Source organism: Hyla sarda, chromosome 10, assembly GCF_029499605.1.
Source record: "Hyla sarda isolate aHylSar1 chromosome 10, aHylSar1.hap1, whole genome shotgun sequence".
Taxonomy (NCBI): domain Eukaryota; kingdom Metazoa; phylum Chordata; class Amphibia; order Anura; family Hylidae; genus Hyla; species Hyla sarda.
In genome coordinates, this window is record NC_079198.1 from 6,178,088 (window position 1) to 6,322,266 (window position 144,179).

Sequence of the window (144,179 nt, forward strand, 5' to 3'; positions counted from 1 at the left end):
ATAATAACAACACTATACCACACTCACACATGCACACATATATATCCATATATTAACTACATTTAACCAAGAAACCAAAAATAAAAAAATAAATAAATTAAATTCAACTCAAAATACCCAAACTCGGGAAAATATCACAGAAAACACAATACACACATGCTTACACACATCTTTACTACATACTACATATATAAACCAAAGAAAATAAATCCACAACGGGATACTAAAGAAACATTACTACAAAAACAAAACTGGTTTGACTGCCATGTCTATCCCTACTATAAATACTATATACTTAAAAAAAAAAAAAAAAAAAATACATTTTACAATAATATAACATACATTATACATACTATATACATAACTACCTATATACACTACTATACACAAACTATATACACCTATAAATAAACAGAAAACACACCTACAAATATAAAAGAACATTCTACACTAAACTGACCCTTCACCCACACCACCCGCCCTCCTGTACATGGGTCAGAGTTTTTTTCCATACAGTTCATAGTCCTCAATGTCCAGTCCACTGACCCATGTCAGGTCCACCAAAAGAAAAGACCACCACCACCCACAAATATACCCTCCCAACCTAGAACTCCTCCCAACCAACTTAACCATAACCAGCTTTAACATACATAAGCAAACAATACAACCCACTTTAGGCCCAAGTTCGGTGCCTGTAAGCCCTTCATAACCTTAACATCTGAAAACAAAACAAAAAGCTATGGTGCACATGCATTAGCCCACCACCAGGAAGAAGGATGGCAATCCTGATACATACAAAATGTATATTCTTTCCCTAACTGCACCCTACCTCTCTCCCTACCAATATCCCTAAAGATAAACTGACCCTACTATCACCCTAACCCTGTCCCTGCATCACTGTCCCTAACAAAAACAAGGGTACTCTACCCAAAAGGTCTAGTACCTAGGGCACATCAAAAGAAAACCCTCTCCATAGGAGAGAAGCCCTACTGGTACCAAGACTGCCATACTCCAAAGACCTGATCTTCCCGAGGTCACCGGTGATGTTCCTACAGACCTCCACCTCGGAGAGGACTTTGCGCTGATTAGACACTAAACACCGTGCATTCCACGTGTAGTACCTAACCACTAAGCTGACTAAAAACAAAGTGCCCCGATCTTGGCCACCCAGGTTCCTGAATGCCCCATAAGCCCACTCTGGATAGGTAAGGCCGGCAAGTTGACTCCAGCCGATGGAAGCGCCCACCCGGTTGTAGACCCTTATATTAAAGGGACAATGAAGCAGGAAATGGTCCATGCTTTCCAGCATGTCCCCGCACTCTTCTCGGGGACATCCCCGGTCATCAGATCTCCTACACTTCAAATTGTCCCTCACATATAGCTTCCCCTGAAAGCAGCGCCAGGCCAAGTCCCAAAACTTCTGGGGGATCCTTTTCATATTTAAGAGATACAACCCCACCCTCAGATCCCGACCTGGGCAGTCCCTGAGCGCCAGAGGCTTCTGGAAGTGGGTCAACAGAACCCGTTTGTCAAGGAACTGCCTTGACTGGGTCCTGATCTCCCACACTCCCAGACCCCACCGACGTATCGCCTTCAGAGTCGGGGTAGCGTAAGCCGGAAGATGCCCATGGGGCGTACGGAGGTCCTTCACTTGCCCTCCTGTCTCCCATTCCTGGAAGAAAGGCCGAAACCATTCCCTGCAGGAGAGTACCCACGGAGGAGCCCTCTCTGACCAGAGGTTTGAGATGTTGGCTTTCAAGAAGGTGTTTGTTAAGAACACCACAGGGTTTACCATAGATAAACCCCCTAGTCTCCTTGTGCGGTACGTAACCTCCCTCTTGACTAGGTTCATCCTGTTCCCCCATAACAGTTGGAAAAACAGGCTGTAGATCCTAGTGTAGTAAGCCTCTGGCAAGATACATACGCTGCCCAGATAGATAAACAAGGGGAGCAGGTACGATTTGATCAGGTGTACCCTTTCCCTGAGGGTCATAGACCAACCCTTCCACTGATCCACCCTATGAGTGGCATCCTGTAGCTTACCGTCCCAGTTTTTGGTGGGATAATCATCCTGGCCGAATGTGATGCCCAGAATTTTTGCTGAGTCTTGGGGCCCTGGGAGGGTGTCCGGGAGATCAAAAGTGGGATCTCCCCCTCCCAGCCAGAGACTTTCACACTTATCCCGGTTGATCTTAGACCCGGATGCCTCCGCGTAACGTTCCACCTCCGACATCACCACATCGACCTCCTCTCTCGAGGACACGAAAATGGTGACATCATCAGCGTACGCCACCACTCTCTGGGCGACATCCAGCTCCGCCAGACTCATCCCGACTCCCGCCAACGGCCCACAATCTACCCTCCGGACGAAGGGATCAATTGCGAACACGTATAAAAGCGGGCTCAAAGGACAACCCTGACGGACTCCGGACCCCACCTCAAAAGAGCGGCCAGACCACCCGTTCACCAGCGGGAAACTCTCTGCCCCTGCATATAAGGTCTTAAGCCAATTAATAAAAGCACACGGTAAGCCATATCTCAGGAGGACGGACCAGAGGTAGTCATGGTTCACCCGATCAAATGCTTTGGCCTGATCCAGGGACAGCAAGTACCCCTTCCAGAGACCTGCACTACTCTGCTCCACTGCCTCCCGGACACCGAGAACAGCACTTAAGGTGCTTCGGCCTGGAACAGAGCAGTGCTGGGCCCCCGAAAGGACCCGGGGTGCAAACTTCACCAGCCGATTAAACAGTATCTTGGCCAGAAGCTTCCTGTCCGTATTGAGAAGAGCTATGGGCCTCCAATTCTCAATCCGGCTAGGATCTTTACCCTTTGAGAGAAGAATCAGGGCTGACCTCCTCATTGACCTAGGCAGAGTGCCCGAGGAGAGACACTCATTGAATACCACAGTCAAGAGGGGAGCTAAAGACTCCTTAAAGGTCTTGTACCACTCAGATGTTAAGCCATCCGGACCTGGCGACTTCTTGGGGGCAAGCCCCTCGATCGCCAGTCTCACTTCCTCTTCCTTAATTTCTTCTGCCAAAACGCCAAGAGAGGGGTCTACCCCTGGCTCAGGAATGGTTTCAGCCAGGAAAGCCGACATCTTGTCCCGATCTAGATCCTTCCTCCCCAAGAGGTGCAAGTAGAAGGATCTGACGACCTCCAGGATCCCTGATCTGGACCGATTCAGAGATCCCGTACTATCAATCAGTCCTGAGATGATTTTACTACTCACTGACATCTTGCAGTTTCTGTAAGGGTCGGGCGAGCGGTACTTCCCAAAATCCCTCTCAAAAACCAAAGATGCGTGCCTATCGTACTGACACCTCATCAGCAAGGACTTCACTCTGGAGATATCCTCCCGGCTACCTCCAGTCGAGACGAGAAGCTCGAGTTTCCTCCTCAGACCCTGATACAGGCGATACCTGTTCAGGGACCTGAGGCTCGAGAGCTGGCGGAAGAACCCCGCAACCCGCTTCTTGAATATCTCCCACCACTCTGACTTACTACTACATAGGCCCAGTAAAGGTACCTGACTCTGAAGAAAATCCTCAAAGGACTGTCTTACCTCCGCTTCCTCCAGGAGGGACGAATTCAGCTTCCAATAACCTTTACCCATCCGGGGGGTCTCTGAAACATTCAAGGAAAACAAAATCATACAGTGATCGGAGAACTCCACCTCAACCACGGACACTGCGGAAGAGACGGCTTCCTCCTTTAAATAAAACCTGTCTATCCTAGACCTGCAGCTACCTCGATGATAGGTGAAACCCGCGTGGCCTGAGGGGCTCCGGATGTGGGCGTCCTCTAGGCGAGCTTCCCTAACTATATTATTGAGAGCTATGCTGTCGTAAGCCAGCGGACCATTGGAACCTCTCCTATCTTGGGACCTTGTGACAGTATTGAAGTCCCCTCCAAAGATCACTTGCCGGCTAGTAAAAAGGAAGGGCTTGATCCTCATAAAGAGATCTTTGCGACCCCACTTGGTTTGTGGGGCGTAGATGTTAATGAGCCGGAGCTCCTGTCCCTTCATGAGGACATCTAAGATCAGGCACCTCCCCATTTCTAACTCAATAACCCGTCTGCATTCAACCGGAGCGGTAAAAAGGACCGCCACCCCACTATACGGCTCAGCCGCAAGAGACCAGTGGGAGGGCCCGCGCCTCCACTCTCTCCTGGCTTTTACCAGGGAGGCTAGATCTGACAACCTGGTCTCCTGCAGATACAAAATATCGGCTTCAACACGGCCGAGAAAATCAAAGGCTGCGAATCTAGCCGTATCCGACTTTATGCTGGCACAGTTAATAGATGCCAGCGTCAATGGGGTGAGTGCCGCCATCATGGGTGATTGAGTTAGACGGCCCTAACCCCTCATTTCTGTTTTTTTTTCACCCCCTCATCCCCAGATGAGGAGGCTTCTTTCCCTTTGGACCTCTTTTTAGACTCTGACTGGTCCATTTTTGAATCCCCATCTCCGCCTGGCTCTGGTTTGGCCCCATCCCCTGAGGAAACAGCCCCATCAGGACAGGGCCCAGTTCCCCCTGGAGGCTCCCCCACTTCAGGCACCCCATCCTCGACCCCCCCCCTCCAAGGAGGGGGAGGAGATGGCATTGAGTACAGAGTACCGGTTAGACAGATCAATCAGAGGGGGGGCAGGTAAGCTTCCGCTTGGGACCTGGTCCGTAGCACAGGGGACTAGAGGGCTCCGACCTCTTCTTTCTCCCTTTACTGCCCTTCTTTTTTGGCCTCTCTTCACCCTCCTCATCCACACTTTCATAGTGGGAGGAATCGGAAAGATCGGCCTTGCTGCCTTCTTCTCTACAGATTCTCCCCATTTCCTCATCCAGCACATTCTCCCCCAGGGCCTCAGCAGTTTCAGGACTAACCTCTGGAGCAGGGCCAGAAGCTACCCCTGCCACATGGGAACTCTCCAGTTCCCTGCTCCTTCTCCGATTAGCCTCCCGCCTCAGCTTGGCGGGACTTTTCCTCCTCACTGACCCTGTTGCACCTTCACCTGCACTCGTGCCCTTCCCAGCTGAGGCAACATTACTGCTCTCCCCAGCCAAGGTGACCGTCGCACGGGCAAAGGCGCTAGGACAACGGCTGAAAGGGTGTCCTAAGACACCACACAGATGACACCTGATCTGCCTACAGGATGCGGCAAGATGACCTACCCCACCACACAGAGCACAGACCTGCACGGTACAGGCTGCGCTAAAGTGAGTGGGGCTGCCGCACCTGTGACAGACCTTGGGCTGCCCCTGGTAGAAAATTTGGATTCTGTCTCTCCCAAGAAAAGCAGCTGATGGGATGTGGGCAACAGTGCTCCCCGAACGCTTCAGTTTGACGGAAAACGTCCAGGCCCCAGACCAGATCCCATGTTCGTCGTAGTTCTTTTTCGGCATGTCCGTCACATCACCATATCTGCTGAGCCAGGTCATGATATCATAGCATGAAAGTGATTTGTTACGTGTCAAAACGGTCACTTTCTTGACCAAATTCTGACGGGATATCGCCTTTACGGCAAAATCCCGCCAGCCGGGCTCGCTTTTCACCACCTCATAGTTCGACCAGAAGAGTTCCAAACCCTCTGGCCGAACGAAGCTGATGTCAAACTCGGAAGTACCGTAGGGGTGGATCAGGGCAAAGATGTCACTTGCCCTGAATTCCATCCGGAGGAGGAGCTCAACCACCTTACCCCGAGGCGGACACGCATCTTCGCCCCTCCACACTAAACGGACCACATTCCTACGGCCACTTTCCTGCCCGGATGTCGGAAGGGACCAGACCACTTCCCCGTTTTGTTCTCGGAAGGCGCCTAAGCCGTGTCTTTCTATCCAAAAAGACAGGTCAACCTCACCCCTCCCCTCTACATGAATTGATCTGTCTCCCCTACGTAGAGCCTCCAGGAGGCGCTGTTGCAAGTGACCCCCAGAGCCAGACGGAGATGGGGATCCCCCTGATCCCCCGGCAGTGACGCTGGCATAGCTTCTGGGAGAAGCAGCCACTACCGGGGGGGCAGTCGAACCAGAAACCAAACCAGGACCCTTATTCTTAACAGAGGTGTCAGCCACCAAACCTCTCTCTGCCATTCCACTACCACTCCTCACCTGAATTTCGCTAGCACCCCTCTCTTGCACCCCATTTGCACTCCTCTCTTGCACTCCACTTGCACCCCTCTCTTGCATTCCACTTGCACCCCTCTCTTGCACTCCACTTGCACCCCTCTCTTGCACACCACTTGCACCCCTCTCTTGCACACCACTTGCACCCCTCCCTTGCACACCACTTAAACCCCTCTCTTGTACACCACTTGCACCCCTCTCTTGCACACCACTTGCACCCCTCCCTTGCACACCACTTGCACCCCTCTCTTGTACACCACTTGCACCCCCCTCATCCACACTGCTACCACAACTCCTCCCATGCACACTACCATAACTCACATTCTGCACATTACCATTTTTGCTTTCACTTTCACTCTTGCCTACACTCTCCATTGTATTACAGGCTGGGCTGGCTGGGTCTTTTGTTTCATGTACAAGGGTTGCCGGTTTTAGGATTGGCGCTGTAGAGTTCTTCCTTCCACTCTCCTGGGACGCAGAGACAGGCTCCGCCTCTGACATGGGTGGCCACGCCCCCCCACAAAATGCTGTACATCTTGGCGGGAGCTGTCCCTCCAGACGCACTCCCGCCCCGTCAACGTCACCTAGGGGACCGCCCCCTGAACCAACAAGGTCCGGCGCCCGGACACTCCCCCCCCTCACAGGGGAGTGCCCTGCAGCGCCAGGACCTGTACCGCCCACTTCAACCGAGGGACCGCCCCCCGGACGGGTGAATCTGCCGCTATTTTCTGGCGCCTGGACACCCTCACAGGAGGGTGCCCTTTTTTTTCTATAGCACCCGCGGCCATTTTGGGTGCACTACTGTATCCCCCATGCTGGCCCCGCTCCACTACAGAAACGGGGTCTGGCAGATTGGGGGACCCAGCACCCTGAGCTGACTTCTCAGCCGACCCAGGTTGCTGGAAAGAAGAAAATACAAATTTCACTCCTTGTGCCTTCTTCCTCTTCTTGCCCTTCACTTTCTTCCTCTTCCCCTTCTCTTCTGGGCCCAAATCATCACCAAAAGTGAAGTTCTCCAGACGGGTGGGGGACTCCTGCATAACAATCGCACGCAGGAGACCCCCATCTGCCGAGCTGCTGCCATCACTGCAGTCACTGCCATCCTCATCGTCCTCACTGGAGGGAGGTAAGGCCACCTGAGCTGGATTTATATAGTCCGCACTGATGGTAAGTGGGGGGTCTGGGGTAACAGTGGTGGTACAAACAGAACCCGTGTCCATATCCCCCTCACTCACATCCCCCTCCTCACCTCCCTCCATCTCCTCCTCCTCGCTCTGGCAGTCATCTTGGTGACAATCTTTTTCTGAACCTCTGGAGACCCCCTTTTTGGGGAACCTCTCTTCATTAAGAATCTTCTCACTGAAGAAGCCGGCTCCAGCCACAATGTCCGCTCTCAGCTGAACAATCTCCTCCACCTCTTTCTTTAGTGCTCTCACCTTTGCAGTGAACGCTGCTCTCTTGCCCTTGGCTGCTGTATCCGCCTGGTAAGTTGTAAACTTTATGTCTTCTCTAAGACCTCGCAGCTGTTTCCCAAGCTGCTCATATTGGGCCATCTTTGCTTGGATTCTAGATCCGAAAGTCTCCAGGGATTCCCTTGGCTCCTTTACCCCCCATTGCTGGGGTTCTGAGGAGCCTGAGGTAGAAGCCTTCACTCCACTCCTCTGCCTGGATGAGCTTCTTTTCCCAGAGGAACTTTTGCTGGAAGCCTTGCAGCTCCCAGCTGGGGATGGGGGAGGGGGCCCCACATGGCGATGGGCCCTGGTGGATCGTCTCACCCCATCCTGGCTGCTGGCCGTCGCATTTTCCTTTGCACCCACCGCCGGCCGGGTACGGGGAGTGCAAGATGAAGCCTCCTGGGGCTCCATAGCAGGAAAACCCTCTACCCAGGTATCTGCCACACACCTGGGGAGGGGCGGATGGAAATCACTGCTTCACTGGAAGAGTCTGGAAGTAACAGGAGCTCAGACACACCCAACCTCTCTCCAGAGCTGTACTCACTATTCTGCTGGTGAGGTCCCTGTGTACATACATTACATTACTTATCCTGTACTGATCCTGAGTTATATCCTGTATTATACTCCAGAGCTGTACTCACTATTCTGCTAGTGAGGTCCCTGTGTACATACATTACATTACTTATCCTGTACTGATCCTGAGTTACATCCTGTATTATACCCCAGAACTGTACTCACTATTCTGCTGGTGAGGTCACTGTGTACATACATTACATTACTTATCCTGTACTGATCCTGAGTTATATCCTGTATTATACTCCAGAGCTGTACTCACTATTCTGCTGGTGAGGTCACTGTATCACATTACTGATCCTGAGTTATATCCTGTATTATACTCCAGAGCTGTACTCACTATTCTGCTGGTGAGGTCACTGTGTACATACATTACATTACTTATCCTGTACTGATCCTGAGTTTTATTCTTTCTTGTACTTCAGAGCTGTACTCACTATTCCACTGTTGGGATCACCATCTACTTTCTGTTTCCTCTTTGTACTCTGCACATCTACATCCCATTGCTATGTATGGTCAGAATGAGCAAACAAAATGAAAGTGAAACTAATTAATAGGATCAGCACCCTTCCCGGTTATGACACAGACACAAGGAGCATCTTCAGGACAATATTTTATTCTCATGAGATGATGTGAAGATCTGGAGGTCATGGCGGGTGTCACTACAGCGGTTCATCCTGACAAGCACATAGAGATGTACAATAAAACAGCACATGGCATCCAGGTTGTTTATACAAAAAAAACAGCTTCCATAGGAAGAAATGACCAATATAGAATATATCGAGAGTTACTGATGTGTAGAAAACCGAACCCTCCCTCCTCATTCATGCTCAAGTCTAGCTGGATGTGGTTCTGAGTATTGCGTGCTCCTATGTACATGGTGAGAAGTAGGTCTTGGTTATTGTCCTGGTGTGGTGGGTTATAGCAGCTAAACCTCCTTGTCCTCAGTGCAGACCCAACATCCCCTCAATGTGGACCCCCATCTTCCTGAACCCCTGGGTCATATCAGGTTAGTGTCCTGCACAACCATGGTGTCCTACTAGTAAAACCACCCTACAATGTCTTATTGAGCTCACCCCAACCAGGTCGCTGGAGATTATAGAGCTGAAATATCAATTTATTAGGGCAGGGTCACACGGGGCGCATCTGCAGCATATTTCACGCTGCAGGTGCGCCGACGGCAGTCACAGGAGGGACTGCAGAGTGAGCTCCAGGCTACAGTTAGGTAGCTCTGTGTGTTCACTCGTAGTGGCGTAGCCGGAAGCTCGCTCTTCTGCAGTCCCTCTTGTGACTGCCGTTAGCGCACACTGGACCCTGCCCTTATTGTGTGAGGGCCCCATAATCTCCACCAAGGAGAAGGCTTGTGATGGTAGGGCCCATGTCCAGGGACAAATTCTACCATATCACATTGTAGGACGGTTCACAACTAGAAGGCTACAAAACTAAGGAGAAGCATTCCATAGTACAATAACGTTAATGAGGTACTCCGCCCCTAGACATCTTATCACCTATCCAAATGATAGGGGATAAGATGTCTGATCAAAGAGGTCCCGCTGCTGGGGACCCCTGCGATCTCCCTGCTGCACCCAGCATTCGTTTAGAGCTTGGGTGCAGCGCCGGATGCTCGTGACGTTATGGCCACGCCCTGTTCGTGACGTCACAACCACACTCCCTCAATGCAAGTCTATGGGAGGGGGCATGATGGCCATTACGCCCCCTCACAAAGACTTGCATTGAGGGGGTATGGCTGTGACGTCACGAGCCTCCGCCCTGAATTGCCAGTTATCCGGCATGGAGCGAACTTCGCTCCATGCACCGGATGTCTGGGGTGAGGCAGCTGAGATCGTGGGGGTCCCCAGTGGCAGGACCCCTGCGATCAGACATCTTATCCCCTATCCTTTAGATAGGGGATAATTTGTCTAGGGGTGGAGTACTCCTTAAAGGAGTAGTCCAGTGGTGACTCAGTAGTGAGCAACTTATCCCCTATCCTAAGGATAGGGGATAAGTTGCAGATCGCGGGGGGTCCGACAGCTGGGGCCCACTGCGATCTCCTGTACGGAGCCCCAACAGCCCGCGGGAAGGGGGCGTGTCGACCTCTGCACGAGGCGGTGGCCGACACGCCCCCTCAATACAACTCTATGGCAGAGCCGAAGCGCTGCCTTCGGCAATCTCCAGCTCTGCCATAGAGATGTATTGAGGGGGTGTGTCGGCCGCCGCTTCATGCGGGGGTCGACACCCGCTATCTGGGCCGAGAGCCGGGGCCCCGTACAGAGAGATCGCAGGGGACCCCAGCGGTCGGACCCCCCGCGATCTCAAACTTATCCCCTATCCTTAGGATAGGGGATAAGTTTTTCACCACTGGACTACCCCTTTAAATGTTCTGAAAATGCTTCATGTGAACGCTTCCCCCTGGGTAGTTGTGAAGACTCAACTGGATCCCACCGACAACAATAATATATTCCAAATTTCCTCCAACAACAATGAAGTCGGCGCCGAGAGAACTTCAAGGCAACCGTGGACGGGTGAAAATGTATTTAATACCCAGCAGGCAACACATGAAACGCGTTGCATGCTGGGTATTGAACACATTTTTACCTGTCCATGGTTGCCTTGAAGTTATCTTTGTGGCAAATAATTTTTGGAGGAAACTTGGTTTGGATTATAGGTTCACAACTAAGGAATTCATGACATTGCTTAGCTCTCTCATGGACAGATTTAAAAAACAAACAAAAAATAAATGGATTTTCACGGAAAAGATCCACCATGGTATTTTTTTTGCTTCGATCTTTTTTTTTCTTTTTTTTTTTTTTTTTTACAAATCAGGATGAATTGTTGAAATGACATTAAAATCCATGAAAATAAAACGATTCGGACCCAAAATAAACGACACAAGGCTGAATTCCAGCAGCCCCATATATATACGTGCGTGGACACAAAGCCTGAAGCTCATGAGCCGTCTGTAGCCTCGGAGTTGGCGTGGAAGTCCATTGCCGGTGCCAGAAACCTCCCGGACAAAAGCACATCTGTAACAACGGGGGCCCCGGCGGATCACAGGCTCTGCCAGCTTCTCGCCCTCTTCCAGTTAATATTTAACCCTCTACTCACCGCATGGCTCAGATGAGCTTGTCGAAGGTAAAGATGGAAGAAACTTACTCAAGACCTTCTGTTGGCCTATCATCCACTGCTAGTCTAATCCTATCCAAAGATCCCCCATTCCTTCTCAGCTTCTTTTTCTGGCATCCAGTCAACTTGAAGTTGCTAAACTTTTCCCGTTTTAATGTTCCCCATTCTTGGTAGCAGCATGAATGCATGGTGAAACACGTCAGAGAACGGGTTACAAATCATCACAACGTCGAAAGAGTGAGAACCGAGTCATTGCATGTCCATTGACCCCTGGAGGAGTCATTGTGTGTCCATTGCCTCAGGAGGAGTCATTGTGTGTCCATTGTTCCTGGAGGAGTCGTTGCTGGAAGTAACCGGCAGTTTTATATTGTTTCACCTTCGGTCACATGATTGTCACTCTAGACTGTGTGTCCGAGGTGCATGAGACCCGTGTATTCCGGTAGTATTAGGTGCCCCGCTACATCGGGGTGGCCATAATGTTCCCACCATCTTTTCAGCCGGTAGCAGCTTTGGTGTGGAGAGATAAATGGAGACTCCGCTCAGCTTTGTGCGTTTCAACAGCGTAAATAATTCCCTCTTATTGATGCGCAATGCCATTTTTCCTTCATCAGCACCGTGGCCTCGTCTCCCAGTCATCTGATTTAACCATGAATTTAGAAAAAAGTGATTGTCTGAGATTGTTTGGGCCTTTACCTGGACCGAGTTGACCATCTCTACTGACTGAGGCTCCTTGGAGCCTCCGACCTCAATGTATCAGCAGCTCTAAACTGGAATTAGAGGCTAATATGACTTTCTCTTCATTTCTCCAGGTTTCGGATATCCGCTAGGGACCACCACGATCTCGGCTGCAGTACCCCAGACATCCTGTGCACGGAGCAAACTTCACTCTGTGCCAAATGACTGGCGATGTGTGCCGTCATGCCACCTCCCATAGACTTGCATTGAGGGGGCATGGCTGTGACATCACGAGCCTCTGGCGCTGCACCCGACACTCTAAATGAACGCCGGGTGCAGCAGGGAGATCGTGGGGGGTCCCCGTAGCTGGACCCCGTGATCAGATATCTTATCCCCTATCCTTTGGATAGGGGATAAGATGTCTAGGGGCAGAGTACCCCTTTAAGCTTCTTGAGACCCTTCCTTGTGTCTTCATACAGTAGAAAAAGAATTATCTGAATAAAACCCTAAAATCTTATAATCTAATATACAAACATAAATTCTACTCTCTGAAACATGGATATAGAATAGTATTGCACGCTTGCCTCTCCAGTGCATATTGCTCAATATTCCAGCTCCATCTTATCTTGAGCTTTCTATGTACAACAATGTGTGGCCTAAAGTGCTAAATGCCCTCAAAGCTCCAGGAACAGTAACCATGAAAGACCAGTCCCACAGTACAATCACTTTGGGGGAGATTTATCAAAACCTGTGCAAAGGAAAAGTTGACCAGTTGCCCATAGCAACCAATCAGCTCGCTTCTTTCATTTTGCAGAGGCCTTGTTAAATATTAAAGAAGCAATCTGATTGGTTGCTATGGGCAACTGGGTCACCCACGAATAACTACATTATGATTATCGCCTGTATTTGGGCTATTAACTAAACATACATCACCCTCCCCCATTATCTCTACGGCCGCTATTTAAGGATATTTCCATGCTCCAGTCAAAGCAGAACATCTACAAAATCTCCACATCTAAAGAGCGTTCGTGCAGGAGTAAAAATCTCCATGGAAAATGTGCAATTCTACCTCTGAGGGGACGACTCATCTCTCCATGTATGAAATCATGAGGTCCTTTTACACAAGCTGATGAATGTTCCTACAGATTTATAAATCTTGCTTCCTTCTCCTGTTATACGAGCTCCTTTTCTCTCCTACAGCTCATTGCCTAGGTTACCGGCCACTGCTCCCTTCCACAGCTCATTGCCTAGGTTATCGGCCACTGCTCTACTCTACAACTCATTGCCTAGGTTATTGGCCACCACTCTACTCTACAGTTCATTGCCTAGGTTCTCGGCCACTACTCCACTCTACAGCTCATTGCCTAGGCTAATGGCCACTGCTCTACTCTACAGCTCATATCCTAGGTTAACGGCCACTGCTCCACTCCACAGCTCATTGCCTAGGCTATCAGCCACTGCTCCACTCTACAGCTCATTGCCTAGGCTATTGGCCACTGCTCTACTCTACAGACATTGCCTAGGCTATTGGCCACTGCTCTACTCTACAGCTCATTGCCTAGGTTGGCAGTCACTGCTTTGCTCTAAAGGCAGTGGTCGGGCTGGTGACATTACTCCCGCTCTGCACATAGCAGGACAGGGCTGGGTGGTAATAATGGTGGGGTTATGAATACCATAGGGCTAGAAACAACTTATGCTGCTGGGACATTAGTAGTTTATGTAATGTGACACACAACAGTGATTACTATGTGTCTTTGTGACAATCCCCTGGAATAAACCAGCCAGCGCTGATACAGGGAGCTTCTCTGGGTCCCAATGCAGTCATGAGTGGTCACCATGACAATATTAGGAGGGGACCACGTGCATGCCAGCAACAGGGACATCACCAGAGCACTCCTAACCTGAACCGTCAATCAAGCATCAATAACCCACAGAAAGTGAGAATGAGCATGGCACAGGACGGCCATGAAAACAGGAAGCTGTCATGGCAATATTAACTTTTTTTTTTTTTTTGTAGTTATTTAGTTTTTATCAATTTTTTTAATTTTAAAAAACTGAACAGGGGGTTCTGGGAGGATTTTTTTGTAAATGTTTTTGATTAATTTTTTTTTTTTTTGTTACATTTTCTTTTTACTTTCCTGTAAAAGCAATTAATAACTTGTACTGGTTTACTGCAATATGTATATATTGCTGAATACTTTCTCTTCCACTGTCTTCTATGCCTCTATGGCATGATTGCTATTCTACAGTACACTGCAATGTACTACGCTCAGCCTATTGCAGGGTCTACAAAAATGTTCAGCTTTCTAATGACTGCAGCATCTAGGGGGTTAAACTGTCACCAATGGAGTTGTCTCTGATGCTGAATGCTTACGGTGGATGCCAGCTGCAGATAGCTGACACTCACCAGTTTAGAGAACAGGCTTGGTTGATTTATGTCGAATGTTAGAAAGGGGAATAATGTCGGCATATATAAAATCATGTATAGGCTGCGCGTCTCCCCATATGAACAGGGTCAGAGGCGCCATCAGCCGCTCTCAATAACTGGAGGTGAAAATGATAAAGAATGAGTGTCGGGCGCAACTTCCTATATTGTCTAATGTTACAGGATTTCATCAGCCCATGTAAAAGGAGCCATAAACCCTCCTCCACTAGAAGGCTATACATTTGAGGTGCCCTTACATGTACAATGTCTGACCCATTTCCGTCTAATTTAAATTCTTATTGGTGTGTGCAAATGGTGGTAAGTGTAAGTCTTCTCTAAGAGCGAGCGTCCTTACATGTAGAGGCTTCTCTAAGAGCGAGCGTCCTTACATGTAGAGACTTCTCTAAGAGCGAGCGTCCTTACATGCAGAGTCTTCTCTAAGAGCGAGCGTCCTTACATGTAGAGACTTCTCTAAGAGCGAGCGTCCTTACATGTAGAGACTTCTCTAAGAGCGAGCGTCCTTACATGCAGAGTCTTCTCTAAGAGCGAGCGTCCTTACATGTAGAGACTTCTCTAAGAGCGAGCGTCCTTACATGGACAGGCTTCTCTAAGAGCGAGCGTCCTTACATGTAGAGACTTCTCTAATAGTGAGCGTCCTTACATGGACAGGCTTCTCTAAGAGCGAGCGTCCTTACATGTAGAGACTTCTCTAAGAGCGAGCGTCCTTACATGTAGAGACTTCTTTAAGAGCGAGCGTCTTTACATGTAGAGACTTCTCTAAGAGCGAGCATTCTTACATGTAGAGACTTCTCTAAGAGCGAGCATCCTTACATGTACAGACTTCTGTAAGAGCGAGCGTCCTTACATGTAGAGACTTCTTTAAGAGTGAGCGTCCTTACATGCAGAGTCTTCTCTAAGAGCGAGCATCCTTACATGGACAGGCTTCTCTCAGAGCGAGCGTCCTTACATGTACAGGCTTCTCTAAGAGCGAGCGTCCTTACGTGTACAGGCTTCTCTCAGAACGAGTGTCCTTACATGTAGAGTCTTGTCTAAGAGCGAGCGTCCTTATATGTAGAGTCTTCTCTCAGAGCGAGCATCCTTATATGTAGAGGCTTCTCTCAGAGCGAGCGTCCTTATATGTAGAGGCTTCTCTCAGAGCGAGCGTCCTTACATGTAGAGTCTTGTCTAAGAGCATGCGTCTTTACATGTAGAGTCTTGTCTAAGAGCGAGCGTCCTTACATGTAGAGACTTCTCTAAGAGCGAGCATCCTTACATGTAGAGACTTCTCTAAGAGCGAGCGTCCTTACATGTACAGGCTTCTCTAAGAGCGAGCGTCTTTACATGTAGAGTCTTGTCTAAGAGAGAGCGTCCTTACATGTAGAGACTTCTCTAAGAGCGAGCGTCCTTACATGTAGAGTCTTGTCTAAGAGCGAGCGTCCTTACATGTAGAGACTTCTCTAAGAGCGAGCGTACTTACATGTACAGGCTTCTCTAAGAGCGAGCGTCTTTACATGTAGAGTCTTGTCTAAGAGAGAGCATCCTTACATGTAGAGACTTCTCTAAGAGCGAGCGTCCTTACATGTAGAGTCTTGTCTAAGAGCGAGCGTCCTTACATGTAGAGACTTCTCTAAGAGCGAGCGTCCTTACATGTAGAGTCTTGTCTAAGAGCATGCGTCTTTACATGTAGAGTCTTGTCTAAGAGCGAGCGTCCTTACATGTAGAGACTTCTCTAAGAGCGAGCATCCTTACATGTAGAGACTTCTCTAAGAGCGAGCGTCCTTACATGTACAGGCTTCTCTAAGAGCGAGCGTCTTTACATGTAGAGTCTTGTCTAAGAGAGAGCATCCTTACATGTAGAGACTTCTCTAAGAGCGAGCGTCCTTACATGTAGAGTCTTGTCTAAGAGCGAGCGTCCTTACATGTAGAGACTTCTCTAAGAGCGAGCGTACTTACATGTACAGGCTTCTCTAAGAGCGAGCGTCTTTACATGTAGAGTCTTGTCTAAGAGAGAGCATCCTTACATGTAGAGACTTCTCTAAGAGCGAGCGTCCTTACATGTAGAGTCTTGTCTAAGAGCGAGCGTCCTTACATGTAGAGACTTCTCTAAGAGCGAGCGTCCTTACATGTAGAGACTTCTCTAAGAGCGAGAGTCCTCACATGCAGAGTCTTCTCTCAGAGCGAGCATCCTTATATGTAGAGGCTTCTCTCAGAGCGAGCGTCCTTACATGTAGAGTCTTCTCTCAGAGCGAGCGTCGTTACATGTAGAGACTTCTCTTTTAGAGCGAGTGTCCTTACATGTAGAGACTTCTCTTTTAGAGCGAGCGTCCTTACATGTAGAGGCTTCTCTAAGAGCGAGCGTCCTTACATGTAGAGACTTCTCTTTTAGAGCGAGCGTCCTTACATGTAGAGACTTCTCTAAGAGCGAGCGTCCTTACATGTAGAGGCTTCTCTAAGAGCGAGCGTCCTTACATGTAGAGTCTTGTCTAAAAGCGAGCGTCCTTACATGTAGATGCTTCTCTAAGAGCGAGCGTCCTTACATGTAGTCTTCTCTAAGAGCGAGCGTCCTTACATGTAGTCTTCTCTAAGAGCGAGCGTCCTTACATGTAGTCTTCTCTAAGAGCGAGCATCCTTACATGTAGAGGCTTCTCTAAGAGCGAGCGTCCTTACATGTAGAGGCTTCTCTAAGAGCGAGCGTCCTTACATGTAGAGTCTTGTCTAAAAGCGAGCATCCTTACATGTAGAGGCTTCTCTAAGAGCGAGCGTCCTTACATGTAGTCTTCTCTAAGAGCGAGCGTCCTTACATGTAGTCTTCTCTAAGAGCGAGCATCCTTACATGTAGAGTCTTGTCTAAGAGCGAGCGTCCTTACATGTAGAGGCTTCTCTAAGAGCGAGCGTCCTTACACCACATTTCCAAGAGTGCGGGTCCCTATGTGTAGAGGCTAACCTGTAGCTCCTATATACACAACGTGAAGACCCCAACCTATACAACACGTAGATCTTGTCACAGACCCTTTGGTCACAGATCTCCCCATTTCCTCACAGACATTCAAACTGCAGATCTTCTACCCCATTTCCATCTGACGTAACATTTTGGTGTGTGGAGTTGTATACAGAGCGGAGGTTTGGAGTAACAACCAGAATGTGACATCATTGTGAAGCGCGGGTGATGTGGACTTCTGAACTGTCCATGGCAGCCATGAGGCCCACGCACACAGCTGAGGTACGAGGCACAGGTCCACCCTGTATTCATAAAGCACCCTGTATATATTACACTGTACTATTGCTATAAGAAGACTGCAGCACTAAGAGATATCTATGTAAACACAGCACACGGGGAACCCAAAACAAGATGCCTGGAATGAGTCCTTAGGAAGAGTGCGCTTGTTCTGGTTCATGTCTGGACCTCTGCGGAGGGACCCAGTCTCAAGCAGAGGGTCTGGTCTCCATGTTCAGCCCCATTTGTGGAATTTTCATCAGTCCTTTCCTCTGGTGGGCTTTATCACAAATGCATTCTGGGTCCTAATGTGTTGATGAGATGGGCCCTCATGATCTGGATGCTGGTTAAAATCTTCTTCTGATGTCCTATTAAAGAAATACCCAGCCTCCTAATGTCTCTGTGGACACAAAGAAAATCACCCCATAAATGAGACATCATGGACAGTATATGACATAAAATCACAGCTTGTAGAGTCACAAAACAATAACGGTAAAGGGGTACTCCGCCCCTAGACATCTTATCCCCTATCCCAGCGGCAGGAACCCCGCGATCTCGGCTGAAGCACGCCAGACATTGTTTAGAGCGCCGGGTGCCGCACTGGAGGCTCGTGATGTCACGGCCATGCCCTGCTCGTGACGTCATGGCCACTCCCCCTCCCATAGACTTGCATTGAGAGGGACACTCAACAAGTGGGGCATGACCGTCACCTCACGAGCCTCCGGCGCTGCACCCGACACTCTAAACGAAAGCCGGGTGCAGCAGGGAGATCGCGGGGGTCCCCAGCAGTGGGACCTCCGTGATCACACATCTTATCCCTTATGCTTTGGATAGGGGATAGGATGTCTAGGGGCAGAGTACCCCTTTAACATAGAACTGTGAAGACAGCTGGAGTTCTGGAGTTACCCTACATTGGTAGCCATCTTGTGTGCCTTTCTATTACCCAAGCCTATGTCTTCATTAGGATCTCATAACCCCATTGACATTCTCCATGGCTAAATGATTTTAATAACTCGGCTCAACTCGATGCCTGATGAAGCGCCAAGGCGTTGCATGTTGGGAATAAACTTCAATCACATTCACCTGGTATCCGTGGTCTCTCAGCGCCCGAAGTATTCCACATTCATCCGGAGGTTCTTTGGTTTCTATATTGGTCTACATCATGGAAAGGCGGCAGTGAGACTGTGTATCCATGCTCTTTTCCTAAGTTATGCTGGGGCTCACGCAACTTTAATCAGTAAGCGCCCATTCACATGAAGCGATTATCGTGGCCAGGGACATGCACAGACATTTTGGGGGACAGTGGCTCAAGTAGAAAAAAAGGGCACTTGGGGTAATGGACCTCTGGCAGTCACATCCGCTGAATGGGACCCCATGGAGGTCCCAATCAGTAAGGGCATTATAGGGTAAGTGCGCTAAAGGGACAGGGACTCAAACCACCCTGATGGTGGTTAACACAGTAATACACTATGGAGCGCTCTATCTCTTTGTTTTAGCCCATGTGTTAGTGGTCCCCAGGATACTCACTCTATATTCATCCTCATAACCATCCCAAGCGAGCGGTATCCACCCATCAGGAAGTTATCTTTGTACTGACCCAACTTGATGGAGTCCAACCAGTCATCCACAGTGGCACAGCTGGCAAAATCAAACAGTCCCCGGTCCAGTCGTGGCTGGGGGATCCTAGAAGCAGAAGGAAAGTCACTTATTATGTTTTTTGTACAATCTATGAGGATCGTTAAAACCGAAGGACAGCGAGAGCGACCACATGGACATAGACCTCCGGATCATTGATTTCTATGAGAGATTTTAGTAACAGGGACGTACACAGAAATTTTGGGAGGCAGGGGCTCAATAAGAAAAAAGACACAACACCTTACAACACAATTCCTGAGATAGGGGACTACCGGCAGTCATGTCCGCTGCATGAGACCCCATGACTCCAAGGAGGTCCCAATCAATGAGGGCATCATAGAGTAGGTGCATTAAAAGGGCAGGGGCTCAAGCCCCCTTTTGAGTCTATGTGTGCACGCCCCTGTTTAGTAAGCATGCTTTGTATAGAGCAGGAAGACTTGCGGAGCTGTCCCTGTGACTTTTTTCACAACGGCTGGTATAAACCAGGTGTCCACCATGAAGAAGTAGCTATTCTGCCTTCATGCACTGTTACTAATAGGAAAGGTCGGGATGTGTCCATTGTACCTGTTGACAGTGGCGCTCAGCTTCAGGTGCTCGGGGTTACGGATAAGTTTGTCCAGAATACTGACAATAAGGGAAAACCGTGGCCGCTCGTTGCGATCCCTCTGCCAGCAGTCCAGCATGAGTTGGTGTAATGCTGTCGGGCAGCCCATAGGTGCAGGTAACCGATACCCTTCCTCAACTGAATTTATCACCTAAAAAACAATTGAAATATTCGGATCTCTCTTCCGGAATCTCATAGGCTTTTATACATACATACAGGATATAATACTGTATGAGAAAGATGATACCCAGCACTCACCAGTAATGCACAGTGAAGATTTATAATGCCATAGTGTAGTAGTAGCACGCGTTTCGGCGTGGGAGCCTTCCTCAGCTGTCTGCCTATGGCAGACAGCTGAGGAAGGTTCCCACGCCGAAACGCGTCCTTAAAATGGATGGCAACCGGACCCTGTATCAGTTGAGTATCTGTCCACCTTCCTAATTAGGTGTCAGAATCAGCATATGCATAGAAGAAATCACACGGAGACAGATCAGATAAATGATACTTCTTGTATTTGTAACAATTACAAGGGTTTATATAGTCTGTATTATGTCATGAACAGCTGTCCTTGTGATTGGTTTCTTCCATCTGTAGGCGTTCCTCGTCCATTACGTGGGTCTCATCATTTTGGGTGGAGTCTCTCTGGACAACCTTTAAGGGGTTACCCCCTCGCGGGGAAAACCCTTTACTAGAACCCCCCTTAAAACTTTATCTTTATTATTTACTTATTAAAATATACCCCACAAAAGGTTAAAATTACAACGATATGGGTGGGACATATTAATATATTTGAATATAACTTATTCACTATGATTGGATTTTTGGTCCAGATATATGTTTGCTACTGGATGCTTACTGTCAAGCAACCCTTGCTACTGGCACCAAGTCCTTATTGTCTTATGCCCCCATGAATCGCTGAGCTAAAAATGCCACTAATAGCCTCCCCGACGTTTCGCTGGAGACGTCAGCTTTGTCAAGGGTAGCGAGGCTAATGCATCCTAGGACGCCGTCTGCTGTTTAAATATCCTTTGTTGTGATGTCACTTCCGTTTTCATTGCACCAATCAGATGTCTCGACGTCACCATTATCATCTATCGCGTTATTTCCTATTTCCAATTGGATTCGAGTGAGCGTCCTCACTACGTCGTCGCGATCATGTGATGTAAACATTGAAGCCGCAGATGTCGCGAGAGTTCAGCGCAATTTTTGTTGACTCTCAGTCATTTTTACCTCATCCACCCCATCCTTGTACTACACTATGGCATAATTAATCTTCACTGTGCATTACTGGGTATTATCTTTCTTCTACCTGTGGCTTTACCCTACCTTGTGCACCACTACAGATTCCGTCAGTACCCATATAAAACTGTACGGGCACATAAAAGATGTCTAATAGAAAGTCCTGTCACCGCCAGTGGTAGCCACAGGATCACACCTAGAGTAGGTACATACATCTCGATTGGTCATGTTCCAGTAGGGCCTCTCTCCGTAAGCCAAGACCTCCCACATTACAATGCCGTAACTCCACACATCACTAGCAGAGGAGAATTTACGGTAGGTGATGGCTTCTGGTGCCGTCCAGCGGATGGGGATTTTTCCTCCCTGGAAAGACAGAATGGTTTTCATGTCATATTTTATATTGTAAACTTCGCATAGCCACTCAATATGGCCGCCGTATCCTACATTACTAACTTAAAGTGGTACTCCACTGCCAGAAAGTGAAACTGATTTGTAATTTACTTCTATTAAAAAATCTTATCTAATCTTAAAAGTACTTATAAGCTGCTGTATGATCCACAGGAAGTTCTTTTCTTTTAGAATTTCCTTTCTGTCTGACCACAGTGCTCTCTGCTGACACCTCTGTCCATGTCAGGAACTGTCCAGAACAGGAGAGGTTTGCTCTGGGGATTTGGTCCTACTCTGGATAGTTTCCTAAAATGGACAGAGGTGTCAGCAGAGAGCACTGTGGTCAGACAGAAAGGAAATCCAAAAAGAAAAGAACTTCCTGTGGAGAATACCGCAGCTGATAAGTACTGGAAGGATTAAGATTTTTAAACAGAAGTAATTTACAAATCTGTTTAACTTTCTCTGGCACCTGTTGATTAAAAAAAAATAATAAAATGTTTTCCAGCGGAGTACCCCTTTAATAAATGTTTTTGCATTTATACTATTACCTGGACATCTACTAGGGGCTTTATACACATATTGTAAAGCAATGGCCCTGGGGTCATCTCTTCTTACTAACCGTTCCTTTTTCCCTATGGTCTTGTCTTAGCCTTTGTCTTAGGTAACAATTTGGCCTTTTTGGATTCTTATTCAATTAAAATTGATGCAATTGAAAAATTTTGACAATTTAAAAATTTTCAACCATCAGACATTTCAATGTAGGGTTTTGGTGACTGTCTGCAATTTACACAAAAAATACAAGAAGGATTTGAAGCCACAACCGTGTCGTCATTGATGGCGCTGCTGACAAGGATCCATTGTCTTCTGTATTATCTCTGATTGTAAAGACCATCTCTAGAAAACTGCTAACTGGGCACGAAGAGCAACATCTGCAGTTTCCACCATAATTCCCTTTGTGTATGAAATCCTTGTATACAATTAATCCCAGAACAATGTGAACAAAGAACAATGGACTAGAGAGCAATGTGACCAAAAAACAATGTGGGCAGAGAAAAATGTCAATAGGAAACAATGTGACCAGACAGCAACCAAAGAACAATGCGACCAATAAACAATGGACCAGGGAGCAATGAGACCAAAGAGCAATGTATGCAGAAACAACATGACCACAGAACAATGGACAAGAGGGCAATATAACCACAGAACAATGGACCAGAGAACAATATGACCACAGAACAATGGACAAGAGAACAATATGACCACAGAACAATGGACAAGAGGACAATATAACAACAGAACAATGGATCAGAGAACAATATGACCAAAGAACAATGGACAAGAGGACAATATGACCACAGAACAATGGACAAGAGGACAATATAACAACAGAACAATGGATCAGAGAACAATATGACCAAAGAACAATGGACAAGAGGACAATATGACCACAGAACAATGGACAAGAGGACAATATGACCACAGAACAATGGACAAGAGGACAATGGGGGGCATTTACTAATCTTTTACTATGTAGTCTGGTTTTTACCCTGTTTTTTTCTACTTCATTTTTGACTATGTGCGACAAATTTACTAAATTGCTGCACGGCATTAATAAATTTGGCACACATAGGCAAAAGTGGGAAATTTACTTCATGTAGTAGAAAAAATAGTCTGTTCCTTTTTCCTGCTGTCCGAATAGGTTTGGCTGCTGGTTTCCTTCTGGATCTTTTGTTTTTGAGTTTTTTTTTAGCTTTTTCACCACATCTAAATAATTCAATAACTACAGTGGTCCCTCAAGTTACAATATTAATTGGTTCCAGGAAAACCATTGTAAGTTGAAACCATTGTATGTTGAGACCATAACTCTATGGAAACGTGGTAATTGGTTCTAAAGGCACCAAAATGTCATCCAAAATAGGAAAAAGTGACAAAGAAAAATAAGTAGATAACTGATATAGATAAAGCAAATCCTTACATATAAAAGTAATAAAGATCTGCTGGGAGCTGTAAATTACTGTCTATGTCAGTGTTTCCCAAGCAGGGAGCCTCCAGCTGTTGCAAAACTATAACTCCCAGAATGCCTGGACAGCCAAAGGCTGGCCGGGCATGCTGGGAGTTGTAGTTTTGCAAAAGATGGGGCCACCCTGCTTGGGAAACACTGTCTATGTAGAGGACAGGAGCTTCTTCAGGGGTCCTGTACAGTACAGGCAATGTCCCAAACAAGTAATGGAGTCGCCCTCACCTGGTGTCCAAAAGAGCAGCTAACCCTGATACAGGTAAAGTGTACAGAACATGTAATACCAGACACCAGTCAGTGCATACACTTCAGTAATACAGGGGTTTTACCAGTGAATGCCCATTTTGATTGGTTGGTTCTTCCAGCCATTGACACGTTTTACAGATCTGGACTGTCTGTAGCATTGTATGTTGAGTCTGGTTTCAACTTACGATGGTCCAGAAAAGACCATTGTATGTTGAAACTATTGTATGTTGAGGCCATTGTAAGTTGAGGGATCACTGTAAATTGTAGTTATGGCTCAGAAGTGGTAAACGGCGTTTAGTGTGTGTGTTTATTACATTTTTTTAACACAGTTTTTTTCTCCCTAAATGTACTTACACTTTTTTTTTTTTTGGTTACTTCTTCTACAGATCTGTGTATCCTGTGGACTCCTTCGGATTCGGTGGACTACTTGGATGACCAGCGTTTTTCTTTGCTTGATGTTAATAAAATGGTTAACGAGGGCTTGTGGGGGAGTGTTTTTTGTAATAATTTTTTTTTAAAACCTGTTGTGTTTTATTTTTATTTTACTTTACTAGACAGGCTTAGTAGTGGAAGCTGTCTTATAGACTGAGTCCATTACTAAGCCGGGCTTAGCGTTAGCCACAAAAACAGCTAGCGCTAACCCCCAATTATTACCCCGGTACCCAACACCACAGGGGTGCCGGGAAGAGCCGATACCAACATGCCCGGAGCGTCAAAAATGGCGCTCCTGGGCCTAGGCGGTAACAGGCTGGCGTTATTTAGGTTGGGGAGGGCCAGTAACAATGGTCCTCGCCCACCCTGGGAACGTCAGGCTGTTACTGTTTGGTTGGTATTTGGTTGAGAATAAAAATAGGGGGACCATATGCGTTTTTTTAATATATTTAATTATTTAAAAAAAAACAAAAACGCATAGGGTCCCCCCTATTTTCATTCTCAGCCAAATACCAACCAAACAGTAACAGCCTGACGTTCCCAGGGTGGGCGAGGACCATTGTTACTGGCCCTCCCCAGCCTAAATAACGCCAGCCTGTTACCGCTTAGGCCCAGGAGCGCCATTTTTGACGCTCCAGGCCTGTTGGTACCGGCTCTTCCCGGCACCCCTGTGGCGTTGGGTACCGGGGTAATAATAGGGGGTTAGCGCTAGCTGTTTTTGTGGCTAGCGCTAAGCCCAGGTTAGTAATGGACTCTGTCTATAAGACAGCTTCCACTACTAAGCCTGTCTAGTAAAGTAAGAAAAAAACACAACAGGTTTTAAAAAAATTTTATTACAAAAAACACTCCCCCACAAGCCCTCGTTAACCATTTTATTAAAATCAAACAAAGAAAAACGCTGGTCATCGAAGTAGTCCACCGAATCCGAAGGAGTCCACAGGATAAACGGATCTGAAATGAGAAGAAAACAAAAAAAATGGGTTAGTACATTTATTATCACCTGCTCACACATCTCCCGCCCCGCACGACTACAACTGCCAGCATGCCCTTACAGTAAGGACATGCTGGGAGTTGTAGTTGTGTGGTGCAGGAGATGTGTGGGCAAGTGACAAGCTTGTCCCCTGCCCCCAGCTGCAGGACTACAACTCCCAGCATGCCCTTACAGTAAGGTGGGGCGGAGGCCGGGCACAGTGTTTCCCAACCTGGGACTTGTAGTTTTGCAACATCTGGAGGCACCCTGGTTGGGAAACACTGTTTTAGGCCAGTGTTTCCCAACCAGGGTGCCTCCAGATGTTGCAAAACTACAAGCCCCAGCATGCCTGGACAGTCAAAGGCTGTCTAGGCATGCTGGGAGTTGTAGTTTTGCAACATCTGGAGGCAACCTGGCTGTGAAACACTGGCCTAAAACAGTGTTTCCCAACCAGGGTGCCTCCAGATGTTGCAAAACTACAAGCCCCAGCATGCCTGGACAGTCAAAGGCTGTCTAGGCATGCTGGGAGTTGTAGTTTTGCAACATCTGGAGGCAACCTGGCTGGGAAACACTGGCCTAAAACAGTGTTTCCCAACCAGGGTGCCTCCAGATGTTGCAAGACTACAACTCCCAGCATGCCTAGACAGCCTTTGGCTGTCCAGGCATGCTGGGAGTTGTAGTCTTGCAACATCTGGAGGCACCCTGGTTGGGAAACACTGTTTTAGGCCAGTGTTTCCCAACCGTTTTAGGCCAGCGTTTCCCAACCAGGGTGCCTCCAGCTGTTGCTAAACTACAACTCCCAGCATGCCCGGACAGCCAAAGGCTGTCCAGGCATGCTGGGAGTTGTAGTCTTGCAACAACTGGAGGCACCCTGGTTGGGAAGCCTGCGCAACTTACCGGCTTCCGTAGGATCCAGCGCTGCACGACACTGCCGCGCGACACTGCCGCGCGACAGTGCCGCGCGACGATCTCCGACAGCGATCGTCGCTGGAGCCTCGGAAGGGTAAGTGAACTTCTTCGCCGGTCCCCTTCAGCTGTTTAGTTTTGCAACAGCTGGAGGACTACAGTTTACAGACCACACACCAGTGGTCTGCAAACTGTGGCCCTCCAGCTGTTGCAAAACTACAACACCCAACATGCCCTGACAGCCAAAGCCTATGGCTCTCAGGGCAGGAGCCCGGGCTGACATTACAGTGCAGCCGCCCGGGCTCCTCATACGGTCTCCCCGCTACCCCCCTTGTCTCCCGCCCGGGCTCCTCATACGGCCTCCCCGCTACCCCCCCCCCCCTTGTCTCCCGCCCGCGCCGCTCAGCTCCCGCTGCTACAAGACTACAACTCCCAGCGTGTCCTCACTGTAAGGCCATGCTGGGACTTGTAGTCTTGCAACAGCAGACAGATGGGAGTTGTGTGGCGCTGGCAGGTGAGAGGGGGGGGATGTAAATCACTGTAGTGTCCTGGTAGCGCAGTGAGGGTAGCGGGGAGAAAGTATGTCGGAGCCCGGGCGGCAGTAGCTTTTCCTGCTCCATGTTGGAGCTGGAGTAAATTTAGTCAATTTTTCTGGCCGTTGCGACAGTTTATTGCGCAACTGCGACTGTCTCAGTTAATAAATTCCTGACCACTGCAAGTAAAAACTGAAAACTTGCGTAAATTAAGCGGGAAATTTTTTTTTGACTTTCTAGCTCTTGCTAGGGAAAGTCGCACAATTTATAGGGTAGGCGCAATTGCGACAATTTTGCGCCAAAAATAGTCAGAAAAAAATGACTAAACCCCTTAGTAAATGCCCCCAAATATGACCACAGAACAATGGATCAGAGAACAATATGACCAAAGAACAATGGACAAGAGGACAATATGACCACAGAACAAGGGACAAGAGAACAATATGACCACAGAACAATGGACAAGAGGACAATATGACCACAGAACAATGGATCAGAGAACAATATGACCACAGAACAAGGGACAAGAGAACAATATGACCACAGAACAATGGACAAGAGGACAATATGACCACAGAACAATGGATCAGAGAACAATATGACCACAGAACAAGGGACAAGAGGACAATATGACCACAGAACAATGGACAAGAGAACAATGCAACTAGATAACAATGTCAGCAGAGAAAAGGCAGGGAACGAATAGTAAGACGATGAAGACTTGATATTCATCTCACTGTCGTTGTGTACGCTGCATCGGGGTCGTCCTCCAATATCCGGGACAATCCAAAGTCGGACACTTTACACACCAAGTTGCTGTTTACCAGGATGTTCCGAGCAGCCAAGTCCCGATGGACATAGCCCAAGTCAGAAAGATATTTCATTCCGGAAGAAATTCCCCTCAATATCCCGACCAGCTGGATTATAGTGAAGTGGCCATCACGGCTCTGGAATAAACAAGTCACAGTGTCCACCATACATCCGGCCTCTCCATCATAATCCCCCCCTCTATTGTATATAGCAGCTGGACCTCCACAAAAAAGGTTTTATTCTAGAGCTGAAGCTTTTCTTAAGTGTCATGAGACCCAACCATGTACCTACCATGTCATGAGACCCAACCATGTACCTACCATGTCATGAGACCCAACCATGTACCTACCATGTCATGAGACCCAACCATGTACCTACCATGTCATGAGAACCACCCATGTACCTACCATGTCATGAGACCCAACCATGTACCTACCATGTCATGAGAACCACCCATGTACCTACGTACCCTGAGGAAGGCGTCCAGGGACCCGTTCTCCATATATTCCGTCACAATCATTGTTAATTTACCTGCGAGACAGAAGAGGAGACGTCTGAACAGACTCATATTATTGGATATAGAATCTCAGATTATAGTCGTGTGTTGTCCTACTTTCTTGTCTTAAAGGGGTATTCCGGCTTTATACATCTTATCCCCAATCCTAAGATGTATGATCGCAGGGACCCCCACGATCTTGGTGCAGGTTATATCTACTAACAGATATAAAACTAATATAATACCACTCTAAATATGACCATTTTAAAACATCTATTTATTTATCTGTACATAGAACTTACTGTAGCTTCCTTTGTTTCTGGGTCCTGTATCAAGCAGGCTCGATCTATCAGCCGTCTCCCATTCCTTTTGGTGCCGGGATGTGAACTGAGCGGCTACACAGTACAGTGACCCCTCGACCTACGGTGGCCCCGACATACGATCATTTCAACATACGATGCTTTTGTATGTCGGGGCCATCACATAGACGGCTATCCGGCAGCGCAGACTGCTTCAGCTGCCCCCGGATAGCCGCTTACGGTGCCCCGTGTGGTCCGGTGACGATCACTTACCTGTCCTCGGGGCTCCGGCGCGTCCTCTTCAGGATCCCCTGCATCGTCGGCGCTCTCCATCATCGTCATCACGTCGCTGCGCACGCTGTCCCGTCATCCAATAGGAGCGGCGTGCGTAGCGACGTGATGGCGGCGACGGAGAGCGAGGATGCCGGGGAAGCAGAGGCCTTGCCAGAGCGGCGGGGACACCCCTGGGGACGCGGCGACAGCGATGGAAGGCGACATCCAAGGTAGCGGTGACGAGCGGTGACGGTCCGGAGCGGCGGAGACAGGTGAGTACAACTTCCTCTAACAGTGGTCTTCAACCTGCGGACCTCCAGATGTGGCAAAACTACAACTCCCAGCATGCCCGGACAGCCGTTGGCTGTCCGGGCATGCTGGGTGTTGTAGTTTTGCAACATCTGGAGGTCCGCAGGTTGTAGACCACTGTCCTATACTTTACATTGCACGGATCCCTCAACATGCGATGGTTTCAACAAAGGATGGTCCATTTGGAACGGATTCCCATTGTATGTTGAGGGAACACTGTACACCCAGCTACATACCCCTCACGAGTATGATACCTACTGGTTGTTTCTGGTTGCACATTGATTTGAAGATCATCTGATTCCTTCTATTTTATTAACCTCCTCAAGTTGATAGATTTTGGGAATTTTAACGTATTTTATTGTATCTAGTACAAGTATTTTGACATTATTGTACCAAGAGATTTTTCTATTGTTTTTATGTTATATGTCTTCATTAGAGATGAGCGAACTTACAGTAAATTTGATTCGTCACGAACTTCTCGGCTCGGCAGTTGATGACTTTTCCTGCGTAAATTAGTTCAGCCTTCACGTGCTCCGGTGGGCTGGAAAAGGTGGATACAGACCAAGGAAAGAGTCTCCTAGGACTGTATCCACCTTTTCCAGCCCTACCGGAGAGCCGGAAAGCTGAACTAATTTATGCAGGAAAAGTCATCAACTGCCGAGCCGAGAAGTTTGTGACGAATCGAATTTACTGTAAGTTCGCTCATCTCTAGTCTTCATATTTGAACCCGCCAGTAATATCTTTCGCAGGCTTTTTTTTTTGTATAAATTTGATGTGTGTAACACTGAACCAATCAGAGCACCTGACGAGGAGGGGTGTCCCACCCCTCGAAACGCGTAGTCCATAGCGCTGAATAAAGGATTTTATTTATTTCATTTTCCTTTGTCTGTATCGGTTTATGTACATCCATTGGGTGAGCGCCAGGAGGATCAATTGTTTTCCCCGCAGTTTGCAGCTCCATTGTGACTTCCTTGACCGTTCCTGATTTCTATAGAGACGGGCAAGATCCAGGCTGCACCCCGACTTTACACCTTCATATCGGGTATACAAGCTTCAGTAGGTGTTGTGCCCTGAGGATAACACCCCCAGCTGAGCAGTTTTCATATTGCTGCTAATATTAACCTCTGCGCCACCTGAGTAACAGGACATGTCTTTTGCGCTCTTGTCTGTTTTTTTCACATATTTCACAAGCCCTTAATAATGGATGACGTACATACCCCTAGTCACCACGCCCTCCAAGTGAATGACATTCGGGTGGTCAAACTGGGCCATGATGCTGGCCTCACTGAGGAAGTCTCGTCTCTGCTTCTCGTTGTAGCCAACTTTTAAGGTCTTGATGGCGACTGGGATCTCACGTTTCCCCGGTAGCTTCAATCGTCCATAGCAAACTTCTCCAAACTCCCCTGAGAGGAGACGTGAGACAAAAAGAAGATATATGGAGTCGACAGGAAATGGTGGAAATTTTTTGAGGTGCTATATACTGCCCTATCTGAGAGGTGGATACGACAGAGGAAGACAAGCGGAGTTCTGGGAGAAATATATTTTTTTATATGGTTAGGAGCAGAATTTCCTGACTAAATCCTGACAGGACTCCTAGCAGAGACAGTAAGAGTCCAGTCCAGGGAGTCCAGTCCAGGGAGTCCAGTTTACCTCATCCACATCTAGTGATTGACTGCTTTCCATGTATCAGTGTGTCTACAGAATGGACTGTCTATCTACATGTGGGAGGGGTTAGCTAGACTCTGGACTCTTTCTGTCTTTGCTAGGAGTCCTGCCAGGACTTACTCAGGAAATTCTTCTCCTAACCATTTACAAATATATATTTATCACAGAGTTTACTATATAAACCTATTACAGAATTCAGCTTCTCCTCCTCTATCCTGGTCTCCAAACTGTGGCCCTTCAGATGTTGCAAAACTATGACTGTCTGGGCATGCAGTCTTGCAACATATAGTAGGCCACAATTTTCAGACCACTACTCTATCATAACCTGGTTAGGAGCAGAATTTCCTGACTAAATCCTGACAGGACTCCTAGCAGAGACAGTTAGAGTCCAGCTTACCTCGCCCATAACTAGTGATTGACAGCTTACCGGTATGAGTGTGTCTACAGAATGGGCTGTCAATCAATGTATGGGCAGGGTTAGCAGGACTCTAACTGTCTCTGCTAGGAGTCCAGTCAGGATTTAGTCAGGAAATTCTGCTCCTAACCAGGATATGATAGAGTAGTGGTCTGCAAATTGTGGCCTACTATATGTTTCAAGACTGCAATACCCAGTATGCCCGGACAGTCATAGTTTTGCAACATCTGAAGGGCCACAGTTTGGAGACCAGGATAGAGGAGCGGAAGCTGAATTCTGTAATCTATAGGTTTATATAGTAAATAGATAAATATATATTTGTAAATGGTTAGGAGAAGAATTTCCTGACTAAATCCTGACAGGACTCCTAGCAGAGACAGTAAGAGTCCAGCTTACCTCGCCCACACCTAGTGATTGACAGCTTTCCCTGTATCATTGTGTTTTCAGAATGGTCTGTCAATCAATGTATGGGCGGGGTTAGCAGGACTCTAACTGTCTCTGCTAGGAGTCCAGTCCGGATTTACTCAGGAAATTCTTCTCCTGACCATATAAACCTATATATTACTGAATTCAGCTTCTCTCCCTCTATACAGGTGTTCTCCAAACTGTGTCCCGTCAGTTGTTGCAAAACTACAACTCGATCATGTTGGAAGTTGCAGTTTTGCAACATCTTGAGGGCCACGGTTTGAAGACCACTATTCTATCACATGTCAAGTAGAAGAAATTGTACAAACCTGATCCAATGATCTTTTCAATCTTGATCCTGGAAGCCTCGATCTCCCGAGCAAACTCATGGACAGCCTGGCAGGGATCCTCGTAGGTGTGAGGGTCAACATAGAGCTTGGACTCTGCCAAAGTGACTGTAAGACGGAGACACCTCCATTACTGGTCATACATCGCAACGTTCCCGATACGTCAGCGTTATAGACCCGACAGCCGCCATCCTCCCTCCCCCTTCCTCCTCTAAGACTTTAAGAAAACTCGGAGTTGTAATAAAGTTTTAATAGTCCCGGTTCCCCCTTTAGTTGACGTCAGCCCCGCGATTATCACAGTATAGACCGGTGTCAATTTAATTTCAGAGGATTTTTCGAGCTCGTTCTAGAGATTAAAGGAGACGTTGAGTTCCATTATTTCATCTCTTGCTTCTGTGATTTAAATTCCTCAGCGTGATAATAATTTCCAGCGTCAGACGCGACTAATGATATTAACTGATTTATCTTCTCCTCCCTTCCCCTCCCCCCGCCCCCCGACTTACTTTGCCCGTTCTGATAATGCATTTTCTCCTCATCGGAGTCCTGGAAAGCCTTGCTGTATCCACAGTGTCTGCAAAGATGGAGAGGCACTCAGAGATAGGAGACGGATCTGACGGCACTCACAGGGGCTCGAACGTATATAAAGAGCAGATAGATAGAGGCTGAGAGCCGACAAGAGTCCCCGACACGCACACAATGAACCTCGCCGCTCCTGTGCGCGCGTTCTCACCTTTTTTTGCAGATCAGCACAGTGAGGAGAACGACCAGTCCGGTGATCAGCGTAAGGCAGATCCAGACGATTGTCATGGTGTCGTATCGTAGGGCTACTGAGGCAGAAGAACAATAAAGGACATGTTATGTCTATATCACTACACTTCAATACACATGGGGGGGGAGGACACTTATAGGGGTACTCCGGTGGAAAACAAATGTTTCCAAATCTACCTATGCCAGGAAGTTAAACATATTTGTAAATCACTTCTAGTTAAAAATCTTAATCCTTCCAATACTTATCAGTTGCTGTATGCTCCACAGGAAGTTGTGTAGTTCTTTCCATTTTGACCACAGTGCTCTCTGCCGCCACCTCTGTCTGTGTCAGGAACTGTCCAGAGTAGAAGCAAATCCCCATCTCCTGCTCTGGACAGTTCCTGATACGGACAGAGGTGGCAGCAGAGAGCAACTTCCTCTGGAGCATACAGCAGCTGATAGGTTTACGCCCCTGTTATCTGTAATACTTCCTGCTATGTTTTTTGTTTGCACCGCTATTTAAGAATAAATACTTTTTTGGTTATTGGTGTCGCTTTTCATCTTTTCACTTAAAGGGGTACTCCGGCGCTTAGACATCTTATCCCCTATACAAAGGATAGGGGATAAGATGCCTGATCGCGGGGGTCCCACTGCTGGGGAACCCCATGATCTTGCACGCAGCACCCCAGTTAAAATCAGTCCCCGGAGCATGTTCGCTCCGGGTCTGATTACCGGCGACCGGCGGGGGCCTTCAGCGTATGACGTCATGCTCCACCCCTCAATGCAAGCCTATGGGAGGGGGCGTGACAGCTAGACTTGCATGAGGGGGTGGGGCTATGAAATCACGAGCTCACGGCTCCAGCATTCGGAACAGTTTGTTCAAAACGCTGAGTAGGGGAGTACCCCTTTAAGCTTGTGGGCCAATGAGAAGGATGCAAATACAGTTGTCAGAGGCTAGCAACATCCCTAGCAACCAATAGGAAAGTAGTTAGTTGAAACATATAATCGTGCATGCTGCAAATTTTATTACGAATTTCGCATGGAAAAAAAGTAAACGAATATGCGAAATTCACGAATATAGGACAAATATTCGTCCAAATTTGCAAATTCGAATATGGCCTGTGCCGATCATCACTATTCAGCATGTGCTTTCTATGTTATATCCCAGTCAGTCACTTACTTGCTTTACTAGTCTCCACTTCTATGGTTTGGCTAAACTTGCCGCAGCCAGCAGAGGTGCGGGCCCTGACCTGGAAGACATAGCGGGTGGAAGGCCTGAGTCCATTCACTACAGCTCTGGTTTCCTTAGCCTTCAGTGTAGAGTAACTTTGCATTTCCTTGTCCTAAAAGTCAAGAAATAACAAAATCGAGCAATGTTGTGATGACAATAGACGATACAGAGAAGAGTCGAGTCCAGGCCACTACTATGCCAGGTAGCAGCGGTAAAGTACAGCTGATCAAGTCGTGCCATATTTCTACCGATAGGGTAAAGTTTGATAATTCTTCTTGTAGTTATAGGATCCTTTTGTGGAAAGATGGCATGAACCAGTGTTGTAGCCATAGAGGACGCAGAGGTCGCAGTTGTGACTGGGCCCCTAAGCCCCTTAATATTGATTGCTTCTGCCTAAACTGCCAAAGCTCAGCTCCCCATGAACAAAAGGGTATGTGTTTGTGTATATATGTTTGGAAATAGCAGATCCAAAGAAAATCAATGGGGGGGGGGGGGCTTTTGCACCAGGGCCCATGAGCCTTTAGCTACACCCCTGGAGTGAACTATGTGTTATCATCATCCATAAACCAAGCTAAGAGGTAAGGTGTGCTCCAGTTGGGCCTTACTTTTTAATATGAAGCCATACATCCCCACATTGAAATATAAGGGCTAAAGGATAAGGAAATTTGCATGACCTAACCAGATGGTGTAAAGCGATACAAAGCCCCAGTATAAAGCTGCCATCCATCTACCGTGTATATGTATTGGTAATCCCAATCAATGAAGAGAAGGTGATATAATGCACATCATTACATGGATGGTTACAAATGGTGACCATCTTTATATTGCAACTGAACTATAATTCACCTTTTCAAAGTATTTGATCTCGTACTCGAGGATGATCCCGTTGGGCTGGTCCGGTTCTTGCCATATTAAGGTGACGCTGTTCTGTTCTGTCTTCTCTTTACGAATCACCACAACCTGAGAAGGAGCTGAGAGATAATGGAGAAGCTGCTATTATTTCACCATTGTTTACCATTATTTATTCTACTAAATACATTTCTATGAGACAATGTATAATCCCATGAATACCATAAGATCGCATAATTGACAATGACTACATTCCCTTGAATACTCCATTCTCCTTAATTGACTCTTCCCCTTACTGACCATTCTCCATCATTGACTCTTCCCCTTACTGACCATTCTCCATCATTGACTCTTCCCCTTACTGACCATTCTCCATCATTGACTCTTCCCATTACTGACCATTCTCCATCACTTACTCTTTCCCTTACTGACCATTCTCCATCATTGACTCTTCCCATTACTGACCATTCTCCATCATTCACTCTTCCCCTTACTGACCATTCTCCATCATTCACTCTTCCCCTTACTGACCATTCTCCATCATTCACTCTTCCCCTTACTGACCATTCTCCATCATTCACTCTTCCCATTACTGACCATTCTCCATCACTTACTCTTTCCCTTACTGACCATTCTCCATCATTGACTCTTCCCATTACTGACCATTCTCCATCATTGACTCTTCCCTTACTGACCATTCTCCATCATTCACTCTTCCCCTTACTGACCATTCTCCATCATTCACTCTTGCCCTTACTGATCATTCTCCATCAATGACCCTTCCACTTACTGATCATTTTCCTTCAATGACTCTCCCTTTTCTGATCACTCTCCATCATTGACTCTTCTTCTCTCGTTTAGTGCCCACTCTATATCATTGATGTCTCTCCATCAGGAACCACTCTCTGTCAATGACTTTTTTCCTTTGTTGGCCGCTCCCCATCATTGATGCCACCCCCTCAATGACCACATGATCAATGTCCCCCCTCAGTGACCACATGACCACTTTCCATCTATGACTCCTCTCCTCTGACTCCTTTCTCATTACCAATCATTTTTAGTTTTATATTCCTTCGTTCTTATATGACCTTGACTTCAGGATCCTAGAACTTTTGGTCTAATGTGTTGACCTCCATGAAGTCATGTCATTCTCTCTTCCTATTTTCCCTCCATATTACAACATAAATTCCTTTTTTCTAAATATCGAGCTTTAGATTTGGTGCCTTATATATATATACATATACTTCAAACCTAAAGACTTTCAGAATGAGGAATAGCTAATGATAATGGTAATAGTGATGGTTATTACACTTCACACTGCAGAACATCAAGGCCGTAGTGACAGAACACACAGGTTTTGCAGAGGGTCCTACCTGCCTGGTTCGTGGTTATGTTCACTGTGGAGAACATCCGTTGCTCCAAGCTAAAGTCGGACACCCCGTTGACAGCCTCCACCCAGAAGGTATAGTTCATGTGGGCCTGGAGATTTGCCACTGTTAGTGAGGTCTTTGCGAGGCTCACCTGCTGGGGGGTGTAACGCACACCTCCCCCACAGGGCTCACATTGACCCGCATCCCAAGCACAGCGCCGGCAAATGACATTGTATGTGACATCTCTGCGCCCACCTGTGTCCCTTGGTGGGTTCCATTCCAAGGTAACGGTGGTGCCATTAACACTGGTGATTAAATTGACTGGAGCGGAAGGTGGACCTAGCAGGGAAAACACAGAAAAGGATCAACGCTGAACACATCGACCACCATTAGGCTAATACACAGGGGGGTCTGCTTTATGTTAGAGCCCCAATATTAGGGGCAGTGTTGTCCTAGACAGTGTAGTCATGGTTTCATCTTATCACAAATGGATCATACACTTATAAATACAAAGCTCTGTCTCAACACCTCTACTCCTGGGTGTATTATTAAAGGGTTTTCCGGCCAAAGAGCAGCACCCACATTCTATGCCAGGCTGCTGCTCCAGTCTCGGAAAGCTCTTTGTTTCCGGGAATGGAGACGTGATGAAACACCACGCCCCCTGGTGATGCCACGCCACGCCTTCTCCATTCATGTCTATGGGAGGGGACATGACAGCCATCACGTCCCTTCCATAGAAATGAATGGAGGGGGCGTGGTGTGACATCACAAGGGGGCATGGCATGACGTCACGTCTCCAGTCCCGGAAACATAGAGGCTTCCGAGACTGGAGCAGCAGCCTGGCATAGAATGTGGGTGCTGCATAGAGATCGCGTGGGGTCCCAGCAACGGGCCCCCCGCGATCAGACATCTTATCTTCTATCCTTTGGATAGGGGATAAGATATCCTTGGCCGGATGAACCCTTTAAGCCATTTATACAAAATTTCCCACCTTCAAGACACCTTCATTTACATGCAACAATTTGATCACTTGTATTAATACAGTATATGTTAGGGTCCCCAAAACCTGCAATGTCCTCTAAGATTTCAAAATCCCAGTGCTACAAGTCGTACATTTTTCTACATGTAGCCTATAGGATGACTATGGTTTCTCCAGAGTAAACATACAAATCTTAACATCTTGTTATCCAAAAAACTAAATATACGGAAGATGATGGCTCAAACCATCAAATTCCACCATTTGGTGTGGAAAATGCCAAATACATGTTCAATCATCGCCAAACCACTGCAGAGGAGAATTGGTGAAGGCCTGACCAATCTGTTCTCCTCTCCGCTTGTTCACTAAACAACCGCACTAGATCAGCACGTATAAGCCAGCGGTGCTCAGCTCCAAATAGCAACATCATGCATAATGGTCAAAGATAAAAGGCGGCACTCACCAATAGTAAAAACTGTCTTTAACCTTCAATAAAGATGCATACTATCAACATAGCAGGGAGTATCACAGATGGCAGGGGCGTTAATGCCCCTGCCATCTGTTATACTCCCTGCTGTGTTTAACGTATGCACCCCTATTGAAGATAGTTTTGGTTATTGGTGAGTGCCGCTTTTTATCTTTTATCACTAAAGTACAATGATTATATATATCAGCATGATACAGTATCTCCGAGGGAGATGACAGACATGAAGCACAATGGCAGTTAAGGGGTTAGCCAGGATAAGAAAAACAAAGCTGCTTTCTTCCAGAAAGAGCACCACGCCTGTCCTCAGTTTGTGCGTGGTATAGCCGCTCACCTCTCCTCTTGTTCGCTAATGTTGAAGAAAAGGGGCAGCTCTCTAAGTGCCCATTTTAGCACGGGAAATAAACAACCGCACAAGATCAACACCTTTAAGCCGGCGGTGCTCAGCTCCAAATAGCAACATTGTGCAGAATGGTAAAAGATAAAAAGCGGCACTCACCAATAGCCAACACAGTTTTTAATCTTCAATAGCGGAGCATACAATCAACATAGCAGGGACTATCACAGACGGGAGGGGATAACGCCCCGGCCATCTGTGATACTCCCTGCTATGTTTATTTTATGCACCGCTATTGAAGATTAAAGATTGGTGAGTGCCGCTTTTTATCTTTTATCACTAAATTACAAAAGTAAAGTTTTCTAGAATGACCTCGGCTGATAGGGGTGCACATAATGCTACTTATCAGGAGAAGACATTCTTTGACTTCTATGTAATAAGCAATGAGCCTGAAGATTACCCAGCAGAAAAACTCTAGCAACAGCATACAGCAGGACACCATCTCATCCTTTACTCACGTGTGCAGGCCACAGACGCTGGATCATTGGCAGAACGGTAATAGTTGGTGTCACATTCACAGATCTGAGAAGCCAAGGTGTCTGAATAACTGAATGGTGGGCACTTTGAGCACAGCTGGTCTCCTGGCGAAGACTTATAGTATCCAAGATCACAGGCTGCAAGACAAAATCCCATATTAACGTAATAACACTTAGAGGCAAAGACTTTTCTGGAACATTTAAATGGTGCTGCTTTCCTAAAAAAAAAAAAAAGGCCTCACTAGAAAAGGTTGTAACTGCCAGAAAGAAATGAGACTGCACTCATCATCCAACACCGTTTTATTCGGTCATCCGAAAGTGCAGGCAGGTACGGCAGTGGAAGCAGGGGAAAACTGGAACAGGCTGTTTCACGCTAAGGTGCACTTCTTCAAGCCAGTATCAGCTTTAAGAAGCACACCTTAGCGTGAAACAGCCTGTTCTGGTTTGCCCCTGCTTCCACTGCCATACCTGCCTGCACTTTCGGATGACCGAATAAAACGGTGTTGGATGGTGAGTGCTGTCTCATTTCTTTCTCACAGTTACAATTGTTCAAGTCTTGTTGTGGACATTGCACCCCCAGGATCAACTATACTTCCGGAGACCCCAGTCCTTCCCTTTCAAAGTATTCCGTATACTCTAGTCTTGCTAGTGTCGGTCCATGGTTTTCTTCACTTTACTCACTAGAAAAGGGACATGGCCTCACTAGAAAGGGGACATGGCCTTACTAGAAAGGGGACATGGCCTCCCTAGGAAAGGGACATGGCCTCACTAGAAAGGGGACATGGCCTCACTAGAAAGGGGACATGGCCTTACTAGAAAGGGGACATGGCCTAACTAGGAAAGGGACATGGCCTCACTAGAAAGGGGACATGGCCTTACTAGAAAGGGGACGTGGCCTCACTAGAAAAGGGACATGGCCTCAGTAGAAAAGGGACATGACCTCAATAGAAAGGGGACGTAGCTTTACTAGAAAGGGGACATGGCCTCACTAGAAAGGGGACATGGCCTCACTAGAAAGGGGACATGGCCTCAGTAGAAAGGGGACGTGACCTCAATAGAAAGGGGACGTGGCTTTACTAGAAAGGAGACATGGCCTCAATAGAAAGGGGATGTGACCTCAATAGAAAGGGGACGTGGCCTCAATAGAAAGGGGATGTGGCCTCACTAGAAAGGGGACGTGGCCTCAATAGAAAGGGGACGTGGCCTCAATAGAAAGGGGATGTGGCCTCAATAGAAAGGGGATGTGGCCTCAATAGAAAGGGGACATGGCCTTACTAGAAAGGGGACATGGCTTTGCCAAAAAGGAGACTTGGCTTATAATGCACCTGAGGTGCCAAAAGATTGTTGCAAAAGTAAGCCAGGTGTCTAAAGATGCATGAAATGACCCACTGTGATAAATTGGATGCATTCTTAGACTGTATGTTCTGAATCTACACCAACAATAGACATTTTAAGTAAATCTACCCTATTGCCTTTAAAAAATTTTGCCCTTTGCCCCCAAAAAGTTCCAATTACCAGAGGTTTCACTTCCAATGAATTTTCTGTTCACTTCCTGTTGTTAGGCTCAGTCAGTCTTAGGTAACACAGACACTGAGATAGACAACAGGAAGAAGGGGCTAATTGCCGGGCAGCATCCTCACTTGGCCGGCAGGTAATGCTAAATTGCAAGGGCTCATTCACACAGCCCGGAAAAATTCTGGCAGGCGCCGGTCCTAATTAGTCGCCGCTAGGACTGTTAAAAAATACACCATCTCTATAGACAGCAATGCATTTCCGAAAAGATTCCGCTAAAGTAAAGAACATGTCCATTTTTTTTTTTTTGTAGAGTCCAGAGTTAGAATTTCTGTGGCAGAATTTCCCACAGCAGAAATTCTGCCACAGGCACAGAATTTCTAAGCAAATTTTTCATGCTGTGTTCCGCTCGGGAATTCTGGTGTGTGAACGGGCCCTTAGAGTATTGTCACACAGTGCAGAAATGCTGTAAAATCTGCAGCAAAAAACACTCCAACCAGTGCTGCTCTGGATTTCTGGTTGTGCAGTATTATACTACGAGGCTTTTTATAGTTGGTTTGGTGCAGTACAACCTGTATTAAAGGGGTACTCCGGTGGAAAACATTTTTTTTTTAATCAACTGGCGCCAGAAAGTTAAACAGATTTGTAAATGACTTCTATTTAAAAATCGTAATCCTTCCAGTACTTATCAGCTGCTGTATGCTCCACAGGAAGAACTTTTTTTTAAATTTCTTTTCTGTCTGACCACAGTGCTGTCTGCTGACACCTCTGTCTATGTCAGGAACTGTCCAGAGCAAGTGAGGTTTGCTATGGGGATTTGCTCCTACTCTGAACAGTTCGTGACATGGACAGAGGTGTCAGCAGAGAGCACTGTGGTCAGACAGAAAGGAAATCCATAAAGTATACAGCAACTGATAAGTACTGGAAGGATTAAGATTTTGAAATAGAAGTAATTTACAAATCTGTTTAACTTTCTGGCACCAGTTGATTTATTTCTACCGGAGAACCCCTTTAATGCCATGCCACAAAAAATGTCAAATATACACTGTTTCTGAATGTTTAAAGTGAAGTTTATGTCTGTACCAAATCTTGGCAGGTTGTGAAGTATCTACACTTCAACGTTTGTGACATTCAAGAGGAAGGATCCAAGTCAATCGTGGTCTGTGAGGGTAAGCTTCACAAATACCATGTGGTACTCCTCGTACCTGTACCAGGGACCTCAGGCCGGGACCAATACTTTCAACAGGTGTTATACCATGCATGACACACATTTGCATTGACTTCATGTCCTATATTTCTACTGAAATTGTCTCTGCATGAACATAAACCAAAATACTTGTAGAACAATATCAACAAGCAGCGGCACAAAACAGATAGCATACGGCTAGACACTGAAGAGAAGCTGAAGATTATACGTTTGATGAGGTCCATACAAAATACTTGGTGTGAACTGCACTTCATATTAGCAATCAACCTCCATAAGAAAGCATCTTGCTGTAGTTTTAAGATCCTACCCTAAGATAAGCACCAAGCAAAATAGGAAGTGAGGGAAGGGAAGTGCAGCATAGAGCAGTGCTGGCAGGCTTTCAAGAAAGGTTTACATCCACCAAAAAAGAGAGAACCGCACAATTCTATTGCCATACGGATGCAAAAATATAACATTTATTTCAGGGGTTTGGTAAGAGGTCTGATTAATTTCAATCCTCTAGTCTGGTATCTGATTCATTTTAGGAGTCTGGGGTGTTATTAATTTAGTCTCCCCCCCGCCCCCCCCCCCGCACAAGAAGGGGTGCACTTTCCAATAGGGAACCCCCTGGTGGCTATGGTGACCCCTGGAGAGTGACAGAGTTGTCATTAGGTCTTGACACTTTGGGAATGTGCCTTGAATCCAAAGACATGCGCCCCAAAAACTTGCACTATTTTTACACTGTGATTGTAATGTTTCTGATGTTATCAGTGTCAGAAGCAGCAAGCACTGCACTGCAAACATGACTCAGTCCTAGTGGCCCCTGTGGGACCCGTGGCTTCCTGCTGAGTTCAGAGGAAGGTGAGAACTTCTACATTTGATTCAGCTGTAGTGTTCTAGATATTTAGAGGCAGACGACGTGGAGGGTCTGTGACAGACACAGCTATAGGGGCTCTTTGTCTGGCACAGTTATGGGTCTATGGCTGGCCAGGTCTTGGAGGCTTTGAGGCTGGAACATTAATACAGTCATTGTTAATGAAGCTGTCATATGAACATTGTGGCTGTCCATGAAGGGGCAACTGATATTACTGCCTAAGGGGGCACTGTAGTCAGAGGTGTAGCTATTGGGGTCACAGAGGTCGCAACTGTGACTGGACATCTAAGTCATTGGTAGGTATGTGCGACCCTTGTACCTTGACCACAACAATACTCCTAGAAGAAAACATAGTAACATGACGTATGCTGTATGGGGTACATGTCCGTTTACGACATCCTGTTCAATGGAATTGCACGATGTCTGCGCTAAAAGTGACTACATCAAGCCTATTTGTAAGTGTATACTACGTGGTCCTGCAATGCTGGCATCCCATTCATCGTGAGCTGTCCAGTTATGCCACATAAACTTCTGTAAAATATTTGTAATCTCAGCTTAAGGAACAGACTACAATGTATCCTGGGAAATACAGCTGCTTGTCCGGTGACCAATGGTAAATTCACCCCAGAGTGGAGCTGAGCAGGTTCAGAGGCAACAAGCAAAGCAATAAATTGAATTAAAGAACTACAGTACCCAGAAAGATTGTCAGAATTAGGATTAGTTAAAAAAAGAAAAAGATGGCTTAGGGGCGACCTACGCCATCTTCGGGTGGTTCGGTTTAGCAGAACCTGCAAAAATTCCATCAGCCACAAGGCAGAAAGGAGAAAAGCAAAGGATCACATGATCTCAGGGAATCTAATAATACCTTTCGAACAGCTCTCTCAGCCAGTTAGGAGGCAGTATAGGGGTGATGTCAGATCATTTTAAAAGCCTATGCTCATTGCTTCAGCAGCCATTTTAGAAATAGCAGGTGTTAGATGAAGATCTCTGTTAGGGACAGTGAGCAGTTAACAACACAGATAGGATTAGGAGCCACATATATAATAATTGAAGCAAAGCAGCAAAGAGCATTCTGCATCTGTTCTGTCAGGGCAAAATCTGTTGAGTAATTTTAGTTTTTTGTTTTGTTTTACAGTAATTGTGAAAAAGCTGTATAGAGGGTTTTATGTCACCGTTGTGCACTTTCTATGACACCAATCCTGTTGCTACACAATGAGCAATCATTTTAAAAAGCCATTGCTTCTTCACTTTCCAGACACAAACCTGTAATTACTCCCAAAAATTGAGAATTCATGGATCAACTGGAAAACCACTGCTTCTCCTGATACCTCTGCCTCCACAAAAAGGTTCCTTTTTGGACATTAATTTTAAAAAGCATCCATCCGGCTCCATCCGGTTACGCATAGCCATACATGTTGCCGTAACGTTGAAATTAAATTTTCCTCAGAAGTCCATAGATACCCTCTAGAGTTGAGTGAACTTACAGTAAATTGGTTCATAACAAACCTCATGGCTCGGCTGTTGATTAATTTAGTCTTCATAAATTAGTTCAGCTTTCCAGGTGTCCCGATTGCCTGGAAAAGTCCAGGAAAGTCCTAGGACTGTATCCACCTTTTCCAGGCAACTGGGGCACTTGGAAAGCTGAACTAATTTATGAAGACTAAAGTAATTAACGGCCGAGCCATGAGGTTTGTTATGAACCAATTTACTGTAAGTTCGTTCAATTCTAATACCCTCCTATGTGACCTAACAGTATTATACAGGGCTATAGGACTCTTAGGCAGTGTTATACACACATTTTAGAGCTATAGGTGAAGTACTGGTTCGGATAGAATTGGTTCTGTCAGAACCAGAACTTTTTGAAAGAGATGGATGAACTGGCAGAACAGAACATTTGAAAAGTTTCCTCATGTCTACTAATAACTAAGAAAGTGCCCATCGACAAAATGGGAGCAGAGGGGGCACATGATAGGGGGCAGGAAGGGAAGCTAAAAAAAGGGGTGTGAAAGGGTTAATAGGGAACGGGTTGGGAGTGGGGGGGGGGGAAAGGTGAAAGGGGCGGCCTTATGGGGTGAGGTTATAAGGACAGGGGGACCAGTCACTCGGACACAGTGTGAGAATCGCCCGCCCGCCTGCCCTGAGTGTTACGTACTCAGATGGTGGTTGGTGGGTTTTTGTGTTGTTTGTTTTACTTTGTCGCAGCGGCAGGAGATGGAGGGGTAATTAGAGGCATATAAGAAGAAGGAGGTCGTGAAATTGAGCAGATTGGTATGGGGAAGCTGGGGACGTTACCCAGCTGGGTTTAGAAAGACCCCTGCGGGCATGGTCCCAAGGGGAAGAGAAGGTCTCTGAAGGAGGTGCCCTGGGGTGAAGGTTCTGGACGATCGGTAGGAGATCGGGAATGTCATGTCGCCTCTGAGTCCCCTCCTTTTGATGGTATTTATACACATTTTGCACTGATACTGGTTGTTTATGGAAAATGTATGAGAATTTGTTATTTAATAACGGTGGTCCGCTGTGGCCTTTCTACCACACACTGGAGTCAGATGTTTCATTGAATAGGTAAAGGTTAAAAAGGGAATGGTATAGTTGGGGAGTGGTCTAGTGGGGGGTGGTATAGTGGGGGGTGGTATAGTGGGGAGTGATCTCTCCTATGATCTATTTATACCCAGGACTGTATCTATAACAAGGGGGCATCCTCTACGTCTAGAGGAAAAAAGGTTTCTACACCAGCACAGACGGGGGTTCTTTACTGTAAGAGCAGTGAGACTATGGATGAGGGCCTCATGGCGAACTCATCTGATTTACTGTATTACTAGGGTGTAATAATATTACAGGTTATAGTTCCTGGAGAAAGGTCACTATTCTGATACCAGATTTGGAGTTGAGAGGGAATTTTGGCCTCTACCACATGGGAACGGCTTTTCCTTCCGTTCGATCCACGCTGCCGGGTGATAGGCTGGACTGGATGGGCGACTGCCTTTTTCCAGCCGTATAAACTATGTCACTGTGTTACTAAGAAGAAAGCTGCAGACTGGAAGGTGTTCCCTCAGCTCAGTCATTAAAATGAAGCCAAAGTAATTAAGGCAGAAGTTAATTAGCTCATTAACACGGAAGGTTCGGGAAGATTATGACACAAAGGCAAATTGCTGATTTCTCTTCATTTATCGCCGGCGCCTTTATAATACGAGACAGGAGACAGCGGCGAAACGCAGCAATCCGCAGATGTCCAGCCTGATATACGTATAAGTCATTTTACTTATACAACGCAAACGGCTGTGACTGAGGTACAGAGAAGTCCACTGTCTCTCAACTGATGGCATACACATTGGGTTAAACGGGTTGTCCGGGAATAGAAAAAAAAAGATTTTTTTTTTTAAAAATAGGTCTAGATATGGTCCCTGCTTGTAAACGTGTTTTCCTGGTTCCTGTGACACATTAAAGGGGTACTCCGGTGGAAAACATTTTTTTTAATCAACTGGTGCCAGAAAGTTAAACAGATTTGTAAATAACTTCTATTAAAAAAAAAAAAAAATCTGTATCCTTCCAGTACTTATTAGCTGCTATATACTACAGAGAAAGTTCTTTTCTTTTTGTTTTGTTTTTTCTGTCCACGGTGCTCTCTTCTGACACCTCTGTCTGCATCAGGAACTGTCCAGTATAGAAGCAAATCCCCATAGCAAACCTATGCTGCTCTGGACAGTTCCTGATACAGACAGAGGTGTCAGCAGAGAGCACTGTGGACAGGAAAAAAAAAAAAGAAAACCAAAAACAAAAGAACTTTCTCTGTAATATACAGCCGCTAATAAGTACTGAAAGGATAAAGATTTTTTTAATAGAAGTAATTTACTAACTTGTTTAACTTTCTGGCACCAGTTGATTAAAACATTTTTTTTCCACCGAAGAACCCCTTTAACCCCATAGGAAATGGCCCTGAACAGCTGTGGTGAGTGATTGGCTAAGCGGGGGTGATATATTACAGGAACCAGAAAGAAGCTATGGCTATGAGTGGGAACCTGGAGTGTCAGAATGGCAGCTAAGGGGAAACAAAGGGTGTGAGTAGGATTTTTATTTGTTATTTTTCCCCAGACACTTCGGAGAGAAGAATCTGGATCAACATGTCACATCATTGTTTTCTGAAACCAATGATAGATGGGCCTGGAGGAAGTGAAAGTGAAACGGAGTCTACAGAGGACAGAGAAGTATAGGAGTCTGGAGGGGGCAGAGAAGTCTGGAGGGGACAGAGAAGTCTGGAGAAGACAGAGAAGTCTGGAGGGGACAGAGAAGTCTGGAGGAGACAGAGAAGTCTGGAGGGGGCAGAGAAGTCTGGACGGGACAGAGAAGTCTGGACGGGACAGAGAAGTCTGGAGGGGACAGAGAACTCTGGAGGGGGCAGAGAAGTCTGGAGGGGACAGAGAAGTCTGGAGAAGACAGAGAAGTCTGGAGGGGACAGAGAAGTCTGGAGGGGGCAGAGAAATCTGGACGGGACAGAAGTCTGGAGAAGACAGAGAAGTCTGGATGGGACAGAGAAGTCTGGAGAAGACAGAGAAGTCTGGAGGGGGCAGAGAAGTCTGGACGGGACAGAGAAGTCTGGAGAAGACAGAGAAGTCTGGAGGGGACAGAGAAGTCTGGAGGGGACAGAGAAGTCTGGAGAGGGCAGAGAAGTCTGGAGGGGACAGAGAAGTCTGGAGGGGACAGAGAAGTCTGGAGGGGGCAGAGGAATCTGGAGGGGTCTGTAGGAGGACATAGGGAGGAGTCTGTGAGGGACATAGGAATCTGGAGAAGACAGAGAAGTCTGGAGGGGGGCAGAGAAGTCTGGAGGGGCAGAGGGGTCTGTAGGGGGACATGGGAGTCTGTGAGGGACAGAAGAGTCTGTAGGGAGACAGGAGTCAGTAGGGGACAGAGAAGTCTGGAGGGGGCAGAGGAGTCTTGAGGGGACAAAGGAGTCAGTAGGAGGACATAGGAGTCTGTAAGGGAAGAGTCTGGAGGGGGCAGAAACATTTGGAGGGGGCAGACAAGTTTGGAGAGGAAAGAGAAGTCTGGAGGGACAACAGAGGCCCTTAAATGTCTTGTCTATATAACATTAGTAATTACCTTATTGTCAGACTATCTATGGGCCAGACAAGTGGATTGGTAATTCCCCCTTTAGACCGGGCCCCTATATACTAAACATTTATAGACTTGTTATATTCCCTTAAAGAGGTATTCCGGGCAAAAACATCTTATCCCCTATCGAAAGGATAGGGGATAAGATGTCTGATCGCGGGGGGCCCGCCACTGGGACCCCCGCGATCTCCCTGCAGCAGCCCGCATTCTATGCATAGCTGCGTCTGAAGTTTCGGAAACCTCCGGGCGTCTGTGACGGGGACGTGATGTTACGCCACGCCCCCCTCCATTCATTTCTATGGGAGGGGGAGTAACGGCAGCAACGCCCCCTCCCATAGACATGAATGGAGGGGGCGTGGCGTGATTTCACGTCCCCGTTTCAGAAGCTTGGAGGTTTCTGCAACTTCAAACGCAGCATTGAATACGGGCTGCTGCAGGGAGATCGTGGGGGGTCCCAGCGGCGGGCCCCCCGCGATCAGACATCTTATCCCCAATCCTTTCGATAGGGGATAAGATGTTTTTGCCCGGAATACCTCTATAAGACAGGACAGCTGTAGACAGGGAACCTATAGACTAGTTATTTCCCTGTCCTGACACCTGTCCTGGCACCTGTCCTGACACCTGTCCTGGCACCTGTCCTGACACCTGTCCTGGCACCTGTCCTGACACCTGTCCTGGCACCTGTCCTGATACCTGTCCTGGCACCTGTCCTGACACCTGTCCTGGCACCTGTCCTGGCACCTGTCCTGAAGCCTGTCCTGACACCTGTCCTGGCACCTGTCCTGACCCCTGTCCTGACGCCTGTCCTGACACCTGTCCTGACACCTGTCCTGGCACCTGTCCTGACACCTGTCCTGACACCTTTCCTGGCACCTGTCCTGACCCCTGTCCTGACGCCTGTCCTGACACCTGTCCTGACACCTGTCCTGATACCTGTCCTGACACCTGTCCTGGCACCTGTCCTGGCACCTGTCCTGACGCCTGTCCTGACACCTGTCCTGGCACCTGTCCTGGCACCTGTCCTGACGCCTGTCCTGACCCCTGTCCTGACGCCTGTCCTGACACCTGTCCTGGCACCTGTCCTGATACCTGTCCTGACACCTGTCCTGGCACCTGGCGGGGGCCCCTGTGGACGGCTCAGGTCCGGCTGATGTAAAGTTTCTATTTCTTTCCATTGAGAATCTGGAGATATTTTTAGAAGGATTATTCGTCTGCAGAAAGTGATTTATCTCCCCACGTGCAGATAAAACCTTGACATGAGCGACAGGATCCCGGCTCCTCCGTCTGACAATTAAAACTCTAATTTCTTATTCCAACAGATCCTTTTGGCTGTAAATCTCTCCGGTGAAGCCGCTTTTACTGGGGGGAAAAAATGACATTTCTGCAGAAAGAGCTTCGCCTGGAGTCTTCATATCTTTGGCTTCTACCAGTGCGGACGTCTTTGTGCCGCTTCCTTCTCATGTGAACACGTACAGAGAATAACCTTGAGATGACCCCCGGCACTTCAGCAGGACCCACATTTCTCACCTTGATGTATTCGAAATAGTCATCAAAAGATAACGACTGTCACCATGGGGCCCCCAATGCCTCCCAGCTCAATGTCAATGATAATACACACCATAAATATCATTACATTTCCCAAAATCCATCTTATTGGAAAGGGCCCCGATTGCCCAGAAAAACCACGTATGACGTGAGGTCTCCTAGGACTGTATCACCACCAAGACCCTTACACTATCCTACCCTAATGTTAAGTCAGGGTTAGGCTGGCATTAGGATTTGCTTAGGGTAAGTAGGGTTAAAGTCCCTAACTCTACCCTAAACCCCACTTCTGATCACTAAAATGGTGGACAATATTTTGAGTAAATTGCCTAAAATAGAAGAAAAATAGAATGCGTCAGCAAATAAGAACTATTTGGCCCATCTAGTCTGCCCAATATCCTGAATACTATAATAGTCCCTGGCTCTTTCTTATATGAAGGATAGCCTTATGTCTATCCCTATCTTATATGAAGGATAGCCTAATACCTATCACTATCTTATATGAAGGATAGCCTTATACCTATCCCTATCTTATATGCATGATAGCCTAATACCTATCACTATCTTATATGAAGGATAGCCTTATACCTATCACTATCTTATATGAAGGATAGCCTTATACCTATCACTATCTTATATGAAGGATAGCCTTATACCTATCCCTATCTTATATGAAGGCTAGCCTTATACCTACCCCTATCTTATATGAAGGATAGCCTTGTACCTATCCCTATCTTATATGAAGGATAGCCTTATACCTATCTCTATCTTATATGGAGGATAGCCTTATGCCTATCTCTATCTTATATGGAGGATAGCCTTATGCCTATCTCTATCTTATATGAAGGATAGCCTTATACCTATCTCTATCTTATATGAAGGATAGCCTTATACCTATCTCTATCTTATATGAAGGATAGCCTAATACCTATCACTATCTTATATGAAGGATAGCCTTATGCCTATCTCTATCTTATATGAAGGATAGCCTTATACCTATCTCTATCTTATATGAAGGATAGCCTAATACCTATCACTATCTTATATGAAGGATAGCCTTATACCTATCTCTATCTTATATGAAGGATAGTCTTATACCTATCCCTATCTTATATGAAGGATATCCTTATGCCTATCCCTATCTTATATGAAGGATAGCTTTATACCTATCTCTATCTTATATGAAGGATAGCCTTATGCCTATCTCTATCTTATATGAAGGATAGCCTTATACCTATCACTATCTTATATGGAGGATAGCCTTATGTCTATCCCTATCTTATATGCATGATAGCCTTATACCTATCACTATCTTATATGGAGGATAGCCTTATGTCTATTACTATCTTATATGAAGGATAGCCTTATACCTATCCCTACTCCAACTCCTTCACTGTATTGGCAGCTACCACTTCTGCAGGAAGGCTATTCCATGCATCCACTACTTCCTGCACTTATCCACATTATATGTCAGTGTCCAGAGTTCTGACCATTCCTCCATTTGACCTAAATCCTTTTCCATTTGGTGTATTCCTCCAGGAATATCAACCCTGTTACACATTTTGTGTCATCAGCAAAAAAAAACAAGACCTTACCATCAAGACCTTCTAAAATATCACTGATAAAGATATTAAGCAAAACTGAACAGAAGTAATTATTTAAGGGATACTCCGCCCCTATATATCTCACCAAAGATAAGATGTCTGATTGCAGGGGTCCCTCCGCTGGGGACCCCACGCAATCTTGGCTGCGGCACCCCAGACATCCGGTGCACCGAGCGAAATTCGGGATGTGTGGTGGAGGCTTATGACGTCATGGTCACATCCCTCTCGTGACGTCATGGCCATACACCCTCAATGCAAGTCTATAGGAGGGGGCATGATGGCAGTCCCGCCCCCTTCCATAGACATTCATTGAGGGGGCACGAGCGGGGTGCGGCCATGACATCACGAGCCTCCACCGCTGGACCGGACGCTCTAAATTAATGCTGGGTGCAGCAGGTAGATCGTGGGGGTCCATAGCCATGGGACCCCCACGATCAGACATCATATCCCCTATCCTTTGGATGGAAGATAAGATGTCTAGGGACAAAGTACCCCTTTAAAGTCTCTAACCATACCCCAAACCTCTCTTCTTATCATTAAAATGGTGGCCACCATATTGATTATTTTGCCTGAAATGAATTAGAAAATTTTTTATTTCTATTTTTCAAAAAACTTGGAACAAATTTGCTTGCTTCACATTCATCAATGGGATATATATCAACCAATGAGTCATTTCTATTCTTCTGGTCTCAAGTAGACAGTAGGTAATGTCCCCCATCCCCCTGGGCCCCAACACCTTTTATATCAAGTGGACATTTCTACAGGATAATGGCGGCTGTGGATGGGGCTCTCAGTTGTGTTTCCCAGTGCAGGGACAGTACAGACATGAGGGCGGCAGCTGGCGGGCAGCACACAGCCGGCTCCACGCTCCGACTTCCTGGATTAAGTCAATATTTTCCAGATAATTAGTGCTGAAATAATTAATGAAAGGTTTGATAAGAGCCGTCAGCATTTAACCTTGAATAAAGTTCTGCAGAAAGACGTTCAGGGAAACAGCGCCGATCCTGGCAAACATCATTTTCGTGTTTGAAGAAGAGGACACCTTTCCACTAAGTACCCATTATAGAGCCGACCAAACAAATAACCCTCTAAAGAGTCTCCCTGGGACCCCACATCGTCCATTTATATCAACAGTCTACTCCGAAATGACTGCGTGGAGTCAGATGTCCGTCAGGCGCGCCAATCTATCAGCGTTTGCACAGTTGGAACCTGGGTGGCATGAGCTTTATGAGTCTGGAAATGTAATGTTCCCTCACTCCAGCTTCCTACGGGAGCCCGGGTAGAAATAGAATTTTCAGAACGTGCATCGTGGGGGAAGTAAGAAACAGGTCAGATAATTAGAAATAATTGCAGTCCGTATACAGGAAAACAAAAATGAAGCATTAACCCTGTCCTGACCGCTCCCTACCAAGCTCAAGAGATTGTGCATCCAATAATGGAAAGAAGAGGGAGAGTCATAATAGCCCAATACACACAATGCTCCTGGGCCCGGGGACAGGGTCAGCCAAAGGTCTGATTCAGAGGAGTTTCCTCTTCCCCACCATATGCCATAACTACTAAACAGGGAGACGTGGGATCGGCACAGATTTCCTACAAGAGCTCTGTCAGGGGATCATATGGACAATATTGAGGCACCTAATGGACATTAGGCCCATCATTAAAGGGGTACTCTGCCCCTAGACATCTTATCGCCTATCCAAAGGATAGGGGATAATATGTCTGATTGCGGGGGTTCTGCCGCTGTGGGACTCCCACGATCTTCCTGCTGCACCTGGCGTTCCTTTATAGTGTCGGGTGCAGCGCCGGAGGCTCGTGATGTCACAGCCATGCCCCCTCAATGCAGGTCTAAGGAAGGGGGCATGACGGACATCACGCCCCCTCCCATAGACTTGCATTGAGGGGATGTGGCAGTGACGCCACAAGCCTCCGCCCCGCATCGCCAGTCATCCGCCAAGGAGTGAAGTTCGCTACATGCACCGGATGTCTGGGGTGCTGCAGCCGAGATTGCGGGGGTCCCCAGCGGTGGGACCCCCGTGATCAGACATCTTATCCCTTTGGATAGGGGATAAGATGTCTAGGGGCGGAGTACCCCTTTAACATTAGATCCTTCACCTCTAAAATGGTGACTTCCTCCGAGTATGTAGAGAGGGTTCTGATCGCACTTCTAAATAAAGGTCTCACAGGGGTTACAAATCAGAAAATTGTATCAAATGACTGATTTATTGGTCGCATGACACATTCCCTGGCTCGTTTCTTTTCAGAAATTTCCAGAAAAGCCCATAGGAAGAGTCCCTGGTCCTACCATCATTTCCCCAGAGGGTTGGAGTAAAAGCTAGTGCAATCTGAGTCTGGAGAAGTCCAGAGTAACATCTCCCCTAGCTCTAATCCAGCTAGGAACACCAAGTATAGAGCATTTCTCCTAAGTCCAGTAATGTTCAGGCCAGGACTGGAAAGCACTATTACTAACATGGTCAGTTGTGTTTAGCCTATTATCCTGTAGTGTTGATTTAGAAGAAGGAAAACAACCCTAGGGGCAGAATGACAAGAAATCCAATGATCAGTCCTATCCCCCATTAAGGAGACAGAAGTTTGCACTGAAATGGTTATTTACAATGCAGATAATTTTCCCTAAATCCCTACAAAACTCTAAGAACCAGATATCAATGGCCCCCAGGATTATCATGCATTAGTGCACTGGTTGAAATTGTTGGACACTTGTTGGACTTACTGGACATTGGTTGAACTTGATGAACATGTGTTGGGTAAACTTGATGGCCATGTTTTGGGTGAACTTGATTGACATGTGTTGGGTGAACTTGATGGACATGTGTTGGGTGAACTTGATGGACATGTGTTGGGTGAACTTGATGGACATGTGTTGGGTGAACTTGATGGACATGTGTTGGGTGATCTTGATGGAAATGTGTTGGGAGAACTTGATGGACATGTGTTCGTGGAACTTGGTGAACATGTGTTGGGTGAGCTTGTTGGACACGTGTTGGTTGAACTTGATGGACATGTGTTGGTTGAACTTGATGGACATGTGTTGGGTTAAGTTGATGGATATGTATTGGTTGAACTTGATGGCCATGTGTTGGGTAAACTTGATGAACATGTGTTGGTTGAACTTGATGGACATATGTTGGGTTAACTTGATGAACACGTGTTGGGTTAACTTGATGGACATGTCTTAATTGAAGTTTATGGACATGTGTTGGGTTAACTTGATGAACATGTGTTGGGTTAACTTGATGGACATGTCTTAATTGAAGTTTATGGACATGTGTTGGGTTAACTTGATGAACACGTGTTGGGTTAACTTGATGGACATGTCTTAATTGAAGTTTATGGACATGTGTTGGGTTAACTTGATGAACATGTGTTGGGTTAACTTGATGGACATGTCTTAATTGAAGTTGATGGACATGTGTTGGGTGAACTTGATGAGCATGTGTTGGTTGAACTTGATCAACATGTGTTGGTTGAACTTGATGGACATGTCTTAGTTGAAGTTGATGGACAAATGTTGGTTGAACTTGATGGACATGTGTTGGGTGAACTTGATGGACATGTATTGGTTGAACTTGATGGACATGTGTTGGGTTAACTTGATGAACACGTGTTGGGTTAACTTGATGGACATGTCTTAATTAAAGTTGATGAACATGTGTTGGGTGAACTTGATGGACATGTGTTGGGTGAACTTGATGGACATGTGTTGGTTGAACTTGATGGACATGTGTTGGGTGAACTTTATTGACATGTGTTGGGTGAACTTGATGGACATGTGTTGGGTGAACTTTACTGACATGTGTTGGGTGAACTTGATGGACATGTGTTGGTTGAAATTGTTGGACATGTGTTGGTTGAACTTGATGGACATGTGTTGGGTGAACTTGCTGAACATGTATCTCTTTTCAGTTGTACTATGCAACTATGCAAGTTTGACCTCCTGCACATCATACTTCACAGATTATTATATAATGCACAAGAGCCTAAAATAATTATATTGTTTTTCCGACTTACCTACACAAGAATCACTGCGTTCATCGAAGCCGGCGCTGCACACACACTTTCCGATGGGAACCAGCCATTCTCCCTCTGCACTGCAGTACATTTTTGGGGTATCCCTTTCTTCTGAGTGCCCCACACACTCTCCCCGTACTTCCACCAAGGAAGATGAATCGGCCCCAGTAACTGCTTCTGAAAAGGCAGCCAAGTTCCGCACCATCGAAGGACACTTCTTATAATACACTCGCACAGATACTATGGCGATGCAAGCCCCAATATCCTGAAAGGCCAAATAAAATCCACGTCTGCTCAGGGGTCCAACGCCACGGACTTCAGTATTAAGCTTGAGTCTCCGTACTCCAAGGTCAACACTTGTGAAACTCTCATCTGCGGCTATTGTGTCAATTTTCATGAACTGACTCTCTCGAGTGCTGGTGCCCATGTCCCGGTCACTTTCCATATAGTACAAGTTGAAAGTCTCTTTACAAGTCCCCAGCACCCCTGGCATACTGTTACAGTCTCTCAGGGTGAACTTTATCTCTGCATACACCCGACGGGCACCATCTCTTTGTACCCAGTTTGTCCGCAGCCAGTTGTTCTGATTTGGAGACATGACGTTGCAGACTTGGTAGGTATGGATAGGGCTAAAAAACTCATCCATTTCATTGATGGAGTCCCACTGTAAGAAGATAGAAGGATCACACTATTAGTTTAAGTTGGATGTCAGAAAAGGTCACCCTAACTATACCCCCACACCACCAGATCACTCTTTCTTATAACGTTATAACATATCAAGGTTCCTGAGAGCTTTACAAGGTCATGGCCTCTGTGGTGCCAACTTGGCGCAATGGCTTCGATCTATCAATCGGTCTGAGACAAAAACTGTCTGATTTTCCCATTGTAACCAATGACAGCAATTCAGCATTCAGCAATGGACATGAAGCCACACACATAGGATAGAAGGGGACAAGCAGGAGTCATGATAGGACATAGTGGGTGTGAATGGTTTAGGGTGGTGTAAAATATCAGGGTCACCCAAGTAATACCAGGACATGGAGTAAATGCTAACAGCTGAAATAACCCAAAATGTGGGATTGTCACCTGCTGTGGGTGTCTGATATAGGTTTTTTTAATGCCTCGTGACTAGCAGGATGCCCCGAACAAACGATTTCTAAAAAACAATTGAGTCTTCAATCTCAGAGACATTATCCCAGACAAAGCGATTGTACAGGGGCCCCGCGGAGCCCAGCGCCTCTTCTTTCCGCCATACATGAGTGCTGCTGCTCACTATTCCATCACATTCAATGGGATTAAAGCCGTTTCTTCTCCCCTTTGTATTGTTCCCATGTGAATGAAGCCATTGCTGGCAGCACCTTCTATTTCCTCTGCAAAAAACACATTCAGGGTAAGTGGCCCCATGCGAGAGATAAGTGGCCCTGTATAGAGCTGCAGAACATCTCGCTCTCGTGATGGCCATGATGTTAATAGAGTGAATGAATTTCTGCACACATGGCCATATGTTTTTATTGAAATCCTGAGATCCTACTTTCTCTACCCAGGTGCCACGAGAAGCATATGGGCTACTACAAGCTGCTGCCAAGAGGAGGAGGGCCCCCAAACTACTCCTCAGTCCTCCGAGCCAGAAGGGCCTAAGGATTGACGATCATTGGCATCCCTTCAGAAAAGCTGAGGAAAAAGCTGTCCCTGCGCCAGTGTTTGCATCGGCTGTGTCCATACATCCACTGCCGCTCAAATTCCACAAGCGGAAATTAAGAAGTGTGAATGGGAGTGCGGAATCCCATAGAAGTCTATGGGCTTTAATTTGAGGCGGAATTCCGTCGTGTGAATAGACCCTTGGTCTCAGCACCCAGAGAGAAGGACATGGTGGTACTCAGCCTCTGCTCTGATTTATAATCAATAGATGTCAGATTGCGGGGGCCCAGCCACAGGGACCCCCTGGCATTCTGAGAATTTATGTTCAGAACGCCAGCCATGGTTGTCACTCCCCCTCCATTAGTGTCTATGGGGGGGGGGCCGTTACAGCTGTGCTCGCTCGTAATCCGTCACGGAGCGGAGTTCACTCCGTGCATGCAGGTTACGGGGTGCCGGACACCCCCCCGATCAGACATCTTATCCTGTATCCTTTGGATAGGGGGTAAAATGTCTAGGGGTGGAGTACCCCTTTAAATGCTATAATCAATAGCAATGGCGGCTTTTTTGAGCACACATCGCTGGTGTCAAGATGTAGGGTGTTGATTGGCTGTCAGAACAGCTGTACTAGGCTTTGGTGCCTGCCGTCACTCAGCTATTGATATAATCTTCCTATGGCAGGTTGTACCAATCTAACAGATCAATGGAATGTACATGTATTGATCTACATAAGCAATTGAATGATTGCTTATAAAAGGCCCTAGGGGGAGGTAAAAAAAAAGTGTTAAAAATTGTGTTAAAGATTTATAAAATCACCCTTCTCCTCTTCCCCCTAAAAAATCCAAATCACCCCCTTTTCTCATGTTTTCAAATTTAAAAAAGTTAACAAAAAAAAACATATTTGGTATCATATGGTCAACGGTGTACGCGCTAAATAATTCAAAATGCAGATTCTCAACACAGAACTGTCCGTCACATGTTCTCACGCACACCAATCACAGAAGATATTAATATATATATGTATTTATTTAGTTATCACTTTTTCACTTTTTTTAGGGTACACATAAGTCATCGAAAACTTCTTTAAAACATTTTAGGGACAATTATTGGGACAAAACTCGCAATTTATACAATTTTTTTATGCAATTTATTTTCTCTTTTTTCACCTTCCTGAACAGGAATAATTTACATTTTATTATACGCTGTGATGCCAAATATCTTTTATATAATCTATATCACATCAGATATCTCTATTTTTTTTATAAAATTTAGCTATATGGAGATTTGTAACAGTAGAAGTATATACGGACAGGCACAATATTAGGCCCTAATAGGCAAGTGCACAAGGAAGACTCGGGGGGCCAAGGCCGGTCACATGTGTTTCACCATGACAGGTCCCAAGGACAGTAACACAAATTTCACTATGACATGCAAAGGTCGGTGACATGAATTTCATTGTTACAGGTACCAAGGATGGTCACGCACATCTCACTATGACAGGTGCCAAGATCGGTCACACATCTCACTACGACAAGTGCCAACGCTGGTCACACATCTCAGTACGACAGGTGCCAATGCCGGTCACACACATCTCACTACGACAGGTGCCAATGCCGGTCACAAACATCTCACTACGACAGGTGCCAAGGTTGGTGACACCTATATCACTACGACAAGTGCCAATGCCGGTCACACATCTCAGTACGACGGGTGCCAATGCCGGTCACACACATCTCACTACGACAGGTGCCAAGATCGGTCGCACATCTCACTACGACAGGTGCCAAGATTGGTGATACCTATATCACTACGACAAGTGCCAATGCCGGTCACACATCTCAGTATGACAGGTGCCAATGCCGGTCACACACATCTCACTACGACAGGTGCCAAGGACGGTCACGCACATCTCACTACGAAAGGTGCCAATGCCGGTGACACACATCTCACTACGACAGGTGCCAATGCCGGTCACACACATCTCACTACGACAGGTGCCAATGTCGGTCACACACATCTCCCTACGATAAGTGCCAATGCCGGTCACACATCTCACTGCGACAGTTGCCAATGCCGATCACACATTTCCCTACGACAAGTGTCAATGCCGGTCACACATCTCACTATGACAGGTGCCAATTCCGGTCACACATCTCATTAAGACAGGTGCCAATTCTGGTCACATACATCTCACTACGACAGGTGCCAAGGACGGTCACGCACATCTCACTACGACAGGTGCCAAGATCGATCACACATCTCATTACGACAAGTGCCAATGCCAGTCACACATCTCAGTACGACAGGTGCCAATGCCGGTCACACACATCTCACTACGACAGGTGCCAAGGCTGGTCACAAACATCTCACTACGACAGGTGCCAAGGCTGGTCACAAACATCTCACTACGACAGGTGCCAAGGCTGGTCACAAACATCTCACTACGACAGGTGCCAAGGTTGGTGACACCTATATCACTACGACAAGTGCCAATGCCGATCACACATCTCAGTACGACAGGTGCCAATGCCGGTCACACACATCTCACTAAGACAGGTGCCAAGATCGGTCACACATCTCACTGTGACAGGTGCCAATGCCGGTCACACATCTCACTGTGACAGGTGCCAATGCCGGTCACACATCTCACTGTGACAGGTGCCAATGCTGGTCACACATCTCACTAGGACAGGTGCCAATACCGGTCACACAGATTTTCCTAGTACAGTAACAGCCCCCCCCCTTATGCCTAATATTGTCATAGGAATCTCTTTAGGAAAGGCTCCTCTGCTCCCTCCGGCTGGAGGCCATAATCATGTCAGGGGGCAGGGGCCCAGGCTTTGGTTTTGTCAATTGTGTCTTTAGCAGTAGGGTCACTTGGTCCATTAAGGGGGTGTGCAGACAGTGGCGGGGGCTCTGCGGATTAACCATGGTCTGACTGTTCCCTCAATCCTCGGATAATGATATGCTTATTTCAAAGCGCCGGCCCGGCCGTAAATGCCTTGTTTTGAAAAATGAAATGAGATGCGAACAGCAGGTACGGCTCTTAAGCCTATAAACGGGGAACGGGCGACGGGGCCTATGGAGCGCAGCTTGTGCAGACGGTAAACGGGTACGTGTCCCCCCCCCCCCACACCCACCCCGCCGAATCAGTGATATCAATCTGCCTTATTAAGTGAGATAGGACGGGGGCCTGTCTGCCGGGGTGCGGGGAGAACCAGGCAGAGATTTGCACATGTTTAATACATTAATTGCAGCGCCTGGAGCAAAACGCCTATTAACATTTTATCCTTGAAGAGAAAAAGCGACGAACGTTTACAAAAACAAATAGTACAAAAAATAAAAAAATAAAATAAATAAATGTAAAAAAAATTCTCCTACACTAATGGGCCATGGAGGGACCCAGGGGGGCTCGGGCCGGCTCCTCAAGAAGACCAGAGGGGAAGTCGAGTGAGCGGCGGCAAAGATTTACGCAAAATTATTCCAAAAAACGTAGAATGTAACCCAGACTGATGGTGAATGAACGGTGGTTGTCACATTCACCTAAAAAAATTACGGAAAGATCCAGAATGAATCTTTTGAAAAATTATGCAGTAAAAGCAATGGTGACAGATTCAATACGTTGCGTGATTTTCACTCCACTTCTTACCGCGATTCGCGCCGTTGGCGCGAAACGCGGTAAAAAGTGGGGTGAAAATCACGCTACATTTTCAAAGTAGTCTACATAAAAAATACCAGAAGGTACTCCGCCCCTAAACATCTTATCCCCTATCCAAAGAATAGGGGATAAGATGTCCGATCGCAGGGGGTCCGGCCGCTGGGGACCCCCACGATCTCCGGTGCGGCACCCCAGCCATCCGGTGCAAAAAAAGCGAACTACGCTTCCTCCTGAATGACTTGCGACCACGCCCCCTCCATTAAAGTCTATAGGAGGAGGCATGACGTCAATTTACTAACTGCCACACCCCCTCACATAGACATGAATGGAGGGGGCGTGGCATGACGTCACAAACAAAGCCCCAGGCTTCATTGTTCAGAACGCGCTGGCCCCGAGATCGCTGGGGTTCCCAGTGGCCGGACCCCAGCGATCAGACATCTTATCCCCTATCCTTGGGGGATAGGGTCAGTTTTACCGGAAAGTGTACAGCGTGAAAACGACACCCACTAAAAATGCAGTTTTCTTTTTAATTTCCCTACACAAAAATACAACTTAGGTATAAATGGCGCAATTTACTGTGATTTGCACAATGTTTCACTCACATTGATAGATGGAAGGCCTAAAGCAATGGCCTCCAAACTCTGGACCTCCAGCTGTTGCAAAAGCACAACCCCCAGCATGTTAACGGCCGTCTGGGCATGCTGGGGGTTGTAGTTCTGCAGACCCTACTCATATATGAAGTCAGGATCCTGTTCTAGAAGTTGATGTGGGTCACTGTCCTCCTAGGGGGGCATTTACTAAGATGTGTGTGATGTAGTTCATTTTTTATTTATTTATTTTGTTTGCGTGATTCTGCCAAATCCATTAAAGGGGTACTCCAGTGGAAAACCATTTTTTTTTTTTTTTTTTTTTTATCAACTGGTGCCAGGAAGTTAAACAGATTTTTAAATGACTTCTATTAAAAAATCTTAATCCTTCCAGTACTTTTTAGGGGCTGTATACTACAGAGGAAATGCTTTTCTTTTTGGATTTCTCTTCTGTCACGACCACAGTGCTCTCTGCTGGCCTCTGCTGTCCATTTTAGGAACTGTCCAGAGCAGGAGAAAATCTCCATAGCACACATATGCTGCTCTGAACAGTTCCTAAAATGGACAGCAGAGGTCAGCAGAGAGCACTGTAGTGGTGACATAAGAGAAATCTAGAAAGAAAAGAATTTCCTCTGTAGTATACAGCCCCTAAAAAGTACTGGAAGGATTAAGATTTTTTAATAGAAATAATTTACAAATCTGTCTAACTTTTTGGCACCAGTTGATTTAAAAAAAAAAAAAATAATAATAATAAAGTACCCCTTTAAATAGACACAGGGCATTTGATAAATTTTGTGGAGGATACACATTTTCTGAAATTTCACTCTTTACATACACCAAAAAGCTAAGCTAAGTCTGAGCTGGTGTAGTTTTGTGACTTTTTGGTGATTTTTGCTACTATTTTAGCGACTTTTTAAAAATAAGTCGCAGTTGATAAATTCATTACCAATGCACAAAACTAAACTTAAAGGGGTATTCCAATGAAAAACTATTTTTTCATATCAACTGAAAGATTTGTAAATTACTTCTACAAAAAAAAAACTTATTCCTACCAGTACTTATCAGCTGCTGAAGTTGAGTTGTTCTTTCCTGTGTGACCACAGTGCTCTCTGCTGACACCTCTGTCTGTCTCAGGAACTGTCCAGAGTAGGAGCAAATCACCATAGCAAACCTCTCCTGCTCTGGGCAGTTCCTGATACAGACAGAGATGTCAGCTGAGAGCACTGTGGTCAGACAGAAAAGAACAACGCAACTTCAGCAGCTGATAAGTACTGGTAGGAATAAGATTTTTTAATAGAAGTAATTTACAAAACTGCTTAACTTTCTGGAGCCGGTTGATATGAAAAAAAAAATTGTTTTTCACTGGAGTAACCCTTTAACAGCTGGTCTGTACACTCTTTTTCAAAAAAAGGTGTAAACCAAAAAGTCGCAAAAAAATAGCCTGAGGTGCAGTGCGGTGCCAAAATAGAGGCAAATCTATACACAAAAACAGCTGTAAAGGCAATGATAAATGCCCCCCAAAGACCTTCTCACATGTATTAAAGATGGGGGTCCTGCTGCTGAGGCCTCCCCCCCCCCCCCCCCCCGATCTCTCTGCTGCACCCAGCGTTCATTTACAGCGTTGGGTGCAGCGCCGGAGACTCAGAGACCGCGCTTCCTCAATGCAAGTCTATGGGAGGGGGCGTGACGCCCGTCACGCCCCCTCCCATAGACTTGCATTGAGGGAGCATGGCAGGACCCCAGCGGCAGGACCCCTGCGATCAGACATCTTATCCCCTATCCTTTGTATAAGGGATAAGATGTCTAGGGGCGGAGTACCCCTTTAAAGGCCTCCAAACTGTGAACCTCGTTAACTGTCCAGGCCAGAATGCAGTAGTTTTGAAACACCCGAAGGACCACAGTTTGCAGTCCCTAGGACCCTAGAGTCTGGTCTACAATTCACCCAACCACTAGAGCGCGCTCCTGAGCCTCACACGGGCCCCTCGGGTCACGTCATTAGAATTGGAAGCACAGAGCAGACGTCTGGAAATCATCCAGCCCTATTTATCTGCGGCTGCAATATTGTGCCGAGCCCTCCGGAAAAAGAAAAAAAAAAGTTCTTAGCTGTTATTAGATTCATGAAACTAATTTGATTCACATATTTTACAGGTGAATTCTCCCAAAAATGTATTATGAAATGAAGCGGCGCGGCCGGACACAGGGGCTAATTGGAGGCGAGGAGATTCTCCACCGTTACATATTGCCGCGGGCAGAAAAATAATCACATATTTAATACGTAGTCACAAACAAGCACAACAGAAAGTCGCGCGGAGCCCGCGCGTCGGGAGTCACGTCAGGCGGCCAAACGTTCCACCCCCCCCCCTCGCGCCACCAGCTGACAATAATTAGAAATGAAACAAGTGCGGGGCAAAAGATGAGACTCGGGGCAGCGCGGGCGCCTTTCTTCTTCTAGATGACTAGCCATTGACTTGACTGAAACATTGTAAGACTGAAAGAAGCTTTTTTGGAGGTGGAGAAGCCTCGGGTCTAGACTCAGATTCCCAACCAGACGGGCCTAAAGGCTTCGTGGTGGAGAACTAAGAAAATCCTTTGTGAAGACATTATTCAGATGGCATTGTCGCAGCTTCTCGGGGAGCCCGATATTTTAAGGAGATCGGATCCCTGAGGTTCAGAATCTATACGATGGCAATCCTCATGTTCACGAGGGACAAGATTGTAGACCTACACAAGGCGGGAAAGGGCTACAAGACCACGGCCAAGAGTCTTGGTGAGAAGTGAGTCTAGAAAAACACAGTCCAAATAAGTTATAAATTACTATGTACTCCAGGTGTCTTTTATACAGGTAGCGAGCTGAGATCGGGAGCACTCTCTGAAAAGGACCCTCGTGGGGTTTCAATGATCAAGAGAATGGGGAGGAATCAGCCCAGAACTACATAGGAGGATCTTGTCAATAATCTCAAGGCAGCTGGGACCAAAGTCACCAAGAAAACAATTAGTAACACACTACGCCATGAAGGACTGAAAGTGCCTTCAGCACCCGCAAGGTCCCCCTGCTCAAGAAGGCACATGTACAGGTCTGTCTGAAGTTTGACAATGAACATCTGAATCATTCAGATCATTGAGATCATTGACAAGATCCTCCCATGCAGTTCTGGGCTGATTCCTCATCGTACTCATGATCATGGAAACTACATGAGGTGAGACCCCACATGGAGCCCCCGACCACGGGAGATTGAGTTAGTTTGTATTTCTTTGTGAATAATGGCACCAACTTCTGTAAACTTCTCCCCAAGCTGCTTGGGCATGGTCTTGGCAATGGTCTTGGCGATGGTCTTGGTGATGGCCTTGGCAGTGGTCTTGGAGATGGTCTCGTCGATGGTCTTGTCGATTGTCTCGTAGCCCATTCCAGCCTTGTGTAGGTCTGCAGTCTTGTCCCTGACATCCTTGGACAGATCTTTGGTCTTGGCGATGGTCTTGGAAATGGTCTCGGCGATGGTCTCGTAGCCCATTCCAGCCTTGTGTAGTCTACAATCTTGTCCCTGACATCCTTGGACAGATCTTTGGTCTTGGCGAAAAGGGACATTGTACCTAGAGTCTTGTAGGTGCCTTTTGGCCCAGGGGCGAAGGGTTTGGTTAATTGGGGGGCCTCTCTCCTTTCGGAGAAGGGCTTGCGATGGACCGCATCCTCGTGCATGTTTTTTTTGTGTGAACACTTGGATGAATTGAGAGCATGTACCTTGGCTCTTGAATAGAAAGATTTTTAAATTTTTACGGTTTTCTACATTGGACCACCGGAGGGACCCAGAGGTGCGCACCATTCTTTTCCTTATTTTTACTTATCTCTAACTTTCAGTATAGTGTCCCGTTACCTGTGTGGCCTTGAGGACTGGGTTGGGAACCACTGCATTAGAGGGACCCTGACCCTGATCATGTGGACTCTCATAGCTGAAGCAGTTTTGTCGGGTGGCTTCAACAATGGCCTTTGTCTTTGTTTTGCAGCTTTTATGGGAGTCTCGGGTGAACGAAACCTGAAAAGACTCCGGGATCCTCGCGAATATTATCACCTCTCGGGTGACGTAACATATTGAGAAGATCTTTGAAAAGGACAAGTTGAAGTGGTTTAAAAGGAAACCTGTAGTAGAAACGGAAACCGATGCCAATCAGCACAGATCTGTCGGCCATAAATGATTCATGCGGGCGCAGTGACTGGAGGCTGAGGCTGCACTAAACACTACCTGCCTGCGACTGAATGACAATCATTAGTCGTGACTGCCAGGGACTGGATAATCTCCTCCGTTCCTATACATTGTGTGGAAAATATGCAACCCCCCCCCCCCCCCCCTCCCCCAAAATATCCAGAGAGGTGACATCTAACAAACCGTGTGTGACCTCCGTAGAATATTTAAGTATCAACCGAGCATGAAAATGTGGATTTCCCAGGGAGCGGGCGCTCATCGGGCGACTCGGGCGAACGGCATGGAAGAGGCTTTTTGATGTTTTATTCTTCACTTTAAATTAAAACATAGTAATAATAAAAAACTAAACTAATTAATGGGTTTCAAAAAGAACCTTCACGTCCTGATGGGAGAGTCGCCGAGAATTTCCGAGCCATCTTCTCCGAGGAACAGAGGAGATTTCGATCGGTTTCATATCTCCAGCCCCAAATACCTGCCGTTCTTTCATCCACGATTCCTCACTGTTAGTTTGAAGTGTTTTTTATATTTTAATTTTATTTTTAAATAAATGAAGTTCGGTCTGTCTCGTCTGCCGCCATAGTGATAACATCCCCCCGGCGAGACGCAAATGAGGACATCTTAATTAACAAGGGACCGGCGGATTCTGCTGGCGTCGGGCCTCGTGAGTGTCGACCCAGGGCCGGTTCTGCCTTTAAGCAAAATAGGCAGCCACCTAGAGCGCCCTCGTGATGGGGGCGCCGCTCTGCCCACTGCAAGAATGTTAGTAGCCGGCATCCGAAGCATCACCAGCGCAGCCCGGTACCATAATTACACAAAGAGGAGGTTGTTACAGTGTGTCACCCCAGTAGTGAGATTACATGAGGAGGGGGTTTGTTACAGTGTGTCACCCCAGTAGTAAGGAGATTACATGAGGAGGAGGTTTGTTACAGTGTGTCACCCTAGTAGTAAGGAAATTACATGAGGAGGAGGTTGTTACAGTGTTTCACCCCAGTAGTAAGGAGATTACATGAGGAGGGGGTTTGTTACAGTGTGTCACCCCAGTAGTAAGGAGATTACATGAGGAGGAGGTTTGTTACAGTGTGTCACCCTAGTAGTAAGGAGATTACATGAGGAGGAGGTTTGTTACAGTGTGTCACCCCAGTAGTAAGGAGATTACATGAGGAGGAGGTTTGTTACAGTTGTCACCCCAGTAGTAAGGAGATTACATGAGGGGGTGGTTTGTTACAGTGTGTCACCCCAGTAGTAAGGTGATTACATGAGGAGGAGGTTTGTTACAGTGTGTCACCCCAGTAGTAAGGTGATTACATGAGGAGGAGGTTTGTTACAGTGTGTCACCCCAGTAGTAAGGAGATTACATGAGGAGGAGGTTTGTTACAGTGTGTCACCCCAGTAGTAAGGTGATTGCATGAGGAGGGGGTTTGTTACAGTGTGTCACCCCAGTAGTAAGGAGATTACATGAGGAGGAGGTTTGTTACAGTGTGTCACCACAGTAGTAAGGAGATTACATGAGTAGGAGGTTTGTTACAGTGTGTCACCCCAGTAGTAAGGTGATTGCATGAGGAGGGGGTTTGTTACAGAGTGTCACCCCAGTAGTAAGGAGATTACATGAGGAGGAGGTTTGTTACAGTGTGTCACCCCAGTAGTAAGGAGATTACATAAGGAGGAGGTTTGTTACAGTGTGTCACACTAGTAGTAATGAGATTACATGAGGAGGAGGTTTGTTACAGTGTGTCACGCCAGTAGTAAGGAGATTACATGAGGAGAAGGTTTGTTACAGTGTGTCAACCCAGTAGTAAGGAGATTACACGAGGAGGAGATTTGTTACAGTGTGTCACCACAGTAGTAAGGAGATTACATGAGGAGGAGGTTTGTTACAGTGTGTCACCCCAGTAGTAAGGAGATTACATGAGGAGGAGGTTTGTTACAGTGTGTCACCCCAGTAGTAAGGAGATTACATGAGGAGGAGGTTTGTTACAGTGTATCACCCCAGTAGTAAGGAGATTACATGAAGAGGAGGTTTGTTACAGTGTGTCACCCCAGTAGTAAGGAGATAACATGAGGAGGAGGTTGTTACAGTGTGTCACCCCAGTAGTAAGGAGATTACATGAGCAGGGGGCTTGTTACAGTGTGTCACCCCAGTAGTAAGGAGATTACATGAGGAGGAGGTTTGTTACAGTGTGTCACCCCAGTAGTAAGGAGATTACATGAGGAGGAGGTTTGTTACAGTGTGTCACCCTAGTAGTAAGGAGATTACATGAGGAGGAGGTTTGTTACAATGTGTCACCCCAGTAGTAAGGAGATTACATGGGGAGGAGGTTTGTTACAGTGTGTCACCCTAGTAGTAAGGAAATTACATGAGGAGGAGGTTGTTACAGTGTTTCACCCCAGTAGTAAGGAGATTACATGAGGAGGGGGTTTGTTACAGTGTGTCACCCCAGTAGTAAGGAGATTACATGAGGAGGAGGTTTGTTACAGTGTGTCACCCTAGTAGTAAGGAGATTAAATGAGGAGGAGGTTTGTTACAGTGTGTCACCCCAGTAGTAAGGAGATTACATGAGGAGGAGGTTTGTTACAGTTGTCACCCCAGTAGTAAGGAGATTACATGAGGGGGTGGTTTGTTACAGTGTGTCACCCCAGTAGTAAGGTGATTACATGAGGAGGAGGTTTGTTACAGTGTGTCACCCCAGTAGTAAGGTGATTACATGAGGAGGAGGTTTGTTACAGTGTGTCACCCCAGTAGTAAGGAGATTACATGAGGAGGAGGTTTGTTACAGTGTGTCACCCCAGTAGTAAGGTGATTGCATGAGGAGGGGGTTTGTTACAGTGTGTCACCCCAGTAGTAAGGAGATTACATGAGGAGGAGGTTTGTTACAGTGTGTCACCACAGTAGTAAGGAGATTACATGAGTAGGAGGTTTGTTACAGTGTGTCACCCCAGTAGTAAGGTGATTGCATGAGGAGGGGGTTTGTTACAGAGTGTCACCCCAGTAGTAAGGAGATTACATGAGGAGGAGGTTTGTTACAGTGTGTCACCCCAGTAGTAAGGAGATTACATAAGGAGGAGGTTTGTTACAGTGTGTCACACTAGTAGTAATGAGATTACATGAGGAGGAGGTTTGTTACAGTGTGTCACGCCAGTAGTAAGGAGATTACATGAGGAGAAGGTTTGTTACAGTGTGTCAACCCAGTAGTAAGGAGATTACACGAGGAGGAGATTTGTTACAGTGTATCACCCCAGTAGTAAGGAGATTACATGAGGAGGAGGTTTGTTACAGTGTGTCACCCCAGTAGTAAGGAGATTACATGAGGAGGAGGTTTGTTACAGTGTATCACCCCAGTAGTAAGGAGATTACATGAAGAGGAGGTTTGTTACAGTGTGTCACCCCAGTAGTAAGGAGATAACATGAGGAGGAGGTTGTTACAGTGTGTCACCCCAGTAGTAAGGAGATTACATGAGCAGGGGGCTTGTTACAGTGTGTCACCCCAGTAGTAAGGAGATTACATGAGGAGGAGGTTTGTTACAGTGTGTCACCCCAGTAGTAAGGAGATTACATGAGGAGGAGGTTTGTTACAGTGTGTCACCCTAGTAGTAAGGAGATTACATGAGGAGGAGGTTTGTTACAATGTGTCACCCCAGTAGTAAGGAGATTACATGGGGAGGAGGTTTGTTACAGTGTGTCACCCCAGTAGTAAGGAGATTACATGAGGAGGAGGTTCGTTACAGTGTGTCACCTCAGTAGTAAGGACATTACAGGAGGAGGTTTGTTACAGTGTGTCACCCCAGTAGTAAGGAGATTACATGATGAGGAGGTTTGTTACAGTGTGTCACCCCAGTAGTAAGGAGATTACATGAGGAGGAGGTTTGTTACAGTGTGTCACCCCAGTAGTAAGGAGATTACTGGAGGATGTTTGTTACTGTGTGTCACCCCAGTAGTGAGGAGATTACATGAGGAGGAGGTTTGTTACAGTGTGTCACCCTAGTAGTAAGGTAATTGCATGAGGAGGAGGTTTGTTACAGTGTGTCACCCCAGTAGTAAGGAGATTACAGGAGGAGGTTTGTTACAGCGTGTCACCTCAGTAGTAAGGAGATTACATGAGAAGGAGGTTTGTTACAGTGTGTCACCCCAGTAGTATGGAGATTACATGAGGAGGAGGTTTCTTACAGTGTTTCACCCCAGTAGTAAGGAGATTACATGAGGAGGAGGTTTGTTACAGTGTGTCACCCCAGTAGTAAGGAGATTACATGAGGAGGAGGTTTGTTACAGTGTGTCACCCCAGTAGTAAGGTGATTACATGAGGAGGAGGTTTGTTACAGTGTGTCACCCGAGTAGTAAGGTGATTACATGAGGAGGAGGTTTGTTACAGTGTGTCACCCCAGTAGTAAGGAGATTACATGAGGAGGAGGTTTGTTACAGTGTGTCACCGCAGTACTAAGGAGATTACATGAGTGGGTGGTTTGTTACAGTGTGTCACCCCAGTATTAAGGTGATTACATGAGGAGGAGGTTTGTTACAGTGTGTCACCCCAGTAGTAAGGAGATTACATGAGGAGGGGGTTTGTTACAGTGTGTCACCCCAGTAGTAAGGAGATTACATGAGGAGGAGGTTTGTTACAGTGTGTCACCCCAGTAGTAAGGAGATTACATGAGGAGGAGGTTTGTTACAGTGTGTCACTCCAGTAGTAAGGTGATTGCATGAGGAGGAGGTTTGTTACAGTGTGTCACCCGAGTAGTAAGGAGATTACATAAGGAGGAGGTTTGTTACAGTGTGTCACCCCAGTAGTAAGGAGATTACATGGGGAGGAGGTTTGTTACAGTGTGTCACCCCAGTAGTAAGGTGGGGCGTGTCAAAGGGCGGAGCCAATAAGCTTTAGCCTAGGGTGGCAAAAATCCTTACACCAGCCCTGTGTTGACCCGCAAAGTAGCGTAGACACTGGGCTCCGAGGATTTGGGTTAGAGGCTGGAAGACCATAGTGGATGACTTGGGGAGGATTCGGGAGCTGTAATGGTGGACTTGGCCCCCAGTTGGCCTTTAGCCTAGTATTGCTAGGTCTGTTCTTCTAGATCAGTGGTCTCAAACTGTGTCCCTCCCGATGTTGCAAAACTATTACTCCCAGCATGCCCGGACAGCCAAAAGCCTGTCTGCCTTCTCCAGAGGATTCACTCTGTCCCTGAAATGTAAATCAAGGCCTTTGTGCAGTGGTCTTAAAACTGCAGTCCTCCAGATGTTGCAAAACTTCAACTCCCAGCACGCCCGGACAGCCAACGGCTGTCCGGGCATGCTGAGAGTTGAAGTTTTGCAACATCTGGAGGGCCCCACTATGAGACCACAGTTCTAGATAGACAGTCTCTCTCCTCATCCAGCCAATCTCTATTGTTCCTGCCATCAGCTCTCTAGCATCTGTTTCATTATTCATTAGAGCTATTATTATGCTGGGACCCGATGTCATCCCCGACATGACAGTGAAGGCTGCAAAAAATAAATAAAAAAAATCAGTCCAAATCCCGCGAGCCCGATGCATGTTGGGGGATCACAGCAAACACCGCTTAATGTGCCAGATACTCCGCTTCCATTTCTCTGCCATGGGGGAATCTTTCGGTACCACCGCACCTGTCACTGAGCCGTCACCATGGAAAGAACTGAATCCAAAAAACACCACGGAAGATCAGGAGAACAAAAAGAGGGACTATATATGAGGACTCCAACTGCGAAAATAAGACCCTGGACTGGAGATGATCCCCCCCTGTATGTAGTGCCAATATCTGCCCCAACCGGGTAGACGCAGCACCTTAAAGGGATTATCCAGGAATTTTCATATATATATATATATATATATATATATATATATATATGTATATATATATATATATATATATATATATATATATATATGAACTGGCTCCAGAAAGTTATACAGATTTGTAAATTACTTCTATTAAAAAATCTTAATCCTTTCAGTACTTATGAGCTTCTGAAGTTAAGGTTGTTCTTTTCTGTCTAAGTGCTCTCTGATGACACGTGTCTCGGGAACCGCCCAGTTTAGAAGAGGTTTGCTATTGGGATTTGCTTCTAAACTGGGCGGTTCCCCAGACACGTGTCATCAGAGAGCACTTAGACAGAAAAGAACAACCTTAACTTCAGAAGCTCATAAGTACTGAAAGGATTAATATTTTTTATTAGAAGTAATTTACAAATCTGTTTAACTTTCTGGAGCCAGTTCATATATATATATATATATATATATATATATATATATATATATATATATTAATATTAAAATCCTGGATAATCCCTTTAAGGTGCTGCAAAATTAGCTTGTGCTCGTGATGTCAGCAGAGAGCACTGTGCTCTTGATGTCAGCAGAGAGCACTGGGTTCCAAAAAGAAAAGAATTTCCTCTGTAGTATTCAGCAGCTAATAAGTACTGGAAGGATTAAGATTTTTTAATAGAAGTGATTTACAAATTTGTTTAACTTTCTGGCACCAGTTGATTTTGATTTAAAAAAAGCTTTCCACCGGAGTACCCCTTTAAGATAAATAAACTGCCCATTTTTTCTATTGGGCCATTGGCCCCAAAAATGTCTGTGCCTGTTCCTGCTTAGACTCATATATATGGTCCTATTACTTGGTGACAATCCTGGTGCACTCATCATATCTGACATATTAGGACTGGATGGGTTCTTCCGCGCCGCAGCATGCTGCCTGCTGTTTCCTGCCAGGTCACTGACTCCAGAGGATGATCGGTCTCCTCGCTGTCAATGGTGATGACTTAGTCCGGGGTCTCCCAGGAGAAGGATGAAGGGGTCAGGCCTATAGTCGGTGACCCTCTCTCCCTCCTGCCGGCTGCACACAGACACCACAATTACTCTCCTCACACAAACTCCACTCTTATTTTACAGCCAATTACACCCGAAGTGTTATGAGCAATTCCACCGGAGCTCGCACAATCCTTGTCCATTACGGGCGCGCACCGGGCGGCCGCACACCAACACCGCCACGCCGCTCCGTCGTGACAGTATGTATGAAACAGGAAAGCTCCACAAGAAGATGTCGTAAGATGTGTTGATTGTTGGGATCGCGGTACTTACCCCATGAGGGGGGTAGGTCAGCCAGCCCCAGTCCCCAGGAATGGTCGCTGTGTCTAACAAATTCACTAGAAAGAAAGAAAAAAAAGGCAATGTTATCGTATCGGCCAACACTGCAATACAGAGGACAAATTATGTACAGGTTAAAGCAGCAGGATCTGTCAGCAGTAGAAAACAAAGTATTTACTGACAGGGAACAGCAACAAGATCTGTCGGTAGTAGAAAACAAAGTATTTACTGACAGGGTATAGCAACAGGATCTGTCAGCAGTAGACAACAAAGTATTTACTGACAGGGAAAAGCAACAGGATCTGTTAGCAGTAGACAATAAAGTATTTACTGACAGGGAAAAGCAACATGATCTGTTAGCAGTAGACAATAAAGTATTTACTGACAGGGAAAAGCAACAGGATCTGTCAGCAGTAGATAATAAAGTATTTACTGACAAGGAAAAGCAACAGGATCTGTCAGCAGTAGATCTATTACCTACAGAGGTATTTCCCAACCAGGGTGCCTCCAGCTGTTGCAAAACTACAACTCCTAGCATGCCCAGACAGCCGTAGGCTGTCTGGGCATGCTGGGAGTTGCAGTTTTGCAACAGCTGGAGGCACACTGGTTGAGAAACACTGACCTACAGGATCACCTATAGGACCTGTAAGCATGTTCACACACTGTGAAATTGACCATTTCTTTCAGCTGTAAATGGATTTAAAACACTAACAATTTTATGGTGTGTGAACATCGCCTTACTGACAGGGAAAAGCAACAGGATATGTCTGCAGAACAATCATCCCCTACAGAACAATCATCCCCTACAGAACAATCATCCTCTACAGAACAATCATCCCCTACAGAACATTTATTAACTGAGAAAAGCAACAGGACCTGTCACCTACAGTGGAGGAAATATTTACATCAACCCCTTAAGGACTCAGACCATTGTGGCCTTAAAGGGGTACTCCAAAGGATAGGGGATAAATGTCTGATCACTGGGGTCCCGCTGCTGGGGCCCACTGCGATCTCGGGCAGCACCCGGTGTTCTAAACAAACGGCCCGTTCCTGCGGCAGTGGTTGTGATGTCAAGGCCACGCCCCTTCTGATGTCACACCACGCCCCCTCCATTCATGTCTATGGGAGGGGGCATGTCGGCCAACACGCCCCCTCCCATAGACATGAATGGAGGGGACGTGGAGTGATGTCACGAGGGGGCGTGGCTGTGTCTTCACGATCACGGCCTCCGTCTCCGAGCATTCTGCACAAAATGTTCAGAACGCTGGAGCACCGGAGTACCCCTTAAAGAACCGGACCATGGTTCATTTTTGTGTTTTTTGTTGTTTTCCTTCTCTCCCCAACTCTTATGTGAGGACTTGTTGTCTTTTACGTGACCAATTGTCCTTTACCATAAAATGTCCTGCGAAAAAATATACTATTTGCTGGCGTAAAGTTATAAGGAAACTGCAATTTTGCAACTTTTGTGGGTTTGGTTTTTGTATTTTGTAGGTCTATCTATCTCATATCTATCTATCTATTTCATATCTATCTATCTCATATTATCTATCTATCTCATATCTATCTATCTATCTCATATCTATCTATCTATCTATCTCATATCTATCTATCTCTCTCATATCTATCTATCTATCTATCTCATATCTATCTATCTATCTCATATCTATCTATCTATCTCATATCTATCTCATATCTATCTATCTATCTATCTATCTCATATCTATCTATCTATCTATCTCATATCTATCTATCTCATATCTATCTATCTATCTATCTATCTCATATTATCTATCTATCTATCTATCTCATATCTATCTATCTATCTCATATCTATCTATCTATCTATCTATCTCATATCTATCTATCTATCTATCTATCTATCTCATATCTATCTCATATCTATCTATCTATCTCATATCTATCTATCTCATATCTATCTATCTCATATCTATCTCATATCTATCTATCTCATATCTATCTATCTCATATCTATCTATCTATCTATCTATCTATCTCATATCTATCTCATATCTATCTATCTATCTCATATCTATCTATCTCATATCTATCTATCTCATATCTATCTCATATCTATCTATCTCATATCTATCTATCTCATATCTATCTATCTATCTATCTCATATCTATCTATCTATCTATCTATCTCATATCTATTTATCTCATATCTATTTATCTCATATCTATTTATCTCATATCTATCTATCTCATATCTATCTATCTCATATCTATCTCATATCTATCTCATATCTATCTATCTATCTATCTATCTCATATCTATCTATCTATCTCATATCTATCTATCTATCTCATATCTATTTATCTCATATCTATTTATCTCATATCTATCTATCTCATATCTATCTATCTATCTTTTCATGGATTCTGGCTAGAAGGGTTAATAGAGAATGTATTTGGAGATCACGTCCGTATAATTATGGCGTCTTTATACCGCAGCTCGCCGGTCAATGATGTAGGAGCTGTCCCCTCCGGCTACAATTGCTCACGATTAAAACTTCAAAGGGTTCCCGAGAGATTTCTTGGCCGCTCCGATTCCTTTGGAACAATTCCCTTCACATTGATAATTAAACCCTTATCGGTCCGTGTTCCAGGAATAATGCAGAATGTGAATGCAGAACTTTCCCTCCCAGTGACCGAGTTCACACCGGGTTCATATGTGATGTCACAGCGTTCACCGAGGCCATTCCTTCTACACGGAGGCCATTCCTTCTACACGGAGGCCATTCCTTCTACACCGAGGCCATTCCTTCTACATTGAGGCCATTCCTTCTACACGGAGGCCATTCCTTCTACACGGAGGCCATTCCTTCTACACGGAGGCCATTCCTTCTACACGGAGGCCATTCCTTCTACACAGAGGCCATTCCTTCTACACGGAGGCCATTCCTTCTACACAGAGGCCATTCCTTCTACACGGAGGCCATTCCTTCTACACGGAGGCCATTCCTTCTACACGGAGGCCATTCCTTCTACACAGAGGCCATTCCTTCTACACGGAGGCCATTCCTTCTACACGGAGGCCATTCCTTCTACACAGAGGCCATTCCTTCTACACAGAGGCCATTCCTTCTACACCGAGGCCATTCCTTCTACACCGAGGCCATTTCTTCTACACCGAGGCCATTTCTTCTACACCGAGGCCATTCCTTCTACACCGAGGCCATTCCTTCTACACCGAGGCCATTCCTTCTACACCGAGGCCATTCCTTCTACACGGAGGCCATTCCTTCTACACAGAGGCCATTCCTTCTACATTGAGGCCATTCCTTCTACACAGAGGCCATACCTTCTACATTGAGGCCATTCCTTCTACACAGAGGCCATTCCTTCTACATTGAGGCCATTCCTTCTACATTGAGGCCATTCCTTCTACACCGAGGCCATTCCTTCTACACCGAGGCCATTCCTTCTACACTGAGGCCATTCCTTCTACACTGAGGCCATTCTTTTTACATTGAGGCCATTCCTTCTACACGGAGGCCATTCCTTCTACATTGAGGCCATTCCTTCTACACTGAGGCCATTCCTTCTACATTGAGGCCATTCCTTCTACACGGAGGCCATTCCTTCTACACGGAGGCCATTCCTTCTACACAGAGGCCATTCCTTCTACACAGAGGCCATTCCTTCTACGTTGAGGCCATTCCTTCTACACGGAGGCCATTCCTTCTACACAGAGGCCATTCCTTCTACACAGAGGCCATTCCTTCTACGTTGAGGCCATTCCTTCTACACGGAGGCCATTCCTTCTACACAGAGGGCATTCCTTCTACACAGAGGCCATTCCTTCTACACAGAGGCCATTCCTTCTACACAGAGGCCATTCCTTCTACGTTGAGGCCATTCCTTCTACACAGAGGCCATTCCTTCTACGTTGAGGCCATTCCTTCTACACGGAGGCCATTCCTTCTACACAGAGGCCATTCCTTCTACACAGAGGCCATTCCTTCTACGTTGAGGCCATTCCTTCTACACGGAGGCCATTCCTTCTACACAGAGGGCATTCCTTCTACACAGAAGAAGGCCATGCATTCTGTAGCGCCCCCTCCCATTTGATTTTACATTATGGCTGATGATGATGATAATAGTGATAATGATGGTTATAATAGTCTTACATCTTTACAAGATATCTTTACCTCCCATCCTTACTGCACATCTTTACCTCACATCTTTACCTCAGATCTTTATGCCAGATATAACAGAAACAGTATAAGAGTATGTTCACACTGCAGATGTGTCGCTGATTCTCCGCTCGCGGCAGAATTGTCCGCAGCTGAAATTCCGCTGTGTGAACGGGTTTAGCGGAAGACCCATTCACATTGATGCTAACGTTCACTGTGCAGAATTCGTGAGCGGAATTCCGTGGGAATACCACAGTGTGAACATACCCTAAAGCTAGCTAGGAATACAAACTGAGCTCTTTAGCAGGCAAAGACTAGGAGTAGACTGCCAGCTTATATGGAGCCAGAACAGGTGCTCCAATCAAGGTCAGCTGACCAGTCCAGACAGCCGGGCGTAACCTAGCAACAAAAAAACAACAAAGAACCTGTCAGAACCTTTTAACCCTATAGGTTCTGACACTTACTACACAACTTTACCTCACATCCTTACTGCAAAACTTTACTTCACATCTTTACCTCACATCTGTACCTCACAACTCTGGGAAAAAGAAAAGATGGCGGCTCGTGTCACTTGGTGTGGAGACTCCAGGAAGACACCAGAGGATATTTAAACACTTTTTAAAGGATTCACAGAGACACATTTTCCTCAGGAGGAGGAACCTAGATGTGCGATTGTCTTCAGCAACAAAGATGTGACCTCATCTACATCCATCTATAAGCACAGACACAACCATAACAACAGAGGGCGCCATGGTGGAGAATGTATGAGGTAATGATGAAGATCCAGGACGGGCCTCACCAGATCAGCAAGATTTGGATATGGAGATTTTTATTTAGAGAAAAACTAATTATTATTGAGGAGGTATGTGTATGTATATATATATATATATATATATATATATATATATATATGTAAAAGTGTGTTACATCCGTATACAGGCTCCAATCATGGTTCCCACTTCTAGAGGTTATCAGGATTAGGCAGCCGACATGCCCCTCCATAAATCCCATAGAGATACATAGAGGGGCGTGCCGGCTGCCGCGTCATGGGGGGACAGAACGCCCCCTTACCTGTACATTGCCGCGGCCCCGTAAAGGAGATTGCAGGGGGCCCCAGCGCTCGGACCCCCCGCAATCTATAACTTATCCCCAATTCTTCGGATAGGGGATAAAGTTTAGAGCACTACAGATCTCCCTTAATGCCAAGAATTTTTTTTTTTGTATTTCCATCACTGCCTTCAAATAATGACATTTTTTAATTTTTTGTCCATTAATAAAGCCTTGTGAGGGCTTGTTCTTTTGGATGACAAATTGAACTATTAAACGCCACCATTCTGGGGTTTATATATATATATATATATATATATATATATATATATATATATGAAGGGGAGCAGCACTTCCAGGCCAGCAAATGATAGGTGCACGCCAGTCTCTGGGGCCCCGGTCACGGCCCAACACACATCCAAAAAAAGTAAGAGCTCTTGTTCATGAAATAAACACAACTTTATTTTTTGCACGAATCTGTGTGCCGCAGTCGCCTTACTTTTTTTGTGTATATATATATATATATAAAGCAAAATCATCGGTAGTTGCAGTATCTTGTATGCGGTACCTGGACTAATACGGCATCACTGGACTAATACGGCTACTCCTAACTAATATATATAATTTTTATTAAGTCATTTTTATGTTGTGGAAATGAAAAAAAAATTGTCATTCCTTATATGAGTTTTAAATTTACACCATTCACTGTGCAGAAAAAATAAAAAATTTGGGGAGATTTATCAAAACCAGTGTAGAAAAAGATTTCTCTACACAGGTTTGAATAAATCTCTTGTAAATTCTTACATTTTTCTGTGGGTCAGCACTAATCATAGCGATACCGAATGTGTACATATTTTTTTTTTTTACTACTTTTACCTTAAAAATTTGTGTTGCCCCATTAGAAGACCCATATATCTTTTTTTTTTTCCACCTGATGGCACTATTTTGGTGCAAATTTTTTGGCACAATTTTGGAATACATATGATTTTTTCTAATTAAAAGTTTTAGTGTTTAAAGAAAAAAACAGGCGTAAACATCAAACAAGGACGGCCATTACATCAGGTATACAAAAAGAGGGTCAGAGTAGCAAAGAGTATTATAATTGCGGGGGGTTGGATACGTTAAGACGCCATTTGGAGGTCTCCTCACCTGCCTCCTGCTGCTCTGTTGCAGTCGTCTTCCATGGTCAGCCTTGTGGCAGACTATAGAAGTAGATCGTAGATAAAACGGATCAGTGCAATGCCTAGGCATAGTGTTGTATTTTTTATTTTTTTAAACAGTACAATATTAGAAAAGTATGTGAACATGGGGATCATTTTAATATCGTATCGACCCCCAGAATAAAGAGAAGGTGTCAATATATATATATATATATATATATATATATGTATATATATATATATATATATATATATATATACATATATCACCCCAAGGACATTGGGCGTAATTGTACGCCCTAGTCTCGCTCCTGTTGTATGTAGCGCGATTGGGTGGGTCCTGACGGGACTCGGTTGCTATGAGCAGCCAGGACCCATGCTGTACATCTCCGATCAGGCCGATGCCCGACATTAACCCTTTAGACACCACAATCAAAGTTGACCCCCTTCCTGCCTCCAGCCATGGCAGGCTGTAGCAATGGAGCACTGATAACACTGATCAATGCTGTTCTATGTCATAACATTGAACAGTGCATGCAATCGGAAGATTACATGCAATAGTCCCCTACGAGGACTAAAAAAAAAAAGTGTAAAATTTTTTTTTTATAAATGTGAATTAGCCCCATCCCTTTTAATCACCCACTTTTCCGTTTCTTTTTAAACTAAAATATGTAAAAAAAAAAAAATAATTAACATATGTGGTACGGCAACGTGCAAAAATGTCTGAACTATTAACATTTCATGTTAAATATACCGCAAGGTCAATGGCATAAATGTAAAAAAAAATACCAAAACCCCAAAATTGTGTATTTTTGGTCACTTTGTACACAGGAAAAAGCAATCAAAAAACCCATCAAAACAAAAATGGTACCGATAAAAAGTACAGATCACAGCGCAAAAAATGACCCTAATATATCCCTGTATATGGAAAAATAAAAGGGTTATAGGGGTCAGAAGACGACAATTTTAAGCATACTAATTTTCATCCAAAAATGTATCATTTTTTACAAGTAGTAAAATAACATAAAACCTATATCATATGGATATTATTGTAAGTGTGTGGACCTACAGAATAAAGATAACGGGTCATTTTGTTTACGGTTTTGTTTTACCGTAGATTTGGTGGTAAAATGAGTGATGTCATTACAAAAATCAATTGTTGGCGCAAAAAACAAGCCCCCATATGGGTCTGTAGGTGGATAATTTAAAGTGTTATGGCTATTAGAATACGAGAAGGAAAAAAGAAAGTGAAAAAAAAAATAATAAAAATAAAACAAAAACAAAAAAACTTGATGTCCTTAAAGGGGTATTCCAGGAAAAAACTTTTTTTTTTATTTTATTTTTTTTAATAAATATCAACTGGCTCCAGAAAGTTAAACAGATTTGTAATTTACTTCTATTAATTCTATTAAAAAAATCTTAATCCTTTCAATAATTATCAGCTGCCGAAGTTGAGTTGTTCTTTTCTGTCTGGCAACAGTGCTCTCTGCTGACATCTCTGCTTGTCTCAGGAACTGCACAGAGTAGAAGAGGTTTGCTATGGGGATTTGCTTCTACTCTGGACAGTTCCCGAGACAGGTGTCATCAGAGAGCACTTAGACAGAAAAGAACAACTCCACTTCAGCAGCTCATAAGTACTGAAAGGATTAAGATTTTTTTTTTTTATAGAAGTCATTTACACATCTGTTTAACTTTCTGGAGCCAGTTGATATATATATATATTAAAAAAAAAATTTTTCCTGGATAACCCCTTTAACCTGTTGGGGACGGAGGTCATACAGGTATGCCCTTATGTCCAGTTACTTGAGGACCAAGGGCGTACCTGTACGCCCTGGTCCCGTTAGCGGGGTTTGAAGCGTACTCAATGAAAGAAGCGATCTGATTGGTTGCTATGGGCAACTCAGCAACTTTTCCTCTGGACGGGTTTTGATAAATCTCCCCTTTATTTATTTTTTGGTCACCATATGCTATGCCATAGCATAGCATAGATCAATATTATCAGTGCTCTGCTGCTCCTACCTTAAGGAGGCAGGTAAGGGCCCTACCACCGTCCTCTCAGCTGATCAGGACATCGCGGTTTCACCGCGATGTCCTGATCAGCTGAGAGGACGGTGGTAAGGCCCTTACCTGCCTCCTTAAGGTAAATAAAATTAAATAAATAAAAGTTTGAACCCCCCCCACCCCTTTTCCCATTCTTTAAATAAAATAATAAAATTAAAACAAAAAAAAATGTCCGAACTATGTAGATTAAATTGCACGGTCGATGGCGTACACGTAAAAAATAACAAAGTCCAAAATTGTGCATTTTTGGTCACTTCATATACCATAAAAAATTAATAAAAAGCGATCAAAAAGTCCAATAAAAATAAAAATAGTACCGATAAAAACTACAGACCACGGCGCAAAAAATGCTCCTCATATAGCCCTGTATGCGGAAAAATAAAAAAGTTATAGGGGTCAGAAGATGACAATTTTAAACATACTAATTATGGTGCATGTAGTTCTCATTTTTATAAAGTAGTAAAATAAAATAAAAACTACATAAATTGGGTTTCCTTGTAACCGGACGGACCTACAGAATAAACATAATGTGTAAAAACACTGCGTAAAAACGGAATCCCCCAAAAGCTACAAAATAGTTTTTTTCAATTTCACCCCACAAATTACCGTAGTTTTGTTTTTTGTTTGTTTCGCTGCAGATTGTTATAAAATAAGTGATGTCATTACAAAGTACAATTGGTGACGCAAAAAACAACAAGCCTCATATGGGTCTGGAGGGGCAACATTGAAAGTGTTATGAGGAAGAGGGAAAAACTGGTCCTTAAGGGGTTAAGGGGATAAATATGTGTCAATAGTAAAAAATGAAATAAAATTAAAAAAAAAATTGGGAAATAAAATTAACAACGACACCACGTGGAAATGAACCGATTAGGGGTTAAAACGTTTTTTTTTATTTTTTTATAAAACTAATTAAAGATAAAAAAAAAAAGGTTGTTTAAAAGAAAACAAAAAAAAAAAAAAAAACAGCAAAAATAATAAGAAAAATAATTGAAAAATATAACGGTGAATTTTGGACACTGCTGATTTGGAGACTTTCTGTAGGTTATAATGATAAATCTGGCGGTTTTGTGAATCTGACCGCGGACACGACGCCGTTTCTCAAACCCGAATGCAAACTGAAGGGTCTGTGGGTTTCAGTCTGATTTTCTGGCTCGTGTGAGACACAATTTTGGAGCACGGACAATGTGTCAGAATTTACAACCCTAGAAAAAAAGTATACGGTATACGGTAGGTTTCACGATAATAAATCCCCATCAGTGTTTCCCAACCAGGGCGCCTATTATATATTATATACAGACCTATTATATATTATATACAGACCTATTATATATTATATACAGACCTATTATATATTATATACAGACCTATTATATATTATATACAGACCTATTATATATTATATACAGACCTATTATATATTATATACAGACCTATTATATATTATATACAGACCTATTATATATTATATACAGACCTATTATATATTATATACAGACCTATTATATATTATATACAGACCGATTATATATTATATACAGACCTATTATATATTATATACAGACCTATTATATATTATATACAGACCTATTATATATTATATACAGACCTATTATATATTATATACAGACCTATTATATATTATAAACAGACCTATTATATATTATAAACAGACCTATTATATATTATATATACAGACCTATTATATATTATATACAGACCTATTATATATTATATACAGACCTATTATATATTATATACAGACCTATTATATATTATATACAGACCTATTATTTATTATATACAGACCTATTATATACAGACCTATTATATATTATATACAGACCTATTATATATTATATACAGACCGATTATATATTATATACAGATCTATTATATATTATATACAGACCTATTATATATTATATACAGACCGATTATATATTATATACAGACCTATTATATATTATATACAGACCTATTATATATTATATACAGACCTATTATATATTATATACAGACCTATTATATATTATATACAGACCTATTATATATTATATACAGACCTATTATTTATTATATACAGACCTATTATATATTATATACAGACCTATTATATTATATACAGACCTATTATATATTATATACAGACCCAATATATTATATACAGACCTATTATATATTATATACAGACCCAATATATTATATACAGACCTATTATATATTATATACAGACCTATTATATACAGACCCAATATATTATATACAGACCTATTATATATTATATACAGACCTATTATATATTATATACAGACCTATTATATATTATATACAGACCGATTATATATTATATACAGACCTATTATATATTATATATACTGACCTATTATATATTATATACAGACCTATTATATATTATATATACAGACCGATTATATATTATATACAGACCTATTATATATTATATATACAGACCGATTATATATTATATACAGACCTATTATATATTATATATACAGACCGATTATATATTATATACAGACCTATTATATATTATATATACAGACCGATTATATATTATATACAGACCTATTATATATTATATACAGACCTATTATATATTATATACAGACCTATTATTTATTATATACAGACCTATTATATTATATACAGACCTATTATATATTATATACAGACCTAATATATTATATACAGACCTATTATATATTATATACAGACCTATTATATATTATATACAGGCCTATTATATATTATATACAGGCCTATTATATATTATATACAGACCTATTATATTATATACAGACCTATTATATATTATATACAGACCTAATATATTATATACAGACCTATTATATATTATATACAGACCTATTATATATTATATACAGACCTATTATATATTATATACAGACCTATTATATATTATATACAGACCTAGTATATTATATACAGACCTATTATATATTATATACAAACCTATTATATATTACATACAGACCTATTATATATTATATACAGACCTATGATATATTATATACAGACCTAATATATTATATACAGACCTATTATATATTATATACAGACCTATTATATATTATATACAGACCTAATATATTATATACAGACCTATTATATATTATATACAGACCTATTATATATTATAAACAGACCGATTATATATTATATACAGACCTATTATATATTATATACAGACCTATTATATTTTATATACAGACCTATTATATATTATAAACAGACCTATTATATATTATATATACAGACCTATTATATATTATATACAGACCTATTATATATTATATACAGACCTATTATATATTATATACAGACCTATTATATATTATATACAGACCTATTATATACAGACCTATTATATATTATATACAGACCTAATATATATTATATACAGACCTATTATATATTATATATACAGACCTATTATATATTATATACAGACCTAATATATTATATACAGACCTATTATATATTATATACAGACCTATTATATATTATATACAGACCTATTATATATTATATACAGACCTATTATATATTATATACAGACCTATTATATATTATATATACAGACCTATTATATATTATATATAGACCTATTATATATTATATACAGACCTATTATATACAGACCTATTATATATTATATACAGACCTAATATATATTATATACAGACCTATTATATATTATATATACAGACCTATTATATATTATATACAGACCTAATATATTATATACAGACCTATTATATATTATATACAGACCTATTATATATTATATACAGACCGATTATATATTATATACAGACCTATTATATATTATATACAGACCTATTATATATTATATACAGACCTATTATATATTATAAACAGCCCTATTATATATTATATACAGACCTATTATATATTATATACAGACCTATTATATATTATATACAGACCGATTATATATTATATACAGACCTATTATATATTATATACAGACCGATTATATATTATATACAGACCTATTATATATTATATACAGACCGATTATATATTATATACAGACCTAATATATTATACAGACCTAATATATATTATATACAGACCTATTATATATTATATACCGACCTATTATATATTATATACAGACCTATTATATATTATATACAGACCTATCATATATTATATACAGACCTATTATATATTATATACAGACCTATTATATATTATATACAGACCTATTATATACAGACCTATTATATATTATATACAGACCGATTACATATTATATACAGACCTAATATATTATATACAGAGCTATTATATATTATATACAGACCTATTATATATTATATACAGACCTAATATATTATATACAGACCTATTATATATTATATATTAGCCTATTATATATTATATACAGATCTATTATATATTATATACAGACCGATTATATATTATATACAGACCTATTATATATTATATACAGACCTAATGTATTATACACAGACCTATTATATATTATATACAGACCTACTATATATTATATACAGACCTATTATATATTAACCTATTATATATTATATACAGACCTACTATATATTATATACAGATCTATTATATATTATATACCGACCTATTATATATTATATACAGACCTATTATTTATTATATACCGACCTATTGTATATTATATACAGACCTATTATATACAGATCTATTATATATTATATACCGACCTATTATATTTTATATACAGAGCTATTATATATTATAAACAGACCTATTATTTATTATATACAGACCTATTATATATTATATACAGACCTATTATATATTATATACAGACCTATTATATATTATAAACAGACCTATTATATATTATAAACAGACCTATTATATATTATATATACAGACCTATTATATATTATATACAGACCTATTATATATTATATACAGACCTATTATATATTATAAACAGACCTATTATATATTATATATACAGACTTATTATATATTATATATACATAGACTTATTATATATAGAAGTATTATATATTATATACACACCGTGTATATATATATATATATATATATATATATATATATATAGACCTATTATATACAGACCTATTATATACAGACCTCCAGCAGGCATGCTCCCTAATCTTATAACAGCCAGTGCAGTAGCAAGGGGGGACATGTGGCCTGAGGCAGGTAAGATAGAGGGAGGGGGCAACCGCAGGTCCTGTACCTCACTGCACAGAGGAAGGAGACAGAGACAATAAGGTGTGTCTACTCACTATTCTGCTGTTACATCATGTCTTACCTCCAGTCACCTCCAGATCTGCACTCACTATTCTGCTGTTACATCATGTCTTACCTCCAGTCACCTCCAGATCTGCACTCACTATTCTGCTGTTACATCATGTCTTACCTCCAGTCACCTACAGATCTGCACTCACTATTCTGCTGTTACATCATGTCTTACCTCCAGTCACATCCAGAGCTGCACTCACTATTCTGCTGTTACATCATGTCTTACCTCCAGTCACATCCAGAGCTGCACTCACTATTCTGCTGTTACATCATGTGTTATCATCCAGTCACCTCCAGATCTGCACTCACTATTCTGCTGTTACATCATGTCTTACCTCCAGTCACATCCAGAGCTGCACTCACTATTCGGCTGTTAAATTATATCTTATCCTTTGGTCACCTCCAGAGCTGCACTCACTATTCTGCTGTTACATCATGTCTTATCCTCCAGTCACATCCAGAGCTGCACTCACTATTCTGCAGTTACAGCACATCTTATACTGCAGTCACCTCCAGAGTTGCACTTACTATTCTGCAGTTACAATATGTCTTATACTGCAGTCACCTCCAGAGTTGCACTCACTATTCTGCAGTTACAATATTTCTTATACTGCAGTCACCTCCAGAGTTGCACTCACTATTCTGCAGTTACAATATGTCTTATACTGCAGTCACCTCTAGAGCTGCACTCACTATTCTGCAGTTACAATATGTCTTATACAGTAGTCACCTCCAGAGCTGCACTCACTATTCTGCAGTTACAATATGTCTTATACTGCAGTCACCTCCAGAGTTGCACTCACTATTCTGCAGTTACAATATGTCTTATACTGCAGTCACCTCCAGAGCTGCACTCACTATTCTGCTGTTACATCATGTCTTATCCTCCAGTCACCTCCAGAGCTGCACTCACTATTCTGCAGTTACAATATGTCTTATACTGCAGTCACCTCCAGAGTTGCACTCACTATTCTGCAGTTACAATATGTCTTATACTGCAGTCACCTCCAGAGCTGCACTCACTATTCTGCAGTTAAAATATGTCTTATACTGCAGTCACCTCCAGAGCTGCACTCACTATTCTGCAGTTACAATATGTCTTATACTGCAGTCACCTCCAGAGCTTCACTCACTATTCTGCAGTACATATAACACCATATATATATATATATATATATATATATAACACCAGCACATATAACACCTTATATATATATATAACACCAGTACATATAACACCAGCACATATAACACCTTATATATATATATAACACCAGTACATATAACACCTTATATATATAACACCCCTACATATAACACCTTATATATATAACACCAGTACATATAACACCTTATATATATAACACCAGTACATATAACACCTTATATATATAACACCAGTACATATAACACCTTATATATATATATATATATAACACCAGTACATATAACACCTTATATATATATAACACCAATACATATAACACCTTATATATATAACACCAGTACATATAACACCTTATATCTATAACACCAGTACATATAACACCTTATATATATAACACCAGTACATATAACACCTTATATATATAACACCAGTACATATAACACTTTATATATATATATATATATATATATATATATATATATATATATATATATATATAACACCAGTACATATAACACCATATATATATATATATATATATATATATATATATATATATATATAAAACACCAGTACATATAACACCAGCACATATAACACCTTATATATATATAACACCAGTACATATAACACCTTATATATATAACACCCCTACATATAACACCTTATATATATAACACCAGTACATATAACACCTTATATATATAACACCAGTACATATAACACCTTATATATATAACACCAGTACATATAACACCTTATATATATATAACACCAGTACATATAACACCTTATATATATAACACCAGTACATATAACACCTTATATACATAACACCAGTACATATAACACCTTATATATATATATATATATATATATATATTTATATATATATATATATACATATATATATATATAGCACCAGTACATATAACACCATATATATATATATATATATATATATATATATAACACCAGTACATATAACACCTTATATATATAACACCAGTACATATAACACCTTATATATATAACACCAGTACATATAACACCTTATATATATATATATATAACACCAGTACATATAACACCTTATATATATATAACACCAGTACATATAACACCTTATATATAACACCAGTACATATAACACCATATATATATATATATATAACACCAGTACATATAACACCTTATATATATAACACCAGTACATATAACACCTTATATATATAACACCCCTACATATAACACCTTATATATATAACACCAGTACATATAACACCTTATATATATATAACACCAGTACATATAACACCTTATATATATAACACCAGTACATATAACACCTTATATATATATAACACCAGTACATATAACACCTTATATATATATAACACCAGTACATATAACACCTTATATATATATAACACCAGCACATATAACACCTTATATATATAACACCAGTACATATAACACCTTATATATATATATAACACCAGCACATATAACACCTTATATATATAACACCAGTACATATAACACCTTATATATATAACACCCCTACATATAACACCTTATATATATAACACCAGTACATATAACACCTTATATATATATAACACCAGCACATATAACACCTTATATATATAACACCAGTACATATAACACCTTATATATATAACACCAGTACATATAACACCATATATATATATATATATATATATATATATATAACACCAGTACATATAACACCTTATATATATAACACCAGTACATATAACACCTTATATATATATAACACCAGTACATATAACACCTTATATCTTTAACACCAGTACATATAACACCTTATATATATATAACACCAGTACATATAACACCTTATATCTATAACACCAGTACATATAACACCTTATATATATAACACCCCTACATATAACACCTTATATCTATAACACCAGTACATATAACACCTTATATATATAACACCCCTACATATAACACCTTATATATAACACCAGTACATATAACACCTTATATATAACACCAGTACATATAACACCTTATATATAACACCAGTACATATAACACCTTATATATAACACCAGTACATATAACACCTTATATATATAACACCCCTACATATAACACCTTAAATATAACACCAGTACATATAACACCTTATATATATAACACCCCTACATATAACACCTTATATATAACACCAGTACATATAACACCTTATATATAACACCAGTACATATAACACCTTATATATAACACCAGTACATATAACACCTTATATATAACACCAGTACATATAACACCTTATATATATAACACCCCTACATATAACACCTTATATATAACACCAGTACATATAACACCTTATATATATAACACCCCTACATATAACACCTTATATATAACACCAGTACATATAACACCTTATATATATAACACCAGTAGATATAACACCTTATATATATATATAACACCAGTACATATAACACCTTATATATATAACACCAGTACATATAACACCTTATATATATAACACCCCTACATATAACACCTTATATATATATAACACCAGCACATATAACACCTTATATATATAACACCAGTACATATAACACCTTATATATACATATATATATATATATATATATATATATATATATATATATATAACACCAGTACATATAACACCTTATATATATAACACCCCTACATATAACACCTTATATATAACACCAGTACATATAACACCTTATATATATAACACCAGTACATATAACACCTTATATATATATAACACCAGTACATATAACACCTTATATATATATATATATATATATATATATATATAACACCAGTACATATAACACCTTATATATATAACACCAGCACATATAACACCTTATATATATAACACCAGTACATATAACACCTTATATATATAACACCCCTACATATAACACCTTATATATATAACACCAGTACATATAACACCTTATATATATATATATATATATATATATATATATATATATATATATATAACACCAGTACATATAACAGCTTATATATATATATATATAACACCAGTACATATAACACCTTACAGATATATATATAACACGTCTACCACCTTATATATAACACACAAATGTACAACCACATCACATATATCTTTCCACATTAATGTGACTATACACGTCCTTGATATAAAATGCACGGTTCTCCCCACATTGCGGCGTATATTGCCGTTGTGTAGTTCCCGGTAGACGGGTGTTTCGGGGCAATTATATACTACATTATGAGGACCGGCGGCCATCTTATCCTCTGTGGTTCACTTCAGAGGTTCTATTAGATAAAGAAATAATATTCGACAGAAGGACCTAGAGGTCATTCCCTGAGCGGAGGAGGGGACAGGGAACCGCTACCAGCCAGATGCCGAGCCCATAACCTGGAAGTGACCAGCGCCAAGAGCCATCTCTGTTCTGGCCGATGACGTTAAAGGGATCTGCTCAAAGCTCTCAAAGTGGGGCAACTCTGGGCCTGGTGCAGGATGGAGGGCGAGAAAATACAGAACCTGTAGGTTACCCTCAAACACTATACAGTATGTGTCAAGATAAACATGGTGTACAGAGGAGGGCAGGAGATGGCTGAGACCTCCACATACACAGAACATTACATGATGAGACCTCCACACACACACACAGAACTTTACATGATGAGACCTCCACACACACACACAGAACTTTACATGATGAGACCTCCACACACACACACGCAGAACTTTACATGATGAGACCTCCACACACACACAGAACTTTACATGATGAGACCTCCACATACACAGAACATTACATGATGAGACCTCCACACACACACACAGAACTTTACATGATGAGACCTCCAAACACACACACGCAGAACTTTACATGATGAGACCTCCACACACACACAGAACTTTACATGATGAGACCTCCACACACGCACAGAACTTTACATGATGAGACCTCCACACACACACAGAACTTTACATGATGAGACCTCCACACACACACAGAACTTTACATGATGAGACCTCCACACACACACAGAACTTTACATGATGAGACCTCCACACAAACAGAACTTTACATGATGAGACCTCCACACACACACAGAACTTTACATGATGAGACCTCCACACACACAGAACTTTACATGATGAGACCTCCACACACACACACAGAACTTTACATGATGAGACCTCCACACACACACACACAGAACTTTACATGATGAGACCTCCACACACACAGAACTTTACATGATGAGACCTCAACACACACAGAACTTTACATGATGAGACCTCCACACACACACAGAACTTTACATGATGAGACCTCCACACACATACACAGAACATTACATGATGAGACCTCCACACACACACAGAACTTTACATGATGAGACCTCCACACACACAGAACTTTACATGATGAGACCTCCACACACATACACAGAACATTACATGATGAGACCTCCACACACACACAGAACATTACATGATGAGACCTCCACACACATACAGAACTTTACATGATGAGACCTCCACACACACAGAACTTTACATGATGAGACCTCCACACACATACACAGAACATTACATGATGAGACCTCCACACACACACACAGAACTTTACATGATGAGACCTCCACACACACACAGAACTTTACATGATGAGACCTCCACACACACACAGAACTTTACATGATGAGACCTCCACACACACACAGAACTTTACATGATGAGACCTCCACACACATACACAGAACATTACATGATGAGACCTCCACACACACACAGAACTTTACATGATGAGACCTCCACACACACAGAACTTTACATGATGAGACCTCCACACACATACACAGAACATTACATGATGAGACCTCCACACACATACACAGAACATTACATGATGAGACCTCCACACACACACAGAACTTTACATGATGAGACCTCCACACACACACAGAACTTTACATGATGAGACCTCCACACACATACACAGAACATTATATGATGAGACCTCCACACGCACACACACAGAACTTTACATGATGAGACCTCCACACACACACAGAACATTATATGATGAGACCTCCACACGCACACACGGAACATTACATGATGACACCTCCACACACACACACACGGAACATTACATGATGACACCTCCACACACATAAAGAACCTTACATGATGAGACCTCCACACACACATAGAACATTACATGATGAGACCTTCACACACACATAGAACATTACATGGTGAGACCTCCACACACACACAGGACATTACAGGTTCGAGACCTCCACACACAGGACATTACATCATGAGACCTCCACACACAGGACATAATGAAGCGACCTCCATTCAAAAAACATTACATGACCAAAACCTCCACACACTGGACATTACATAACTAAGTTGTCCAAAGACAAGACATTACATGACTGAGACCACCATACACAGGGCATTATATAGCAAGACCTCCACACAGGACATAACATGACAGAGACCTCTACACAGGACATTATATGACAGAGACCTCAACACACAGGACATTACATGACAGAGGCCTCTGCACAGGGTATTATATGACCAAAACGTCCCCACAAAGGAGATTACATGACCAATACTTCCACACACATATCTTCACAAACTGGATATTACATGACAGAGACGTCCAAAAAGGGAACTTTAAATGACCGAAACCTCTACAAAGGACATTACATGACTGAGACGTCCAAAGACAGGACATAGTATGACTTAGACTTCCACACGCAGGACATTACATGACTAAGACCTTCAAAGACAGAACATTATATGACCAAGACTTTTACACAGAACAGTACATAACCAAGACCTCTACGCAGGACATTACATGACCAAGACCTCCACAAACCGTACATAACATGACTGAAACCTCCAAGCAAATGACATTACATGACCGAAGCCTCAATGCACAGGACATTACATGACCAAGACTTCCACACACCAGATGATACATGACTAAGACCACCCCACATGACCTAACATGAGCGAGACCTCCACACACTGGACATTACGTAACCTAGTTGTCCTAAGACAAGACATTACATGACCGAGACCTTCACACATCGGACATTACATTATCAGATCTCCACACAGGACATTTCATAACCGAGACCTCCACACACAGGACTTAGACCTCCACACACCAGTTATTACACGACTGAGGCCTCCACATACAGGGTGTTTTAGGACCAAGACCTCCACACACAGGACATTACATGACTGAGAAGAGTAAACTGCTCTACATAATCGAGACCTCCACATATGGGATATAACATAATTGAAATATCTAAATATAGGTTATACATGATCAAGGCCTTCAAATGTAGAATTCCACATGACCCAGACACTATATCTCTTCAACAGGACATTACATGACTGAAATATCCACACACAGGATATTATGTGACTAGGGCCTCCACAAACATGGCCTCACATGACCTAAGCCTCCACACACATGGCCTCACATGACCTAAGCCTCCACAAACATGGTCTCACATGACTGTCATGGAACAGAGGGGTCTAAAGGAAAAAAAAGAAGGGGCAGAAGGGGGACAAACAAAGGAAGAGAGAGGACTCTGGAGGGAACAGAGGGATCTGGTGGAGGACAGTGGTGTCTGTAGGAACAGACGAGTCTGGAGGGAATGGTGGGGTATGGAGGGAGATAGATGAGTCTGGAGGGGAAAGGGTAGTCTTGACGACAATAGAGGGGTCTTAAGGGGGCAAAGGCATCTGAAGGGGAACAGTAGACACATGAGTCTAAATGGGTTAGAGAGATCTGGAGGAAACAGAGAAATCTGGAGGGGACATAGGGGTTTGGAGCAGAGAGAGGAGTCTGGGGTAGGACAGAAAGGCCTCAGAGAGGACAAACGTGTTCTGAAGGGGAAAGAGGAGTCTGGAGGCAACAGCAGTCTGGATGGGAAAGAGGGTCTGGAGGCGGACAAACAGGTCTTGAGGAGGACATAGAGGTCTGGAGGAGGTTAGAGGATCTGGAGGAGGACATAGAGGTCTGGAGAAGGATATAGAGGTCTGGAGGAGGTTAGAGGGATCTCAAGGATGACATAGAGGTCTGGAGGAGGTTAGTGGGATCTGGAGGAGGACATAGAGGTCTGGAGGAGGTTAGAGGGATCTGGAGGAGGACATAGAGGTCTGGAGGAGGTTAGAGGGATCTGGAGGAGGACATAGAGGTCTGGAGGAGGTTAGAGGGATCTGGAGGAGGACATAGAGGTCTGGAGGAGGTTAGAGGGATCTGGAGGAGGACATAGAGGTCTGGAGGAGGTTAGAGGGATCTGGAGGAGGACATAGAGGTCTGGAGGAGGTTAGAGGGAACTGGAGGAGGACATAGAGGTCTGGAGGAGGTTATAGGGATCTGGAGGAGGACATAGAGGTCTGGAGGAGGTTAGAGGGAACTGGAGGAGGCCAGAGGGATTAGGAGGAGGACAGGGAGTCTGGAGGAGGTTAGAGGGATCTGGAGGAGACAGAGCAATCTGGAGGGGACACAGAGGTTTAGAGCAGAGAGAGGAGTCTGGGGTAGGACAGAAAGAACTCGGGGAGGACAAACAGAGTGTGAAGAGGAAAGAGGAGTCTGGAAGGAACAGCAGTCTGGATGGGAAAGAGGGTCTGGAGGAGGACATACAGGTCAGGAGGAGCGAGGATTAGGAGAAAAAGACCTTTAAACCGGCGCTGCTGATTCACCACATCAGAGACAGGGATAGGGGTTCAGGAACCACTTGGGATCCACTTTTATTGAGATTGTAATCTCAATAAAAGTGGATCCCAAGAGGTTCCTGAACCCCTATCCCTGTCTCTGATGTGGTGAATCAGCAGCGCCGGTTTAAAGGTCTTTTTCTCCTAATCCTCGCATCTCTACCAGGACCCTCTCTGAGTCCAGCGACCTGCGGCACAGCAGCTGACCTCCCATCCTGTACCCCCCCCCCCTTGCTGGGTGTTGGGTGATACGCCTTTATTCTTTTATATCAAGGTGAGCGGCCATCTGAAGGGGGCATTATATTGCCCCAGATGCTATATCTCATACCTACTTTTGATTCCACTGGGGTAATACACGAGGCGCCATATACGGTTGTCCCCTTTTTCAATTTTATTACAAGTCAGGAGGAGGACATACAGGTCAGGAGGAGGTCAGAGAGATTAGGAGGAGGACAGGGAGCCTGGAGGAGGACCGGGAGTCTGGAAGAGAACAGAAGGGTTTTGCTGTAGCTTACTCTCCCCTCCCCATTGAAAACACATGCACGCTCGAGCAAGCTGAGTAAGCATATATATGGGGGAGTTGAGAGGAATAGCTGTCAGATGAATGACAGGCATATAGGTAGCTGAAGAGCCAGACATTGTAATCATGTAGAGGGGTGGCGAGGAATTATGACTGTGTATCCGGGATCCATCAGTCTTTATGATTTCCTTCAGGTGTAAGAATCTGAGTGACTTAATAGTGAGGAGAAGGAAGGCGCTCGGGGGAAAGCAGGAATAGCTATCTTCTGTATGCCAGAGTCTTGCCAATTGGTGAACACTGGCAGCATGTGGGATCTGTGGAATTTTATTCATCCGTGGCACAAGGGGGGCCCTCCAATGGCCTGGATACAGATACGGTGGTGGGATCAGTCACATTCCACCTCCATCACCACTTACATCCACTGGAGGAACTCCTATATGATGTTTACTGGGGTTTGTTGGAGACTGGTACTGGATATTAGTGGTTGTGGTCTACTATACAGTTCCTCCTTCACTGTGTATAAAGCCGACCATACATTGTAGATCATGATCAGCAGGATGCTTGTTTGGCCGACAGCTATCTCTCCCAATTCTGGCATGAACAACTACAGCCTGTGCGGCTACGTGATACATGTTCACTGTCATGGGGAGATAAGCGGCTGCAGACATCTCTGATCCTGCGTATCTCCCAGAGTATTAAAATATCAGGCGAGTTACAGTAAGACGTGACCCGTGATTGTCGGGACCCAACTCTACGGGATCAATTGTCACCGGATCCCATCACAACAGTGATCTACAGGATTTGTTAGATGGATGACATCCTATATGTAGGATACGAGATGTTTTATGTGGGCGGCAGACTGGTCTAAGCTGACTACTATCCATCCTAAATACGACTATGATTTAATATGAATATTTAGATCCCATAGACGCCATCAGACTCACATCTATACCTGGGCTTTTCTGTAGGGTCTGTCTGACTTGGAATAAGTTAGATGTGGCAGAGAGAGAGAAGGCGCGACATGGGGAACTGTGCAACTCGGCACAGCTACGATAGTGTCAGTCATCCGATAGAGATATCAAGTTTGGCAGCTCCCCAGCTATTGTCCACACTTCAAAGGATGTGTCCCACCTTGTCGCCCCAGGCAAAGAACGAGCCGGCGTTATCCGGAGGACCTCAGAGTATTTTATGTACCTTCAAAGCAACCTCGGATCAATGACAGCTGCAACTTTAGAATGGCAGACCATTATCCCTTTCCCCTGGCATGTTCTGCCACAATTTTTTCGGCAGCTTCTTAAATTTGCAGTAAATAATGGAAGTCTCATTTCAAAAATAATAATAATATAATAATAAAATAAAAAATCTGCATGGAATACAACATAAAGTGGAGGCGAAGCTATGAAAGTGTCAGACCAGAGCAAAGTGACTCTTACCTTCACTGCCACCAGCAGAGACATAGGAGACCACAGAGAACCCGATACACAGCATGCAAGCAACGAGGGGTGCCCGTGCCATTGGAAGCAAGCACTCCTGCCTGGATCTTTGGCCGTCTCTCTCTCTCTCTCTTTAGAAGCTCGCAGGATCACTGTGATATAGACGCCAGCAAATCCTAGAGCACTTTAAACCCATTTTCTCACATACACATAGGCAGGCTGCAAGGAGAAGGAGGGGGCAGGCTGCCTGTCAAATCCTAACAGCCAATTGTACCGAAAGCCCCCCTCTCCATCCCACATCTGCTGCACCCCCCCACCATGTACAGACAGCTCAGCGGAGCAGACACTTTCTCACCTCTCATAAACCGGAGCGTTATATGATAACATTGGGTCTCTGCATGGGCTGAACGGAAGAGGGAATCGCTGCTGGTCTTATCTGACACTCATGGCTGAAATGAAGGCTTCTTCACCTGATCTTTTGTACATGGAATAGTAAAGCAACGTAGCCCCCCCTCCTCCTTTTACACAATGCATTTCATACCGGTGCCCAGTTGTGTCCACCAGAAATTGAGGAGCCAGCACAATTCTTGGTGACGCATTCGATAGATGCTAAAGTCTTGTGTGCAATCCATAAGTCTCCTATGCACCGATGATCAATCGATAAGTCTCCTATGCACCGATGGTCAATCGATAAGTTTCGTTTGCACCGATCGTCAATCGAGAAGTCTTGTTTGCACCGATGGCCAGTCGATAAGTTTTGTGTGCACTGATGGTCAATCAATAAGTCTCGTTTGCTCCAATGGTCAATCGATAAGTCTCGTGTTCACTGATGGTCAATTGATAAGTCTCGTGTGCACGGATTGTCAATCAATAAGTCTCTTGTGCACCGATAGTTAATCGATAAGTCTCGTGTGTAGTGTTGAGCGGCATAGGCCATATTCGAATTCGCGAATATTCGCGAATATATGGACGAATATTCGTCATATATTCGCGAATATTCGCATATCCGTTATCTCCTCGTTTTATTTTCGCATATGCGTAAATTCGCGTATGCGAAAATTAACATATGTGAAAATTTGCATATACAAAATTAGCATACGCGAAAATTCACATATGCGAATATTCGCATGTGCTAATTTTCGCATATGCGAATTTTCGCACGGCAGTCTCACACAGTAGTATTACAGCCTTCTTTACACCACACAAGCTGGAAGCAGAGAGGGATGATCACTGTGTTGTGTACTGTGAAGAAACAAAAAAAAAAAAAAAAAAAACGAATATTCGTAATTACGAATATATAGCGCTATATTCGCGAAATTCGCGAATTCGCGAATATGCGATATTCGCGAATAATATTCGAATTGCGAATATTCGCGAGCAACACTACTCGTGTGTACCGATGGTGAATTGATAAGTCTCGTGTGCGCCGATGGTTAAACGATAAGTCTTGTGTGCACCGATGGTCAATCAATAAGTCTTGTGTACACTGAGGGTCAATCGATAAGTCTTGTGTACACCGATGGTCAATCAATAAGTCTTGTGTACACTGAGGGTCAATCGATAAGTCTTGTGTACACTAAGGGTCAATCGATAAGTCTTGTGTACACTGATGTCAATTGATAAGTCTCGTGTGTACCGATGGTGAATTGATAAGTCTTGTGTGCGCCGATGGTTAATCGATAAGTCTCGTGTGCACCGATGGTCAATCAATAAGTCTTGTGTACACTGAGGGTCAATCGATAAGTCTTGTGTACACTGATGGTCAATCAATAAGTCTTGTGTACACTGAGGGTCAATCGATAAGTCTTGTGTACACTAAGGGTCAATCGATAAGTCTTGTGTACACTGATGGTCAATTGATAAGTCTCGTGTGTACCGATGGTGAATTGATAAGTCTTGTGTGCGCCGATGGTTAATCGATAAGTCTCGTGTGCACCGATGGTCAATCAATAAGTCTTGTGTACACTGAGAGTCAATCGATAAGTCTTGTGTACACTAAGGGTCAATCGATAAGTCTTGTGTACACTGATCAATCGATAGGTCTCATGTGTACCGATGGCCCTGATGAGGTTTCTGGAGCCAAGTGTAGGTTGCAGTCGGAGGATGACCCACAGAGTAACTGGAGGTGACCTAACTAGTCCAGTCATCTCACTGGTTCCTCTAGGATAGTGGTCTCCAAACTGTAAACCTCCAGATGTTGCAAAACTACAACTCCCGACATGCCTGGACAGCCAATGTTGGTCGTAATGGAACAAAGTAGCTGGGATTGATTGAGGCGCCTACCCAAACTCTGAGCGATCCCATGTGCCAGAAGCGGCCATCATCTTGTGTGTTGGGAATCAGCTAGGGATGTGCAGTATACCCCCTTACCTGGTCTACTTGCTACTGAGGTGATACGTTGTGTGGCAGTAGACTCATCTCAGTCTGTATAATTCAGTATGAGTACTGTGAGTCTACCATATGTTGTATTTGTCTGCAATACTTGACATGTGAGTACATTGTAGGAAAAAGATGTGCAATAGTATGTATTGTCTGTGCTGCCACCTCTGGTGGGTTATTTGGATGCATATGAGAGGCAGGTCACATAATCCTTCCCACATAGTTTCTCATAGAAGCCACTAGAAAGTTCTGTGGGAGGAGTCCCCAAGTCCAAACGTCTCTCCTCAAAAGGCTGGAACAATTTAGTGTGTAGTCTGGTTGAGGCCAGTGACGGAGCTCCAGTGAATTTGTATTTGCCAGGACTGGTTCTGCCAGGTAAACAATCCAAGTTAATTTGCAAACTCTAGTCAGCCTGGATCATTCACGGTAAATCTCATGGCATCCTATAAAAATATACAAGCTGCTATCAATCCCTTCTTATATAATCTAAAATCCATGTGCCACCTCCGAGAGGGAAAGATTCACTTTAAGTCAGAAAGGAGAAGAAAGAACAAGTTCCCCCCTGCAACTACTGGACTCCATGTGGGCCTCATGCATTAACAGTGCTATGTAACTTCCTCGTCATGAACCTTACCGCCCTATGCCCTGCTAAACGGAATCATAGCACACAAAACCATGAATAAAAAAAAGTCTTCTAAACAGTTTTACTGACCACATGAAGCCAAACAATGAAGATCCCTTTCCAGCAGAGTATACATCCTGTATGTATATGCACTGTGTCATCACGTTAACCCAACAAAATGCTAAAGAAGAGAAACTGGTCCTAGTCACCCTAGAGACTCTAGAAACATGTCTTCAAAAGCTACCAAGGGGAATATCACCCCATCTTATATGTCATATGTTACATTTGGTATGAACTATCTTCATCCTATGCCTTAAAGGCATGCTCCACTACTAGACATCTTATCCCCACGCCCCCTAGTGACGTCACGCCACACCCCCTCCATTCATGTCTATGGAAGGGGGCATGATGGCCACCACGCCCCCTCCCATAGTCATTAATGGAGGGGGCGTGGTATCACTAGGGGGCGTGGCCATGACATTACATCCCCATCCCAGAGGCAGCGCATGGCACGGAATGCCGGGGGCTGCACCAAGATCGCGGGGGGTCCCCAGCGGCAGGACCCCTGCGATCATACATTTTATCCCCTATCCTTTGGACAGGGAATAAGATGTATAAAGCCGGTATACCCCTTTAAACTGACTAAATGCTCTATCTGAGAAAATTACTGTTCGTGGTTCAAGTTCATATCCGAGTCAGGTCACAATTATTTGCACAAGCTTATAAGGAAATGAAATAACGGAACTCACCCGGGTATCATATACAGTCTTCTGGGCCGATGAAGCACTGATAGTGTGAAACAGCTGTAGCCTGCTTGGGGATCATGCCTGCTGTGTGCCCCTCCCGTACCCAAATGGCTGAATAAAAGAAGACTACATCCCATATCCAGGTTGCAGCTATTTCATCTTCTTATAAGCTTGTGCCATATCCACCATGGAATAATTCAGTGGAATAACTCAGTACTGTCTACATAGATGGAGCTCTACATTTGGGACTTGTAGTGGCAACCCTGTTATATCTTCAGAGTGAGAGTCACAATTATTTGCACAAACATTACGGGCTCATATGAACCCAGACACCATAACAGGAGTTTCCCCCCAGTCAAAGACTTTCACACACGTGCAGACCCCAACTCATAAAAAAAAACGTTTAGGCCATGAGGTAGGTTTCTTGGGTAAAGCCATTGCCCTCAATCTAGGTATCTTTTTCGCTCCAGTAGGTAGTTGGCCCCATACCAGGCCTCTTCTTAGATGAGAGGTTTTTCCTATACCTTTCCCATACTAGGCTATTTCTTTGCTCAGGTTGGAGGTTGAACCCTTACCAAACCTTTTCTCCACTCAGGTGGGTGGTTGGCCCCAAACCTGGCCTCTTCTCTCTGCTCAGGTGAGAGGTTGGTCCCATACCAGATTTTTTCTCCACTCAGGTAGGTGGTTGGCCCGATAACAGATCTTCTCTCTGCTCAGGTGGGAGGTTGGTCCCATACCAGATCTTTTCTCTGCTCAGGTGGGAGGCTTTCCCTATATCATATCTCTTCACCATTCAGTTGGAAGTTGGCCCCATATTAAGTCACAGGTTTATCTCCAAACCAGGTTTCTTCTTTGCTCAGTTGAGAGTTTGGCCTCATACCAGCTCTCTTCCTTATTTAGGGGGTAGGTTGGCCCCATGCCAGGCCTCTTCTCCACTCAGGTAGGAGATTGGCACCATATCCAGCCTCTTCTCCACTCAGGTAGGAGATTGGCGCCATATCCGGCCTCTTCTCCACTCAGGTAGGAGATTGGCGCCATATCCGGCCTCTTCTCCACTCAGGTAGGAGATTGGCACCATATCCGGCCTCTTCTCCACTCAGGTAGGAGATTGGCACCATATACGGCCTCTTCTCCACTCGGGTAGGAGATTGGACCCGTATCTGGCCACTTCTCCACTCAGGTAGGAGATTGGCCCCATATCTGGCCTCTTCTCCACTCAGGTAGGAGATTGACCCCATACCAGCCCTCTTCTCCACTCAGGTAGAAGATTGGCCCCGTATCCAGCCTCTTTTCACTCAGGTAGGAGATTGGCCCCGTATCTGGCCACTTCTCCACTCAGGTAGGATATTGGCCTCATATCTGGCCTCTTCACTCAGGTAGGAGATTGACCCCATATCCGGCCTCTTCTCCACTCAGGTAGGAGATTGACGCCATACCAGACCTCTTCTCCACTCTGGTAGGAGATTGGCCCCATATCTGGCCACTTCTCCACTCAGGTAGGAGATTGGCCCCATATCCGTCCTCTTCTCCACTCAGGTAGGAGATTGGCCCCATATCCGGCCTCTTCTCCACTCTGGTAGGAGATTGGCCCCATATCCGGCCTCTTCTACACTCAGGTAGGAGATTGGCCCCATATCCACCCTCTTCTCCTCTCAGGTAGGAGATTGGCCCCATGTCCGTCCTCTTCTCCACTCAGGTAGGAGATTGGCCCCATATCCGTCCTCTTCTCCACTCAGGTAGGAGATTGGCCCCATATCAGGCCACTTCATTTTTCAGGTGGGAGGTCAGGGCCCTATGTTTGGATCCACAGATCATATGAATGGCATTTCATTTTCCACTTAGCAGATGTATTCAATCATTTATATTCTCATCCAGCAGTCGGTGGCTCTCAGCCGACTTCCAAAGCGAACTTTCGGCGCAATGTAATTCCCAGGTTTCCAGAGAGGATCCAGTCCTTTGTCACGTAGCCATGTCATATCCAACGCCTAGCCGGATATTAAAAAGAGGATTGTCCATTAGCAGCTGTAGGTTGGAGAACACGCGAGCGTTACCTCTGAGCATTGTCATAATGAGACGCAGCAGACGCTTCCCAGACAGGAATTATCTCATCTTGCCTCTGAATAATTCACTGACTGATAACTTAAAGGAGTGCACCACAAAATGAAAACAGCCATTAGGATGCAGGTCACAGACTGAAGAGGCCAAGGGGATGCATCCCCGCAATCATCCCTCTGACTCTAGTTATAGACGAAAGGCTGGGAGGGACAACAACAGGTTAAAAAGTTATCACAGCATGAGACCAAAGCCAGGAGCCTCCATGTGTGTTATCTACGTACAGAATCACCCCTGTAACCCAAAGTAAAAGATTCACCATTTTGCACAAGACCTCATTGTACTCAGCGGTAGGACGAGGGCTCAGTGGAGAAGACAAGTTTCTAGGGCGTCGTTGACAGCATGGTGGGCAATTTATGGATTAAGAAAGATATAAATGGAGAGTAACAAAAACTTGATCGCTGGAAGGGATGGCAGAGAGCAAAGAATTGATCCATGTCCATTCGTCTGCTGTCATGCTGGGATCAAAGTCAATGAGACACAATCTGAAACTCTCACAATGGACAACGAAAGAGATTTCCCTGTACTTGCCCTAACAGGGACGTGCACACATAGACTCAAAAGGGGGCTTGAGCCCCTGCCCTTTTAATGCCCCTGCCCTGTAATGCCCTCACTGATTGCGACCTCCATGGGGTGATGCGGGTCCCATTCAGCAGGTCTCTTACCTATGTAAGGTTTTTACAAACAATTTTTTAATTAAACCCCTGCCCCCCAAATAGTCTGTGCACGTCCCTGTGCCCGAAGATTAACAAGACACAAGCTGTTGGTCCTCCCCGGCAAGGTTGTGCAGCAATAGGCTGACGCTTTTCGATGTGTTTTCACCCTGAAGTGGAGGAGACCAGGGCGGAGGGGTCAGAAGGCCCCAAAGTAGAGGAGACCTGGGAGGACAAGGCAGGAAAGGCTGGAGTAGAAATGGGGGCGTCACCTTTCTTGCAAAAAAAAAAAAATACCGGCCACGCTAATTAGCATAATTCAATATTTATGCGTGACATCACAGGATACACATATGTGGGGGAACTTTTGTTCTATTCTGACCCCTATAACTTTTTTATTTCTTCTTATACGGCCTGTATGAGGGTCATTTTTTGTAGTTTTTAACAGGACAATTTTTGTTTTATTGTGACTATTTGATCACTTTTTTTAAATTAAATTCAGGAGTTGCCCTGATACAGCCTGTGGGTCAGCAGCTGCCCCCAAACGAAAACTACAACTCCCAGCATGTTGGACTATATAGTAGTATATAGTATAGGTCAGTGTTTCCCAATCAGGGGTGTCTCCATCTGTTGCAGAATTGTAGTTCTGCAACAACTAGAGGCGTTCTAGTTGAGAAACACTGGTATAGTATATGGTGCAACATTGGTTGGATAAATACCGGCCATTGCATTGCTGGTATTTTTAATAAATAATAAAAATACCGGCAGGGGGGCCAAAATACCGGCTGTGCCCGTGAAATACCAACCAGGTGGCAAACCTAAGTAGAGACGACCAGGATGGAGGAGGAGAAGAAGTCAGGAGACCCCAGAGTGGACAAGACCGAGGAGGAGACCAGGGAGGCAGAGGAGGAGGAGGAGACCAGGGAGACAGAGGAGGAGGAGGAGGAGACCAGGGAGACAGAGGAGGAGGAGAGAAGGGAGGCAGAAGAGGAGAAGACCAGGGAGGCAGAGGAGGAGGAGACCAGGGAGGCAGAGGAGGAGGAGACCTGGGAGGCATAGGAGGAGACCAGGGAGGAGGAGGAGACCAGGGAGGAGGAGGAGTAGACCAGGGAGGCAGAGGAGGAGGAGACCAGGGAGGCAGAGAAGGAGGAGACCAGGGAGGCAGAGAAGGAGGAGACCAGGGAGGCAGATGAGGAGGAGACCAGGGAGGCAGATGAGGAGGAGACCAGGGAGGCAGATGAGGAGGAGACCAGGGAGGCAGATGAGGAGGAGACCAGGGAGACAGAGGAGGAGAACAGGGAGGCAGAGAAGGAGTAGACCAGGGAGGCAGATGAGGAGGAGACCAGGGAGACAGAGGAGGAGGAGACCAGGGAGGCAAAGGAGGAGAACAGGGAGGCAGAGGAGGAGGAGACCAGGGAGGCAGAGAAGGAGGAGACTCTCACGCCAGTAATGGTTTGTGTCTCACCGTTCACTTTGACTCAAGGGCTTCCACAGGAACTCCTCACACTTCATAGTAGGATTGTACTAGGGATTGCGTTACTTGTAGTTCTCCTGGGGCGCACCATATGTTAATGTCCTGGCTGGTGGGGTTTAGTGATGCCCTTGATGGTCGTTTTCAACGATAGAGCCAGAAACTGAGGGGACTTGTATGAACTCACATTTCTTTTTACTGATTATTAACGAAAGCATTAGGCATGGAGGAAAAGTTTCTGAAGATCAAAACAAGAAAGCTTTACGCTGGAGCAGGGTAACCAATGGTGGAAGAGTCTCCAGGGTCCTTAGAACTGGTCCTTTTTATCCTAGCCTATTGTCACTAGTTCTTTGTCTTTCTCCCTATGGCAGGCTATAGTTGTGTGACTAACAGCTTTTATAGTAAATACATGGTCACGGCAAAACTCAGTGGTGGGAAGACTGCATCCACTTGACTCACTGGTACTGACGTTCCTGTGGTGGCGTGCAGATCCATAATGCTCTCGGCTTGAGAACCACACCAAACTAGGCCTAGCCGGAAACCCACTTGGATCCTAATATGCTGTTACGGGGACTTTAAAGGGGTATTCTGCCCCAGACATCTTATTCCTTATCCAAAGGATAGGGGATAAGATGTCTGATCACAGGGGGTCCCGCCGCTGGGGACCCCAGCAATCTCCCTGCTGTCGTTTAGAGTGTCGGGTGCAGCGCTGGAGTGCCAGAGGCTCGTGACATCACACGTCATGGTCACGCCCCCCTCAATGCAAGTCTATGGGAGGGGCGTGGCAGCTGTCACACCCCCTCCCATTGACTTGCATTTAAGGGGCATGGCCGTGATGTTACAAGCGGGACGTGACGCCACGAGCCTCCGTCCCGCATCACCAGTCATCTGGTACGGATGTCTGGGGTACCGCAGCCAAGATTGCGGTGGCCCCAGCGGTGGGACCCCTGGGATAAGACATCTTATCTCCTATCTTTGGAATAGAGAATAAGATGTCTAGGATGCCTTTAAGCTTCTCCCCATAGTCTGAAACTCCTCCTCACTTTTCTCCTTTCCTGGCTTTAGCTTAGGACTATGTGGAACTGGTGTCCTGGACTGAAATTTTTGGCAGGGGCTGACCTTGACCCAAGCTGTCTTGGACTTCTTCCAACCTCTCACAAGGAAAGGTCTGGTACTCTCCCCGCCTTACTCTTCACTAAACTAACTATGACTCCCATTTCCTCTCGGTAGAGAGGCTGGTCCAGAACAAGCTCCTCCCTGCCTTCTTAATTGTGTAACTGAGTTGTGGTATTATTATCCTTCTGACATAATGGAGGGCTTAGCGAGATGATGTCTCCTACATACTTAGGCCCCCAGTGTCGAAGATATTTCCCGACAATGTGTGAATCCATTACTGCTCCCATTACTGCTCACTGTCTAGCTTGCTATGATTCAACATTACAAATTTATAAAAAAAAATAAAACAGTACAAATATTTTATATACAAATATATGAAATAAAATAATACAAATCAAGGTACATTGCAGGTATATAAGCACATATAAATTATGGCATTTCACAGCGGAGATCAAAGCAAGACGCTGCACATATATGTGGGCACAAATGGTGTAATCTTCACCCCTATTACTTTGTAGGGTCATTTCATAAAGCAGCAGGGTGAGAAGCTTGTACAGAGACAAGTTGTCATGGAGGTCTGAGCCTGAATGTGGGAAAGTGAACGACCACATTCAGAGCTCTGTAGTTATTGGATGGTCAGCCACAGGATATATGATCAGTGTTTTAGTGTTGGGGGTCCGACTTCTGGGATCCCCATCGATCAAAGGTCCAAGGTGATCCTGTCTATGGGACTGATGGACATAGGACAGTACAGGTCTCAACTATCTTGATTGGTTCTATAGACAGTGAATAGAACAGACGGGTGCATTCTCGACCACCACTGAGTTCAGATGAGGGACTCAGGTCCATTGATTGGTGGGGGTCAGAGCAGTCAGACCCCCTGGTGATCATATACTGATGACCCATACTGTGACTACTATCTTGTGGATGGGTGGTAAATGCTCTTTGTTGGAAACCTCCACTTCTCACTGTGTAGACAGGGATGTCGCCATTATATGGTGAGTCCATTTTACCCTACTGTGAGATTTCACTCTGGGATTAGCTCTAGGGATCGTCCTTGACACAGAGACAGGACACGTTTCTCCACTTCAACAAGCAAGTCCACACCACTACTTTATGCAATCTGACCCTCGGCCAGGTTTATTGGGAAAGGTTGTAGGATAAAATAAAACACAATTCACACGGGAACAAACAAAATCCTAGACCGTCCAGCCACTGACTACACGTTAGTCACTTCCCTCTCTATCCACTGGTAAGCTAGTCTACACCAGCTTAAAACACAGGTTTCCTTCAACCTTTACTCACTGTTCACACACAGCGTTTTCGGTCTCTTACTGTGTGTACTAAGACCCCTTGTCTGTCCATTTCACTGATGTTGGTCACTCACAGCGCCTGGCTGTGTGCTCCTTGCAAGGACCCCTTGCCTCCCCCTCACAGCCACCTTGCTGTCTTCTGGGGAGAGTCCAGACTATTCTGTTTCCTTTCCTTATATACAGACTTCCCACACTTCTGCTTGCCTCATTGATAAGGCTCCTGATGAGCGTTTCTGCTAGCTCACCTAGGATAAAGGTCTTCAAAAACACCCTTTCATTGCCCTCAATCCTGCCTCAGTGTCACAGTACATAGAGCTGAGCCTCCTTGTCTATACCGGACATGGTATATAGGTCCCCTTTTAGATATGCTCCATTCAATGTATATATCTTTTGGAGCCGAGGGCAATACCTCTTGAGGTTTATATTCCTGATCTGTGAAGACCCATAGGACGCACCTACTTCTATATCACTGGTCAGTCAGGACACCTATCGATGGAGGCCATGGCTAGTGAACATGAAGACATGCTAGAACCCTTATCTTCATCCCTGGATGTAAACCCCATAGCGTTTGTCTTTGTGAAAATGTTCGGTCCACCTCCCGCACACCATAATTCTAGTCGGGATCTTCGTGGTCATTGGAGTCTCTTTCATCGGAAGCGGCCGGTCTGCTTACACCGTCTTATCGCACCGAGGACAATGTTTCAGAATTGGAATTCAGTGCACCCCTCGAGCCAACAAGGTGCAGTCTGAAGTGGAGTCTCAGCTTTTTTTTGAAGACTTTGGTTCTATCCCGGGGTCCCTTATCTGCGAGGATATGAAATGTATTGAAATGCTAAGCAGCCCTTTACCGTCAGGGCGCTTCTCATTAGAACGAGGCGCAGGGAGACGGCGCTATTTCATGAGTGATTGTCAGATATTAAAGGGAATTCGTGTTCTTTTATCCGCTAAACCTGAGAAGTTCTTTTCAGATGGAGTCTCTTCTGTCACTGAAGCTGAAATGAGATCCTTTTATTAGCCAAAGGCAACGCGGCTGCTCGTCAGGTTTCATTGTGGGGGGCAGGGAAGGTTGTTCACGGGACATCTCATTGTCCTTCGTGCTGGATGTGACGGTCATGTGGATGTATAGAGCAGTGGACGTCAAACTGTGGCCATCCAGTTGTTGCAAAACTACAATTCCCGGCATGCCCGGACAGCCAACGGCTGTCCGGGCATGCCAGGAGTTGTAGTTTTGCAACAGCCAGTTGACAGTTTGAAGAGCACCGGTGGAGTGGACCAACACCTGACCAGCTCTATGAAACACTGAACTAGGCCCATCTGCTGTGTCACTGACAACAAGCAGAGATACATTAGGTTCCATATCCCACTTGAAGTATAAGAGCCTCTCACGATTGGCGCTCCTCCAGTATGGGTATAAAACCAGAGATTCTGGAACGCAGCGCAAAATCGAGTCATCACTTTTCAGTATGAATTCAGATTTGATGGGAAAATCCAGTGATCTGGAGAGCAGCCATTCAGATAGAGAGGGCGCACACCGACTGCACAGGGCATTTTATGGAGCATTCAAGAGCTGCCCCCTACCCCTATTTTCACTATTTTCAACTGTAATGGGTTAACTGCTGCTGGTCATACTTCCCTAAAGGGGTAAAAGAGTCAAATTTGTATCACTGAACAGTTGAGAAACATGTCCTGGTCAGATGGATCCAGATCTCTATAGAGAAACATGGCCTGGTCAGATGGATCCAGATCACTATAGAGAAACATGTCCTGGTCAGATGGATCCAGAACTCTATAGAGAAACATGACCTGGTCAGATGGATCCAGATCTCTATAGAGAAACATGGCCTGGTCAGATGGATCCAGATCTCTATAGAGAAACATGGCCTGGTCAGATGGATCCAGATTTCTATAGAGAAACATGGCCTGGTCAGATGTATCCAGATCTCTATAGAGAAACATGTCCTGGTCAGATGGATCCAGAGCTCTATAGAGAAACATGGCCTGGTCAGATGGATCCAGATCTCTGTGGAGAAACATGACCTGGTCAGATGGATCCAGCTCTCTATAGAGAAACATGGCCTGGTCAGATGGATCCAGATCTCTATAGAGAAACATGGTCTGGTCAGATGGATCCAGATCTCTATAGAGAAACATGTCCTGGTCAGATGGATCCAGATCTTTATAGAGAAACATGGCCTGGTCAGATGGATCCAGATTTCTATAGAAAAACACGACCTGGTCAGATGGATCCAGATCTCTGTGGAGAAACATGGCCTGGTCAGATAGATCCAGATCTATATAGAGAAACATGTCCTGGTCAGATGGATCCAGATCTTTATAGAGAAACATTGCCTGGTCAGATGGATCCAGATCTCTATAGAGAAACATGTCCTGGTCAGATGGATCCAGATCTCTATAGAGAAACATGGTCTGGTCAGATGGATCCAGATCTCTATAGAGAAACATGGCCTGGTCAGATGGATCCAGATCTCTATAGAGAAACATGTCCTGGTCAGATGGATCCAGATCTCTATAGAGAAACAAGTCCTGGTCAGATGGATCCAGATCTCTATAGAGAAACATGGTAATGTTATATATAAGGGGTTATAATGTACAGTAATGTTATATATAAGGGGTATAATGTACAGTAATGTTATATATAAGGGGTATAATGTACAGTAGTGTTATATATAAGGGGTATAATGTACAGTAATGTTATATATATAAGGGGTATAATGTACAGTAATGTTATATATAAGAGGTTATAATGTACAGTAGTGTTATATATTTAAGAGGTTATAATGTACAGTAATGTTATATATAAGGGGTATAATGTACAGTAATGTTATATATAAGAGGTTATAATGTACAGTAATGTTATATATAAGAGGTTATAATGTACAGTGGTGTTATATATATAAGAGGTTATAATGTACAGTAATGTTATATATAAGGGGTATAATGTACAGTAATGTTATATATAAGGGGTATAATGTACAGTAATGTTATATATAAGGGGTATAATGTACAGTAGTGTTATATATAAGGGGTATAATGTACAGTAATGTTATATATATAAGGGGTATAATGTACAGTAATGTTATATATAAGAGGTTATAATGTACAGTAATGTTATATATAAGAGGTTATAATGTACAGTGGTGTTATATATAAGAGGTTATAATGTACAGTAATGTTATATATAAGAGGTTATAATGTACAGTAATGTTTTATATAAGAGGTTATAATGTACAGTGGTGTTATATATATATAAGGGGTATAATGTACAGTAATGTTATATATAAGAGGTTATAATGTACAGTGGTGTTATATATAAGAGGTTATAATGTACAGTGGTGTTATATATAAGAGGTTATAATGTACAGTAATGTTATATATAAGAGGTTATAATGTACAGTGGTGTTATATATATAAGGGGTATAATGTACAGTAGTTCAATATACAAATTACGTCACTCCTATATGTGGACGGTTGGGGTGCCGTAGTAGGAATCCCACTCCTTCTTTATCCAAGATATATCAAGACTAGGCATGTCACGATTCGGCTTACAGGTAGTGGATCCTCTGTGTCAGCGAGGGATTGGCGAGGACCGTGCTAGTGGACCGGTTCTAAGAGGCTACTGGTGTTCACCAGAGCCCGCCGCAAAGTGGGATGGTCTTGCTGCGGCGGTAGCAACCAGGTCGTATCCACTAGCAACGGCTCAACCTCGCTGACTGCTGAGAAGGCGTGGGACAGAAGGACTAGGCAGAGGCAAGGTCAGACGTAGCAGAAGGTCGGGGCAGGCGGCAAGGTTCGTAGTCAAGATGGATAGCAGAAGTTCAGGTAACACAGGCTTTGGACACACTAAACGCTTTCACTGGCACAAGGCAACAAGATCCGGCAAGGGAGTGCAAGGGAGGAGATCAGATATAGCCAGGGAGCAGGTGGAAGCCAATTAAGCTAATTGGGCCAGGCACCAATCATTGGTGCACTGGCCCTTTAAGTCTCAGAGAGCTGGCGCGCGCGCGCCCTAGAGAGCGGAGCCGCGCGCGCCAGCACATGACAGCAGGGGACCGGGACGGGTAAGTGACCTGGGATGCGATTCGCGAGCGGGCGCGTCCCGCTGTGCGAATCGCATCCCCGACGGCCATGACAGTGCAGCGCTCCCGGTCAGCGGGACTGACCGGGGAGCTGCAGGGAGAAAGACGCCGTGAGCGCTCCGGGGAGGAGCGGGGACCCGGAGCGCTAGGCGTAACAGTACCCCCCCCCTTAGGTCTCCCCTTTTTTTTGTCCGGTAACTGCCTCTCCTGGGATGAGGACACCGGGAAAGAATGGAGGGTTTCCTCAACGGCAGGCAGTACAGCAGGAGTTGGAATGGGGAGGGAGGGCAGAGGGTGAAGCTTGGCACGGGGCAGGGAGACACAAGGACGGGAGCCATGAGGAGGCACAGAGGCTTGCCTGACGGGACTGGGAGGGGGGGAGAGGCACTTCCTGTGGCAGGCAGAGTCCCAGTTCTTGATCTCCCCGGTAGTCCAATCAAGGGTGGGAGAATGAAGCCGGAGCCATGGCAGACCGAGGAGGATCTCAGAGGTACAGTTGGGGAGAACGAAGAGCTCAATCCTTTCGTGGTGGGGTCCAATACACATCAGGAGGGGTTCTGTGCGGTAACGCACAGTGCAATCCAGTCTGACTCCATTGACCGCGGAAATGTAGAGCGGCTTGACGAGACGGGTCACCGGGATGCGGAATTTATTCACAAAAGACTCCAAAATAAAATTCCCGGAGGCACCAGAGTCCAAGCAGGCCACGGCTGAGAGGGAGGAGTTGGCTGAAGGAGAAATCCGCACAGGCACCGTGAGACGTGGAGAAGCAGACTTAGAACCAAGAGACGCCACACCCACGTGAGCTGGGTGCGTGCGTGCGTTTCCCAGACGTGGAGGACGGATAGGGCAATCCACCAAGAAATGCTCGGTACTGGCACAGTACAGACAAAGATTTTCTTCCCTACGGCGATTCCTCTCTTCCTGGGTCAGGCGAGACCGATCCACTTGCATGGCCTCCTCGGCGGGAGGCCCAGGCGTAGACTGCAAAGGATGCTGTGGGAGAGGTGCCCAGAGATCTAAGTCTTTTTCCTGGCGGAGCTCTTGGTGTCGCTCAGAAAAACGCATGTCAATGCGGGTAGCCAAATGGATGAGTTCTTGCAGGTTGGCAGGAATCTCTCGTGCGGCCAGCACATCCTTGATGCGACTGGATAGGCCTTTTTTAAAGGTCGCGCAGAGAGCCTCGTTATTCCATGATAACTCGGAAGCAAGAGTACGAAATTGGATGGCGTACTCGCCCACTGAAGAATTACCCTGGACCAGGTTCAACAGGGCAGTCTCGGCAGAAGAAGCTCGGGCTGGCTCCTCGAAGACACTCCGGACTTCAGCGAAGAAGGACTGGACTGTGGCTGTGGCAGGATCATTGCGGTCCCAGAGCGGTGTGGCCCAAGACAAGGCCTTTCCTGAAAGAAGGCTTACTACGAACGCCACCTTAGACCGTTCTGTAGGAAACAAGTCCGACAACATCTCCATATGCAGGGAACACTGAGACAAAAATCCACGGCAGAGTCTGGAGTCCCCATCAAATTTGTCCGGCAGGGACAAGCGGAGGCTAGGGGCGGCCACTCGCTGCGGAGGAGGTGCAGGAGCTGGCGGAGGAGATGGTTGCTGCTGTAGCAGAGGCAGAAGTTGCTGTAACGTGGTGGTCAACTGCGACAGCTGCTGTCCTTGTTGGGCAATTTGCTGCGATTGCTGAGCGACCACCGTGGTAAGGTCAGCGAGACTTGGCAGCGGCACCTCAGCGGGATCCATGGCCGGATCTACTGTCACGATTCGGCTTACGGGTTGTGGATCCGCTGTGTCAGTGAGGGATTGGCGTGGACCGTGCTAGTGGACCGGTTCTAAGAGGCTACTGGTGTTCACCAGAGCCCGCCGCAAAGCGGGATGGTCTTGCTGCGGCAGTAGCAACCAGGTCGTATCCACTAGCAACGGCTCAACCTCACTGACTGCTGAGAAGGCGTGGGACAGAAGGACTAGGCAGAGGCAAGGTCAGACGTAGCAGAAGGTCGGGGCAGGCGGCAAGGTTCGTAGTCAAGATGGATAGCAGAAGTTCAGGTAACACAGGCTTTGGACACACTAAACGCTTTCACTGGCACAAGGCAACAAGATACGGCAAGGGAGTGCAAGGGAGGAGATCAGATATAGCCAGGGAGCAGGTGGAAGCCAATTAAGCTAATTGGGCCAGGCACCAATCATTGGTGCACTGGCCCTTTAAGTCTCAGAGAGCTGGCGCGCGCGCGCCCTAGAGAGCGGAGCCGCGCGCGCCAGCACATGACAGCAGGGGACCGGGACGGGTAAGTGACCTGGGATGCGATTCGCGAGCGGGCGCGTCCCGCTGTGCGAATCGCATCCCCGACGGCCATGACAGTGCAGCGCTCCCGGTCAGCGGGACTGACCGGGGCGCTGCAGGGAGAAAGACGCCGTGAGCGCTCCGGGGAGGAGCGGGGACCCGGAGCGCTAGGCGTAACAAGGCACACCGTGATTTTGATGCAACAAGTGGTAATTTTTATTTTGCAATCCATACAAAATGTTACGTTTCGGTCACACGACCTTCATCAGACCGGATTGCTGCGGGGTAGGAGGAAAGTACGTAGCGGCAAGCAGAGCCGTGCTGTGAGTAGTATGGCTTGGTGACCTATAGTCGCTGTGGTCCACAAGCCATACTGACCACAGCGACTATAGGTCGCCAAGCCATACTACTCACAGCACGGCTCTGCTTGCCGCTACGTACTTTCCTCCTACCCCGCAGCAATCCGGTCTGATGAAGGTCGTGTGACCGAAACGTAACATTTTGTATGGATTGCAAAATAAAAATTACCACTTGTTGCATCAAAATCATAATGTTCAGTAGTGTTATATATATATATATAAAAGGTTATAATGTACAGTAATGTTATATATAAGAGGTTATAATGTACAGTAATGTTATATATAAGGGGTATAATGTACAGTAATGTTATATATATAAGAGGTTATAATGTACAGTAATGTTATATATAAGAGGTTATAATGTACAGTGATGTTATATATATATATAAGGGGTATAATGTACAGTAATGTTATATATAAGAGGTTATAATGTACAGTGGTGTTATATATATAAGAGGTTATAATGTACAGTAATGTTATATATAAGAGGTTATAATGTACAGTAATGTTATATATAAGAGGTTATAATGTACAGTGGTGTTATATATATAAGAGGTTATAATGTACAGTAATGTTATATATAAGAGGTTATAATGTACAGTAATGTTATATATATAAGAGGTTATAATGTACAGTAATGTTATATATATAAGAGGTTATAATGTACAGTAATGTTATATATATAAGAGGTTATAATGTACAGTAATGTTATATATATAAGAGGTTATAATGTACAGTAATGTTATATATATAAGAGGTTATAATGTACAGTGGTGTTATATATAAGAGGTTATAATGTACAGTGGTGTTATATATATAAGAGGTTATAATGTACAGTAATGTTATATATAAGAGGTTATAATGTACAGTAATGTTATATATAAGAGGTTATAATGTACAGTGGTGTTATATATATAAGAGGTTATAATGTACAGTAATGTTATATATAAGAGGTTATAATGTACAGTAATGTTATATATATAAGAGGTTATAATGTACAGTAATGTTATATATATAAGAGGTTATAATGTACAGTAATGTTATATATATAAGAGGTTATAATGTACAGTAATGTTATATATATAAGAGGTTATAATGTACAGTAATGTTATATATATAAGAGGTTATAATGTACAGTGGTGTTATATATAAGAGGTTATAATGTACAGTGGTGTTATATATATAAGAGGTTATAATGTACAGTAATGTTATATATAAGAGGTTATAATGTACAGTAATGTTATATATATAAGAGGTTATAATGTACAGTAATGTTATATATATAAGAGGTTATAATGTACAGTAATGTTATATATAAGAGGTTATAATGTACAGTAATGTTATATATATAAGGGTTATAATGTACAGTAATGTTATATATAAGAGGTTATAATGTACAGTAATGTTATATATATAAGGGGTATAATGTACAGTAATGTTATATATATAAGGGTTATAATGTACGGTTATGTTATATACAGTATAAGAGTTTATAATGTACGGGGGTGTTATATATAAGGGGTATAATGTACGGGGGTGTTATATATAAGGGGTATAATGTACGGGGGTGTTATATACAGTATAAGAGTTTATATTGTACGGGGGGTGACAGTCTAATATTTTGTGCTGTATTTTTTGCCGTTTTGGGATTTTCACACTTTTATAGATTTATAATTTGTAGATTTGAGACATTATAGGGACATTTGAGTCATTTTGCAGCTTTGTTTTCTCTGTGTCAGACGTTTGTGAACCCCTGGGAATTAGTTGACAGCAGCATTGATGTGGGATGAAGTACAGCGTCTGCACACCTGGGACCCTCTCCGGAGTGGAGGTCGCGCTCCTTGGCCCCCGGAAGACGTTGGAGGAGCCCAGATCTGCCTCTTCTCTTCCCTCTTCAGCTCAGACCTTATTTGATGTCATTTTCCTTCATCTTCCAGAACAAATAGCGAATCTTACAAGATGCAGAAAAGATTTGGCAAACATATCTAAACCCACAGAGCCGCTCCTGTGAGGCATAGAGGGGCCCCTTCTCTAAAATCCTGTCCCTTCATCTGGGCCCTTTATGGTTGGCACCATCTGCAGGATCACCAACACCTGCAAATGTCTGGAGTGGAGTAGTCATCTCTATGGGCTCTGCAGACGTGGACTGGGGATGAGATAGGGACCTTTCTGGGACCATGAATGAGAGGGGAAGCCATGCTGGGATTAGGACTGAAATGGAAACTATGCATGGGGCCAGGATGGGGGATAAAATGTCTGCTCACGGGGGTCCTGCCCCTGGGATCCCTACGATCTCCCTGCTGTACCCAGCGTTCGTTTAGAGCCATGGGTGCAGCACCGGAGGCTGGTGACATCATGGCTGCGCCCCGCTCGTGACGTAACGACCACGCCCCCTCAATGCAAGTTTATGGGAGGGGGTGTGACACCCCCGCCCATAGAGTTGCATTGAGGGGGTGTGGCCGTGACATCACGAGCGGGGCGTGGCCATGACTTAACGAGCCTTCGCCCCATATCGCTCCATGCATCGGATGTCTGGAGTGCTGCAGCCGAAATCGCGGGGGTCCCCAGCGGCAGGAACCCGCAATCAAATATCTTATCCCCTATCCTTTGCATTGGGGATAAAATGTCTAGGGACGGAGTACCCCTTTAAAGGGGGACATGTTGCGATTGAGGAATGAGAAGAGAGACATTCTGAGGAACAGTAATGAGATGGAGTGCTATACTTCGTACTGGAATGACATAAGTAGCCATACTGGGGAATGGAAATAAGATGGGGATCAATGCTGGGGACAAGACTGAAATGAGAAGCCAAGCTGCAGACCAGGACTAAAATGGGGGCCATGGAAGGGACCAAGAATGAGAAAGGGGGAGATGTTAGGAACTAGGAATTAGTAGGGAGCCATGCTGGGTCTAGAAATGAAATAGTCATGCTATTTGACTAGTAATGAGTGTACAGGCTATGCTGGGGACCAGGAATGAGATGGGGAGTCATGCGGGAGACCAGGAATGAGAGGAGAGTCATGATAGGGACCAGGAATGAGAGGGAAGTCATGCTAGAGACCAGGAATGAGATGGGGAGTTATGATAGGGACCAAGAATGAGAGGGGAGTCATGCTGGAGACCAGGAATGAGATGGGGAGTCATGATAGGGACCAGGAATGAGAGGGGAGTCATGATAGGGACCAGGAATGAGAGGGGAGTCATGATGTAGATCAGGAATGAGAGGGGAGTAATAATGGGGACCAGAAATGAGAGGGGAGTCATGCTCTAGACCAGGAATGAGAGGGGAGTCATGATGTAGATCAGAAATGAGAGGGGAGTCATGCTGTAAACCAGGCATGAGAGGGGAGTCATGTGGGAGACCAGTAATGAGATGGAGAGTTATGATGGGGACCAGGAATTACATGGAGAGTCATGATGGGGACCAGGAATGAGAGGGGAGTCATGTGGGAGACCAGGAATGAGATGGAGAGTCATGATGGGGACCAGGAATGAGAGGGGAGTCATGTGGGAGACCAGTAATGAGATGGAGAGTCATGATGGGGACCAGGAATTACATGGAGAGTCATGATGGGGACCAGGAATGAGATGAGGAGTCATGATGGGGACCAGGAATGAGAGGAGAATCATGATGGGGACCAGGAATGAGATGTGGAGTCATGAGGGTCACCAGGAATGAGAGGAGAATCATGATGGGGACCAGGAATGAGAGGAGAATCATGATGGGGACCAGGAATGAGATGAGGAGTCATGATGGGGACCAGGAATGAGAGGAGAATCATGATGGGGACCAGGAATGAGAGGAGAATCATGATGGGGACCAGGAATGAGAGGAGAATCATGATGGGGACCAGGAATGAGAGGAGAATCATGATGGGGACCAGGAATGAGAGGAGAATCATGATGGGGACCAGGAATGAGAGGAGAATCATGATGGGGACCAGGAATGAGAGGAGAATCATGATGGGGACCAGGAATGAGAGGAGAATCATGATGGGGACCAGGAATGAGAGGAGAATCATGATGGGGACCAGGAATGAGAGGAGAATCATGATGGGGACCAGGAATGAGAGGAGAATCATGATGGGGACCAGGAATGAGAGGAGAATCATGATGGGGACCAGGAATGAGAGGAGAATCATGATGGGGACCAGGAATGAGAGGAGAATCATGATGGGGACCAGGAATGAGAGGAGAATCATGATGGGGACCAGGAATGAGAGGAGAATCATGATGGGGACCAGGAATGAGAGGAGAATCATGATGGGGACCAGGAATGAGAGGAGAATCATGATGGGGACCAGGAATGAGAGGAGAATCATGATGGGGACCAGGAATGAGATGTGAAGCCATGCGGGAGACCAGAAATGAGATGCAAAATCATGATGGGGACCAGAAAAGAGATTGGTAGTCCTGAGGGGGGTAAGAAATGAGAGGACAGTTATGTTGGGGACCAGGAATTCTGCACATTATAATGTTTTCCCTCTTTTATCATTATCGGTGTTTACTTGTGTGCTGTATTTGCTTGTTGACTTTATTAGACCATTTATCCCACATCCTGTATTCCCGTCCCCCAAAAACCTCCATGTTCTTTAAGTGTGGAGTACCCAGCTCTCCGATCTCTGCCGGTGTGTAGTACCCAGCTCTCTGATCTCTGCCGGTGAAGCGTACCCAGCTCTCCGATATCTGTAGGTGTGAAGTACCCAGCTCTCTGATCTCTGCCGGTGTGGAGTACCCAGCTCTCCGATCTCTACTGGTGTGGAGTACCCAGCTCTCCGATCTCTACTGGTGTGGAGTACCCAGCTCTCTGATCTCTGCCGGTGTGGGGTACCCAGCTCTCCGATCTCTACTGGTGTGGAGTACCCAGCTCTCCGATCTCTGTAGGTGTGAAGAACCCAGCTTTCTGAGCTCTGCCAGTGAAGCGTACCCAGCTCTCCGATCTCTGCCGGTGTGGAGTACCCAGCTCTCTGATCTCTGCCGGTGAAGCGTACCCAGCTCTCCGATATCTGTAGGTGTGAAGTACCCAGCTCTCTGATCTCTGCCGGTGTGGAGTACCCAGCTCTTCGATCTCTACTGGTGTGGAGTACCCAGCTCTCCGATCTCTACTGGTGTGGAGTACCCAGCTCTTCGATCTCTACTGGTGTGGAGTACCCAGCTCTCCGATCTCTACTGGTGTGGAGTACCCAGCTCTCTGATCTCTGCCGGTGTGGGGTACCCAGCTCTCCGATCTCTACTGGTGTGGAGTAGTGTTGAGCGGCATAGGCCATATTCGAATTCGCGAATATTCGCGAATATATGGACGAATATTCGTCATATATTCGCGAATATTCGCATATTCGTTATATTCTCGTTTTATTTTTCGCATATGCGAAACTTAACACGTGAATATTAGCATACACAAAATTAGCATGTGCAAAAATTAAATTCGCACATGCTACTTTTCGCATATGCGAATTTTCGCACATGCTAATTTTCGCATATGTGAATTTTCGCACGCCAGTCTCACACAGTAGTATTAGAGCCTTCTTTACACCACACAAGCTGGAAGCAGAGAGGGGTGATCACTGTGATGTGTACTGTGAAGAAAAAAAAAAAAAAAAAACACGAATATTCGTAATTACGAATATATAGCGCTATATTCGCGAATTCGCGAATATGCGATATTCGCGAATAATATTCGAATTGCGAATATTCGGGAGCAACACTAGTGTGGAGTACCCAGCTCTCCGATCTCTGTAGGTGTGAAGAACCCAGCTTTCTGAGCTCTGCCAGTGAAGCGTACCCAGCTCTCCGATCTCTGCCGGTGTGGAGTACCCAGCTCTCTGATCTCTGCCGGTGAAGCGTACCCAGCTCTTCGATCTCTGTAGGTGTGAAGTACCCAGCTCTCCGATCTCTACTGGTGTGGAGTACCCAGCTCTCCGATCTCTACTGGTGTGGAGTACCCAGCTCTCCGATCTCTACTGGTGTGGAGTACCCAGCTCTCCGATCTCTACTGGTGTGGAGTACCCAGCTCTCTGATCTCTGCCGGTGTGGGGTACCCAGCTCTCCGATCTCTACTGGTGTGGAGTACCCAGCTCTCCGATCTCTGTAGGTGTGAAGAACCCAGCTTTCTGAGCTCTGCCAGTGAAGCGTACCCAGCTCTCCGATCTCTGCCGGTGTGGAGTACCCAGCTTTCCGGTCTCTGCCCGTGTGTAGTACCCAGCTCTCCGATCTCTGTAGGTGTGAAGTACCCAGCTCTCTGATCTCTGCCGATGTGGCGTACCCAGCTCTCTGATCTCTGCCTGTGTGGGGTACCCAGCTCTCCGATCTCTACTGGTGAAGAGTACCCAGCTCTCCAATCTCTGCCGATGAGGAGTACCCAGCTCTCCGGTCTCTGTCCGCGTGTAGTACCCAGCTCTCTGATCTCTACTGGTGTGGAGTACCCAGCTCTCCGATCTCTGCCGGTGTGGAGTACCCAGCTCTCCGATCTCTGCCGGTGTGTAGTACCCAGCTCTCCGATCTCTGCCGGTGTGTAGTACCCAGCTCTCTAATCTCTGCCGGTGAGGAGTACCCAGCTCTCTGATCTCTACTGGTGTGGAGTACCCAGCTCTCCGATCTCTGCCGGTGTGTAGAACCCAGCTCTCCGATCTCTGCCGGTGTGTAGTACCCAGCTCTTCGATATCTGCCAGTGTGTAGTACCCAGCTCTCCGATCTCTGCCGGTGTGGAGTACCCAGCTCTCCGATCTCTGCCGGTGGGGAGTACCCAGCTCTCCGATCTCTGCCGGTGTGTAGAACCCAGCTCTCCGATCTCTGCCGGTGTGTAGTACCCAGCTCTTCGATCTCTGCCAGTGTGTAGTACCCAGCTCTCTGATCTCTGCCGGTGTGGAGTACCCAGCTCTCGGATCTCTGCCGGTGTGTAGTACCCAGCTCTCCGATCTCTGCCGGTGTGTAGTACCCAGCTCTCCGATCTCTGCCGGTGTGTAGTACCCAGCTCTCTGATCTCTGCCGATGTGGCGTACCCAGCTCTCCGATCTCTGCCGGTGTGTAGTACCCAGCTCTCTGATCTCTGCCGATGTGGCGTACCCAGCTCTTTGATCTCTACTGTTGTGGAGTACCCAGCTCTCCGATCTCTGCCCGTGTGGAGTACCCAGCTCTCCGATCTCTGCTGGTGGGGAGTACCCAGCTCTCCGATCTCTGCCGGTGTGGAGTACCCAGCTCTCCGATCTCTGCCGGTGTGTAGTACCCAGTTCTCCGATCTCTGCCAGTGTGGAGTACCCAGTTCTCCGATCTCTGCCGGTGTGGAGTACCCAGCTCTCCGATCTCTGCCGGTGTGGAGTACCCAGCTCTCCGATTTCTGCCGGTGTGGAGTACCCAGCTCTCCGATCTCTGCCGGTGTGGAGTACCCAGCTCTCTGATCTCTGCCGGTGTGGAGTACCCAGCTCTCCGATCTCTGCCGGTGTGGAGTACCCAGCTCTCCGATCTCTGCCGGTGTGGAGTACCCAGCTCTCCGATCTCTGCCGGTGTGTAGTACCCAGCTCTTCGATCTCTGTCGGTGTGGAGTACCCAGCTCTTTGATCTCTGTCGGTGTGGAGTACCCAGCTCTCCGATCTCTGCCGGTGTGGAGTACCCAGCTCTCTGATCTCTGCCGGTGTGGAGTACCCAGCTCTCCGATCTCTGCCGGTGTGTAGTACCCAGCTCTCCGATCTCTGCCGGTGTGGAGTACCCAGCTCTCCTATCTCTGCCGGTGTGGAGTACCCAGCTCTCCGATCTCTGCCGGTGTGTAGTACCCAGCTCTCCGATCTCTGCCGGTGTGGAGTACCCAGCTCTCCGATCTCTGCCGGTGTGGACTACCCAGCTCTCCGATCTCTGCCGGTGTGGACTACCCAGCTCTCCGATCTCTGCCGGTGTGTAGTACCCAGCTCTCCGATCTCTGCCGGTGTGTAGTACCCAGCTCTCCGATCTCTGCCGGTGTGTAGTACCCAGCTCTCCGATCTCTGCCGGTGTGTAGTACCCAGCTCTCCGATCTCTGCCGGTGTGTAGTACCCAGCTCTTCGATCTCTGCCAGTGTGTAGTACCCAGCTCTCTGATCTCTGCCGGTGTGGAGTACCCAGCTCTCCGATCTCTGCCGGTGGGGAGTACCCAGCTCTCCGATCTCTGCCGGTGGGGAGTACCCAGCTCTCCGATCTCTGCCGGTGTGTAGTACCCAGCTCTTCGATCTCTGCCAGTGTGTAGTACCCAGCTCTCGGATCTCTGCCGGTGTGGAGTACCCAGTTCTCCGATCTCTGCCGGTGTGTAGTACCCAGCTCTCCGATCTCTGCCGGTGTGTAGTACCCAGCTCTCTGATCTCTGCCGATGTGGCGTACCCAACTCTTTGTTCTCTACTGGTGTGGAGTACCCAGCTCTCCGATCTCTGCCCGTGTGGAGTACCCAGCTCTCCGATCTCTGCCGGTGGGGAGTACCCAGCTCTCCGATCTCTGCCGGTGTGGAGTACCCAACTCTTTGATCTCTACTGGTGTGGAGTACCCAGCTCTCTGATCTCTGCCCGTGTGGAGTACCCAGCTCTCCGATCTCTGCTGGTGGGGAGTACCCAGCTCTCCGATCTCTGCCGGTGTGTAGTACCCAGCTCTCCGATCTCTGCCGGTGTGGAATACCCAGTTCTCCAATCTCTGCCGGTGTGGAGTACCCAGTTCTCCGATCTCTGCCGGTGTGGAGTACCCAGCTCTCCGATCTCTGCCGGTGTGGAGTACCCAGCTCTCCGATCTCTGCCGGTGTGTAGTACCCAGCTCTCCGATCTCTGCCGGTGTGGAGTACCCAGCTCTCCGATCTCTGCCGGTGTGGAGTACCCAGCTCTCCGATCTCTGCCGGTGTGGAGTACCCAGCTCTCCGATCTCTGCCGGTGTGGAGTACCCAGCTCTCCGATCTCTGCCGGTGTGGAGTACCCAGCTCTCTCAGTTTGTTGAAGATCCTGGTGGCGCCGTTCCATGGCGGCTGCGTACGACGGCCGGGGCCTGTGGTCATGTGACAGTTGCCGATGACTACACCTGGCTTTCCGCTGGTCGCCTCCAGCGTGGATCTGTGTCCGGCCAATGATTCTTATCACGGCAGGTAATCATCGGCTCATTCGGCCGGTGCCGCTATTATGGCGCGGCCACTTTCAGGCTCTTGTACTCGGCGGGGGGTCCTATTGATTTCTGCATTTTGTAGCTCAGACTCCGGAGGCTCCATCTGGAAGACGAGCGAGAAGGACGCGGAGCCGGGATGGGGCCGAACCTTCCAGAAGTGTTTACAGACAGAGGACGAATCCCGAGCCGCGCGGTGTCCTTGAGGTGATACAGACGTATATCCACATGAGGGGCAGCGCATGTGTTACATAGGACTGCAGGAATCACAAGGACATTATACCCAGATTCATCGTTTTATCTATTATCATGTAGAACAGTGTTTCCCAACCAGGATGCCTCCAGCTGTTGCAAAACTACAACTCCCAGCATGCCTGGACAGCCTTTGGCTGTCCGGGCATGCTGGGAGTTGTAGTTTTGCAACAGCTGGACGCACCCTCGTTGGGAAACACTGATGTAGAAGATATTACCTGCAGTCCTATGTAACACCACAGATAACACAGTGATAACTCTGAGTACAGATAATGTATAGATGTGACCTGCAGTCCTATGTAACACCACAGATAACACAGTGATAACTCTCTGAGTACAGATAATGTAGTAGATGTGCCCTGCAGTCCTATGTAACACCACAGATAACACAGTGATAACTCTGAGTACAGATAATGTATAGATGTGACCTGCAGTCCTATGTAACACCACAGATAACAGTGATAACTCTCTGAGTACAGATAATGTAGTAGATGTGACCTGCAGTCCTATGTAACACCACAGATAACAGTGATAACTCTCTGAGTACAGATAATGTATAGATGTGACCTGCAGTCCTATGTAACACCACAGATAACACAGTGATAACTCTCTGAGTACAGATAATGTATAGATGTGACCTGCAGTCCTATGTAACACCACAGATAACACAGTGATAACTCTCTGAGTACAGATAATGTATAGATGTGACCTGCAGTCCTATGTAATACCACAGATAACACAGTGATAACTCTCTGAGTACAGATAATATATAGATGTGACCTGCAGTCCTATGTAACACCACAGATAACAGTGATAACTCTCTGAGTACAGATAATGTACAGATGTGACCTGCAGTCCTATGTAACACCACAGATAACAGTGATAACTCTCTGAGTACAGATAATGTATAGATGTGACCTGCAGTCCTATGTAACACCACAGATAACAGTGATAACTCTCTGAGTACAGATAATGTATAGATGTGACCTGCAGTCCTATGTAACACCACAGATAACACAGTGATAACTCTCTGAGTACAGATAATGTATAGATGTGACCTGCAGTCCTATGTAACACCACAGATAACACAGTGATAACTCTCTGAGTACAGATAATGTATAGATGTGACCTGCAGTCCTATGTAACACCACAGATAACACAGTGATAACTCTCTGAGTACAGATAATGTAGTAGATGTGACCTGCAGTCCTATGTAACACCACAGATAACACAGTGATAACTCTGAGTACAGATAATGTATAGATGTGACCTGCAGTCCTATGTAACACCACAGATAACACAGTGATAACTCTGAGTACAGATAATGTATAGATGTGACCTGCAGTCCTATGTAACACCACAGATAACACAGTGATAACTCTGAGTACAGATAACGTATAGATGTGACCTGCAGTCCTATGTAACACCACAGATAACACAGTGATAACTCTGAGTACAGATAATGTATAGATGTGACCTGCAGGCCTATGTAACACCACAGATAACACAGTGATAACTCTCTGAGTACAGATAATGTATAGATGTGACCTGCAGTCCTATGTAACACCACAGATAACAGTGATAACTCTCTGAGTACAGATAATGTATAGATGTGACCTGCAGTCCTATGTAACACCACAGATAACACAGTGATAACTCTCTGAGTACAGATAATGTATAGATGTGACCTGCAGTCCTATGTAACACCACAGATAACACAGTGATAACTCTCTGAGTACAGATAATGTAGTAGATGTGACCTGCAGTCCTATGTAACACCACAGATAACACAGTGATAACTCTGAGTACAGATAATGTATAGATGTGACCTGCAGTCCTATGTAACACCACAGATAACACAGTGATAACTCTGAGTACAGATAATGTATAGATGTGACCTGCAGTCCTATGTAACACCACAGATAACACAGTGATAACTCTGAGTACAGATAATGTATAGATGTGACATGCAGTCCTATGTAACACCACAGATAACAGTGATAACTCTCTGAGTACAGATAATGTATAGATGTGACCTGCAGTCCTATGTAACACCACAGATAACAGTGATAACTCTCTGAGTACAGATAATGTATAGATGTGACCTGCAGTCCTATGTAACACCACAGATAACACAGTGATAACTCTCTGAGTACAGATAATGTATAGATGTGACCTGCAGTCCTATGTAACACCACAGATAACACAGTGATAACTCTGAGTACAGATAATGTATAGATGTGACCTGCAGTCCTATGTAACACCACAGATAACACAGTGATAACTCTGAGTACAGATAATGTATAGATGTGACCTGCAGTCCTATGTAACACCACAGATAACACAGTGATAACTCTCTGAGTACAGATAATGTATAGATGTGACCTGCAGTCCTATGTAACACCACAGGTAACAGTGATAACTCTCTGAGTACAGATAATGTATAGATGTGACCTGCAGTCCTATGTAACACCACAGATAACAGTGATAACTCTCTGAGTACAGATAATGTATAGATGTGACCTGCAGTCCTATGTAACACCACAGATAACACAGTGATAACTCTCTGAGTACAGATAATATATAGATGTGACCTGAAGTCCTATGTAACACCACAGATAACACAGTGATAACTCTCTGAGTACAGATAATGTAGTAGATGTGACCTGCAGTCCTATGTAACACCACAGATAACATAGTGATAACTCTGAGTATAGATAATGTATAGATGTGACCTGCAGTCCTATGTAACACCACAGATAACAGTGATAACTCTCTGAGTACAGATAATGTATAGATGTGACCTGCAGTCCTATGTAACACCACAGATAACACAGTGATAACTCTCTGAGTACAGATAATGTATAGATGTGACCTGCAGTCCTATGTAACACCACAGATAACACAGTGATAACTCTCTGAGTACAGATAATGTAGTAGATGTGACCTGCAGTCCTATGTAACACCATAGATAACAGTGATAACTCTCTGAGTACAGATAATGTATAGATGTGACCTGCAGTCCTATGTAACACCACAGATAACAGTGATAACTCTCTGAGTACAGATAATGTATAGATGTGACCTGCAGTCCTATGTAACACCACAGATAACACAGTGATAACTCTCTGAGTACAGATAATGTATAGATGTGACCTGCAGTCCTATGTAACACCACAGATAACACAGTGATAACTCTGAGTACAGATAATGTATAGATGTGACCTGCAGTCCTATGTAACACCACAGATAACACAGTGATAACTCTGAGTACAGATAATGTATAGATGTGACCTGCAGTCCTATGTAACACCACAGATAACACAGTGATAACTCTCTGAGTACAGATAATGTATAGATGTGACCTGCAGTCCTATGTAACACCACAGGTAACAGTGATAACTCTCTGAGTACAGATAATGTATAGATGTGACCTGCAGTCCTATGTAACACCACAGATAACAGTGATAACTCTCTGAGTACAGATAATGTATAGATGTGACCTGCAGTCCTATGTAACACCACAGATAACACAGTGATAACTCTCTGAGTACAGATAATATATAGATGTGACCTGAAGTCCTATGTAACACCACAGATAACACAGTGATAACTCTCTGAGTACAGATAATGTAGTAGATGTGACCTGCAGTCCTATGTAACACCACAGATAACATAGTGATAACTCTGAGTATAGATAATGTATAGATGTGACCTGCAGTCCTATGTAACACCACAGATAACAGTGATAACTCTCTGAGTACAGATAATGTATAGATGTGACCTGCAGTCCTATGTAACACCACAGATAACACAGTGATAACTCTCTGAGTACAGATAATGTATAGATGTGACCTGCAGTCCTATGTAACACCACAGATAACACAGTGATAACTCTCTGAGTACAGATAATGTAGTAGATGTGACCTGCAGTCCTATGTAACACCATAGATAACAGTGATAACTCTCTGAGTACAGATAATGTATAGATGTGACCTGCAGTCCTATGTAACACCACAGATAACAGTGATAACTCTCTGAGTACAGATAATGTATAGATGTGACCTGCAGTCCTATGTAACACCACAGATAACACAGTGATAACTCTGAGTACAGATAATGTATAGATGTGACCTGCAGTCCTATGTAACACCACAGATAACAGTGATAACTCTCTGAGTACAGATAATGTATAGATGTGACCTGCAGTCCTATGTAACACCACAGATAACACAGTGATAACTCTGTGAGTACAGATAATGTATAGATGTGACCTGCAGTTCTATGTAACACCACAGATAACAGTGATAACTCTCTGAGTACAGATAATGTAGTAGATGTGACCTGCAGTCCTATGTAACACCACAGATAACACAGTGATAACTCTCTGAGTACAGATAATGTATAGATGTGACCTGCAGTCCTATGTAACACCACAGATAACAGTGATAACTCTCTGAGTACAGATAATGTATAGATGTGACCTGCAGTCCTATGTAACACCACAGATAACAGTGATAACTCTCTGAGTACAGATAATGTATAGATGTGACCTGCAGTCCTATGTAACATCACAGATAACACAGTGATAACTCTCTAAGTGCAGATAATGTATAGATGTGACCTGCAGTCCTATGTAACACCACAGATAACACAGTGATAACTCTCTGAGTACAGATAATGTATAGATGTGACCTGCAGTCCTATGTAACACCACAGATAACACAGTGATAACTCTCTGAGTACAGATAATGTATAGATGTGACCTGCAGTCCTATGTAACACCACAGATAACAGTGATAACTCTCTGAGTACAGATAATGTATAGATGTGACCTGCAGTCCTATGTAACACCACAGATAACACAGTGATAACTCTCTGAGTACAGATAATGTATAGATGTGACCTGCAGTCCTATGTAACACCACAGATAACAGTGATAACTCTCTGAGTACAGATAATGTATAGATGTGACCTGCAGTCCTATGTAACACCACAGATAACAGTGATAACTCTCTGAGTACAGATAATGTATAGATGTGACCTGCAGTCCTATGTAACACCACAGATAACACAGTGATAACTCTCTGAGTACATATAATGTATAGATGTGACCTGCAGTCCTATGTAACACCACAGATAACACAGTGATAACTCTCTGAGTACAGATAATGTATAGATGTGACCTGCAGTCCTATGTAACACCACAGATAACAGTGATAACTCTCTGAGTTCAGATAATGTATAGATGTGACCTGCAGTCCTATGTAACACCACAGATAACAGTGATAACTCTCTGAGTACAGATAATATATAGATGTGACCTGCAGTCCTATGTAACACCACAGATAACACAGTGATAACTCTCTGAGTACAGATAATGTAGTAGATGTGACCTGCAGTCCTATGTAACACCACAGATAACAGTGATAACTCTCTGAGTACAGATAATGTATAGATGTGACCTGCAGTCCTATGTAACACCACAGATAACAGTGATAACTCTCTGAGTACATATAATGTATAGATGTGACCTGCAGTCCTATGTAACACCACAGATAACAGTGATAACTCTCTGAGTACAGATAATGTATAGATGTGACCTGCAGTCCTATGTAACACTACAGATAACAGTGATAACTCTCTGAGTACAGATAATGTATAGATGTGACCTGCAGTCCTATGTAACACCACAGATAACACAGTGATAACTCTCTGAGTACAGATAATGTATAGATGTGACCTGCAGTCCTATGTAACACTACAGATAACAGTGATAACTCTCTGAGTACAGATAATGTATAGATGTGACCTGCAGTCCTATGTAACACCACAGATAACACAGTGATAACTCTCTGAGTACAGATAATGTAGTAGATGTGACCTGCAGTCCTATGTAACACCACAGATAACATAGTGATAACTCTGAGTATAGATAATGTATAGATGTGACCTGCAGTCCTATGTAACACCACAGATAACAGTGATAACTCTCTGAGTACAGATAATGTATAGATGTGACCTGCAGTCCTATGTAACACCACAGATAACAGTGATATCTCTCTGAGTACAGATAATGTATAGATGTGACCTGCAGTCCTATGTAACACCACAGATAACACAGTGATAACTCTCTGAGTACAGATAACGTAGTATATGTGACCTGCAGTCCTATGTAACACCACAGATAACAGTGATAACTCTCTGAGTACAGATAATGTATAGATGTGACCTGCAGTCCTATGTAACACCACAGATAACACAGTGATAACTCTCTGAGTACAGATAATGTATAGATGTGACCTGCAGTCCCATGTAACAGCACAGATAACAGTGATAACTCTCTGAGTACAGATAATGTATAGATGTGACCTGCAGTCCTATGTAACACCACAGATAACAGTGATAACTCTCTGAGTACAGATAATGTATAGATGTGACCTGCAGTCCTATGTAACACCACAGATAACACAGTGATATCTCTCTGAGTACAGATAATGTATAGATGTGACCTGCAGTCCTATGTAACACCACAGATAACACCGTGATAACTCTCTGAGTACAGATAATGTATAGATGTGACCTGCAGTCCTATGTAACACCACAGATAACAGTGATAACTCTCTGAGTACAGATAATGTATAGATGTGACCTGCAGTCCTATGTAACACCACAGATAACACAGTGATAACTCTCTGAGTACAGATAATGTATAGATGTGACCTGCAGTCCTATGTAACACCACAGATAACAGTGATAACTCCCTGAGTACAGATAATGTATAGATGTGACCTGCAGTCCTATGTAACACCACAGATAACAGTGATATCTCTCTGAGTACAGATAATGTATAGATGTGACCTGCAGTCCTATGTAACACCACAGATAACACAGTGATAACTCTCTGAGTACAGATAATGTATAGATGTGACCTGCAGTCCTATGTAACACCACAGATAACACAGTGATAACTCTCTGAGTACAGATAATGTATAGATGTGACCTGCAGTCCTATGTAACACCACAGATAACACAGCGATAACTCTCTGAGTACAGATAATGTATAGATGTGACCTGCAGTCCTATGTAACACCACAGATAACACAGTGATAACTCTCTGAGTACAGATAATGTATAGATGTGACCTGCAGTCCTATGTAACACCACAGATAACAGTGATAACTCTTTGAGTACAGATAATGTATAGATGTGACCTGCAGTCCTATGTAACACCACAGATAACAGTGATAACTCTCTGAGTACAGATAATGGATAGATGTGACCTGCAGTCCTATGTAACACCACAGATAACACAGTGATAACTCTCTGAGTACAGATAATGTATAGATGTGACCTGCAGTCCTATGTAACACCACAGGTAACACAGTGATAACTCTCTGAGTACAGATAATGTAGTAGATGTGACCTGCAGTCCTATGTAACACCACAGATAACACAGTGATAACTCTCTGAGTACAGATAATGTATAGATGTGACCTGCAGTCCTATGTAACACCACAGATAACAGTGATAACTCTCTGAGTACAGATAATGTATAGATGTGACCTGCAGTCCTATGTAACACCAAAGATAACACAGTGATAACTCTCTGAGTACAGATAATGTATAGATGTGACCTGCAGTCCTATGTAACACCACAGGTAACACAGTGATAACTCTCTGAGTACAGATAATGTAGTAGATGTGACCTGCAGTCCTATGTAACACCACAGATAACAGTGATAACTCTCTGAGTACAGATAATGTATAGATGTGACCTGCAGTCCTATGTAACACCACAGATAACAGTGATAACTCTCTGAGTACAGATAATGTAGTAGATGTGACCTGCAGTCCTATGTAACACCACAGATAACAGTGATAACTCTCTGAGTACAGATAATGTATAGATGTGACCTGCAGTCCTATGTAACACCACAGATAACAGTGATAACTCTCTGAGTACAGATAATGTAGTAGATGTGACCTGCAGTCCTATGTAACACCACAGATAACAGTGATAACTCTCTGAGTACAGATAATGTATAGATGTGACCTGCAGTCCTATGTAACACCACAGATAACAGTGATAACTCTCTGAGTACAGATAATGTATAGATGTGACCTGCAGTCCTATGTAACACCACAGATAACACCGTGATAACTCTCTGAGTACAGATAATGTATAGATGTGACCTGCAGTCCTATGTAACACCACAGATAACAGTGATAACTCTGAGTACATATAATGTAGTAGATGTGACCTGCAGTCCTATGTAACACCACAGATAACAGTGATAACTCCCTGAGTACAGATAATGTATAGATGTGACCTGCAGTCCTATGTAACACCACAGATAACAGTGATAACTCTCTGAGTACAGATAATGTATAGATGTGACCTGCAGTCCTATGTAACACCACAGATAACAGTGATAACTCTTTGAGTACAGATAATGTATAGATGTGACCTGCAGTCCTATGTAACACCACAGATAACAGTGATAACTCTCTGAGTACAGATAATGTATAGATGTGACCTGCAGTCCTATGTAACACCACAGATAACACAGTGATAACTCTCTGAGTACAGATAATGGATAGATGTGACCTGCAGTCCTATGTAACACCACAGATAACACAGTGATAACTCTCTGAGTACAGATAATGTAGTAGATGTGACCTGCAGTCCTATGTAACACCACAGATAACAGTGATAACTCTCTGAGTACAGATAATGTATAGATGTGACCTGCAGTCCTATGTAACACCACAGATAACACAGTGATAACTCTCTGAGTACAGATAATGTATAGATGTGACCTGCAGTCCTATGTAACACCACAGGTAACACAGTGATAACTCTCTGAGTACAGATAATGTAGTAGATGTGACCTGCAGTCCTATGTAACACCACAGATAACTCAGTGATAACTCTCTGAGTACAGATAATGTAGTAGATGTGACCTGCAGTCCTATGTAACACCACAGATAACACAGTGATAACTCTGAGTACAGATAATGTAGTAGATGTGACCTGCAGTCCTATGTAACACCACAGATAACACAGTGATAACTCTCTGAGTACAGATAATGTATAGATGTGACCTGCAGTCCTATGTAACACCACAGATAACAGTGATAACTCTCTGAGTACAGATAATGTATAGATGTGACCTGCAGTCCTATGTAACACCACAGATAACAGTGATAACTGAGTACAGATAATGTATAGATGTGACCTGCAGTCCTATGTAACACCACAGGTAACACAGTGATAACTCTCTGAGTACAGATAATGTAGTAGATGTGACCTGCAGTCCTATGTAACACCACAGATAACAGTGATAACTCTCTGAGTACAGATAATGTATAGAGGTGACCTGCAGTCCTATGTAACACCACAGATAACAGTGATAACTCTCTGAGTACAGATAATGTATAGATGTGACCTGCAGTCCTATGTAACACCACAGATAACAGTGATAACTCTCTGAGTACAGATAATGTAATAGATGTGACCTGCAGTCCTATGTAACACCACAGATAACACAGTGATAACTCTCTGAGTACAGATAATGTAGTAGATGTGACCTGCAGTCCTATGTAACACCACAGATAACAGTGATAACTCTCTGAGTACAGATAATGTATAGATGTGACCTGCAGTCCTATGTAACACCACAGATAACACAGTGATAACTCTCTGAGTACAGATAATGTAGTAGATGTGACCTGCAGTCCTATGTAACACCACAGATAACAGTGATAACTCTCTGAGTACAGATAATGTATAGATGTGACCTGCAGTCCTATGTAACACCACAGATAACAGTGATAACTCTTTGAGTACAGATAATGTATAGATGTGACCTGCAGTCCTATGTAACACCACAGATAACAGTGATAACTCTCTGAGTACAGATAATGTATAGATGTGACCTGCAGTCCTATGTAACACCACAGATAACACAGTGATAACTCTCTGAGTACAGATAATGTATAGATGTGACCTGCAGTCCTATGTAACACCACAGATAACAGTGATAACTCTCTGAGTACATATAATGTATAGATGTGACCTGCAGTCCTATGTAACACCACAGATAACAGTGATAACTCTCTGAGTACATATAATGTATAGATGTGACCTGCAGTCCTATGTAACACCACAGATAACAGTGATAACTCTCTGAGTACAGATAATGTATAGATGTGACCTGCAGTCCTATGTAACACCACAGATAACACAGTGATAACTCTCTGAGTACAGATAATGTATAGATGTGACCTGCAGTCCTATGTAACACCACAGATAACACATTGATAACTCTCTGAGTACAGAGAATGTATAGATGTGACCTGCAGTCCTATGTAACACCACAGATAACACAGTGATAACTCTCTGAGTACAGATAATGTATAGATGTGACCTGCAGTCCTATGTAACACCACAGATAACAGTGATAACTCTCTGAGTACAGATAATGTATAGATGTGACCTGCAGTCCTATGTAACACCACAGATAACAGTGATAACTCTCTGAGTATAGATAATGTATAGATGTGACCTGCAGTCCTATGTAACACCACAGATAACAGTGATAACTCTCTGAGTACAGATAATGTATAGATGTGACCTGCAGTCCTATGTAACACCACAGATAACAGTGATAACTCTCTGAGTACAGATAATGTATAGATGTGACCTGCAGTCCTATGTAACACCACAGATAACACCGTGATAACTCTCTGAGTACAGATAATGTATAGATGTGACCTGCAGTCCTATGTAACACCACAGATAACACAGTGATAAATCTCTGAGTACAGATAATGTATAGATGTGACCTGCAGTCCTATGTAACACCACAGATAACAGTGATAACTCTCTGAGTACAGATAATGTATAGATGTGACCTGCAGTCCTATGTAACAGCACAGATAACACAGTGATAACTCTCTGAGTACAGATAATGTATAGATGTGACCTGCAGTCCTATGTAACACCACAGATAACAGTGATAACTCTCTGAGTACAGATAATGTATAGATGTGACCTGCAGTCCTATGTAACAGCACAGATAACACAGTGATAACTCTCTGAGTACAGATAATGTATAGATGTGACCTGCAGTCCTATGTAACAGCACAGATAACACAATGATAAGGTTCTGTTCACACTGCGGTCAGCGGCTTTTTTGAGCCTCTTCCAGATTTTCTTTCACATTTGATGGTGAAATGCTCAAAATGATGGAGATCAATACAGGTTATTGGGTCCAGAGCTGTAACTAGAATTTATACCAACTACTACCTACAGGGGGGGCTGCTACTATATATAGGAGGGAGGCTCTCCGTGTCCCTGTGTTATAGGACCATGTGAAGTCTACATCTCTCCATGAATTTCCAATCCCTTTCTGGAGGGTTGCCCCTTCGGGGAGTAGTACCCTAAACTAAGGACCCACCTAAAATATAACTTTTATTGATATTTCTAAAATCTAACACACAGAAGGAAAGAAAAATTTTAAATGATCAGGTAGTGTGTTAGGGCACTGTGAATTTCAGCCCACTAGATGGTGCTGTTATACAAGGTCCAGCCTAGGTTGCTGGTTATTTTCAATATTCCAGTACTCATTGGTATGGTAAGATCGTTTTGTGTCCTAGTTCACACTCCTGGCTAAAATCCGTACACCCTGCCTCAACGTTTCGCTAGACAACCTAGCTTTATCAAGAGTACAGTGGGTATGGGTTATAAAAGTTATATTTTAGGTGGGTTATATTTTAGGTGAGTACAGATAATGTAGTAGATGTGACCTGCAGTCCTATGTAACACCACAGATAACACAGTGATAACTCTGAGTACAGATAATGTAGTAGATGTGACCTGCAGTCCTATGTAACACCACAGATAACACAGTGATAACTCTCTGAGTACAGATAATGTATAGATGTGACCTGCAGTCCTATGTAACACCACAGATAACAGTGATAACTCTCTGAGTACAGATAATGTATAGATGTGACCTGCAGTCCTATGTAACACCACAGATAACAGTGATAACTGAGTACAGATAATGTATAGATGTGACCTGCAGTCCTATGTAACACCACAGGTAACACAGTGATAACTCTCTGAGTACAGATAATGTAGTAGATGTGACCTGCAGTCCTATGTAACACCACAGATAACAGTGATAACTCTCTGAGTACAGATAATGTATAGAGGTGACCTGCAGTCCTATGTAACACCACAGATAACAGTGATAACTCTTTGAGTACAGATAATGTATAGATGTGACCTGCAGTCCTATGTAACACCACAGATAACAGTGATAACTCTCTGAGTACAGATAATGTATAGATGTGACCTGCAGTCCTATGTAACACCACAGATAACACAGTGATAACTCTCTGAGTACAGATAATGTATAGATGTGACCTGCAGTCCTATGTAACACCACAGATAACAGTGATAACTCTCTGAGTACATATAATGTATAGATGTGACCTGCAGTCCTATGTAACACCACAGATAACAGTGATAACTCTCTGAGTACATATAATGTATAGATGTGACCTGCAGTCCTATGTAACACCACAGATAACAGTGATAACTCTCTGAGTACAGATAATGTATAGATGTGACCTGCAGTCCTATGTAACACCACAGATAACACAGTGATAACTGAGTACAGATAATGTAGTAGATGTGACCTGCAGTCCTATGTAACAGCACAGATAACACCGTGATATCTCTCTGAGTACAGATAATGTATAGATGTGACCTGCAGTCCTATGTAACAGCACAGATAACACAGTGATAACTCTCTGAGTACAGATAATGTATAGATGTGACCTGCAGTCCTATGTAACACCACAGATAACAGTGATAACTCTCTGAGTACAGATAATATATACATGTGACCTGCAGTCCTATGTAACACCACAGATAACACAGTGATAACTCTCTGAGTACAGATAATGTATAGATGTGACCTGCAGTCCTATGTAACACCACAGAGAACACAGTGATAACTCTCTGAGTACAGATAATGTATAGATGTGACCTGCAGTCCTATGTAACACCACAGATAACACAGTGATAACTCTCTGAGTACAGATAATGTATAGATGTGACCTGCAGTCCTATGTAACACCACAGATAACAGTGATAACTCTCTGAGTACAGATAATGTATAGATGTGACCTGCAGTCCTATGTAACACCACAGATAACAGTGATAACTCTCTGAGTATAGATAATGTATAGATGTGACCTGCAGTCCTATGTAACACCACAGATAACAGTGATAACTCTCTGAGTACAGATAATGTATAGATGTGACCTGCAGTCCTATGTAACACCACAGATAACACCGTGATAACTCTCTGAGTACAGATAATGTATAGATGTGACCTGATAAGGTTCTGTTCACACTGCGGTCAGCGGCTTTTTTGAGCCTCTTCCAGATTTTCTTTCACATTTGATGGTGAAATGCTCAAAATGATGGAGATCAATACAGGTTATTGGGTCCAGAGCTGTAACTAGAATTTATACCAACTACTACCTACAGGGGGGGCTGCTACTATATATAGGAGAGAGGCTCTCCGTGTCCCTGTGTTATAGGACCATGTGAAGTCTACATCTCTCCATGAATTTCCAATCCCTTTCTGGAGGGTTGCCACTCCGGGGAGTAGTACCCGAAACTAAGGACCCACCTAAAATATAACTTTTATTGATATTTCTAAAATCTAACACACAGAAGGAAAGAAAAATTTAAATGATCAGGTAGTGTGTTAGGGCACTGTGAATTTCAGCCCACTAGATGGTGCTGTTATACAAGGTCCAGCCTAGGTTGCTGGTTATTTTCAATATTCCAGTACTCATTGGTATGGTAAGATCGTTTTGTGTCCTAGTTCACACTCCTGGCTAAAATCCGTACACCCTGCCTCAACGTTTCGCTAGACAACCTAGCTTTATCAAGAGTACAGTGGGTATGGGTTATAAAAGTTATATTTTAGGTGGGTCCTTAGTTTAGGATACTACTCCCCGGAGGGGCAACCCTCCAGAAGGGGATTGGAAATTTTTGGATATAAACCCAAAGATCCACCGGGACAATTTTGCATGATTTACATCTCTCCATGTTCCTGATTTATGGAACCATGTGAAGTCTACATCTCTCCATGTTCCTGATTTATGGGACCATGTGAAGTCTACATCTCTCCATGTTCCTGATTTATGGGACCATGTGAAGTCTACATCTCTCCATGTTCCTGATTTATGGGACCATGTGAAGGCTACATTTCTCCATGTTCCTAATTTATGGGACCATGTGAGGTCTACATCTCTCCATGTTTCTGATTTATGGGACCATGTGAAGTCTACATCTCTCCATGTCCCTGATTTATGGACCATGTGAGGTCTACATCTCTCCATGTTCCTGATTTATGGGACCATGTGAGGTCTACATCTCTCCATGTTCCTGATTTATGGGACCATGTGAGGTCTTCATCTCTCCATGTTCCTGATTTATGGGACCATGTGAAGTCTACACCTCTCCATGTTCCTGATTTATGGGACCATGTGAGGTCGTCATCTCTCCATGTTCCTGATTTATGGGACCATGTGAAGTCTACACCTCTCCATGTTTCTGATTTATGGGACCATGTGAGGTCTACATCTCTCCATGTCCCTGTGTTATAGGACCATGTGAAGTCTACATCTCTCCATGTTCCTGATTTATGGACCATGTGAAGTCTACATCTCTCCATGTCCCTGATTTATGGACCATGTGAGGTCTACATCTCTCCCTGTTCCTGATTTATGGGACCATGTGAGGTCTACATCTCTCCATGTTCCTGATTTATGGGACCATGTGAGGTCTACATCTCTCCATGTTCCTGATTTATGGACCATGTGAAGTCTACAGCTCTCCATGTTCCTGATTTAGGGACCATGTGAGGTCTACATCTCTCCATGTCCCTGTGTTATAGGACCATGTGAAGTCTACATATCTCCATGTTCCTGATTTATGGACCATGTGAAGTCTACATCTCTCCATGTCCCTGATTTATGGACCATGTGAGGTCTACATCTCTCCATGTTCCTGATTTATGGGACCATGTTAGGTCTACATCTCTCCATGTTCCTGATTTATGGGACCATGTGAGGTCTACATCTCTCCATGTTCCTGATTTATGGGACCATGTGAGGTCTTCATCTCTCCATGTTCCCGATTTATGGGACCATGTGAAGTCTACACCTCTCCATGTCCCTGATTTATGGGACCATGTGAAGTCTACATCTCTCCATGTTCCTGATTTATGGGACCAGGTGAGGTCTACATCTCTCCATGTCCCTATGTTATAGGACCATGTGAAGTCTACATCTCTCCATGTTCCTGATTTATGGACCATGTGAAGTCTACATCTCTCCATGTTCCTGATTTATGGGACCATGTGAGGTCTACATCTCTCCATGTCCCTGTGTTATAGGACCATGTGAAGTCTAAATCTCTCCATGTTCCTGATTTATGCACCATGTGAAGTCTACATCTCTCCATGTTCCTGATTTAGGGACCATGTGAAGTCTACATCTCTCCGTGTTCCTGATTTATGGGACCATGTGAAGTCTACATCTCTCCATGTTCCTGATTTATGGGACCATGTGAATTCTACATCTCTCCATGTTCCTGATTTATGGGACCATGTGAAGTCTACATCTCTCCATGTTCCTGATTTATGGGACCATGTGAATTCTACATCTCTCCATGTTCCTGATTTATGGGACCATGTGAATTCTACATCTCTCCATGTTCCTGATTTATGGGACCATGTGAGATCTACATCTCTCCATGTTCCTGATTTATGGGACCATGTGAGGTCTACATCTCTCCATGTTCCTGATTTATGGGACCATGTGAGGTCTACATCTCTCCATGTTCCTGATTTATGGGACCATGTGAATTCTACATCTCTCCATGTTCCTGATTTATGGGACCATGTGAATTCTACATCTCTCCATGTTCCTGCACAGATCCTGAGGGGATAAATGATCTGTTTTACATCTTGAGGACTTCATCAAGAGATACAATGAGTCATGTATGGATCAGCGGGCGCGCGTTCTCTCCCGCCTGGCACCGCACCTCCCACACCGGGATGACACTTGTCAACCATCTCACAGCATCTTCTCCTGACTGGACGCACCGGGGAACTTTAGCGCAGTTAAGCCTCCTGTCTGTTCCGACTGCTGACACCTTGTCCAGACAGAGCGGCGGCCCCAGCCTCCTGACTGCTCATGTCCGCCCGGGTGACAGCTGCTCGTGTTCTCCATCCAGGAGCTGTCCGTCATGTGGGTGTTATTTAAGGCTCCTCCATTCTACAAAGGACTTTGATAGGAAGTCATGTGGCCTCCGAGTTATTGCTCGGTCTACGATCACCAGGCTCGGAAAGCGTTCAGTATGCTGCAAACCGACAGTGAAAGGGTTAAGTTACGCTGCGCAACAAAAATTCGTAAGTGGTAAGTTCGTAAGTCTGGAGATGCTGGCACCACAACACTTGTTTCGGTCCACTTGATGAAGTCGTGTGGACCAAAACACGTGTTGGGGTGCCGGTATCCTGGCGCTCGCGCAGTTATGGGTTAAAGGTGAAAGGTTTAAGTTGCGCTGCGCAGCAAAATACATAGGTGGTAAGTGCATGAGTTCTGGATGCCGCCACCCCAACACGTTTCTGTCCACAGGACTTTGAGGTAACTGCCTGAATCCCGGAATGCCGCCACCCCAACACAGGTTTCGGTCGACACGACTTTGAGGTAACAACGTGAGTCACGGGATGTCGCCACCCCAACACGTGTGTCGCCTACTGACTTCTATGGGAGAGTGTAGTGGGCATGCTCTATGATATATACAAAAGTTAACATGCAGGGTAGAGAAGGAGGACGTAAACTGTCTCCATCATCTATTTCTTCTACGGGAGAGTGTAGAGGGCATGCTCTGTGATATGTACAAAAGTAACTATTCAGAGAGGATGAGGAGATGAGCTGTCCTTGTCACTCACTGAATTCTATGGGAGAGTGTAGTAAGCATGCTCTGTGATATGTGCAGAGATCTTTGTGTAGGAAGGATGAGGAGATGAGGTGCCCATATCATCTATTGACATCTATGGGAGAGTGTAGTGGGCATGCTTTGTGAAATGTGCAGGAAGGATGAGGAGATGAGCTGTCCCTATCATCTATTATTTCTATGGGAGAGGTGTAGTGGGCATGCTCTGTGATATGTACAAAATTAACTATTCAGGAAGAAGGAGAAGGTGAGCTGTCCCTCATATGTACAAAGGTGACTGTGCAGGAAGGATGAGATGAGCTGTCTCCATCGCCTACTGACTTCTACGGGAGAGTGTAGTGGGCATGCTCTAACACATGTACAAAGGTCACTGTACCGGGAGGATGAGGAGAGGAGCTGTCCCCATCATCTATTGACATCTATGGGAGAGTGTAGTGGGCATGCTCTAACACATGTACAAAGGTCACTGTACCGGGAGGATGAGGAGAAGAGCTGTCCCCATCATCTATTGACATCTATGGGAGAGTGTAGTGGGCATGCTCTAACACATGTACAAAGGTCACTGCAGGGAGGATGAGGAGATGAGCTGTCCCCATCATCTATGGACATCTATGAGAGAGTGTAGTGGGCATGCTCTGTGCAGGGACAGGGTGGAGGACTCCACATCACATATTGTCTCTAGTGTGTCCTGTGTTCGTTTCTGTCATGGTCATATGACCGCAGGGAAGTGATCTCTATTCTCAATTTTGAGGATCAGGGTGAAGTATCAGAATAAAAAAAATAAAAAAAATCGTGACCTGAAAAATATAAAAACAAAATTACTGAAAACATCAGAAAAATATTTTTACTTAAACCAGTGTTTTTCCAACCAGTGTCTCCTGCTGTTGCAAAACTACAACTCCCAGCATGCCCGGACAGCCGTTGGCTGTCTGGGCATGCTGGGAGTTGTAGTTTTGCAACAACTGATTGCAACGCTGATTTAAAGAATGAAGTCTTCACCTGCTTCATATATAAACTGTGTGTCAATGCTGCCACCTAGTGTTACAATCATCAATCGCTCTATATGTAAACTATAGAACAATGCTGCCACCTAGTGTTACAATCATCAATTGCTCTATACATAAACTATAGAACAATGCTGCCACCTAGTGTTACAATCATCAATCGCTCTATACGTAAACTATAGAACAATGCTGCCACCTAGTGTTACAATCATCAATCGCTCTATACATAAACTATAGAACAATGCTGCCACCTAGTGTTACAATCATCAATCGCTCTATACATAAACTATAGAACAATGCTGCCACCTAGTGTTACAATCATCAATCGCTCTATACATAAACTATAGAACAATGCTGCCACCTAGTGTTACAATCATCAATCGCTCTATACATAAACTATAGAACAATGCTGCCACCTAGTGTTACAATCATCAATCGCTCTATACATAAACTATAGAACAATGCTGCCACCTAGTGTCATCACCTGCTCCATATATAAACTACAGGACAAAGCGACAGTGCTGCCCTCTAGTGTTATATCGCCGCCAGCTTCATATATAAACTAACGGACAATACTGCCACCTAGTGTCATATCATCACCCGCTCCATATACACTCACTGGCCACTTAGGTACACCTGTTTAAAGGGGTACTCCCCTGGAAAACATTTTTTAATCAACTGGTGCCACAAAGTTAAACAGATTTGTAAATGACTTCTATAGAAACATCTTAATCCTTCCAATACTTATTAGCTGCTGTATGTTCCAGAGGAAGTTCTTTTGTTTTTGAATTTCCTTTCTGTCTGACCACAGTGCTCTCTGCTGACACCTCTGTCCATTTTAGGAACTGTCCCGAGTAGGGGCAAAATCCCCATAGCAAACCTATCCTGCTCCGGACAGTTCCTAAAATGGACAGAGGTGTCAGCAGAGAGCACTGTGGTCAGACTGAAAGGAAATTCAAAAAGAAAAGAACTTCCTGTGGAGCATATAGCAGCTAAGTACTGGAAGGATTAAGATTTTTAACTGTTTAACTTTCTGGCACCAGTTGATAAAAAAAAAATATATATATATATATGTTTTCCAGGGGAGTACCCCTTTAATTGCTTATCAGCCAATTCAAAAGCATTTAGACATGTAGACGCGGTCAAGACAACACGCTAAAGTTCAAACCGAGTACCAGAGTGGGAAAGAAACAGGATTTAAGTGACTATGAATGGGACATGGTTATTGGTGCCAGACGAGCCGGTCTGAGGATTTCTGGGATTTTCGTGCACAACTATCCCTCCGTTCGGCCTTGTGTGTTCAGCAAAGTTTGGGGGTGGGGCTGTGCGACGGCGTGACTGTGATGCATGGCCCCGCCCCCAAACTTCACTGGGTTTGCTGCCAGGTGGCCCTGTGTGTCTGCTGATCGGAAAATACACAGCGTGTTTCACGCTGTGCAGCACATTATGTATAGAGTGAGATACGCTGCGTTAGTGCTACGTGGGACTGTACCCTAAGGGTTCATGCACACTAATTAAAAAGTACCCCTCATGATCTTGTTAAATTTTATAATCCCCCCAGTTCACTGCCCCATCATGATAAACCACCCCCTGCCGTTATTTTTATTATTGTTTAGTTTTCTACCTTGATATTTCTCTGTATTTTCTGCTCAGTCTCAGTCAGATTCACAGACTGGGAAGGGGCGTTCCCCAGCAGACATGACCTCATCTGAAGCCATACAGGGGAGAACTTCCTCCCTCACTCTGCTACACACAGCCCAGAGCAGTTCAGCGTGAGATGAGCTGTGATTGGCTAAGGCTGCACACACCCCCTTCAGCATTTCCTGATTTTGGACTTCTGCCAGGCCAGCAGGAGTCCAAAGTGTGTGCAAGAGATGGGGGGGGGGGGGGGGGGGAATGTGCTCTGGACAAGTAGGGAGACACCTAAACACAAATAAAACATAGAAAACTTTATTTTATTTTTATTTTTTTAAACAAAGTACATTAGAAAGATTTTTTTTATTTACCATAAGGAATGCAATAGCAGAAATTAGTTTTAATGAGAGTGACCATTTAAAGGGGTACTCCGCTGCTCAGCGTTTGGAACAAACTGTTCCGAAAGCTGGAGCCAGGAGCTCGTGATGTCATAGCCCTGCTCCATCATGACGTCACGCCCCTCCCCCTCAATGCAAGTCTATGGGAGGGGGCGTGACAGCTGTCACGGCCCCTTCCATAGACTTGCATTGAGGGGGCGGGGTGTGATATAATGAGGGGGCGGGGCTATGACATCACGAGCTCCCGGCTCCAGCGTTCGGAACAGTTTGTTCCAAACGCAGAGCAGCGGAGTACCCCTTTAAGGAAAGCTGTCATCAGTGTCACCGCACTTACCTGCTGCCACAGGCTGGTGGAGTGGGGACCACTGTTGACAACCATACACGCGGGCTGCCATTCTCCCGCTATCTTCATCTGTTTCCTCCGTTTGGATGGCATGTGTGGTGTACAGGCGGAGCTTCCACTCGTGCACCACGCCTGCCGGACGAACGGAGGGAGCAGATGAAGATAGCGAGAGAACAGGGGCACAGATTGACTTGCATTGAGGGGGCGTGGCCATGACATCAATAGCGTGGCGTGGCCGTGATGTTATGAGCCTCCACCCTGCATCGCCTGTCATCCTGCACAGAGCGTAGTTCACTCCATGCACCGGATGTCTGGGGGGCCAGCGGCGGGACCCCCACGATCAGACATCTTATCCCCTATCCTTTGGATAAGGGATAAGATGTCTAGGGGCAGAGTACCCCTTTAATTTATAATCATTCATGGATGGAGTAGAGTGGGACCAGTCGTCTTCTTCCTCAACGTTCCAGGCTGTCCATGGTAGGATGGTCTCTAAGCATTGAGTCGCAGTCCTTGACGGACACCCACTCCGAATTATAATCAGGCGTTACCTGGCAAACCACAAAGCGTCCTAGCCCCATCCATGTGATTCCTAGGAAATGGTTCGTCAAGCACCGAAATAGGCTACTCCGGGGAACATAGTCTTTGGGGGAGATTTATTAAGCCGTCTTAGATGTTGCCCTCGGTTGGATTTGGAATTGAGAACTTGACTACTGAAAAAAACCTGTGCCAACTCCTGTGCTGCTCCAAAAAGAAAGGGCACCAAAAAAAAACTAAAAAACTTTCCTCGACTTATTTAGGGACTTTTAGGGAACCCGGCTTGCTCCTGGCGGTTCACTTTACACGTGTTTTTGTAACAACGATTTTTCAGGGTGCGGTGCCCTTTTGGGATTTACCCCCTGGAGCTAAGAGATGCAAACCAGTTATGTGCTCCTCGGCACCGGGCCCAGCTAGAAGCATGTGTTCTGAATGGGGATAGGGAGAGTAGGCCGCTGAATGGGGATAGGGAGGGTAGGCCGCTGAATGGGGATAGGGAGGGTAGGCCGCTGAATGGGGATAGGGAGGGTAGGCCGCTGAATGGGGATAGGGAGGGTAGACCGCTGAATGGGGATAGGGAGGGTAGGCCGCTGAATGGGGATAGGGAGGGTAGGCCGCTGAATGGGGATAGGGAGGGTAGGCCGCTGAATGGGGATAGGGAGGGTAGGCCGCTGCAAGACATTTCCCAGAAAAGAAAAGGGTTGGGCAGTTGACATTATCTGTTGGGGCAGAGTCGGGAGTCCTCCATACACATTAGATGGCTGACTCTTGTATGGGGCCTTTATGTTGCAGTGGGTTAAAGGGGTACTCTGACGGAAAAGCTGAAGGATAGGGGCTAAGAT

The 144,179-nt window shown here is 44.5% G+C and overlaps 1 protein-coding gene across 4 annotated transcripts; it reads right to left on the bottom strand.

Moving 5' to 3' along the window:
• Window positions 1–16,976: 16,976 nt before the first annotated feature.
• EPHA8 (EPH receptor A8) lies at window positions 16,977–100,252 on the bottom strand. Of its 4 annotated transcripts, none has more exons than XM_056542154.1 (17): window positions 95,857–96,013; window positions 71,119–71,183; window positions 53,958–54,621; window positions 38,090–38,245; window positions 35,778–36,113; window positions 34,402–34,526; window positions 33,505–33,667; window positions 32,308–32,404; window positions 32,081–32,148; window positions 31,560–31,685; window positions 29,963–30,148; window positions 27,838–27,899; window positions 27,296–27,505; window positions 21,281–21,430; window positions 19,789–19,979; window positions 19,187–19,272; window positions 16,977–17,989 (listed from the first exon to the last, which is right to left on the bottom strand). In XM_056542154.1, exons 1-17 carry the CDS (start codon window positions 95,936–95,938, stop codon window positions 17,961–17,963), a joined length of 2,796 nt encoding a protein of 931 aa, XP_056398129.1. In that variant the 5' UTR covers window positions 95,939–96,013; the 3' UTR covers window positions 16,977–17,960. The 4 variants fall into 4 exon arrangements, with proteins under 4 accessions (XP_056398129.1, XP_056398130.1, XP_056398127.1 ...); XM_056542155.1 differs by having other exon boundaries at window positions 16,979–17,989; window positions 19,117–19,272; window positions 36,030–36,113; XM_056542152.1 differs by having other exon boundaries at window positions 16,979–17,989; window positions 19,117–19,272.
• Window positions 100,253–144,179: the final 43,927 nt, after the last annotated feature.

What these genes read in the sequence shown, in the direction of transcription:
- EPHA8 (XM_056542152.1), bottom strand. Translation starts at nt 95,938, where the DNA reads ATGGCACGGGCACCCCTCGTTGCTTGCATGCTGTGTATCGGGTTCTCT. An exon ending in GTGCTGATCTGCAAAAAAAG is followed by an intron (nt 32,149 to 32,307) that starts GTGAGAACGCGC and finishes CCATCTTTGCAG; the next exon opens with ACACTGTGGATACAGCAAGG. An exon ending in GGAGGGCGTGGTGACTAGGG is followed by an intron (nt 27,900 to 29,962) that starts GTATGTACGTCA and finishes TCTGTCTCGCAG; the next exon opens with GTAAATTAACAATGATTGTG.